This window comes from Bufo gargarizans, chromosome 2 (assembly GCF_014858855.1).
Source record: "Bufo gargarizans isolate SCDJY-AF-19 chromosome 2, ASM1485885v1, whole genome shotgun sequence".
Lineage (NCBI taxonomy): Eukaryota > Metazoa > Chordata > Amphibia > Anura > Bufonidae > Bufo > Bufo gargarizans.
In genome coordinates, this window is record NC_058081.1 from 650,697,560 (window position 1) to 650,841,738 (window position 144,179).

Sequence of the window (144,179 nt, forward strand, 5' to 3'; positions counted from 1 at the left end):
GAATCACCTCCACCAGGAAAGCTGCGAGACAAGGCATCTGCCTTGACGTTCTTGACCCCTGGGCGAAAGGTAACTACGAAATTGAACCTGGTAAAAAACAGTGACCATCTGGCCTGCCTAGGGTTCAGATGCTTGGCAGATTGCAGGTAAGCCAAATTCTTATGGTCAGTATACACCGTAACGGGGTGAGACGCCATTCCTCAAAGGCCAACTTGATAGCCAACAACTCTCTATCTCCAACATCATAATTCCTCTCGGCGACCGAGAGCTTCTTGGAGAAGAAGGCACACGGGACCCACTTGCCAGGAGATGAACCCTGTGACAGCACCGCCCCAACCCCCACCTCTGATGCATCAACCTCCACTACTAATGGCTGAGACACATCCGGCTGCACCAGAATGGGAGCAGACGCAAAACGCTCCTTAACAGCCAAAAAGGCCTGCAATGCCTCATCCGACCAGACAGAGACATCGGCGCCCTTCTTGGTCATATCAGTAAGAGGTTTTACTAGGGTAGAATAATTCGAAATACATTATCTATAATAATTCGTAAGCCCCAAGAACCGCATCAAAGCTTTCTGATTCTCTGGTCGGTCCCACTCCAGAACCGCCCGGACCTTTTCGGGGTCCATACAAAAACCGGAATCAGAAAGCATGTATCCCAAGAACAGAAGCTCTTGCACTGCAAGCAAACATTTCTCTAATTTGGCATATAACTTATTCTCCCGAAGGATCGTCAAAACCTGTCTCACATGATCCCGATGGGTCTTCAGATCAGGAGAATAAATTAAAATGTCATCCAGGTAAACTACTACGAACCTCCCCACCAAGTGATGAAAAATGTCATTGACGAATCGCTGAAATACTGCTGGCGCGTTCGTCAACCCAAAAGGCATCACCAGGTTCTCAAAATGACCCTCGTGCGTATTGAAGGCCGTTTTCCACTCATCCCCCTCCTTGATCCGGATCAGATTGTAGGCTCCTCTCAAATCCAACTTGGAGAACACCTTGGCTCCAACAATCTGATCAAAAAGATCAGAGATCAAAGGCAGGGGATATGGATCCCGGACTGTAATACGGTTCAACTCCCTGGAAATCCAAACACGGTCTCAGTGATCCATCTTTTTTCTTCACAAATAACAAACCTACTGCCACTGGAGACTTAGATGGTCTAATATGACCCTTTGCCAAACTCTCGGCGACATACTTTCGCATGACCTCTCTTTCGGGTTGAGAGGTTGTAAAGCCGAGACTTTGGCAACTTAGCCCCAGGAATGAGATTAACTGGACAATCATAGTCTCGATGAGGGGGCAATTCCTGAGCCCCACCCTCCGAAAAAACATCCGCAAAATCCGAGAGATACTGATGTAAAGCCGTAATGGACACACCAGAGATAGATGTGCCAAGACAAAACTCGCTCCAACCAATGATTTGCTTCGCTTGCCAGTCTATAATTGGGTTATGTCTAGTCAACCATGGCAACCCCAAAACTATAGGAGCTGGAAAATCCTTCATGACAAAAAAAGAAATAATTTCAACATGTGAATCACCCACCCTTAAGTGAATGCCATGAACAATGTGTGTGAGGCTCCTTTGAGAAAGAGGGGAAGAATCAATTGCAAAAACACGAATCTCGTTCTCTAACGTGCAAGTACTTAGTCCCAGGCCTTGAAGAAAAAGAAAGTCAATTAGGTTTACCCCAGCACCACAATCAAGGAATACATCAACAAACACATTTTTTGACTCTAGCGCCACCATAGCTGAAAGGAGAAAACGGGAACTGCAGGGAGCTTGCATACCTGTCTGCTTCACCACACCATTCATACTACCAAGTGTGAGGGAAGTTTTTTTATTTTATTTTTTTTTCTCTTCCACCTGTGATTTAACATAAGGACAAGAAAAAACTAAATGACCCATCTTTCCACAATAGTAACATAGATTGTGCACTTTTCTAAAGTCTCTACTATCAGAATGGCAAGCTATCTGACCTAACTGCATGGGTTCCTCCCCTACCCCAGAACTATAAGTAATATCACCCTGGGCAGTAGGAGAAACAAAACCACACGCAGGAGGGATCCCCTGCACGGAGGGACCCTTACACCTCTCTCTGATACGTCTATCCAACCGTATAGCCAAAGACATTGCATTCTCTAAAGTATCCGGGTACTCATGAAAAGCCAGGGCATCTTTCAACCTTTCAGATAACCCCTGACAAAACTGACTACGTAACGCGGGGTCGTTCCACCCCAACTCAGCAGCCCACCTCCTAAACTCTGTGCATTAAACCTCAGCAGTATGTTTACCCTGTAGTAAGTTACGCAATTTCGATTCTGCCATCCAGACTCGATCTGGGTCATCGTAAATCAATCCCAGGGCTTTGAAAAATTCCTCCACCGACCGGAGGGCCAGAGAACCGGGCGGCAGAGAAAAAGCCCAGGATTGCGCGTCCCCTTTAAGCAAAGACATGATGATACCAACCTTCTGATCTTCATTACCTGACGAAAATGGACGCAGACGAAGGTACAATTTGCATGACTCTTTAAAGCGGGAAAAATCATCCGTACCCCCTGTAAATTTCTCGGGAAGAGCGAGTTTAGGCTCCCCACCAATTTGACCTGTACCTGATGCCAGAACCCTCTGACACTGTGTGACCGAACTACGCAGATTTGCAACCTCTAGGGATAAACCCTGGATGCGGTCAACCAGTGCATCAATTGACGCCGTCACAAAAGCGCTGAGTGATGGCAGTCACAGTATGGCGGATTATAATGTCAAGGCGGGCGTGCACTCAGTCTAACAGATAATGCACCAACCAGGCTCTGGGCGAGAGACAGGGGAAAGGTCACCTCCTAACTAATCCCTGACCTCTTTCCCTGCACTGCTCAGCCTACCTACAGACCTTTAAGGTAGGTATGAGGTGTCCCCGTGCCTGGGCTGACATAACCCTGAATTCCCTGAGATGGTGAAGTGGGGAAATAGGAGCAGCCTGCTCGCACAGAACCTGGATGGAATAGATGACACAAAACAACCAAACTTGAAATACACTTATCTTCCTGAGCTGGAACAGACAGCCAACCTTCCTTCCTAGCTTCCAAGACCATAATGATTAGTATATCCGCCCAGAGCACTGGGCTGGTGTACTATTTAAACTAATGACCCCACCCAGTGCACTTGATGAGAGGCGGATCCAGCACGGCTCCAAAACAAACACTAAACTCTGTCTGGGTGACAAAAAAAAATTAAAAGAAAAAAGTGAAAAAAAGTGAAAAAAACAACAACAAATTAATCACAATTAAATAAATAAAATTCCCTTCACATGTTTGATATCACCGTGTCCATAACGACCTGATCTGTTACTTTCCCCGCACGGTGAACGCCCTTAAAAAATAAATAAATAAAAAAATTAAGAAATTAAAATTTTGCCCACCTTACTTCCCAAAAAAGGTAATAAAAGTTATAAAAAAAATCGTAAGTATGCCAAAATAGTACCAATCAAACTGTCACCTCATCCCGCAAAAAATGAGCCCCTACATGTGACAATGGCCCCAAAAATAGAAAAACTATGGCTCTCAGACTAAAACATGATTTTTTTGTTTCAAAAATGCTTTTTTATGTTAAACATAAAAAAGTAGACATATTAGGTATCGCTGCGTCCCTAAGAACCTGCTTTTAAAAAAAATAAGAATGGTGTAAAAAATGCCATTTTTTGTCACCTTACATCACAAAAAGTGTAACAAAGCAAGTTTGTAGCAAAGCAAGGGTTAACAGCCAAACAAAATATATTTATTGTCATGATTCTGTAGTTTACAGAAATGCACCATATGTGGTAGCAAACTGCTGTACGGCCACACAGCAGGGCGCAGAAGGAAAGGATCGCCATTTGGTTTTTGGAAGGCAGTTTTTGCTGGACTGGTTTTTTGACACCATGTCCCATTTGAAGCCCCCCTGATGCACCCCTAGAGTAAAAAATTACCCCATTTAAGAAGAAACTACACCCCTCAAGGTATTAAAAACTGATTTTACAAACTTTGTTAACGCTTTAGGTGTTCCACAAGAGTTAATGGCAAATCGAGATGAAATTTCCGAATTTCTATTTTTTGTTACTTTGCCTCACAAAAAGTGTAATATAGAGCAACCAAAAATTATATGTACCCTAAAATAGTACCAACAAAACTGCCACCTTATCCCGAAGTTTCCAAAATGGGGTTACTTTTTTGGAGTTTCTACTCTAGGGGTGCATCAGGGGGCTTCAAATGGGACATGGTGTCTAAAAACCAATCCAGCAAAATCTGCCTTCCAGAAACCATATGGTGCTCCTTTCCTTCTGCGCCATGCCGTGTGACCGTAGAGTAGTTTACGACCACATATGGGGTGTTTCTAAAAAATACAGAATCAGGGCAATAAATATTAAGTTTTGTTTGGCTGTTAACCCTTGCTTTGTTACTGGAAAAAATGTATTAAAAGGGAAAATTTGCACAAAAATTTAAATTCTGAAATTTTATCTCCATTTGCCATTAACTCTTGTGGAACACCTAAAGGGTTAATGACGTTTGTAAAATCATTTTTGAATACCTTGAGGGGTGTAGTTTCTAGAAATGGGTCATTTCTGGGTAGTTTCTATTATGTAAGCCTCACAAAGTGACTTCAGACCTGAACTGGTCCTTAAAAAGTGGGTTTTTGAACATTTCTGAAAAATTTCAAGATTTGCTTCTAAACTTCTAAGCCTTGTAACATCCTCAAAAAATAAAATTGCATTTAAAAAATGATCCAAACATGAAGTAGACATATGGGGAATGTAAAGTAATAAATATTTTTGGAGGTATTACTATGTATTATAGAAGTAGAGAAATTGAAACTTGGAAATTTGCAAATTTTTTTCCAAATTTTTGGTAAATTTGCATTTTTTTTTAGAAATAAAAGTAAAAATTTTTGACTCCATTTTACCAGTGTCATGAAGTACAATATGTGACAAAAAAAACAATCTCAGAATGGCCAGGATAAGTAAAAGTGTTTTAAAGTTATTCACACATAAAGTGACATAGTCAGATTTGCAAAAAATGGCCTGGTCCTTAAGATGAAAATGAGCCCGATCCTTAAGGGGTTAAAGAGCACATCAAATGCTTAAAATAACTTCTTTATTAACTTCAACTTTTCTTCCATATATAACACCACCACCACCGCAGCAGATAGTCCATGTACAAACACGTGTTGCATAAAGTATCACAAAATAGCGTTATGCACAAAATGGTGGATTAAATATTCAATCTTGTCATTCAACATAAATGGTGGATATATTTCTCTCTTCAGTATCTGTACAATCACTTTAAGTTATTTAAGTAGATTGTAATCGCACTGAGAGGCATATCTGAGGTTTAATCAGTAGTTCTATTAAACCGATAATGTTCTGATAAGCGGTTTGTACAGTTTGCGATATGATTTGCGCAGTTTGGTGGAACTGTAAATAAACATATACAACTGGTCTCAGTATACAGCTCTGATACCTATTTGAACTCTTGTTCCTATAAAACATAGCTCTGACTAGAAAGGTCTGTCCAACTCCTCTTCTCTGGTCTATACTGACTAGATTCTGCTAGGGGAATTCCCACACATACTAAGTGTGAGGTTAACTGGGATGGGTTAAGACTTCTGGGCAGTAACAACAGTTTAACTCTATGCTTTCCGTTGCTAATTCTGCTGTGTCATTGAGCTTACCTTACATTCATTTACAGAATTTTAAAAGGTATATTATCTTTTCTGCTTCTGTGAACACAATATATAACTGTTATATGACATCCAGAACATGAAGTCACTGCACATAACTCTCTTTCTGTCTCTAATATATAAACTTAGGAACTGTATTAAAATTATTGGCAAGTCTAGCCATATAAACATGTAAGTCATATTGGCAGTCTAGGACAGGTCTTAGCTGGCCAGCTACAGGAGGGAACCAAAATTACCTATAATTCTATGTTCTCGGTAGTAGGACCTAAACATGAATTCAGGGTACTTTTCCCTCAGGTTCTCAACTTACTAAGTGTCTTTTATCACTCTCGAGCAGAACAACTAACTTCCAACTTGAGTGGAGTAGTGAGACGTTTTCCATTCTTGTCAAGTTTTGAGTCTCCTATTTGTAATAACACACTTCTTATTAGTCTGTCTTCATCCTTTTGAACTTCCAGAACTTTGGCTAATTTCCATTGACTTCTAGGTAAATCTTCTTTCACTAACACTATGTCACCAACTTGGACATTTCTTCTGGGTGTTTGTCATTTACTTCTTAGCATAAGATTGGCTAAGTACTCTTTCCTCCATCTATTCCAAAACTGTTCTGATAAATATTGAACTCTTCGCCATCTCCTTTTAGCATATAGATCATCTTTGGTGAACTTGCCAGGCGGTGGCTGTATGCAATCAGACTTAAGGTGAAGTAGATGGTTGGGAGTTAAAGGGTCCAAACTTGTTGGGTCGTTAATGTTATTAACTGTAAGTGGACGACTGTTAACAATAGACATTACCTCATAGAATAGGGTCCTAAGCATCATCCATTCTTCCAGCATTCCTTTTCAACACTGAACTTAACATATTTCTTACAGTTCTGATTTGTCTTTCCCAAACTCCTCCTGTATGGCTTGCATTTGGAGCATTCATGTGAAAATCACACTGTTTCTCTAACAAATACTCAGTTACTCTTTCTTTATTGATCTCCTTTAGAGCTTTCTTCAATTCATTCTTCGCTCTGACAAAATTAGATCCTTAGTCAGATCTAAGCTCTCTGACAATACCTCTAATGGCTATGAAACATCTTAAGGCGTTGATGAATGCGTCAGTTGATATATCTTCTAACATTTCCAGGTGAATCGCTCTGGAACTTAGACATCTAAATATAACTCCATATCTCTTGTATTCCTTGCAGTTTTGCTTGGTGATGAATGGGCCAAAATAATCCATTCCTCTATAAAAAAAACAACAACAAAAAAAAAACGGTGGCGATGGGTTTACACGATCTGCCGGTAAATCTGCCGGTAAATCTGCCATTCTTTGCTCTTCGGTAGGTCTATGTGCCTTTCTACAGACTACACATTTTCTTATATGCTTTGCTATAACTTTGCTTCCTTTCACTATCCACACTATCCAGTAACCACCTTCTCTCAAACAGCTTTGGGTAAAGCTTCTTCCCTGATGCAATGATTTGTTGTGGTAGCGATCAATAATCAATCTTGTGAAGGTAGAATTTTTGGGTAGAATTGCTGGATGCTTCACTCTGCTAGGTAACAATGCATTTTCCAGTCTCCCTCCCACCTTCAGTATACCATCCTGCAGAACAAGATTAAGCTTGTACAATGGGTGGTTGTTTGGAAGACTTCTAGGTTCTTGACTAAGTCTCTTCAACTCTTCTCGTTCAACAGAGATTCTACAGTGTCTTATGACTGTTTCTTCAGCTTTCATTCTTTCTTCTACATTCATGATTCCTTCTATCCTTCTTTTTTTTTTTTACTGGGCATGATTTCCTTTTCCCAAAGAAACTCTGGGCCTGTGAACCAATTTGAATTCTTCAATTCTGTTACATTCAGACCTCTTGAAGCATGATCTGCTGGGTCATGCTTTGTGTCAATGTGATGCCAATGTTCTATTCTTAATTCCAATCCTTCTCTCAGAAACTTGCTCACTGATGCTGAAACTATGGCTGCTGTCAGTTCAAGTCTTGGTATTGTCTGAATACTGGTAGGAGCAACTCTGGCTTTCCCCATAATCAGGGCACAGTGTATTTTTCCTTCTCCTATCACTCTGATGTAGGAGCACTGATCATAACCATAACTACTGGCATCTGAAAAATTATGAAGTTCTATTTTCTTGTACTTTCCGAAATCATGAGGTACAAAACATCTGGGTATCCGAACTTCTCTCAAGTTTTGCAAGTCTCTTATCCAACTCTCTTACCTTGACCTCAAATTTTCAGGTATGGGATCATCCCATCGTAACTTCTGTCTGCATAATTCTTGCAGTATTTCTCTTGCTCTGAGGATTACTGGGGCCAAGAATTCTAATGGATCAAACATAGAAGCCACTGCAGAAAGATTGGTTCGTCTAGTTGCAACTTTCTCGTCTGTAGATACTTCAAAGAAGAACTTGTCATTCTCTACATTCCATCCCAATCCAAGTACATTCTGAACTGGAAGATGATCATAATTGAGATTTACATTCTTCATTGTCGATGCATGTTCAGAGTCACTGATAGATTCCAGTACTTCTCTGTTGTTTGAGATTAATTTGTGAAGGCGCAGGTTTCCTCTTGCGCATAACTCTTGGCTTTCTTTCACTAGTTTAATTGCAGATTCCGTGGACTTTAGACTTATAAGACCATCATCTACATAAAAGTTTTTCTTAAGAAAATTTGCTGCTGATGCGCAATCCTTTTCATTCTGATTGGCCAGGTACTTCATACCATAATTGGCGCAACCTGGAGACGATGCTGCTCCGAATAAGTGTACTTTCATTCTGTATTCTGATGGCTCTATACCTATATCTCCATCCTCCCGCCATAGGAACCTCAGGAAGTCTCTATCTTCCTTCTTCACATGAAACTGGTGGAACATCTTTTCAACGTCACACATGACTGCTACGGGATACTTTCAGAATCTACAGAGTACTCCAAGCAGAGTGTTCGTAAGATCTGGTCCTTTTAATAGATGATCATTCAAGGCAACACCATCGAATTTTGCTGAGCAATCAAATACTACTCTAATCTTTCCTGGTTATCTTGAGTGGTAAACTCCTTGATGTGGGATGTACCACACTTCTTCTTTAGGTTAATTATTAACTTTCTCTGCATGTCCTTCTTTCAGGATGCCTTCCATGAATTTCAAATAATCCCTTTTTAATTTGGGATCACTTCCTATCCTTTTCTTCAAGCATTTCAATCTTGCTAGGGCAAGATCTCTGTTATTTGGCAGACGAGGTCGTTTCCTAAAGGGTAAGGGCATTTCAGGATGACCTTATTGATTCTGCTGAATGCTTTCTTCTAGAGTGTGTATGAACTTTATGTCTTCTTGGGATACACTCTTTTCTTTAGTACTTATGAATCAGATTCAAGGATCTTGATTACTTTTGCTGGACTTACGGTTGGTAACTCTTGGACAGATATCTGATGACACAATCCTGTCACCTGTCTTGAGTTTGCAATCTGCTGTTTTCCTCCAACAACACTCCATCCTAGATCAGTTTGAACAGCATAATGTTCACCCTTTCCTCCTATAATTACCTTTTGTGGTACCAAGGCTTCGGGACAATCGTAACCTATCAACAGTTCAACACCAAACGCCTTCAGCGGGGGCATTTTGTGAGATATGACAGATAGGTGCTCCCATTCATTGGCTGTTTCACAGGTAGGTATGCGATCTCGATCTAGAGGTATATTGGCTTTGTATAAGCTGAACGTAGATCTAATGTAAAATTTGAATGAAGTCCTCTAACTCTCAGTCCTTTGACCCTTTAACTGTTCACTAATGGGTCTCTTCCCATCATTGTGGCGAGTTTGAGCTTCACTGGTTCTGTAGCCACTTGTAATTTCTTGCAGATTTCTTCATCAATGAAGGTGACGTCACTCTGGGCATCCAGTAGCGCATAGGCGTATACCTTCTTGTTTCTCCTTTTAGGATTTGAAATGCTCACTGGTACAACCATTGATGTGCCATTGCTTTCACCTTTCCTCACTCTGCAAGAGAATTTCAACACTTTCTTTTCTTCCTCAGTATCTTTAGGTATTGAGGATTTATCTTTCTTTGGACATTCTTCATGTATTGGTGCAGGATGGTGTCCTTTGCAAATGCTGCATGTGGCCTTTTTCTTACACTCCTTAGTAACATGGCCTTTTCTTAGGCATCCAAAACACAGTTGGTTACCAAGTACAATTTTTTTATTTTCTTGTGGGGACATCTCCTTCAATTGTTGGCACTTGTGTATGGAGTGGTTTTCTCCACAGAACATGCATTTGAAGGTAGTCTGAAGATTTATCGGTTCTGTCTCTCTACTGATCCCAGTAGTGACTTTGAACTTGTTCTCGTAGGTATTGTTGTGGAAATTTTATTAGGAGTGTTTCTAATATATTGTGTATTGTCATCATGTCTCTCAGTGTCAGGGTAAACCATTGGAGTGGATATCTTCCTGTGTATGTCCTGTCACAGCTGCTGGGCACAGAGGTCTCCGTCGGCGAATGGTCCATGTGCTATGCGCTGGGCTGTGGGCCGGGGGAGACTGATGTGTTCAGCAGAGCAGTGTTTTGTTGGCTGATGTATGGACACCGGCTAGGGCCCCCGCGCAAGACGCGGATTTATTGGCTTATCATAGATGCATTTGTTAAGAGAACAATATATGAAAGGAACGTGCGTTTCTTGTTTCTAGTGCGCCTGATCAGCCGCTGGAGATAATGACGTTGTCCTGTAAATAAACATGCATGAGGATCATAGTAATTTTATCTGGCATTGATCACTGAGCAAGGCTAGATTAAGTTCGCTCCAGTGGTTATAGGATACATGTGTTTGTTATCTGGCTTTGTTATTCTAAATGATGGTGTCTTGTCTTCCTATGTCATCACTTCCTGCATCCTTGTTACATGAAGTAAGTGGTGGGGTGATGGGCCAACCCCTTTTCTATTATTACTGTGACTAAATAAAAGGTGATCAGACTGTGGAGGAGGGGGAGTTGCTCAGAAGAACCCAAGATGGTAACACCTTTGTCTGACTGCAGTTGAGGGATTTGCCTGTCCTTACACAAAGTTTGATGAGAGTGGATTTCAAATATTAATATTTCTACAACAGTATCTAGACCTTTCGCTGCTGCATTGGTTGGAAAGCTAGTTGCTCTTGAGCATCTTATCTCTCTTGCAGGCCTTTCTTCGAAGGATTTTAAGACGCAAGATGCTTTTACTGAATTACATGCCATTCGTGCTTTCTTATTGACGAACTCAGAGAACTCTTTAAAACTTGGGAAGTTCTTGACTAGATCTAATTGTTCAGTCACATGGCGATTCAATCTAAAAGCCACTTCTTCAGCTAGCTTAGTTAGCATCCTGTGGTTTTCTAGATAGTCGTGGGATGGCATTGCTGCATTCTTGCAGGAAGTCTCCATACTTTTTAGCCTGAAGTGTTCTTTAGGACCTATTTTATGCCAGTTATTCTATTTCTCTCTAAAAGCTCTTTTTACTAAGAAAGGATGACCATTTCTTGCATTCAATTTTTACCAAGCTTGCTTGTAGGCTTCTTCGTCTTTTCTATAGAAGTTACCTTCAATAACTTCCTTTGCTTCCTCAACAACATATCTCTGAAGGTAGAATAACTTGTCGACTTAACTGAAGCAATGCACCTCAATGATCATTTCAAAACTTGCCTTCCACTCTATGAACTTCAGTACGTCTCCTGAAAATACAGTGGGTTCTGGAACTGGAAGTCTAGCTAGGACTGTTCTCGGTTGTCTTGCTGGGACAATAGTTGTAACATTTTCTTGACCTGTGCTGTGACATCTAGGGATAGGATCACCCGGTTCTATTTTCTCACTTAGTTCTGAATTAGATGAGTTTCCTTCTTCATTTTTTCCATTAGAGATAGAAGGCAAGTTCACATACCTTTTTCCTGACACTGGACTAAGCCTCTCTTTGTCTTTCTGAGCAGGGATGGAAGGATAATGACTTATTTCCTCACTAAGTGCTGGAGATTTCCTTCCATTCTCCTAGGCGTATGAAAGAAAATAGTAGTCTGTTTCTTCACTTAGTACACATTTGAACCTAAGACTACTCTGATTCATATCCTCTTCTTGTACTCCGAGTCTGGCTTCTATGATCTTAGCTTCTTTGCCTTTCCAGACTTTTCATCTGTTGGCGCTGTGCATACTTTTCAGCTTCCATTTGATGGCGCTGTGAATCCTTCTCAGCTATCAGTTGGCGCTGCGCCTCAATGGAATGGCAGCTTCCATCTCAATTTCTGTTCTCTTGACAGCAAGTTGTTCAGCTAATTCCTTTCTTTTGGCTGAAGTACTTGAGGACTTTGATATGGGCTGGCACTTCTGCTAGCGAAGGAAGTCCCACTTGAGATTGTGGTTCCACCTAAGGACCTAGCATAGTCTCTCAAAAAAAGCTCATTCATTCTCCTTCTTGCTGTAACTTCATCATAGTTTGCTGCAGATGATCGTTCTCTCATGAGCTTTACTAGATCTTTAGTGAACGCAGTACATGTGTCCATTTTCCTTACAATATCCTGAGAAGTTGTCATAAACGATCGCAGGTTGACATATGCTGCCATAAGCTCTGATTCAGATTCTTCTACCATTTCTACCATATCACTCAAGTTCCTTTTTATACTCTCTTGCTTTAGCTTTCTACGAATGTCTTTAATGTATGATTTCTACTTATCATGCATTCGGGCAAACCTTTTCTTTTTCAGTGCTGCTTCTTGCACCAAATTTTCCAGCATTTTTGGGGTCAGTTTTCTGGCATGTGATGAATGTCTTAGTTCTGTTTGGGGTATATTGGTTTGAGGCAAGACTAATGCTGCATCAGACTCTTCTGACTCAGACAGGTTCTCTTGCTCTTCACCTTCTATCCCATCTATCTTTGTATCCTATAACAGTGGCATGGTAATACTAGGCTCAGACATTTTACTTTAAATGCTATAACAATCAATACGAATATTAAAAGATTTTTCACTTTAAATGCAATATTGATAAATGCAGAAATAAATTACTTTAAATGTAATAGCTATAAATGTAGGCAATAAATGACTTTCACTTTAAATACTTTAGAGTTTGTGTACTACAAACTGTCCTTTGTTTTACTTTAAAGTCTTTTATTCCTGAACATGAAAATATCTCTTTATGACAAAGCCAATATGCAATGATAAGTAATAAAAGGAAAGCTCTGACCTTATTGAAGAGCAGGATACTACGATCTTAAGATGGCTGGAAAAAATGTCAGTCCTAAAGAAGACATGTCTGAACTTGCTTGAACTTGCTCAATCAGCTTCTCTTGATATATATGCGATTCTGAAGCTAGTGTACGATGAGCTAATTTGCGATTGACTTGCGATGCACTGGCTTGGTTATGCTGGTTTAGATACGCTGCTGCAGGCTTTGGACCTAGTGGTGGGAAACTAGCTGGCTGCAACACATGGCCTCTTTGTGGATAGCTGTGCAGGCACTCTAGCTCTGGACTGTGGCCTCCCACCATGCGTTTCATCTCTCTTTGAATCGTAGGAGGATTGACTCTCTCTCTGACTATCTTGCCTTTTCCGTTCTGCCACTTTAAGGGTCGGCTGCAGTTTGACTAATATACAGCCAGGTCCATAAATATTGGGACATGGACACAATTCTAACATTTTTGGCTCTATACACCACCACAATGGATTTGAAATGAAACTAACAAGATGTGCTTTACCTGCAGACTGTCAGCTTTTACTTGAGGGTATTTACATCCAAATCAAGTGACCAGTGAAGGAATTACAACAGTTTGCATATGTGCCTCCCACTTGTTAAGGGACCAAAAGTAATGGGACAATTGGCTTCTCGGCTGTCCCATGGCCGGTGTGTGTTATTCCCTCATTATCCCAATTGCAATGAGCAGATAAAAAGGCCCAGAGGTCATGTCCAGTCTGCTATTTGCTATTTGCATTTGGAATCTGTTGCTGTCAACTCTCAAGATGAGATACAAAGAGCGGTCACCATCAGTGAAGCCATCATTAGGCTGAAAAAACAAAGCAAACCCATCAGAGAGATAGCAAAAACATCAGGCGCGGCCAAAACAACTGTTTGGAACATTCTTAAAAAGAAGGAATGCACCGGTGAGCTCAGCAACACCAAAAGACCCGGAAGACCACGGAAAACAACTGTGGTGGATGACCGAAGAATTCTTTCCCTGGTGAAGAAAACACCATTTACAACAGTTGGCTAGATCAAGAACACTCTCCAGGAGGTAGGTGTCAACAATCAAGAGAAGACTTCACGAGAGTGAATACAGAGGGTTCACCACAAGATGTAAACCATTGGTGAGCCTCAAAAACAGGAAGGCCAGATTAGAGTTTGCCAAACGACATCTAAAAAAGCCTTCACAGTTCTGGAACAACATCCTATGGACAGATGAGCCCAAGATCAACTTGTACCAGAGTGATGGGAAGAGAAGAGTATGGAGAAGGAAAGGAACTGCTCATGAATGATCCTAAGCATACCACCTCATCAGTGAAGCATGATGGTGGTAGTTTTATTTATGATTATTATTCTGTCCCATTACTTTTGGTCCCTTAACAAGTGGGAGGCACAGATGCAACTGCTGTAATTCCTGCACCGTTCACCTGATCTGGATGTAAATACCCTCAAATTACAGCTGACAGTCTGCAGGTAAAGCCGACAGTCTGCAGGTAAAGCTGACAGTCTGCAGGTACAGCTGACAGTCTGCAGGTAAAGCACATCTTGTTTGTATCATTTCAAATCCATTGTGGTGGTGAATAGAGCCAAAGATTTTAGAATTGTGTCGATGTCCCAATATTTATGGACCTGACTGTAAATGTTCTATGGCCTCCATGGTAGCTCCGCTGAGATGTCTGTACTTGCTCGCTCAGGAAACAGTTGCTGCACGTCGGTATATGCTGGCGCTCCGCTACTAAAATGCGCTATTTACTGTGCAGGTTGAGGAGCGCTATCGCTTTGTCCTCTGAGGATAATAGTACCACTGGGGCAGGCGCAGCACTATGAAGTGCCTTTTGCACTGTGGCATTAGAAGAATTTGATGTCTAACTTTTTATTCCAACCAGACTGTTTGTTACTCTGCTTTAATTCCTCTAGTGCCGTTCTATGGAAACAGTAGGCTTAAAGAGCACACCAAATGCTTAAAATAACTTCTTTATTAACTTCAACTTTTCTTCATATATAACACTGCCGCCTCCGCAGAAGATAGTCTATGTACAAAACACGTGTTGCATAAAGTATCACAAAATAGCGGTATGGATAAGATGGTGGTTTAAATATTCAATCTTGTCATTCAACATAAATGGTGGATATATTTCTCTCTTCAGTATCTGTACTGTCACTTTAAGTTAAGTACTTTATAATCGCTCTGAGAGGCATATCTGAGGGTTAATCAGTAGTTCTATTAAACCGATAATGTTCTGATAAGCGGTTTGTACGGTTTGCGATATGATTTGTGCAGTTTGGTGGAACTGTAAATCTACATATATAAAAAAGGACGTATATATGTATGTGTGTATGTTCCATGAAAACTCAAAAACGCAACCATCCATTTCAACGAAACTTGGTATACACGTCCCTTGCTACCTGGAAATAAATCTTGTGATGTCTCAGCTCTCTAGGACTTACCATTCCTGAGATATTCCCCAAAAATTACCTGCTTTTGCCAATTCAAGCCTGCCAGCCTTTCACTTAAATCCTAACTGCCATTCACACGGTCACATGTCCCTTATCAGCCAATACAAGCTCGCAGGTCCTACTCCAGGTTGCCATAACAACTGATCACAGTTTTAGCAGTTCGCAGGTCCTGAAATATTCAGTCGTATGACGGCACAACTACACTGCTACATGCATGGGGGCAGGGGCCACTATTGAACGGACGGGTGCTGTGGAGTTCACTGTTAAATGGCCAGCCACCATGAAAGTCACTGTTAAAGGGGCGGCCATTGGGAAAGTCACTGTTTTTTTATATTAAATTGCAATAAATTAATATCTGAGCAACGCCGGGTCATCAGCTAGTAAACATATATAACTGGTCTCAGTATACAGTTCAATATTACAAATATGAACATCATATAACCATTCTAAATACCTATTTTGCCTCTTGCTCCCATAAAACACAGCTCTGACTGGAAAGGTCTGCCCAGCTCCTCTTCTCTGATCTATACTGACTCCAGAAGATTCTGCTAGGGGATTTCCCGCACATACCAAGTGTGAGTTAGCTGTGATTGGTTAAGACTCCTGGGCAGTAACAGTTTAACTCTATGCTTTCTGTTGATAATTCAGCTGTGTCATTGAGCTTACCTTACATTCATTTACTGAATCTTAAAGGGAACCTGTCATCCACTTTATGCTGCCCATACTAACGGCAGTATAAAGTAGAAACAAGTGAGTTCATTTCAGCGGTCTGTCATTTAAAAGTTAAAAGCAAGTCACTGCAGACCGGGCCTGGAAAAGAGTCATGGCCACCTGAGAAGAGTCCTGGTTATTCGTGAAGTCCTGATCTCTCCTGCCCACCTGCTGATGATTGACAGTCTTCTACCTACTTTTATCCCTTTTTCTGTAGGAGAGAACTGCCAATCATCAGCAGATGAGTGAGAGAGCAGGAGATTATGAATAACCATGACTCTTCTCATGTAGATTTGACTCTTTTCAAGGCCTGGGCTGCAATGATTATGATGCTGGTTCTCGGCAACCACTGACTTTTGGCTCGTGAGTCACACACCGCTGAAATCAGCATTTCTGTCACAAATTTATGCTGCCCTCAGTGAGGTCAGCATAAAACTGATGACTGGTTCCCTTTAAAGGCATTTTATCTTTCTGCTTCTGTGAACACAATATATAACTGTTATATGGAAAAAGGGGGGGGGGGGTCAGTCAGCACATCCCAAAGCGCAGGGGCACGTTGCTATGGCTGAGAACAAGACTGTAAAAGAAAACATGCAATGCAACAGCTCACTGCAAACCAAATAAAATACAAAATTGCATCATAATTGCAAGTGCTATAGTAATAAGTTACAGATGCTTGGCAAATCATTTTGTACAAAATTATTTGAGCCCGTCTGCCGCACGTCAAGGCGATCTCTAGTTAGACAGGTTCCTAACACTACGACGGCTACCATATAATTCAGCAAGTGTAGGTTCCACATGCATGCTGGGTCCGCCTTAATTTCTGTGATTTTTGGTCCCCCTCACTCACTGAAGCCATCTGGCACCAGGAGAGAGACAGTTTGTGGACTCTCATTGCAGTCTTTGGTGGCCATTTGGCACCAGGAGTGGTGTGGAGTGGGCCCGGCATGCATCTTGGTACCTGCTTTCCTTGGATATAATGGAGGCCATTTTGAAACCAAAAATGACAGAAATTAAAGCAGACCCAGCATGCATGTGGAACTTACACTTGCTGAATTATATAGTAGCTGTCATGGCACATAACAGGTAGAATTTAGTGTTAGGAACCCGTCTAACTAGAGATTGCCTAGACGTGCGGCAGACGGGCTCAAATAATTTTGTATAAAATGATTTGCCAAGCATCTCTAACTTATTAGTATAGCACTTGCAATTATGATGCAATTTTGTACTTTAATTTGGTTTGCAGTGAGCTGTTGCATAACTGTTATATGACATCCAGATCATTAAGTCACTGTAAATAACTGTTCTAAATACCTTTTTGGCATTTTGTTCCCATAAAACATAGCTCTGACTGGAAATGTCTGTCCAGCTCCTCTTCTATAGTCTATACTGACTCCAGAAGATTCTGCTAGGGGATTTCCCGCACATACTCAGTTAGGGCTGCAACGATTAATCGATGTAATCGATTATATTCGATAACTGGATTCGTTGTCGACGAATCCAGTTATCGAATAATCGCCGATTCGTTGCTATTCGGGCGGGCGGGCGGTCGCTGCATCTTTATTTTACCTTTTTACAATGACGCTCCCGCTCCTGTAACAGCCAGGCAGAGCGGACGGCGGCGTAACGTCACTCACTCACGTGACACGCCTGCTCCGCCTCCTTCATTCATGAAGTGGGCGGAGCGGGCGCGTCACGTGATTGAGTGACGTTACGCCGCCGTCCGCTCTGCCTGGCTGTTACAGGAGCGGGAGCGTCATTGTAAAAAGGTAAAATAAAGATGCAAGCATCGGGGCCGGGGCTGTTAGGGGGTAGGGGGTAGGGGGGATCTGTCTATGGCACTGCTATGGGAAGGGGGGTCTGTGTATAGCACTGCTATGGGGAGGGGGGAGGATCTGTCTATGGCACTGCTATGGGGAGGGGGGTCTGTGTATAGCACTGCTATGGGGAGGAGGGGGGGTCTGTGTATGGCACTGCTATGGGAAGGGGGATCTGTGCACTGTTATGCCCATAACAGTGCACATATCCCCCTCTCCATAACTACGCCGTCCACAGATCCCCCTCTCCATAACTGCGCCACCAACAGATCCCCCTCTCCATAACTGCGCCACCCACAGATCCCCCTCTCCATAACTGCGCCACCCACAGATCCCCCATAATAGTGTGGTCCACAGATCCCCCATAATAGTGTCGCCCACAGATCCCCCATAATAGTGTCGCCCACAGATCCCCCATAAGTGTCGCCCGCAGATCCCCCATAAGTGTCGCCCACAGATCCCCCATAAGTGTCGCCCACAGATCCCCCATAAGTGTCGCCCACAGATCCCCCATAAGTGTCGCCCACAGATCCCCCATAAGTGTCGCCCACAGATCCCCCATAAGTGTCGCCCACAGATCCCCCATAAGTGTCGCCCACAGATCCCCCATAAGTGTCGCCCACAGATCCCCCATAAGTGTCGCCCACAGATCCCCCATAAGTGTCGCCCACAGATCCCCCATAAGTGTCGCCCACAGATCCCCCATAATAGTGTCGCCCACAGATCCCCCATAATAGTGTCGCCCACAATTTGTTTTAATATGGCCTTTGAACATAATTTTTCAAGTAAGATCATATAAACCTCTGTTTTGTAATTTTGTCGTTTTTCCCGATTAATCGATTAATCGAAGAAATTAATCGGCAACTAATCGATTATTCAAATAATCGTTAGCTGCAGCCCTATACTCAGTGTGAGGTTAGCTGTAATGGGTTAAGACTCCTGGGCAGTAACAACAGTTTAACTCTATGCTTTCTGTTGCTAATTCTGCTGTGTCATTGAGCTTACCTTACATTCACTTACTGAATCTTAAAGGGATATTATCTTTTCTGCTTCTGTGAACACAACATATAACGGTTATATGACGTCCAGAACATGAAGTCACTGCACATAACTCTCTGTCTGTCTCTAATATATAAACATATGAACTGTATTAAAATTATTGACAAGTCTAGCCATATAAACATGTAAATCATATTAGCAACCTAGGAAAGGTCTTAGCTGGCAGCTACAGGAGGGACCCAAAATGTTTTGCTATGGGGCCCCATGATTTATATGTGCGCCCCTGGTGAATTGTATCTACGATCCTCTTGTATTCATAGCTCCAATTACCATTCATGGCAAGATGTTGCTGAGACGGTTAAACGCAGAGAACGTAGAATGGGACCACCGCAACCTACTGAAAACATCACAGGTGGGAGGCATGGAAGAAGTCTTTGAAAGTGTTGGAGCAACTTTAAGCACCGTGTTTCTATGTTCCCATTTCCCTTACAGCTACTTTCAGAAAGAAGTCCATGTCTTCTCGGATGCATCCATTGAGGTCGTAGCTGCAGTAGCCTACCTGAGGGTGTCTAAAGTTAACAGCAAGCCATATTGTGGATTTCGGATGGGAACGGCCAAACTCCAAGACCTGCACACCCTGTCCCTAGGCTTGAACTTTGTGGAGACGTCCTAGCAGTAGAAAATCGCTGAGGTGATAAAGGATGAAATGGACACTAAGAGTGATTAATTTATGTTGTAAGGTTGTACTCAGATATATATACAACCAGACAAGACAATTTTATGTATTCATTAGCAATAGAGTTGAACACATCAGAAGCTTCTCCACCCATGGACAATGGCAAAACATCTCCTCTGACCTCAATCCAGCTGACCGCGGAACAAGGTCTGCTCCTGTTTCAGACCTCACTGACCACATGCGACCGTCACCCACAAGCTTCTTCTTTTTTGAAGACTCTTGTTCATTACCTGCTGATGCCAGTTATGAATTGGTGGAACCCGAGTCTGATAACGAAATCAGACCTACAAACTCTACGCTGTATACTACAGGGATTCCCAAATTAAGGCTCAAGACACACCGCTTTAAGGGTTTCTCAGGATGGATGTCTCTTGTACGAACTGTTGCTCATCTAATCCACATTGCTCGATCCTTTGCAAAGGAAGCGTCTTCAGGCTACCACGGCTGGCACATCTGTAAGGTGCACTCTTAAGTTGCAGATCTTGAACTTGCAGGAGAAGCAATCATCCAACATGTAGAGCAAGAAACTTACTATAAGGAGAATGTCACCTGAAGGAGGAAGCCTACCATAAGGAACTTCCAGCCTCATTGTTCTTTAAACATTTACCACTGGATTACAATTTGGATTGGTGGAAGTGTTGGCATGGTGCAGCTCCCCAATCTGAAGATGGGTTTTCCTTCAAACCTGTTGCCCTACTGGATTCCTTGGAATCTGCTGTTCCAGAGGGTGACTACACTTGTTATTTCTCCTGTTTTAGGTACAGAGACTTATATAGAACATTTTATTAATATATATCATTGTGAAATGTTAAGATTTCTGATGGGGAGTGTCATGTCCCATGTCCCATGTCATGTCATTTATATATTGCATTGTATTGCTTCTTAAGTTTGTCCCCCTTGTCTCCTTGTACGTGAGCTCCATGTTTCCATGTCTCTCTCCTTACTGTTGGTAGCAGCCATTTTGGTTATGAACCTGCACTGATGTCTCATGTTCTGCTCAACTCTGCCAAATTATCATCTTTTCACCTACTGTTTTGTAGCTTGAATATAACTGAATAATGGGATAACCTTAAAAATATCTTTAATTCATCAAACATTAAAATAATAGGCCCAATAATTTAATCAAGCAAGACTACCTAATTAGATAGTCGTCGGCCACCAACCAGTGTGATGTGGTGGAGAGTAAAAGCAGCCACAGGGTATGCTCGCTAGCTTACTCAGAGGGTGAGTAAGGAAACACAGGGATACAATTAGAGGGAGACAGATGCCGGGTCTCTACCCCTAAACCATCCCTTGATCTTAGCTCATAAACAAAACCCTCTGTCTGTCCCTTGGTGTCCCTTATAGGCAATATGGTGATGCCCAGCTTCGTCGGAATGTAAAGACCAATCACACCATGGGACAAACATATAACATGTACACTGTCCCGACGCGTTTCACTGGCAATAGGCCAGGTCATCAGGGGACCAATAAGTACCATGAAATCAACAAATGCACATAGTGGGCGCTCATCCAGTACAAGACGCTACCAGATATGCCGGCGCCAGCAAGTAAAGAACAGTACTGCCATACGCAGGAGAGGAGTACTCTTTATTCACTAGCAGTACTGTTCTTTACTTGCTGGCGCCGGCATATCTGGTAGCGTCTTGTACTGGATGAGCGCCCACTATGTGCATTCGTTGATTTCATGGTACTTATTGGTCCCCTGATGACCTGGCCTATTGCCAGTGAAACGCGTCGGGACAGTGTACATGTTATATGTTTGCTTTATTTACATTTGACCCTATAATACGTGTTGAGACGTAATAATCTAATTATTTACAATTGGTCACTGGACCATTAAAGGGGTTGTCCCACTTTGCTTTTTTAATCTTATCAGCAGTAGATGTCCTGATAACTTCCTGGTTCTCAGGCAGTTGAGTGAAGGCCACGCCTCCTCATGACTCACCCTGCGTGCTCGTTCATGTGTATGAGGTCATCCACATGGAGCCGTATGTGAGGTCCCGCCCCCCCCCCCCAGTATAATAAACATTGAGTGCGGCCCCCCCCCAGTATAATATACATTTAGTGCGCCCCCCCAGTATAATATACATTCAGTGCGGCCGCCCCCCCCAGTATAATATACATTCAGTGCGGCCACCCCCCCCCCAGTATAATATACATTCAGTGCGGCCACCCCCCCCCCCAGTATAATATACATTCAGTGCGGCCACCCCCCCCAGTATAATATACATTCAGTGCGGCCACCCCCCCACCAGTATAATATACATTCAGTGCGGACCCCCCCAGTATAATATACATTGGTGGCGCAGTGGGAAGTGCCAATGAGGGTTAAAAAAATAAATAAAAAATTAACTCACCTCCTCCAATTGCTCGCGCAGCTGCCGGTCTCCTGTTCTATCTTTAGGACCTGTGAAAGGACCTTTGGTGACATCACTGTGGTCATCACATGGTACATCATATGATCCATCACCATGGTAATGGACCATGTGATTAGCTCAGTGACGTCACCAAAGGTCCTTTCACAGGTCCTAAAGATAGAACAGGAGACCGGCAGCTGCGCGAACAATTGGAGGAGGTGAGTTAATTTTTTATTTATTTTTTTAACCCTCATTGGCACTTCCCACTGCGCCACCAATGTATATTATACTGGGGGGGTCCGCACTGAATGTATATTATACTGGGGGGGGTGGCCGCACTGAATGTATATTATACTGGGGGGGGGGGGTGGCCGCACTGAATGTATATTATACTGGGGGGGGGTGGCCGCACTGAATGTATATTATACTGGGGGGGGGGGGGGCGCACTGCGCCACCAATGTTAATACAAATGCAGGAGGTGGGTGCCGGAGTGAAATAGCCGGCACCCGACCTCTATGATAGGGGGCTGCGATCAGCGGCAGTTAACCCCTAAGGTCCCGCTCCCTGTCATAGAGGTCGGGTGCCGGCTATTTGATTCCGGCACCCGCCTGCTGTATTTGGGCGTGCGCGTACTTGTAGGAATGGAGAGGCGGCCCGAGTACTTGTTCAGCCGTTGTGCGCAGGCGCGGCACAGCGATGCGGCCGGACGAAAGAGGCCGTATCCATGGGATACAGAAAACAACAAAGGAATCGCTTTACATGATTTTTTGAATGAAAGGTAGCTTTTGGATAATAACATGGATAGGAAGATATGTTGTGTGGGGGTAAATAGATTAGATAAAACCTATTTTATGAAGTGGGACAACCCCTTTAATGTCTCTGGGTTAACACGTATTGATTTCATACTAAAATTTAACATTTATTGCTTGTCCTTAAAATTAACTCGAACTGTATTAAAATGATCAGCTGTGCCTGCTCTGTCACTGGCTATCATCTATCTATAGTTAGGACAGTTTACTGAAAAGTACCACTAGAGGGCGACCTTCAATTATACCTATGTGTCTATTTACAGCAGGCATCCTCAAACTGCGGCCCTCCAGTTGTTGCAAAACTACAACTCCCAACAGCCTACAGGTATCTGCCTACAGCAGGGCATCGTGGGAGTTGTAGTTTTACAACAGCTGGAGGGCCGCTGTTTGAGGATGCCTAATTTACAGTGTTGCCACTTGCAATCTTCCATGCTGTATTTAGTGCTCACTGTTGTTTTCACAGTGCACTACCTCCTAGATATGGCAGCTCCTCTAGTGTTACTAAATTCATGTATTACACTTCATTGTTTGGCAGGCTCGCGCTGGCTAAAAAAACATATTGATTACTTTCTGCCCCCCGACATGTTTCGCCAAATACCTTGGCGTCTTCGGGGGGTATGGGCAGTGAATGTGTTGGGGGCGGGAACGGGCTTTTGAAACCTCCCTAATCGCGTCACTCTTACGCTAGCTACTGTGTATCTATTTTACTTTTAGGTCCGGCTTGCCAGGAGTCATGTGACTAGTGGGTCGTTCCACTCTTGTCTGACCAATAGTCATACGGCTGCGCTTTCCATACCTGCGCGTAGACTTAATGCTGGCCGCATACACAATCTCTCATTGCGCATGTCTGGGCACTTGTGCTCCGGCTTGACTACCCCTGCCGTCAATGCGCATGCGTCGGGCCGCGATCTTACTCATCATCTGCAGAGCACATTCCAATACCCTACATTTCCACATTCACTACATTTCGCACCTGTCTAAATGTTTGGGACTACCATCATTCAGATATTATGATGTCCTGCACTTGCTCAGTATCTTCGGTCAGTCATATATATCCTTTGTTGTGCATGTGCTGGGCTTCATTAGTGTCCCATGGTGTGATTGGTCTTTACATTCCGACGAAGCTGGGCATCACCATATTGCCTATAAGGGACACCAAGGGACAGACAGAGGGTTTTGTTTATGAGCTAAGATCAAGGGATGGTTTCGGGGTAGAGACCCGGCATCTGTCTCCCTCTAATTGTATCCAGGTGTTTCCTTACTCACCCTCTGAGTAAGCTAGCGAGCATACCCTGTGGCTGCTTTTACTCTCCTCCACATCACACTGGTTGGTGGCCAACGACTATCTAATTAGGTAGTCTTGCTAGATTACTTATTGGGCCTATTATTTTAATATTTGATGAATTAAAGATATTTTTAAGGTTATCCCATTATTCAGTTATATTCTCCTACATGTTTGGGTGCCATATCTATATTATTGTTGTGACCGGCAACTACTCCGGCCAAGTTATCTATTTCTTTTGTAGCTTGGAATAAATTCATTCGGATTCTTCACACGCCTGAGCAGCTGAGTGACCTCTGCCTGATGAGAGTCTGAAGTAAGTCCACAGGTCGTACAGAGCCATTGTTACATGGAGCCATTCAGCACAACACTTATTGTCAGGACACTGAGTCAGGACACACATTCATATTCTGTGACCTTTGGTGCACTGTCTTGGCGTCAGCTCGGTCCTCACCTACTCCTCCTGTCAGCTGCTTCCCAGGAAAACCCATTCTAGCCATGCTACCAGGATCCAGGGTTGGATTGGCCCACCCGAGGCCCCAACGCTGGGGCTCTGATACTGTAATGAGCCCCAAAGATCCAGGAGAAAAATAAACATTTGGCTACCTTAGGAGCCAATCACCTGCCACCAGGGTCTATTTCTCTTATTGTTATTTATTTAATGCACTTATATAGCGCTGACATATTCTGCAGCGCTTTACAGACATTAGCATCACGTTGTCCCCCATTGGGCTCACAATCTAAGGTCCCTATCAGGATGTCTTTGGAGTGTGGGAGGAAACTGGAGGAAACCCCCTCAAACACGGGGAGAACATACAAACTTCATGCAGATGTTGTCCTTGGTCAGGTTCAAACCCAGGACCCCAGCGCTGCAAGCACCAGTGCTACCCACTGAGCCACTGTGCTGCTTCATTGATGATATGGGGGTTGGGCCTCAAGAATAATTTCCTCTGGTGGCCCCAGGATCCGCAGTCCAACCCTGCCCGGATCTGACATTACTGCTGCTTGGAGCGCTCTGCCATCCCTTATACTGGTCGCCATGGATACAACACACACTTTATGTAACATTGCATACCCCAGTATAATAGACGCCTCTTAAAGGCACATACACGCCTTTTACTTGTAAGGAGGCGAGGGTTACTTTCATTCTCCCAACCCCTCTATTTCAATGGCCAGTGTAAGAATAGGAATATTTAGGAATTTTTTCGGAACATTCCCTATAAACGTTATAAACTGAACGATATAGAACACATGTAATGTATAACATCCTCATTTACTGCAGGAGGAGGATCTTCACCTCTTTACGTCTGATTTAATTTCCCATTTCTGCCCAATATGTTGTAATTTAGGATTATTGGTCGCTGTGGTTTCCTTTACCGCTCATGTTGCAGCTGCTTTGAAGGCTCCGGTCATACGGCCGGAGTGGACACGACCTGAGCCTTAAAGGGGTTGTCCAGGATTAGAATAAAAAGCCTGCTTACTTCTAAAAACAGCGCCACCCCTGTTCATGAGCTGTGACTGGTATTGCAGCCCCTTTATGTGAATGGGGTTGAGCTGCAATGCCATGAAAAATCTGAGGTCAGGGGTGATGCTGTTCTTGAGACAGACGGCCCTTAACACCCCGGTGGTCAGTCGCCTGTGGACAATGGCGGCTGTAGCCTGAGAGGCTCGTGGCATCTGCTTCATGTCTGAGATATTTATAGGAAATTCCAGTTTCCTGGAAACGCTGCCTCTCGTGACTACTTTCACTTTCATTGTGAGTCATCTGCACAGGAACCCAAGACCTGAAGTGAAGACGCTCAATGTTGTTTGTGAATCCGAAGTCCAGCGCTGATTAACCTCTTAATGACCCTGCCAGTAAAGAATGTTTTTGTTTTTCCACCTCACATTCTATAACTTTTATGTGAGGCCTTGTTTTTAGGGGTAAGCTGTATTTTAGACATCATTTTCGGGATACATAGGTCATATTTCATCTATTTTATTTAATGTTTGTGTGTGAAGTTAAAAGATATCAACAGTATCCACTACAACAGTGACATCTACAGTACCCCGCCCCTTTAACAGTAACATCCACAGCGCCCGCCCCTTTAACAGTGACCTCCAAAGTTGCCGCCCCTTTATTAGTGACCTCCACAGTACCCCGTCTCCTTAATAGTGATTTCCACAACACCCCGTCCCCTTAACAGTGGAGGGGGGGCAATCTGCCCCTTAACATGGACCTCCATAGCAGACCGTCCCCTTAACTGTGACCTCCACAGCAGCCTGCCCCTAGGGTGGCCAGAGGTCCAGTTTTAGGCCGGACATTCCAGTTTTCAGACTCCCTGTCCTCTGTCCTGGGCAGGACCTGGACGGACACAGGGATGTCCTTTTGAACAGCTCACTCTCAGACAGCAGCACTGTGCTGTCTGAGTGTGAGCTGCAGGGAGAAAGACACCCTGCCTCCCACCCCTGCAGCTGACAGAAGTTGATTTTTACCTTCATTTTTTCAATTCTCTTCGGCTGCGGAGTGGCTTAGCGGGGCCTAGGAATTGAATCTTAAAGCATTGCCTTCAGCGACCCCTAGGGGAGCACAGGAGTTTACTACACATATTAAACCACCACTAGAGGGAGCTCAGGAGATTACTACATACAAATATATACAGCCACCACTAGAGGGAGCTCAGGAGATTACTGCATACAGATATATACAGCCACCACTAGAAGGAGCTCAGGAGATTACTACATACAGATATATACAGCCACCACTAGAGGGAGCTCAGGAGATTACTACATACAGATATATACAGCCACCACTAGAAGGAGCTCAGGAGATTACTACATACAGATATATACAGCCACCACTAGAGGGAGCTCAGGAGATTACTACATACAGATATATACATTATTGTGGGGGGAGCATACCAAGTTTTGCTGAGTCGGTTTACATTGACGCTCACTGTTGAGGCCCATGATTGTTTGTAGTGTTTGTGGATGTACAGCCTAGTGTTACTTTAGACATTTTTTCAAATGTTGTGAGGACCACAGAAGTGTTGGCACTGCAGCAGTATAGAACAGAGCAGAGGGGAAATAGAGGAGCAGGGGATGGAGCTGTGGAGAATGGTGCAGCAGGGGATGGAGCTGTGGAGAATGGTGCAGCAGGGGATGGAGCTGTGGAGAACGGTACAGAAGGGGATGGAGCTGTGGAGAATTGGTGCAGCAGGGGATGGAGCTGTGGAGAATGGTGCAGCAGGGGATGGAGCTGTGGAGAATGGTGCAGCAGGGGATGGAGCTGTGGAGAATAGTACAGCAGGGGATGGAGCTGTGGAGAATTGGTGCAGCAGGGGATGGAGCTGTGGAGAATTGGTGCAGCAGAGGATGGAGCTGTGGAGAATTGGTGCAGCAGAGGATGGAGCTGTGGAGAATTGGTGCAGTAGGGGATGGAGCTGTGGAGAATTGGTGCAGCAGGGGATGGAGCTGTGGAGAATAGTACAGCAGGGGATGGAGCTGTGGAGAATGGTGCAGCAGGGGATGGAGCTGTGGAGAATGGTGCAGCAGGGGATGGAGCTGTGGAGAATTGGTGCAGCAGGGGATGGAGCTGTGGAGAATAGTACAGCAGGGGATGGAGCTGTGGAGAATGGTGCAGCAGGGGATGGAGCTGTGGAGAATGGTACAGCAGGGGATGGAGCTGTGGAGAATGGTACAGCAGGGGATGGAGCTGTGGAGAATGGTACAGCAGGGGATGGAGCTGTGGAGAATAGTGCAGCAGGGGATGGAGCTGTGGAGAATTGGTGCAGCAGGGGATGGAGCTTTGGAGAATGGTGCAGCAGGGGATGGAGCTGTGGAGAATGGTACAGCATGGGATGGAGCTGTGGAGAATGGTGCAGCAGGGGATGGAGCTGTGGAGAATGGTGCAGCAGGGGATGGAGCTGTGGAGAATGGTGCAGCAGGGGATGGAGCTGTGGAGAATGGTACAGCAGGGGATGGAGCTGTGGAGAATAGTGCAGCAGGGGATGGAGCTGTGGAGAATGGTACAGCAGGGGATGAAGCTTTGGAGAATGGTGCAGCAGGGGATGGAGCTGTGGAGAATGGTACAGCATGGGATGGAGCTGTGGAGAATGGTACAGCAGGGGATGGAGCTGTGGAGAATAGTACAGCAGGGGATGGAGCTGTGGAGAATGGTACAGCAGGGGATGGAGCTGTGGAGAATAGTACAGCAGGGGATGGAGCTGTGGAGAATGGTACAGCAGGGGATGGAGCTGTGGAGAATGGTGCAGCAGGGGATGGAGCTGTGGAGAATGGTGCAGCAGGGGATGATAAGTTTAGTTCTGCTGCTACTTTAGTAAATCCTGGACTTTCCCCTATTAATATCTTCTGATCTTATTACAGGATGAGCTCTGCTATAATCTTGGCACATGGAGGACCCGAATATTAATAATAAGCAGCTTCTAGACTCACAGATGTGTATAAGGAGGACGGTGCATCCTGAGTCTGAGGCGTGGAAAGGGTTACCAAAGCGATCACAGGAAACAACCATGGAAGGCAATGAATAAATCCCAAATTATCTCATTTTTGTTGGTCTTTTCTCACATGATATTAATTCGGTTATTATCGCTGCTGCCGGACATCACATTAACATCCGGTAGAGGCTACACACACAGCGCTTTGTTTTTGCCTTTTTTGGAGCAGTTTTGGGTCCAAATTTCTCTACAGAACGTTAAAAACACCAAATGAAAATGAAAAATGTAGTAAAATAAAGACCAAGATTAAATTTGTTCGAAGTTCACGGCAGAGGAACATACAGGTAAAACTTAGAATATTGTGCAAAAGTCCATTTATTTCAGTAATGAAGCTTAAAATTAGAATTTTGTGAAAAGGTTGAATATTCTAGGCTCAAAGTGTCACCCTCTAGTCAGCTAATTAATCCATACCCCCCGAGCAATGGGTACCTCAAAATTGTGACTTTGGGGTTTCATAAGCTTTAAGCCATAATCATCCAAATTACCGTATAACAAATAGAGGCTTGAAATATCTCGCTTTGCATGTAATGAGTCTATCTCATATGTTAGCTTCACTTTTTAAAGGGGTTGTCCGGGTTCAGAGCTGAACCCGGACATACCCTTATTTTTACCCAGGCAGCCCCCCCTGAGGCTAGCATCGGAGCATCTCATGCTAGATCGCGCAGGGCACGGGCTCTTTTGTTTATCATAACACACTGCCGGACTGAAAATTCCGCCCGGCAGTGTGTTCGGTGACGTCACCGGCTCTGATGGGCGGGCTTTAGCGCTGCCCTAGCCGTTTTACTGGCTAGGGCAGCGCTAAATCCCGCCCATCAGCGCCGGTGACATCACCGGGATTCCTGGCAGCCCCATGGAGAGCCCCGGTACGTCACCGGATCTCCAAAAAATACCTTTGCCCTGCACGATTTAGCGCAGGGCAAAGGAGAGCATTGGAGCATGAACTGCTCCGATGCTCATGCACAATATTCAAATTTTTTGAGTTTCATCTGTATGATAGCCCTGAAGCAAAATGTGAAGAAACTGTAAAACTGCAGCGGGTGCCTAGGGGCGGCCATCGGAGACTGTACAGCATCGTGTGACCGGGTGACAACACACAGGACCCAGGAAGACGCTAGGTTAACCCTCTGAGCACCAGAACTTTATACTCCCACGCTTCGTCAGCTCTGCTATGTCACTTGTAAAGCCTTGTTGCTCTGTGGGTTAAATACTGATGACCGATCCACAAGTTTCTCTTTGTTAATTTTCTATTCTATTTGTTGAGGAAGGGTTGAGACACATGCATATATATATATATACATACGTGCATGCATTAATCACTATAGGAGAATGTGCGCAGATGTTCCCAGCATCTGCGCACATCTGCCCTTGGTGGCCCACAGAGGCTCATGCAGGCCCCTGTGGGATATATGTGCCCCCTTATAGTATGTAGGGGCTTGTGCCCCCTTATGATATGAAGGGACTTGTGCCCCCTTATACGATCTGTGCCCCCTTATGTCCCTAATATTAATGTATATACATGTGTAAGGATGTGCCCCAAGCATCCATACTCATGTATATTATACAAATCCCCCCCCCCCCCTCCTACACCTGAAACCAGGTGCATTGGTGTGAATGGGCCCCAAGCATTCACGCCAATGCAATCTGGCTAATTACATCAGAATGGCCGGACGAGGGTCCGGTCATCCTGATGGATACAAAGAGCTCAGATTCAACAGAATCTGAGCCCTTTGTTGTAATTATCTTCAGCGCCGCTGGAGATAATTACGCATGATAGAAGAAGGGGAGAAGCCTCCCCTCCTCCTATTATGCGCATTCCGACAGTGCGATTACTATCGCACTGTCCGGAATGCTAAGTGCAGCAGACGGGAGATCAAAGGCATCTCCCGCCTGTCTGCAGCGCGTCCCCGATGTGCGGGCCGGCGCAGTGACGTCATATCACTGCGCCGGCCCACGTGGATGATGTGGGCGGCGCGGGAGTGCGGGCCGCCGGGGATAAATATCCGGTGGCCCGGCACTCAAAGAGGGAAGATCGGGACCCCCCCACACCTGGAGGAGCGCATCCTGCGCTCAGGAGAGGCCCCCCCCCCGACCGGACCCCCCCTCACCTGGAAGGAGGCATCCTGAGGAGAGCGCGATTCGGCGCTACAGCGTGGCCCCCGACCGGACCCAGGATACCCCTGGAGGGCTGAGTACCGCTACCCCACCAACGATCCCCCTGAACTTAACCCCTGACCCCCCACCACATAACCCATCCCCACAATCCCACCAACGCCATTATCCCACCAACGAACCCCCACAATTAACCCCCCTGGTTAACCCCCCTGCATCCCTGGTTAACCCCTGCCATACCCCCATTCCCCTGGTTCCCCTGATTTACCAACCCCTGGGTTACCCCAACCCCTGCCTCCCCTGGTTAACCCCTGATTCCCTGGTTAACCCTGTGCGGTTATTAACCCCTGCACACCCCCCCTCACTGTACACTTGCAGGGTACTTCACCCCTGCATTGCTGTACAGCTCCACCCCATTGTTAACCCTTTGTGTGTGTGGTCTGCTTACACCCCTGTAAGACCACTGTTAACCCCTTGTACCCCGTAGGGACAGTGATCAGTCAGACGGGTGGGTTGTTATACTTGTATGTGTGTATTGTATAGTTAGTTTGTGGGTGGAAATTGGGAACGTGTAGTGTAGTTATTGTATATGTGTAGTGCTGTGTGTTGTTAGTGTATTGCGTGCTTAGTGTGTTAAATAAATACTGTGTTACTTGTAACTATCTGTGTACCGTGTAGTTATTGGCGATAGTTAGTTCAGTAAGGCGCATGCAGCTAGCGTAGCGATTTAGTGTAAAGCATAGCGAAGGTATTATATTTGTTATTGTTATATAAAGGCATAAATAGGCGGAGTCATCACTAGACGGCTCCTCCTATTTAGGCATATTAATTATCGATATCTGCATAAATATTGATGATTAATATTCCCCCTTTACACTATTTTCTGCACATTAATACGGGGGCGGCCATATTGCCTGAGTTGTCAGCAGCGTTCAGAGATTTGCTTTACAGCAGCGGCAGGAACCTGCAGTGCGGAGATGGGTTGTGGGCATGCTCTGTGACCTGTGAAGAGGTCATTGTGCAGGGAGGGGGAGGAGGTGAGACGTGACATCATCTATTGTGGCTCTTGTGTTAGCTATAGATAGGATTACAATAACAGATACCACCTGTCTGTGCGAATAAAGAGATGATTGCTGAGGCAACATATCCTGGAAGATTTAATCCCTGCCCCCGATACAGTATAGCTCCACCCACAGGACTCTGGGGACAATTTTAACAAACCCTACCCCCATCCATCCTTCTTCATGATCAGTCTCCTCTTCCAGGACTGAGGATTCAAAAATGAGCCGTACAGGATTAGAAAAATGATGATTACACTTACCGGTAATCGGATTTTCCAGACCCCGTGACAGGACCCTTCATTATTCCCTCCCTGTTTCTGGTTTCTTGACTTGAGTTGCACAGGGTGTAAAAAAAAAAAAAAATCCAAAAATGATATATATACAGTACAGACCAAAAGTTTGAACACACCTTCTCATTCAAAGAGTTTTCTTTACTTTCATGACTATGATAATTGTAGATTCACACTGAAGGCATCAAAACTATGAATTAACACATGTGGAATTATATACATAGCAAACAAGTGTGAAACAACTGAAAATATATGTCATATTCTAGGTTCTTCAAAGTAGCCACCTTTTGCTTTGATTACTGCTTTGCACACTCTTGGCATTCTCTTGATGAGCTTCAAGAGGTAGTCACCTGAAATGGTCTTCACTTCACAGGTGTGCCCTGTCAGGTGTAATAAGTGGGATTTCTTGCCTTATAAATGGGGTTGGGACCATCAGTTGCGTTGTGGAGAAGTCAGGTGGATACACAGCTGATAGTCCTACTGAATAGACTGTTAGAATTTGTATTATGGCAAGAAAAAAGCAGCTAAGTAAAGAAAAACGAGTGGCCATCATTACTTTAAGAAATGAAGGTCAGTCAGCCGAAAAATTGGGAAAACTTTGAAAGTGTCCCCAAGTGCAATCACAAAAACCATCAAGCGCTACAAAGAAACTGTCTCACATGCGGACCGCCCCAGGAAAGGAAGACCAAGAGTCACCTCTGCTGCGGAGGAGAAGGTCATCCGGGTCACCAGCCTCAGAAATCGCAGGTTAACAGCAGCTCAGATTAGAGACCAGGTCAATGCCACCCAGAGTTCTAGCAGCAGACACATCTCTAGAACAACTGTTAGGAGGAGACTGTGTGAATCAGGCCTTCATGGTAGAACATCTGCTAGGAAACCACTGCTAAGGACAGGCAACAAGCAGAAGAGACTTGTTTGGGCTAAAGAACACAAGGAATGGACATTAGACCAGTGGAAATCTGAGCTTTGGTCTGATGAGTCCAAATTTGAGATCTTTGGTTCCAACCAACGTGTCTTTGTGCGACGCAGAAAAGGTGAACGGATGGACTCTACATGCCTGGTTCCCACCGTGAAGCATGGAGGAGGAGGTGTGATGGTGTGGACGTGCTTTGCTGGTGACACTGTTGGGGATTTATTCAAAATTGAAGGCATACTGAGCCAGCATGGCGACCACAGCATCTTGTAGCAGCATGCTATTCCATCCGGTTTGCGTTTAGTTGGACCATCATTTATTTTTCAACAGGACAATGACCCCAAACACACCTCCAGGCTGTGTAATGGCTATTTGACCATGAAGGGGAGTGATGGGGTGCTGCGCCAGATGACCTGGCCTCCACAGTCATTGGACCTGAACCCAATCGAGATGGTTTGGGGTGAGCTGGACCGCGGAGTGAAGGCAAAAGGGCCAACAAGTGCTAAGCATCTCTGGGAACTCCTTCAAGACTGTTGGAAGACCATTTCAGGTGTCTACCTCTTGGAGCTCATCAAGAGAATGCCAAGAGTGTGCAAAGCAGTAATCAAAGCAAAAGGTGGCTACTTTGAAGAACCTAGAATATGACATATTTTCAGTTGTTTCACACTTTTTTGTTATGTATATAATTCCACATGTGATAATTCATAGTTTTGATGCCTTCAGTGTGAATCTACAATTTTCATAGTCATGAAAATAAAGAAAACTCTTTGAATGAGAAGGTGTGTCCAAACTTTTGGTCTGTACTGTATATATTTTATCGTTATGTATTGAGCAATGACTCAACTTAATGTATTCAGGACTTTTTTACTCTGATGTACTCAGCATTTATTTTGATGTACTTAGCATTTTTTTTATTGTTTACTCAGCGTTTATTATTTTTCATATTTAATAGACCCACCTTAGGGCACCTTATTTAGGTGCCTTGCATATCTGTCTTCAGGGCCATCCGAGGACTTGTAGGAGGTTCCTGAATACAGGATCGCCCCCATTGGGGCGGCCATTCCGTTCTATAGGCAGGGATCAATAGCATACGGTGAGAATCAGGGAAAGGTCCCCCATCAGACCATCACCATCCTGCCTAGAAATCTGTCCTATCCCGTATTGTGGAATACGAATGACTGCTGAGATTACACAGCCTTTCTTTTGATTTAATATTTCTTTTTTGTTTTGCATATTTTGTGTTGGGTAATTTTAGCGCTTTCAATAAAAGCTACGTTTTAATCAGGGTGGTACTCTGTGAATACTCCATACTAGATTTTATACTGCCTTCCCATACTGACCCTCTGACGGACTACTGTCTTAGCTGCGATTCCAGAAGAGAATGACCTAAGCTATCCGGATAGTGAACTCTTCGAAGCCGCCTTACTCTTATTTATGCCAAAAAAGGAAACAAAAGCGCGGAGGACTTCTCCAATCATTAGTTTCCCCTGGGTAACGTGTAAGGCATCTCCAAAAAGTCTGGACAATGGCAACTTATTCCTTTAGATTCCTGGGTTTATCAGAAGTGCTTGAAAAGTAATGAAAGGTAAGGATACCCAGATGGAAGTATACGGAATCTAAACGCTAACTAGAGGTCCGAACCTAAAGAAAAAAGGGTCGGATCAATAACATTCTAGGAATTTTTAATACCGGACATTATACTTAAATCTAGCATAATCTTGTAAAATAAATCTCAAATGGGTTTCTCATCAAGTGTTTATCAAAATAATCGTAACAGATTTTAACAAAACATCTTAGAGAAGTACTAATCTTGACAAGGAATGACCAACTGAAGATGATTGCTGAACACCGATTCCTTTGGTGCAGAATATATTGCGAGACAGATGCTTTGATCCAATCTCCACTGGAGGCCTTGTGTTACATCTACCAGAAGAACTTTAAATGTCAAAACTCCTTCCTTGCAATCTGGTATCCATGATGGAAAACTACTGTGAGGGGAGCTCACGGGTCTGCCACCAGAGGTCCAAAGAGCACACTGGACCCTTCAGTTTTGGAATTCTAGATCCACGGCAAGTATTTATAGAGTTTGCTGGTGCGCCATACCTCCTGTAGGCCATCCAGACTAAATGTTCCAGTCGATCTTATTACTCCCCACCAGGAGCCATATAGGGCTCTGTTAATATGCCATACATACTGTAGGCAATTCAAGCAATATGGTCCAGCCCATCTTCTCACTCCTCATCAGGAGTATTATAGGGCTTTGTGGAGTGCTATGCCTATTCTAGACTATTAAACTACAAATTGACAACCAAACATATAGCACAGAACTAGTTCACCCTGCATGCATAGCCACCAAGATAGACCTGCCACAAAGACTTGGCGGCACCCCAGGCACCGCTGGACACAGATACTCACTCAGAGTCAAGTTCATTCATCCAGACACTGCTGACTGAGTGGTCCACTTATTAAGACATGGCAACAGAAGACACCAGCCATGCAGACACGGCCGCCAGTAGCCGTCCCTCATGCCGACACAGCTGTAGAAGCCGTCGGCCATGTGGAGCTGTCTGCTGAAGGAGACAGCAAGAGCCGTCATCCCAGCAAGAATAAAAACTGAAGCAAACAGCTCCCTAGGTAAATGAGGCCACCAGACAGTCAAAGACTCAAAAATAGGCAGTCAACCAGCCAGACAGGCACAGGCTCAAAGGCAGCCCGCCAGACAGGCACAGGCTCAAAGGCAGCCCGCCAGACAGGCACAGGCTCAAAGGCAGCCCGCCAGACAGGCACAGGCTCAAAGGCAGCCCGCCAGACAGGCACAGGCTCAAAGGCAGCCCGCCAGACAGGCACAGGCTCAAAGGCAGCCCGCCAGACAGGCACAGGCTCAAAGGCAGCCCGCCAGACAGGCACAGGCTCAAAGGCAGCCCGCCAGACAGGCACAGGCTCAAAGGCAGCCCGCCAGACAGGCACAGGCTCAAAGGCAGCCCGCCAGACAGGCACAGGCTCAAAGGCAGCCCGCCAGACAGGCACAGGCTCAAAGGCAGCCCGCCAGACAGGCACAGGCTCAAAAGGTAGCCCGCCAGAGAGGCACAGGCTCAAAGGTAGCCCGCCAGAGAGGCACAGGCTCAAAGGTAGTCAGCTAGATGGGCACAGGTTCACCTGCAACCAGACAGACAGGTAAAGGCTTAAAAACAACCAGCCGTACAGGCATAGGTCCAAAGGCAGCCCTCCAGACAGGCACAGAATCAAAAGCAGCCAGCTAGACAGGCACCGGCTCAAAGGTAGTCAGTTAGCCAGGCACAGTCTCACAAGCATTCAGTCGACCAGGCATAGACTCTACAGGCATTTAGGTGACCAGACATAAAAACTACAGGTATTCAGCCGACCAGTCAGATGCTGTAGGTGCAAGCCAAACAAATATAGACGCAACAGGCGTTCATCCCACTCAGCCTCAAAAGGCGCCAACCAAGACCTTCCACCAAGCAGGCATATATGGAAAGACCTTTAGCCATACAGGCATCAGTAATCAGAAAAACCAACATAACAGACGTTCAGGCAAGAAAGCCAAGCGGCATGCAGGCCCCAAAAGGCACGAGGCAGGCAGGCCCCAAAGCCACGAGGCAGGCAGACGGGCCCCAAAGCCACGAGGCAGGCAGACGGGCCCCAAAGCCACGAGGCAGGCAGGCGGGCCCCAAAGCCACGAGGCAGGCAGGCAGGCCCCAAAGCCACGAGGCAGGCAGGCCCCAAAGCCACGAGGCAGGCAGACGGGCCCCAAAGCCACGAGGCAGGCAGGCGGGCCCCAAAGCCACGAGGCAGGCAGGCGGGCCCCAAAGCCACGAGGCAGGCAGGCGGGCCCCAAAGCCACGAGGCAGGCAAGCCCAATAGCCATGAGGCAGGCAGACAGTCCTCAAAGCCATGAGGCAGGCAGACAGGCCCCAAAGCCATGAGGCAGGCAGACAGGCCCCAAAGCCATGAGGCAGGCAGACAGGCCCCAAAGCCATGAGGCAGGCAGACAGGCCCCAAAGCCATGAGGCAGGCAGGCAAGCCCAAAAGCCATGAGGCAGGCAGACAGGCCCCAAAGCCATGAGGCAGGCAGACAGGCCCCAAAGCCATGAGGCAGGCAGACAGGCCCCAAAGCCATGAGGCAGGCAGACAGGCCCCAAAGCCATGAGGCAGGCAGACAGGCCCCAAAGCCGTGAGGCAGGCAGACAGGCCCCAAAGCCATGAGGCAGCCAGGCAAGCCCCAAAGCCATGAGGCAGACAGACAGGCCCCAAAGCCATGAGGCAGGCAGACAGGCCCCAAAGCCATGAGGCAGGCAGACAGGCCCCAAAGCCATGAGGCAGGCAGACAGGCCCCAAAGCCATGAGGCAGGCAGACAGGCCCCAAAGCCATGAGGCAGACAACCAGGCCCCAAAGCCATGAGGCAGACAACCAGGCCCCAAAGCAATGAGGCAGACAACCCAAATATTTGCTGTGTAACTTAAGTAGAGTCATTATAGGGAGTACCTTCTTTCACAGCCATGGGAGCTGCATGATGTAGGCTCCTTCTTCCTCGTCTGAGCGCATGTCGGGGAATGCACCGGAATACATGTTCCCATGAGGCAGACCCTCCATGGATCCGTGCTGCATGCCGTGGAATGCAATACCCCTCTGGGCTGCTTCCTCTTACCCATGGATCTGGGCTTTAAACGTTGGCCTTACTCCATTGAGGTGCCCACGCACCTGCTGCAAGAACCGGACAGAGGGCGCGGGCCCGGACCCTTCCCCCCGGTTCCTAGGGTCCTGTCAGCCCAAAACCATGGAGCGATAGACCCCGGCAGGTATTACCACATAGCCCTCCAGAACATTTCTGGGATCTCCTAGGCTAGCGGTACCTGAAAGGAAACCTGCAGGTCGCCCGCTCCAGGGACAGGAAAGAGAGGCTCCCTGGGGACGTATCCTCTCTCACTCTGTGGTGCTGTCGTGGGGGAAGGGAAAAACATGGTTTCTGACTTTCAAAAACAGGGCCGCCCCAGTCCATGGCTTGTGTTTAGCCCTGCAGCCCCAGTCCAGTGAGGGGGGCTGAGCTGCATTACCGCACACAGCCTGTGGGCAGACGTGGCGCTGTTTATGGAGAAAGCAGCCATGTTTTTGTAATCCTGTGCAGCACCTATAAGGGGTTAATTGTCTAGTGCACGACCAGAGGTACGTGGAGGGGGAGAAGCAGAGGAAGGCGTCTTACTTTCACTTTCAGTTGAGAATATATAATAAGGGCGAGCCGGCGGGTGACGACCAGAGAGCTGAGCACGGAGCGGGCGACCTACCTGCACGGTGAGCACGGATTTTCTCTTCAGAATTTGCGTCGTGTAAAGTCACGTAAGTCACCGCATTCAGCCACGAGACATGACTCTGCAGCAGAGGCACCGCTTAACCCTTTGATTGCTGTAGCTTCTTACTTTACCCTTTAGGACTGAGGGAATTTCTACAAAGAGAAATAACTTTTTTATTCTTCCGTCGATGCAGCCGCGCAGGTTTTTCTGTGGCATCAATCACGTTTGTAATAGAGGCATTTTGCATTCATATAGTCGCATGAGGGGGGAAGATAGATTTTTATGGCACCATTTCATTTACTGGGTCTTGTACTGGAAAATGGAAAAAAAAATCTTTGTGGAGTGAAAATTTAAAAAAAACCACAATTCTGACAATGTTTTTGGGGTTTTGATTTTACAGTGTTCACTGTGCAGGAAGCCTGACATGGCGTCCTTATAATGTGGTCAGCACCCGGCATACCCGGGCAAGTGCCCACTGCGCTGCTATGAGTGCTGCCCTCAGTACAGACGGAAGCGCTCATTGCTGGAGCGCAGGGAGCTACTGTCACACTCGCGTTTCATGCGGATCCGTTCAGAATGATCCATTTGTATTATCCTTAACATAACCAAGACGGATCCGTTTTCGATTGTGTCATAGAAAACGGATCCGTCCCCATTGACTTACATTGTGCGCCAGGACGGATCCGTTTGGCTCAGTTTCATCAGACGGACACCAAAACGCTGCAGGCGGCCTCCAGAGCGGAGTGGAGACGGAACTGATGCAAACTGGTCCATTTTGGACCGCGTCTGAGAGCCCTGAACGGATCTCGCAAACGGAAAGCCAAAACGCCAGTGTGAAAGTAGACTAAGGGTCCTGTCACACTTGCGGCAGAGGATTCCGTCACAATCCAGATGCAAACGGATGGCATTTGTCAAACGGATCCGGATGTGGATCCATCTGACAAATGCATTGAAATACCGGATCCGTCTCTACGGTGTCATCCAGAAAAACGGATCCGTTTCCCCCCCCCCCCCAGATTTAAAGGTCTGTGCATGAGCGGACTGGAAGAACGGATCCGTCAATGTGGCAATTTTTAATTCCGGATCCGGCACTAATACATTTCAATGGAAATTAATGCCGGATCCGGCAAGTGTTCAGGATTTGTGGCCGGAGAGAAAACTGCAGCATGCTGCTCTCCATTCAGAATGCATTAGGATAAAACGGATCCGTTTTTTTCCGGTATTGACGGAACTCAGTGCCGGAATACAAAAATGTTAATGTGAAAGTACCCTAAGGCCCCTTTTACACGGGCGAGAATTCCGCGTGGGTGCAATACTTGAAGTGAACGCATTGTACCCGCACTGAATCCGGACCCATTCACTTCAATGGGGCTGTCAGATGAGCGGTGATTTTCACGCCTCACTTGTGCGTTGCGTGAAAATCGGATCATGTTCTATATTCTGCGTTTTTCACGCAACGCAGGCCCCATAGAAATAAATGGGTATGTGTGAAAATCGCAAGCAAGTGCGGATGCGGTGCGATTTTCATGCATGGTTGCTAGGAGACGATCGGGATAAGCGACCCCATTAAAGTCTAATCACTGTATTACTTTCCCTTATAACAGGGTTACAGGGAACATAATGGCATTCTCAATACAGAACGCTTAGTAAAATGGGGATGGAGGGGTTAAAATATAAATAAAATTAACTCACCTCCTCCCCTTGATGGCGCCGCCGGCATCGCCTTCTTTCCTTGATGACGTAATCGCGCTCACCACGTGGCGACGTCAGCGCAGGATCTTCTATCTTCATTCAGCAGGACCTGCGCTGACGCGTATTGTAAAATAATAAAATTTACAGAACACCGAACCCAAACCCGAACTTCAGCGAAGACGTTCGCGTCTGGGTGCAAAACGCATTGCACCTGCGCGATAAAAACTGAACAACGCAACAGAAAACTGACTGAAATTGTGTGCGCACTCACACGGGTTTCTCACAATGCACATGTGACGCATCCGGAGCAAATCCTGGACGTCACCGTGTGAAAGAGGCCGAAGCCACATAAAAGCCATTCTCAGCAGCATATAGACTCCGGCTGCCGCTGCCTCCCTTACAGGCTTCAGACACGCCCCCTCTTCACTCCAGCAGAGCAGACACGCCCCCTCTTCACTCCAGCAGAGCAGACACGCCCCCTCTTCACTCCAGCAGAGCAGACACGCCCCCTCTAAACTCCAGCAGAGCAGACACGCCCCCTTTTCACTCCAGCAGAGCAGACACGCCCCTCTTCTCTTCAGCAGAGCAGACACGCCCCTCTTCTCTCCAGCAGAGCAGACACGCCCCCTCTTCACTCCAGCAGAGCAGACACGCCCCCTCTTCACTCCAGCAGAGCAGACACGCCCCCTCTTCACTCCTGCAGAGCAGACACGCCCCCTCTTCACTCCAGCAGAGCAGACACGCCCCCTCTAAACTCCAGCAGAGCAGACACGCCCCCTTTTCACTCCAGCAGAGCAGACACGCCCCTCTTCTCTTCAGCAGAGCAGACACGCCCCTCTTCTCTCCAGCAGAGCAGACACGCCCCCTCTTCACTCCAGCAGAGCAGACACGCCCCCATCTTCACTCCAGCAGAGCAGACACGCCCCCTCTTCACTCCTGCAGAGCAGACACGCCCCCTCTTCACTCCAGCAGAGCAGACACGCCCCCTCTTCACTCCTGCAGAGCAGACACGCCCCCTTTTCTCTCCAGCAGAGCAGAAACGCCCCCTTTTCACTCCAGCAGAGCAGACACGCCCCTCTTCTCTCCAGCAGAGCAGACACGCCCCTCTTCTCTCCAGCAGAGCAGACACGCCCCCTCTAAACTCCAGCAGAGCAGACACGCCCCCTCTAAACTCCAGCAGAGCAGACACGCCCCCTCTAAACTCCAGCAGAGCAGACACGCCCCCTCTAAACTCCAGCAGAGCAGACACGCCCCCTCTTCACTCCAGCAGAGCAGACACGCCCCCTCTTCACTCCAGCAGAGCAGACACGCCCCCTCTTCACTCCAGCAGAGCAGACACGCCGCCTCTTCTCTCCAGCAGCGCAGACATGCCCCTTCTCTCTCCAGCAGAGCAGGCACGCCCCCTCTTCACTCTAGCAGAGCAGACACGCCCCCTCTCTACTCCAGCAGAGCAGACACGCCCCCTCTTCACTCCAGCAGAGCAGACATGCCCCTCTTCACTCCAGCAGAGCAGACACGCCCCTCTTCACTCTAGCAGAGCAGACACGCCTCTCTTCTCTCTCCAGCAGAGCAGACACGCCCCCTCTTCACTCCAGCAGAGCAGACCCGCCCCTCTTCACTCCAGCAGAGCAGACCCGCCCCTCTTCTCTCAAGCAGAGCAGACACGTCCCCTCTTCTCTACAGCAGAGCACACACGCCCCCTCTTCTCTACAGCAGAGCAGACACGCCCCCTCTTCACTCCAGCAGAGCACACACGCCCCCTCTTCTCTACAGCAGAGCAGACACGCCCCTCTTCTCTCCAGCAGAGCACACACGCCCCCTCTTCTCTACAGCAGAGCAGACACGCCCCCTCTTCACTCCAGCAGAGCAGACCCGCCCCTCTTCTCTCCAGCAGAGCAGACACGCTCCCTCTTCACTCCAGCAGAGCAGACACGCCCCTCTTCTCTCCAGCAGAGCACACACGCCCCTATTTTCTCCAGCAGAGCAGACACGCCCCCTCTTCACTCCAGCAGAGCAGACACGCCCCTCTTCACTCCAGCAGAGCAGACCCGCCCCTCTTCTCTCCAGCAGAGCAGACACGCCCCCTCTTCACTCCAGCAGAGCAGACACGCCCCCTCTTCACTCCAGCAGAGCAGACACGCCCCCTCTAAACTCCAGCAGAGCAGACATGCCCCCTCTAAACTCCAGCAGAGCAGACACGCCCCCTCTTCACTCCAGCAGAGCAGACACGCCCCCTCTAAACTCCAGCAGAGCAGACACGCCCCCTCTTCACTCCAGCAGAGCAGACACGCCCCCTCTTCTCTCAAGCAGAGCACACGTCCCCTCTTCTCTACAGCAGAGCAGACGCGCCCCCTCTTCTCTCCAGCAGAGCAGACACGCCCCCTCTTCTCTACAGCAGAGCACACACGCCCCCTCTCCACTCCAGCAGAGCAGACACGCCCCCTCTTCACTCCAGCAGAGCAGACCCGCCCCTCTTCTCTCCAGCAGAGCAGACACGCCCCCTCTTCTCTCAAGCAGAGCACACACGCTCCCTCTTCTCTACAGCAGAGCACACACGCCCCCTCTCCACTCCAGCAGAGCAGACACGCCCCCTCTTCACTCCAGCAGAGCAGACACGCCCCTCTTCACTCCAGCAGAGCAGACACGCCCCCTCTTCACTCCAGCAGAGCAGACACGCCCCCTCTTCACTCCAGGCAGAGCAGACACGCCCCCTCTTCACTCCAGCAGAGCAGACACGCCCCCTCTTCACTCCAGCAGAGCAGACACGCCCCCTCTTCACTCCAGCAGAGCAGACACGCCCCCTCTTCACTCCAGCAGAGCAGACACGCCCCCTCTTCACTCCAGCAGAGCAGACACGCCCCCTCTTCACTCCAGCAGAGCAGACACGCCCCCTTTTCTCTCAAGCAGAGCAGACACGCCCCCTATTCTCTAAAGCAGAGCACACACGCCCCCTCTTCTCTCAAGCAGAGCACACACGCCCCCTCTTCACTCCAGCAGAGCAGACACGCCCCTCTTCTCTCCAGCAGAGCAGACACGCCCCCTCTTCACTCCAGCAGAGCAGACACGCCCCCTCTTCACTCCAACAGAGCAGACACGCCCCCTCTAAACTCCAGCAGAGCAGAGACGCCCCCTCTTCTCTCCAGCAGAGCAGAGACGCCCCCTCTTCTCTCCAGCAGAGCAGACACGCCCCCTCTTCTTTCCGGAAGAGCAGATACGCCCCCTCTTCTCTCCAGCAGAGCAGACGCGCCCCCTCTTTACTCCAGCAGAGCAGACATGCCCCCTCTTCATTCCAGCAGAAGAGACACGCCCCCTCTTTACTCCAGCAGAGGAGACACGCCACCTCTTTACTCCAGCAGAGCAGACACGCCCCCTCTTCTCTACAGCAGAGCAGACACGCCCCCTCTTCACTCCAGCAGAGCAGACACATCCCCTCTTCACTCCAGGAGAGCAGACACGCCCCTCTTCTCTCCAGCAAAGCACACACGCCCCCTCTTCACTCCAGCAGAGCAGACACGCTCCCCTCTTCACTCCAGCAGAGCAGACACGCCCCCTCTCCACTCCAGCAGAGCAGACACGCCCCTCTTCACTCCAGCAGAGCAGACATGCCCCTCTTCACTCCAGCAGAGCAGACACGCCCCTCTTCACTCCAGCAGAACAGACACGCCCCTCTTCACTCCAGCAGAGAAGACACGCCCCTCTTCACTCCAGCAGAGCAGACACGCCCCTCTTCTCTCCAGCAGAGCAGACACGCCCTCTCTTCACTCCAGCAGAGGAGACACGCCCCCTCTTCATTCCAGCAGAGGAGACACGCCCCCTCTTCACTCCAGCAGAGCAGACACGCCCCCTCTTCACTCCAGCAGAGCAGACACGCCCCCTCTTTACTCCAGCAGAGGAGACACGCCCCCTCTTCTCTACAGCAAAGCCCCCTCTTCACTCCAGCAGAGCAGACACGCCCCTCTTCACTCCAGCAAAGCAGACACGCCCCCTCTTCACTCCAGCAGAGCAGACACGCCCCCTCTTCTCTACAGCAGAGCAGACACGCCCCCTCTTCTCTCCAGCAGAGCAGACACGCCCCCCTCTTCACTCCATCAGAGAAGACTCGCCCCCTCTTCACTCCAGCAGAGCAGACACGCCCCCTCTTCACTCCAGCAGAGCAGACACGCCCCCTCTTCTCTCCAGCAGAGCAGACGCGCCCCCTCTTCTCCCTATCAGAGCAGACGCGCCCCCTCTTCTCTCCAGCAGAGCAGACGCGCCCCCTCTTCTCTCCAGCAGAGCAGACGCGCCCCCTCTTCTCTCCAGCAGAGCAGACGCGCCCCCTCTTCTCTCCAGCAGAGCAGACGCGCCCCCATTTCTCTCCAGCAGAGCAGACGCGCCCCCTCTTCTCTCCAGCAGAGCAGACCGCGCCCCCTCTTCTCTCCAGCAGAGCAGACGCGCCCCCATTTCTCTCCAGCAGAGCAGACGCGCCCCCTCTTCTCTCCAGCAGAGCAGACGCGCCCCCTCTTCTCTCCAGCAGAGCAGACGCGCCCCCTCTTCTCTCCAGCAGAGCAGACGCGCCCCCTCTTCTCTCCAGCAGAGCAGACGCGTCCCCTCTTCTCTCCAGCAGAGCAGACGCGCCCCCTCTTTACTCCAGCAGAGCAGACGCGCCCCCTCTTCTCTCCAGCAGAGCACACACGCCCCCTCTTCTCTACAGCAGAGCAGACACGCCCCCTCTTCACTCCAGCAGAGCAGACCCGCCCCTCTTCTCTCCAGCAGAGCAGACACGCTCCCTCTTCACTCCAGCAGAGCAGACACGCTCCCTCTTCACTCCAGCAGAGCAGACACGCCCCTTTTCTCTCCAGCAGAGCACACACGCCCCTATTTTCTCCAGAAGAGCAGACACGCCCCCTCTTCACTCCAGCAGAGCAGACACGCCCCCTCTTCACTCCAGCAGAGCAGACACGCCCCCTCTTCACTCCAGCAGAGCAGACACGCCCCCTCTTCACTCCAGCAGAGCAGACACGCCCCCTCTTCACTCCAGCAGAGCAGACACGCCCCCTCTTCACTCCAGCAGAGCAGACACGCCGCCTCTTCTCTCCAGCAGCGCAGACACGCCCCTTCTCTCTCCAGCAGAGCAGACACGCCCCCTCTTCACTCCAGCAGAGCAGACATGCCCCTCTTCACTCCAGCAGAGCAGACACGCCCCTCTTCACTCTAGCAGAGCAGACACGCCCCCTCTTCACTCTAGCAGAGCAGACACGCCTCTCTTCTCTCCAGCAGAGCAGACACGCCCCCCTCTTCTCTACAGCAGAGCAGACACGCCCCCTCTTCACTCCACCAGAGCAGACACGCCCCCTCTTCACTCCACCAGAGCAGACACGCCCCCTCTTCACTCCAGCAGAGCAGACACGCCCCCTCTTCTCTCCAGCAGAGCAGACACGCCCCCTCTTCTCTCCAGCAGAGCAGACACGCCCCCTCTTCACTCCATCAGAGAAGACACCCCCCCTTCACTCCAGCAGAGCAGACACGCCCCCTCTTCTCTCCAGCAGAGCAGACACGCCCCCTCTTCTCTCCAGCAGAGCAGAGACGCCCCCTCTTCTCTCCGGCAGAGCAGACACGCCCCCTCTTCTCTCCGGCAGAGCAGACACGCCCCCTCTTCTCTCCGGCAGAGCATACGCGCCCCCTCTTCTCTCCGGCAGAGCAGACGCGCCCCCTCTTCTCTCCGGCAGAGCAGACGCGCCCCCTCTTCACTTCACCAGAGCAGACACGCCCCCTCTTCACTCCAGCAGAGCAGACACGCCCCCTCTTCTCTCCAGCAGAGCAGACACGCCCCCTCTTCTCTCCAGCAGAGCAGACATGCCCCCTCTTCACTCCATCAGAGAAGACACGCCCCCCCCTTCACTCCAGCAGAGCAGACACGCCCCCTCTTCTCTCCAGCAGAGCAGACACGCCCCCTCTTCTCTCCAGAAGAGCAGACACGCCCCTCTTCTCTCCAGCAGAGCAGACACGCCCCCTCTTCTCTCCAGCAGAGCAGACACGCTCCCTCTTCGCTCCAGCAGAGCAGACACGCCCCCTTTTCCCTCCATCAGAGCAGACACGCCCCCTTTTCCCTACAGCAGAGAAGACACGCCCCATCTTCTCTCCAGCAGAGTAGACACACATCCGTCTCTTCTCTGTGAATGAGTCTGCACTGTGACTGTCTCTTCTCTGTGGGATGGGGGTGGTCATGGAACTCTTGGAGCTGCTGCTGGATGCTGTAGTAGAGCAGCTGCTGGATGCTGTAGTAGAGCAGCTGCTGGATGCTATGTAGTTGTTTTACTGCCTCATTAAAGGGAACCTGTCACCTCAAAAACGCATATGACCCCGCCAGCATTACCTGATAGTAGCCCCCAGTCTGTTAATCATGTGTTTGATCCGGTAATCTGATATTCCATACATGACAAAAACAATGTCTTAATCGCTCTGCTATACACCTGAGGCACGGCTCTGCTATATACCGGAGGCACGGCTCTGCTATATACCGGAGGCACGGCTCTGCTGTATATCGGAGGCAGGGCTCTGCTGTATACCGTTGGCACGGCTCTGCTGTATACCGGAGGCACGGCTCTGCTGTATGCCGGAGTCACGGCTCTGCTGTATGCCGGAGTCACGGCTCTGCTGTATGCCGGAGTCACGGCTTTGCTGTATGCCGGAATCACGGCTCTGCTGTATGCCGGAGTCACGGCTCTGCTGTATACCGGAGTCACGGCTTTGCTGTATGCCGGAATCACGGCTCTGCTGTATGCCGGAGTCACGGCTCTGCTGTATGCCGGAGTCACGGCTCTGCTGTATGCAGGAGTCACGGCTCTGCTGTATGCAGGAGTCACGGCTCTGCTGTATGCCGGAGTCACGGCTCTGCTGTATGCCGGAGTCACGGCTCTGCTGTATGCCGGAGTCACGGCTCTGCTGTATGCCGGAGTCACGGCTCTGCTGTATGCCGGAGTCACGGCTCTGCTGTATACCGGAGGCACGGCTCTGCTGTATACCGGAGGCACGGCTCTGCTGTACTGGAGGTAACTCCTTTTTCTTTCATTCATAGATTTTCCGATAATGGAGCGTCCAGTGTGTCTGATAGAGAACCACGAGGATGGGACCATCCGGGTGAATCAGGAGGCCCTGGAAATCTTATCCCGCTTTACTCAGAAGGTGGTTGTTGTGGCCATAGTCGGGAAATACCGGACCGGGAAGTCCTATCTGATGAACAGACTGGCGGGAAGTAAAAATGGTGAGAGGCGGAATGTGTGCTGGAGACCCCTGGAAATGAGATTCCTATTCTGTCGAAAGACATGAAATAATAGGACCAGGTCCTGGGCCACGTATCTCCTCATGGAGTCAATGGAGCGTTGGAGGAAGCGTCTACCACTATTGGCCTCCACCCTCCTTTGCTGACCATGGTCATCTCCACGTTGATGATGGGCACTGCCCTTGGTCTCTTCTTGTATAACCCCTTCCTATTACCTCTGTGTGTTTGTCCATTCAGGCTTCTCCTTGGGCTCGACAGTCCAGTCCATGACTAAAGGTATCTGGATGTGGTGCGTTCCTCACCCTGTGAAACATGGGCACACCCTGGTGCTGCTGGACACAGAAGGCCTGGGTGACGTGGAGAAGGTCAGTGTGAACATTCCTGAAACCAGAGTCATCGCTGCCGTATATAAAGTATAGACCTAGTGGTGTGAGGTCCATCTAGGGTGGCCACTTTCATAGGCCTTCTGTTGCAATGATTGGGCTGAGTGCCGGATGCTCCTCACGTGCTCAGTCAGGTTCTCCAGCTCTGTGCCTGGCCGAGTGGGATGACGCAAGCTGGGCACTCACCTCTGGACTGGTTCAGCAGACAGGGAATAGCTCACGTCACTCCAGTCACAGAGCGGGATGTCCTGTTGGCCCTGGGCCTCTAATGACTAAGTGTGAGAGCCACAGAAAAGGAGGACTACAGATGGAGGGCAGGGAGCCAGGAAGCTGGACTGTTTGGCCTAAAACCAGACATCTGGCCAGCCTAGATCCATAATCTGTTATTATCTGTACAGGATCTCTGGGATCCCAGCCAGGTATAACTCCCAGCATCCTATCTGTCTGAGCGCAGTCATCCCTACAGCGGCCGCTATGAGCAGATGCTGCAGACGACTGGTACTTCTGAGTTCTGACCCTAAACCAGATATAACAATGCAGAGCTAGAGGAATCCATAGACTGACCACACTGCCACACTTCTAACACTGATACCGTGTGATCGGAGCACATGTGCATTAGAGGTCACACATTTATTAGAGGTCACACATTTATTAGAGGTCACACATTTATTAGAGGTCTCACGTTTGTTACAGATCAGACGTTTATTGTGGTCACACATTAGAGGTCATATTTATTAGCGGTCTCATGTTTATTGGAGGTCACACGTTTATTGGAGGTCACACATTAGGGGTCACACATTTATTGGGGTCACACATTTTGGGGTTCGGCTCTGTCGTCTAAACACTTCAACTTTTTGACCTGGTTTGATTGGATAAAGAAGCCTCTTGTTGTATTTCAGGGGAACAGTGAGAATGATTCCTGGATTTTCGCCCTCGCCGTTCTTCTCAGCAGCACCCTGGTATTTAACACCATAGGGACAATCGATCAGCAGGCCATGGATCAGCTCCAGTATCCTTTACATGAGCATGATGGGGGTTGTAGCATCTTACCAGTGGAAGCTGGAGAAATACTAGAAGACTAGCTCTTGGCATCGTGCACACTGCGGTGTCATTGTGGCGCCATACAACTTCATAGATCTCCATATAAGTGATTAACCCTATGAGGTGCTTTCACACCAGGAGTGTGAAAAGGGGCACAGGACGGAGTACTGGACTAATTCTCGAGACAGGTTTGAGTCCAACAGATGGGTGTCAAGGCGTGGAGTGGGGGAAACCCCCCACCGTGCGGTGTCAAAGGGTAAACGGAATCAGCCTAGCCAAAAAGGAGTAATAAGGGAGCAGGTCACCTCCTACAACATCCCTAATCCTCTCCCTGACTCCTCACTGTATGTGCGGACCCCGATAGTAGGACGGCTCATACCCTGGATACCTAATATCCTGAGTCGCCCTGGAAATCCCTCACTTAGAAGCAGGGGAGAGATGACCTCTTCATCCCAGTGACCCCAGTCATGGAGGAACAGGAGTCTCTATCTGAGGCCAGGCTGCAAGGAGAGGGGACACATACAGCTTAAGGAGATGGCAGGTAAGCGAGACCAGTAACACACTTACCTGCCACAGACACACTGACTGGAACCCGTGCACTAGCGCTGCTGTCCACACCAACATTAGAGGACACAGCACACACCACAAACCACATAGGGACCCAGGACACCCATAGCTGCAATAAACATAAGTCAGGGGAATGTCTAGCCAAACATACTGGACACCAAATACCACCAGACATGAAACACCAAGCTAAACATACCAACACCCTGAACATAACCCACTCCATACAAATAGGGACAGGAAGGGAAGGAGACACCGGGATAACATTGATGACCACAAGGGTGGCCCTCACTGGACAGATGGAACAACCAGACAAGGAGCTTAACTCCAGCACACACCAAGGCTGGAGTACAACTGACTCCTGACCTAAAGCCACAGGTATAAGAAGCACAAGTGACCACACCCAGCAAGGTAGTTAACCCTTACATCACCAGACAGGGGAAGGAAGCGACTTAAAGGGGAAGTGCACACACAAGCATACCAAACCACGTAACCACTGGCAACAGCATGCGTGGCAACCATGTCACGGCAATCACCCAGAAGGCCGGGACACTGCCACCGCATGCTCTCACAGCAACACGTTGCCGCAGGCAACTGCAAGTGTGGCAACAGTGTCACAGCATACACCATAGGCCGTGAGAGTGGGACCTGCAACTATAAGACATTTATAGCATATCTTGTAGCTATGCCATACAGATTAAAGATGGGAATACCCCTTTATAGGTGTTATCCGATTTCTGAAACATCCCCCCAATGTGTCGGGCCCCTCACAGATAATATACTTACCCCGCTCCCGGAACCTGCACTGCCACTGCTGCTTCTCCCTGCACACGGATGAAAACATCCGGTGTCGGGGGGAGCAGCCAGAGGGAGGCAGGGACGGAGACGAGCCTCCCTAGCATCGCGGAGCAGCCAATGGCAGGCAGGGACGGGGACGAGCCTCCCTAGCATCGCGGAGCAGCCAATGGCAGGCGGGGATGGGGATGAGCCTCCCTAGCATCGCGGAGCAGCCAATGGCAGGCGGGGATGGGGACGAACCTCTCTAGCATCGCGGAGCAGCCAATGGCAGGCAGGGACGGGGACGAGCCTCCCTAGCATCGCGGAGCAGCCAATGGCAGGCAGGGACTGAGACGAGCCTCCCTAGCATCGCGGAGCAGCCAATGGCAGGCAGGGACTGAGACGAGCCTCCCTAGCATCGCGGAGCAGCCAATGGCAGGTGGGGATGGGGACGAGCCTCCCTAGCATCGCGGCGCAGCCAATGGCAGGCAGGGACTGAGACGAGCCTCCCTAGCATCGCAGAGCAGCCAATGGCAGGCGGGGATGGGGGGAGCCTCCCTAGCATCGTGGAGCAGCCAATGGCAGGTGGGGATGGGGACGAGCCTCCCTAGCATCGCGGAGCAGCCAATGGCAGGAGGGGATGGGGACGAGCCTCCCTAGCATCGCGGAGCAGCCAATGGCAGGCAGGGACTGAGACGAGCCTCCCTAGCATCGCGGAGCAGCCAATGGCAGGCAGGGACGGGGACGAGCCTCCCTAGCATCGCGGAGCAGCCAATGGCAGGCGGGGACGGGGACGAGCCTCCCTAGCATCGCGGAGCAGCCAATGGCAGGTGGGGACGGAGACGAGCCTCCCTAGCATCGCGGAGCAGCCAATGGCAGGTGGGGACGGAGACGAGCCTCCCTAGCATCGCGGAGCAGCCAATGGCAGGTGGGGACAGGGACGAGCCTCCCTAGCATCGCGGAGCAGCCAATGGCAGGTGGGGACGGAGACGAGCCTCCCTAGCATCGCGGAGCAGCCAATGGCAGGTGGGGACAGGGACGAGCCTCCCTAGCATCCCTGCCTGCCATTGGCTGCTCCCTATCCCACCCAACACTGGATGTTTTAAACTGTTTGTAAGGAGAAGTGGCGCCGGGAGCGGGGTAAGTATATTACCTGTGAGGGGCCCGGCACATGGGAGGCATGTTTCAGAAATCAAATAACTCCTTTAACTTAAAGGCTATGTACACCTTCGGAGGCATTATTTTGTATGATTGCATGTTACTCATTTTGGCTAAAAATCTTTTTTCAATTGGCCTTTATTAAAAATATTGAGCTGTTCGGTCACAAAGGGTTAACTGTTTTTCTAGCTGTGTGACTGATACTTTCACTTTCACTTTGTGCCATCTAACAACCCTTATCTCTAAACACTTATTTAAGGGCACTTTCACACTAGCGTTTTTCTTTTCCGGCACTGAGTTCCGTCAAAAGGGCTCAATGCCAGAAAATAACTGATTCGTTTTATCCTAATGCAGTCTGAATGGAGAGTAATCCGTTCAGGATGCATCAGGATGTCTTCAGTCATTTTGATTGATCAGGGAAAAGATAAAACCGCAGCATGCTACGTTTTTTTTTCTGGCGACAAAAACTGAACACTTGCCTGAATGCCGGCATTTTTTTTTCCATAGGAATGTATTAGTGCAGAATCCGGCATTCAAAATACCGGAAGGCCGAATCCGTCCTTCCGGTCTGCGCATGTGGTGAAAAGAATTAGTGCCGGATCCGTTTTGCTGGATGGCACCGGAAAGACGGATCCGGCATTTCAATGTATTTTTATGACTGAGCAGGCATTTTTAAGACTGATCAGGATCCTGATCAGTCTTACAAACGCCATTAGTTGGCATACGTTTTGCTGGATCCGGCAAGCAGCTCCGGTGACGGAACTGCCTGCCGGATCACTCTGCCGCAAGTGTGAAAGTAGCCTAAGCCACATTCTTATCAGTAAGATAAGAACTGAGCTATAACGAGTGTTTATAATGTCAGAGAGCAGAGATAAGGAGCCCATCAGCCCCTTGTCTGACGGGAAAGAGAGAAAATCCAAAGGGTGTAAGTAGAGCATCTCAGCTCTGTACAGAAAAAAGGATTCCATATTTTTAATAAAGACCAATTTAAAAAACAATATTTTTAGCTAAAAAAAAAAAAGAGTACAATGCAGTAATAAAAAAAATTGCCCCCAAAGGTGTACATAGCCTTTACGAATAAAAGTTGGAGTGACTTTTGTCACTCCTGTTAGCATGTGTTTCTCCTGACCCCCTTTTTTCATTAACCCTCAATTCACTGCTCAAATGCATCTTCCGTGAAGATGGGCTGCCTGCTCACTGAAGGAACAGATTACATGGAAGTGTATTAGAGGTGAGGAGGAAGAGAAGGGACGGTCTTCTGGAGACAGAGAGGCTGACACACAGACTGCTGCTGGTTTGTAAGTGATTGACGTGTAAGCTGCTTAGCTTTGCTGCATAATGGCCTCTATTAATGCGGTTTTGGCCTCATGTGACAGCCGCCCTGTGTGAACGCAGACTGAGAAACAAAGGAAAGGGAGAATGGAGGGGAAAATTACTTAGCTTTGTGCCCATTCATTGGACATCCTCTTTGGGTCCGGGGAGTAGATCTCCTAGAGAAACCATAGATACTGCAGATATTACTCCTTACCTTCTCCTAGTTATGTCACTGAACTGACTGAGAAAATAAAAGTGAAATCCACCGAGCAAGCAGAGTTAGAAGATGATTCATCAGAGTTCAAGAGATTTTTCCCGTCCTTCGTATGGTGTGTTCGAGATTTCAACCTTCAGCTGCAAAAAGATGAGAAGGACATCACCGAGGACGAGTATCTGAAAAATGCCTTGAAGCTGAAGCCAGGTACAAACCTTACACTGAAAATGTTTATTCTGATGAAACTAAATCCTGCGGATTGCTATGGGAACCAGTCGACACTGCGCTGACAGACACTCCCCTAATAGTAATGCCTTCTGTTGTACTGCATTTTGGAATACTTTACTGTAGTGCCCTGGAGCATAGGTACTTTAGACTATGGATGCTTGGGGACATCGGCAACTCCCTACTTTATTATACTTAAAGGGGTTGTCCGCTTTTTTTAATTGATGACCTAGGATAGGTCATCAATATCAGATCGGCGGGAGTCTGACTCCCAGCACCCACACTGATCAGCTGTTTGAAGAGAAGGTAGCGCTTAACACTAACTCCGCTTTCTCTTTATTGTTTACCTGCTTGTTGTCACAACCTCCATGGTGAGAAGGTGACATTACAAGAAGCCGTCCCAATCACTTCTATGGGACGGCTTCCTCCTATTCTGTTCAAACAGCTGATCGGCGGTGTGGACGCCGATCCAGTACAAGGAGTCATCAATATAAAAAGGATAGGTCATCAAGATAAAAAAGCGTTAAAGTGTGATTTATGTTGTTTATAACTGAACTGTTTTATATTGTTGAACTGCATTTTTTATGTTTATTGGTTTATTGTTATATATCCTGTTCATTTGCACTGGTATTACACTGTACAGGGAGTGCAGAATTATTAGGCAAGTTGTATTTTTGAGGATTAATTTTATTATTGAACAACAACCATGTTCTCAATGAACCCAAAAAACTCATTAATATCAAAGCTGAATATTTTTGGAAGTAGTTTTTAGTTTGCTTTTAGTTTTAGCTATTTTAGGGGGATATCTGTGTGTGCAGGTGACTATTACTGTGCATAATTATTAGGCAACTTAACAAAAAACAAATATATACCCATTTCAATTATTTATTTTTACCAGTGAAACCAATATAACATCTCAACATTCACAAATATACATTTCTGACATTCAAAAACAAAACAAAAACAAATCAGTGACCAATATAGCCACCTTTCTTTGCAAGGACACTCAAAAGCCTGCCATCCATGGATTCTGTCAGTGTTTTGATCTGTTCACCATCAACATTGCGTGCAGCAGCAACCACAGCCTCCCAGACACTGTTCAGAGAGGTGGACTGTTTTCCCTCCTTGTAAATCTCACATTTGATGATGGACCACAGGTTCTCAATGGGGTTCAGATCAGGTGAACAAGGAGGCCATGTCATTAGATTTTCTTCTTTTATACCCTTTCTTGCCAGCCACGCTGTGGAGTACTTGGACGCGTGTGATGGAGCATTGTCCTGCATGAAAATCATGTTTTTCTTGCAGGATGCAGACTTCTTCCTGTACCACTGCTTGAAGAAGGTGTCTTCCAGAAACTGGCAGTAGGACTGGGAGTGGCAGCTTGACTCCATCCTCAACCCGAAAATGCCCCACAAGCTCATCTTTGATGATACCAGCCCAAACCAGTACTCCACCTCCACCTTGCTGGCGTCTGAGTTGGACTGGAGCTCTCTGCCCTTTACCAATCCAGCCACGGGCCCATCCATCTGGCCCATGAAGACTCTGTCACGGACGGTGTACAGGAAACAAGGCAAAGCAACATGTATAAATGACTCGCTGGATCCAAAAGCTAAGGAACCAAGGGAGACCCCTGCAGAAGACCTGGCACTTTCCCTGGCTGCTCAGCCTATGCAAAGATCCGAATGGTGGAGGTTTGCATATCCACGAACCTTGACTATAAAGCCCTGAGCACCCTACAATAGTGAGGGGACACGACCACCGGCTCCCTACACAAGATACGGAGGGAGTCAGGGTCACCTGGGATCCAGCAAACAGAAAATAACAGATAAAGGTACAACACTTAGCTTTGAAGCAAACAGGAGAACAAAGTCAGCATGCACACACACTCCAGGAAGTAGTATAAGCCGCCCAGAAAAGCATTCTGGGGAGGAATTTAAGAGGAAGCAATTAGTCCAACACATGACAGCTGAGAGAGGCTAACGAGAGGAGGAACTGAATACCACAACACAGAAACTCAAGGAGGAGGTTCTGAAAGGCCTCTGTCAGAGCTTCTCAGCTGTCTGGTTGTGACAGACTCACTTTCATTTCATCAGTCCATAAAACCTTAGAAAAATCAGTCTTGAGATATTTCTTGGCCCAGTCTTGACGTTTCAGCTTGTGTGTCTTGTTCAGTGGTGGTCGTCTTTCAGCCTTTCTTACCTTGGCCATGTCTCTGAGTATTGCACACCTTGTGCTTTTGGGCACTCCAGTGATGTTGCAGCTTTGAAATATGGCCAAACTGGTGGCAAGTGGCATCTTGGCAGCTGCACGCTTGACTTTTCTCAGTTCATGGGCAGTTATTTTGCGCCTTGGTTTTTCCCACACGCTTCTTGCGACCCTGTTGACTATTTTGAATGAAACGCTTGATTGTTCGATGATCACGCTTCAGAAGCTTTGCAATTTTAAGAGTGCTGCATCCCTCTGCAAGATATCTCACTATTTTTGACTTTTCTGAGCCTGTCAAGTCCTTCTTTTGACCCATTTTGCCAAAGGAAAGGAAGTTGCCTAATAATTATGCACACCTGATATAGGGTGTTGATGTCATTAGACCACACCCCTTCTCATTACAGAGATGCACATCACCTAATATGCTTAATTGGTAGTAGGCTTTCGAGCCTATACAGCTTGGAGTAAGACAACATGCATAAAGAGGATGATGTGGTCAAAATACTCATTTGCCTAATAATTCTGCACTCCCTGTATTTACACTGCAGTGTGGAAAGGGTTAATTTACAGCCAGCTAAGGCTAGTTTCACAATAACGTTAAAATCTTCTGGCAGGCTATTTCAGCAGAGAAACAGCCTATGGGAGTTCATTGTATGTAGCATAGCCAAAAAGGAGCAAAGCACAGCCAGGCCCCATTGACTATAATGAAATCTTTCCTGTTTCTGGCATTAGTGGCGGCATTCAGCCGGATGAAAAACGCGATGCTTGCGTATTTATTTTTCCGGCTGAATCCTGGCACTAATGCCACAAACAGGCCAGATCCCTGCTGTGTCCCATTATACTCAATGGGCTCTGGCGGGGAAAGGCAGCATCCGGCTATGCTGATACAATGAAGTCGGGCGGGCTACTACTCTGCTGGAACAGCCTGCCGGAAGATTATAACGCTAGTGTAAAAACTAGCCTAATACTTAGAGACTTTGGGAATTTCCAGTCTGTACACTGAGAAGCTAGTCATTTTCCACAGTTACTATACATATTTATGCAGAGATGACTTTTGGAGGGAAAAAACAGACACAGTGAACTTTTGACTGTATGTTTTAACTCTGTAAGGCTACTTTCACACTGGCGTTTTGGCTTTCCATTTGTGAGATCCGTTCATGGGCTCTCACAAGCGTCCAAAACAGATCAGTTTTGCCCTAATGCATTCTGAATGGAAAAGGATCAGTTCAGAATGAATCAGATTGGCTCTGATCCGTCTCCATTCCGCTTTGGAGACGGACACCTAAACGCTGCTTGCAGCGTTTGGTGTCTGTCTAACGAAACTGAGCCAAACGGTTCCATCCCCATTGACTTACATTATGTGTCATGACGGATCAGTTTTCACTGACACAATCTGGCACAATAGAAAACGGATCCGTCCCCCATTGACTTTCAATGGAGTTCATGACGGATCCGTCTTGGCAATGTTAAAGATAATACAAACGGATCCGTTCTGAACGAATGCAGACGGTTGTATTATCTGAACGGATCCGTCTGTGCAGATCAATGACAGATCCGCAATAAACGCGAGTGTGAAAGTAGCCTTAGAAGCATGTTTATGTCTGGAAACTACATTCCCATTGACTTGTATTGAGGCACCATACAAGTCCATGGCAGCCGTGAACTGCAACATTGTATCTGTTTAGGCTGTAATTCTCCAGCTTCATCCCTCCCACCAGGAGATTTCAGCTCAGTTACAAACAGTAGAAAAGTAGAGCATTCAGAACCCCTAGAGGGATCAGTGATAGGAAAGACTCTGACAGATTGTACACCTCGAGGTGGATACTGAGACAGGGATACTCTGACACAGATCTTGGGTCACCATGTTTTGGCCAGGGTATCAGTCTTCTAAGAGAGAGAGGGACAGATAGCTCAGGCATTTCTTCAGCACAGAACCTTCTGCTGTTCGGGAGGAGAGTGGAAAAGCCAGCCCAGTGCCTCGTCTGTATAATTTTGCAGTTAAGTTCCTCCAGTAAGAAGCATACTGATTCACTGCAGACCCTGACTCTCTGGACTTATTTCCCATTGGGGTGCACCATGCTTTACCATCCCCTCTGGAGAGTAGAATCATTTGGTGATTAGTGTTGATCAGGCACCAAAGTGCTCGGGTGCTCTGGCCGAACACATCGGGATGCTCGGGTGCTCTGAAGAGGGGAGGGTGTCTGGTTCATAGTTACATTGTCTTTTTTCAACCAAATTAACTAACGTCCATTAAGTTCAACCAAGGGATAGGTGGGGACGCGAATCCCAGAAAGAAGTGAGACTCAGATTTCTACACGTTTTCATAAGCATTTATATTTTTTACTTTTAAGAATTTGTCTAAACCCTTTTTGAAACTGTCCACTGCTCCTGCTGTGACCACGTCCTGAGGAAGTCTATTCCACAGATTCACCATTCTTACAGTAAAGAAGCTTTGACGCTTCTGGAGACTGAGCTTCTTCTTCTCCAGTTGGAGGCAGAGCCCCCTTGTCTTTTGAGCACATTTTACATGGAACAGCTTTTTGCTGTATTTTTTGTATGACCCATTTATATATTTGTACAGGTTAATCATGTCCCCCTTAGATGTCTCTTCTCAAGACTAGATAAATTCAATTCCTTTCATCTTTCTTCATAACTAAGACCTCCATGCCCCTTATCAGTTTAGTCGCTCTTCTCTGTACTCTCTTCAGCTCCAGGGCATCATTTCTATGGACTGGTGCCCAGAACTGAACTACATATTCCAGTTGAGGCCGCACCAACGCTTTGTAAAGTGGTAATATTACATCCATGCCCCGCGAGTCCTGCCTCGTTTAATGCATGACAATATCCTGGTGGCCTTAGAAGCAGCTGATTGACATTGTATACTATAATTTAATTTACCATCCACAAGGACACCCAAATGCTTCTCTATAAGTGACTCTCCCAGTGTTACATCACCTAGGACATATGAAGCACAGAGATTATTACTACCAAGATGCAGAACTTTACATTTATCCACATTAAACCTCATTTGCCAAGTGGATGCCCAATCACTCAGAGTGTCCACGTCAGCTTGTAGTTTATGGACATCTTCCATAGACTGTACAGTACTACACAGGTTAGTGTCATCTGCAAAAATAGAAATGGTGCTATTAATCCCGTCCTCGATATTATTATAAATATAGTAAATAATAAAGGGCCCAGCACTGAACCTTGGGGTCACCACTTATAACCCGGGACCATTCCGAATAGGAATCATTGACCACAACTCTCTGGACACAATCCTTCAGCCAGTTCTCAATCCAATTACAGACTACACTTTCCAAACCTATAGACCTTACTTTACCTATTAAGCATCTATGAGGGACAGTATCAAAAGCCTTTGACAAATCCAGAAACGCTACATCCACAGCTGCCCCTCTGTCCAGGTTTCTACTCACCTCACTATATCCACAGCCGCCCCTCTGTCCAGGCGTCTACTTACCTCACTATATCCACAGCCGCCCCTCTGTCCAGGCTGCTACTCACCTCCTCATAAATTCAAATCAGGTTAGTCTGACAACTTCTGTCCTTGGTTAACCCATGTTGGTTATCACTTATGATATTATTTACAGTCACATACTCCTGTATATAGTCCCTTAAGATTCCTTCAAACATTTTTCCCACAACAGAAGTTAAACTAACTGGTCTATAATTACTTGTGGAGGACCTAGATCCTTTTTTCAATATGGGCACCACATTTGCGTTGCACCAATCACTTAGCCCTGTACCAGTCCCTAGAGAATCTTTAAAAATTATAAACAGGGGCACAGCAATGACTGAACTGAGCTCTTTAAGCACTCTTGGGTGTAATCCATCTGGACCCGGACATCTGGACATTTACCCTATTTAACTTATCTTGGACCATATCTACAGTTAGCCAATTGAGTGTATAACTGGATGTACTAACAGCCTCAGCAACACAGATATCAGCTCCTTTCACTTTTGTACAAACCGGATTCCCAAAAAGTTGGGACACTAAACAAATTGTGAATAAAAACTGAATGCAATGATGCGGAGATGGCAAATGTCAATATTTTATCTGTAATAGAACGTAGATGACAGATCAAACGTTTAATCCGAGTAAATGTATAATTTTAAAGGAAAAATACGTTGATTCAAATTTTCACGGTGTCAACAAATCCCCAAAAAGTTGGGACAAGTAACAATAAGAGGCTGGAAAAAGTAAATTTGAACATAACGAAGAGCTGGAAGACCAATTAACACTAATTAGGTCAATTGGCAACATGATTGGGTATAAAAAGAGCTTCTCAGAGTGGCAGTGTCTCTCAGAAGCCAAGATGGGTAGAGGATCACCAATTCCCACAATGTTGCGCAGAAAGATAGTGGAGCAATATCAGAAAGGTGTTACCCAGCGAAACATTGCAAAGACTTTGCATCTATCATCATCAACTGTGCATAACATCATCCGAAGATTTAGAGAATCTGGAACAATCTCTGTGCGTAAGGGTCAAGGCCGTAAAACCATACTGGATGCCCGTGATCTCCGGGCCCTTAAACAACACTGCACCACAAACAGGAATGCTACTGTAAAGGAAATCACAGAATGGGCTCAGGAATACTTCCAGAAACCATTGTCAGTGACCACAATCCACCGCGCCATCCGCCGCTGCCAGCTGAAACTCTACAGTGCAAAGAAGAAGCCATTTCTAAGCAAGATCCACAAGCTCAGGCGTTTTCACTGGGCCAGGGATCATTTAAAATGGAGTGTGGCAAAATGGAAGACTGTTCTGTGGTCAGACGAGTCACGATTCGAAGTTCTTTTTGGAAATCTGGGACGCCATGTCATCCGGACCAAAGAGGACAAGGACAACCCAAGTTGTTATCAACGCTCAGTTCAGAAGCCTGCATCTCTGATGGTATGGGGTTGCATGAGTGCGTGTGGCATGGGCAGCTTGCATGTCTGGAAAGGCACCATCAATGCAGAAAAATATATTCAGGTTCTAGAACAACATCTGCTCCCATCCAGACGTCATCTCTTTCAGGGAAGACCCTGCATTTTTCAACAAGATAATGCCAGACCACAATCTGCATCAATCACAACATCATGGCTGCGTAGGAGAAGGATCCGGGGACTGAAATGGCCGGTCTGCAGTCCAGATCTTTCACCTATAGAGAACATTTGGCGCATCATAAAGAGGAAGGTGCAACAAAGAAGGCCCAAGACGATGGAACAGTTAGAGGCCTGTATTAGACAAGAATGGGAGAGCATTCCTACTTCTAAACTGGAGAAACTGGTCTCCTCAGTCCCCAGACGTCTGTTGAGTGTTGTAAGAAGAAGGGGAGATGCCACACAGCGGTGAAAATGGCCTTGTCCCAAATTTTGGGGGATTTGTTGACACCATTAAATTCTGATTCAACATATTTTTCCCTTAAAATGGTACATTTTCTCAGTTTAAACTTTTGTTCCGTGATTAATGTTCTATTCTGAATAAAATATTAGAAGTTGGCATCTCCACATCATTGCATTCAGTTTTTATTCACGATTTGTATAGTGTCCCAACTTTTTTGGAATCCGGTTTGTATATACAGAGCTAAAAAACCTATTTAGGAACCCTGCCTTTTCCTTATCTTCAGTGACTACCCCCCCTTTACCATTATTTAGGCCCCCCTCCCTGCTCAGACCTACGTTTTTTAGCATTTACAGTGGCGGAAATAATTATTTGACCCCTCACTGATTTTGTAAGTTTGTCCAATGACAAAGAAATGAAAAGTCTCAGAACAGTATCATTTCAATGGTAGGTTTATTGTAACAGTGGCAGATAGCACATCAAAAGGAAAATCGAAAAAATAACTTTAAATAAAAGATAGCAACTGATTTGCATTTCATTGAGTGAAATAAGTATTTGAACCCCTACCAACCATTAAGAGTTCTGGCTCCCACAGAGTGGTTAGACACTTCTACTCAATTAGTCACCCTCATTAAGGACACCTGTCTTAACTAGTCACCTGTATAAAAGACACCTGTCCACAGAATCAATCAATCAAGCAGACTCCAAACTCTCCAACATGGGAAAGACCAAAGAGCTGTCCAAGGATGTCAGAGACAAAATTGTAGACCTGCACAAGGCTGGAATGGGCTACAAAACCATTAGCAAGAAGCTGGGAGAGAAGGTGACAACTGTTGGTGCGATTGTTCGAAAATGGAAGGAGCACAAAATGACCATCAATCGACCTCGCTCTGGGGCTCCACGCAAGATCTCACCTCGTGGGGTGTCAATGGTTCTGAGAAAGGTGAAAAAGCATCCTAGAACTACACGGGAGGAGTTAGTTAATGACCTCAAATTAGCAGGGACCACAGTCACCAAGAAAACCATTGGAAACACATTACACCGCAATGGATTAAAATCCTGCAGGGCTCGCAAGGTCCCCTGCTCAGGAAGGCACATGTGCAGGCCCTGTCTGAAGTTTGCCAATGAACACCTGAATGATTCAGAGAGTGACTGGGAGAAGGTGCTGTGGTCTGATGAGACCAAAATAGAGCTCTTTGGCATTAACTCAACTCGCTGTGTTTGGAGGAAGAAAAATGCTGCCTATGACCCCCAAAACACCGTCCCCACCGTCAAGCATGGGGGTGGAAACATTTTGCTTTGGGGGTGTTTTTCTGCTAAGGGCACAGGACAACTTATTCGCATAAACGGGAAAATGGACGGAGCCATGTATCGTGAAATCCTGAGCGACAACCTCCTTCCCTCTGCCAGGAAACTGAAAATGGGTCGTGGATGGGTGTTCCAGCACGACAATGACCCAAAACATACAGCAAAGGCAACAAAGGAGTGGCTCAAGAAGAAGCACATTAAGGTCATGGAGTGGCCTAGTCAGTCTCCGGACCTTAATCCAATCGAAAACCTATGGAGGGAGCTCAAGCTCAGAGTTGCACAGAGACAGCCTCGAAACCTTAGGGATTTAGAGATGATCTGCAAAGAGGAGTGGACCAACATTCCTCCTAAAATGTGCGCAAACTTGGTCATCAATTACAAGAAACGTTTGACCTCTGTGCTTGCAAACAAGGGTTTTTCCACCAAGTATTAAGTCTTTTTTTGTTAGAGGGTTCAAATACTTATTTCACTCAATGAAATGCAAATCAGTTGCTATCTTTTATTTAAAGTTATTTTTTCGATTTTCCTTTTGATGTGCTATCTGCCACTGTTACAATAAACCTACCATTGAAATGATACTGTTCTGAGACTTTTCATTTCTTTGTCATTGGACAAACTTACAAAATCAGTGAGGGGTCAAATAATTATTTCCGCCACTGTATATATTTAAGAAACTTTTGGGATTTGTTTTGTTTTCTTTTGCTACCTGCTGTTTGTTTTGTATCTTTGCTAATTTTAGCTCCTTTTTGCAGAATGTATTAAGCCATTTGTAATCTTTAAACGCTCCAGCTGACCCCTCAGATTTGTATTTTTTAAATGCCCTCTTTTTGTCTTTTATTGACCCTTTTACGGTAGCTGTGAGCCATGGGGGGTTTCATTTTAACCGTTTATACTTGTTACCTAAAGGGATACTTTTTTGTGTGTAATTACTCAATGTGGATGTGAAGCTCTCCCATTTATCCTCAGTATTATTATGTGACAGTAGCTGCTCCCAGTCTATACCCTGAAATGCTGCCTTCAACCTGGGGAAATTAGCCTTTTTGAAATTCAGTGTCTTTGCTCTGCCCGACAGAGTTTGCTTCTTATAGTTTAGGGGGAATATAATTATATTGTGGTCACTATTACCAAGTGTTTCTCGAACAGTAACATTTCCAACAAGTCCTGCATCATTAGAAATTACCAGATCCAACAGAGCATCGCACCTAGTGGGAGCTTCTACAGACTGGCCCATAAAGTGGTCCTGCAGCAAGTTGAGGAATCTTCTCCCCTTTGCAGTTGAGGCGGAACCATGACCCCAGTCCAGGCTCGGACTGGCCCACAGGGGTACAGGGGAATCCCCCGGTGGGCCCCTGAGCAAGGTGGGCCCCTAGTCTCCCACCCCCTGCACAAGTGGCACATAACACAGTAGACTTACTGCACTACATACATATATTTAGTGTACAGCACCTCCACCAGACTATGTTCATATAAAAAACTTGTTAGAGTATTTATTATATTTGAATGTATCCATATGGTGGGCCCCCAAAATAAATGTTACTGGTGGGCCCTAGGAACCCCAGTCCGACACTGTCAGTCAATGTGTGGGAAGTTAAAATCTCCCATTATGACCACTGTACCCGCCTGTGCCGCCGTTCTATTTGGTTATACAGTTGCGTTTCTATCTCCTCTGTGATGTTAGGGGGTCTATAGATTACACCAAGTATTATTTTTTCAGTGTTTATATCCTTTTGAACTTCCACCCATAAGGTTTCCGAATCCTCACCCACAATTGCCTCTTTCACACGTGTCTTCAGATCACTCCTCACTCAGCCACACCAACTACATCTATGTGTTCTACTAGTGCCACAACCTCCAGCTCCCCCATTTTGCTAGCTAGACTTCTGGCATTTGTGAAAATACATTTTAAATTACTATTACCTGTAAAGTGATTATCCGGGATTTTTTGGTTACCTTGGTTAATTTTTGTATGTAACAGATTCTTGTTACCAGCAGTTCTATTTTTTTATTATAAATGTCACAACCAGACATCTGAGAAGCTCTGATAGATGCCTTTCAGAACCTCCTCCTTGAGCTTTCTTTGTGTTGGTTTTCAGTTCCTTATCTCGTTAGCCTCTCTTAGCTGTCTTGTAGTTGGACTGATTGCATCCCTTTAAATTCCTCCCCATAATGCATTAATGTGCGGCTTATACAACTTCCTGGAGTGTGTGTGCATGCTGATCCTATTTCCCAGTCTTCTACAAGATAAGTGTTACATTCATTTGTGATTTTATGTTTGCTGGATCCCAGGTGACCCTGACTCCCTCCGTGTCTAGTGTAGGGAGCCGGTGGTCGTGTCCCCTCACTATTATAGGGTGTTCAGGTGTTATACAGTCGAGGTACGAGGATATGCGATCATCTACCATTGGGATCTTCGCATAGGCTGAGCAGTCAGGGAGAGTGCCAGGTCTTATGCAGGGGTCTCCCTATTGTTCCTTAGTTTTGGATCCAGTGAGTCATATATTCATTTTGTATTGTCTTGTTTCCTGAACACCTTCCGTGACATTATAAGCCGCCAAAACCGTCTCAAGCATGGATCCGGTTTCACTTTTGACTGAACGCTTTCAGGGTCTTTCATTGGAGTTAGCTGATCTCCGTAAGACTCTTTCTCAGTTTCTAGTGACCGGTTCAGCTTGCATTCATGGAGTTTGTTCTGAGCCTAAGATCTTGCTCCCGAATACGTTCTCCGGGGGTAGTGAGAATTTAGTGCGTTTTAGAGAGGCTTGCAAACTCCATTTTCGCCTTCTTCCCCATTCCTCTGGTGATGAGGAACGGAGGGTGGGGATCATTATATCGCTGCTCAGGGGTAACGCTCAGTCGTGGGCCTTTTCGCTGCCGGTAGGGGCACGGCCCCTCCGTTCAGTGGATGAATTCTTTTTAGCCCTGGGTCAGATATATGATGATCCGGATCGTATTGCTTTGTCTGAGTCTAGACTACGTCTGTTATGCCAGGGTAAACAATCCGCAGAGATATACTGCTCAGAATTTCGGAGATGGGCAGCTGATACTGGTTGGAATGATGCTGCACTCCGAAGTCAATTTTGCCATGGTCTTTCAGAGGGATTGAAAGATGCATTTGCCTTTCATGAGAGGCCTATCTCCTTGGACTCTGCCATGTCTCAGGCCGTTCGTATTGACAGGCGTCTTAGAGAGAGAGGAGAGATCTCTCCTTCCTGTCATACTCAATCCCAGGACAGTTCAGCGGTCTCATTCTGTGCGCAGGGGTCTCAGTCGCTGTCAGTCCCTTCTGAGCAGGAGCCCATGCAGCTGGGGTTGATTGCCTCTGACAATAGAAGATTCAGCCCGCATGGGAAAGTTTGTTTTTGTTGTGGAGGTATAAATCATTTGGCAAATGTTTGTCCCTCTAGGAGATTCAGGCAGTTTTTTGGGAGTAATAAAGAAACAAAAAGGAAAAAATCTTTCAAAAATGTTCCATCTGTTACTATTGGCAGGGTTGAGGCGGAAATTGAAGGTTTTCCGTTTGCTTGTAGTTCCCGTTTTGTCCTGCCTGCCAGGGTGGCGCTAGAGAGCAAGAACATTTTTTGTGAGATTTTTGTAGATAGTGGAGCAGCTGTCAATATCATTGATAATCAATTTGCGATAACTCATGGTTTCCAGATATGCACTTTGGGAAAGGATATTCCTGTTTTTGCTATTGATTCCGCTACACTTTCTCAGAAATCCTTAAAGGGCATAGTTCACAATATCCGTTTAATTGTGAGTGATGCTCATGTTGAGGATGTGTCATGTTTCGTCCTTAGCGGATTACCTACTCCTCTTGTGTTGGGGCTACCCTGGCTCACTAAACATAACCCCACCATTGATTGGCAAGCGAGGCAAATAAATGGTTGGAGTGACTTTTGCAGAGAGAATTGCCTCACGACATCTGTTTCTGAGGTTTCTACTAAGACTGTACCACCTTTTCTCTCTGAATTTTCAGATGTCTTCTCTGAGAGTGGAGTTCAGGATTTGCCCCCGCACAGGGAGTACGATTGCCCTATTAATCTCATCCCAGGCGCCAAGCTGCCTAAATCTCGTTTATACAATCTTTCCCAACCTGAAAGGGTCACTATGCATGCTTATATCTCTGAGAGTCTGAGAAAAGGACACATACGACCCTCGAAGTCACCTGTTGCCGCTGTTTTTTTCTTTGTTAAGAAAAAAGATGGTTCTTTAAGACCTTATCTGGATTTCAGGGAGCTGAACAATATCACAATTCGTGACCCTTATCCGCTTCCTCTGATCCCGGACCTGTTTAACCAGATTGTTGGGGCTAAAGTCTTTTCCAAATTAGATTTAAGAGGGGCATACAACCTGGTCAGGGTCAGAGAAGGAGACGAATGGAAGACGGCCTTCAATACCCCTGAGGGCCATTTTGAGAATTTGGTTATGCCTTTTGGTTTGATGAATGCCCCAGCCGTTTTTCAGCATTTTGTGAACAGCATTTTTTATCATTTAATGGGAAAATTTGTATTAGTGTATTAGGATGACATTTTGATTTTTTCTCCTGATTTCAAAACTCATAAGGAACACTTACGTCAGGTCTTGCTCATCCTGCGGGAGAATAAATTATGCGCGAAACTGGAAAAATGTGTGTTTGCAGTTCCAGAAATTCAATTTCTGGGGTTTCTTCTCTCCGCTTCTGGTTTTCGCATGGACCCCGAGAAGGTCCGCGCTGTGCTTGAGTGGGAGCTTCCTGAGAATCAGAAGGCGCTGATGCGTTTTTTGGGCTTTGCCAATTATTACAGGAAGTTTATTTTGAATTATTCCTCTGTTGTTAAACCACTCACTGATATGACCAGAAAGGGGGTAGATTTTTCGTCCTGGTCGGTAGAGGCGCGTAAGGCCTTTTCTAATATCAAGGAGAGTTTTGCTCCCGCTCCCATCTTGGTACAACCTGATATTTCTCTACCCTTCATAGTTGAGGTTGATGCTTCTGAGGTGGGTGTTGGTGCGGTCTTGTCTCAGGGTTCCTCTCCTGCCAAATGGCGACCGTGTGCCTTTTTCTCGAAGAAACTCTCCTCCGCAGAGAGAAATTACGATGTGGGAGATAGGGAATTGTTGGCCATCAAGTTGGCTTTTGAGGAATGGCGCCATTGGCTAGAGGGAGCCAGACACCCTATTACCGTGTTTACTGACCATAAAAATCTGGCCTACTTGGAGTCAGCCAAGCGTCTGAACCAGAGACAGGCCAGATGGTCTTTGTTCTTTTCAAGGTTTAATTTTGTTGTCACGTTCCGCCCTGGAGTTAAGAATGTGAAGGCAGATGCCCTGTCACGTTGTTTCCCGGGAGGTGGGAATTTTGAAGACCCGGGTCCCATTTTGGCTGAAGGTGTGGTGGTCTCTGCTCTTTTTCCTGAATTGGAGGCAGAGGTGCAGGTAGCTGTCACGGACGGTGTACAGGAAACAAGGCAAAGCAACATGTATAAACGACTCGCTGGATCCAAAAACTAAGGAACCAAGGGAGACCCCTGCAGAAGACCTGGCACTTTCCCTGGCTGCTCAGCCTATGCAAAGATCCGAATGGTGGAGGTTTGCATATCCACGAACCTTGACTATAAAGCCCTGAGCACCCTAAAATAGTGAGGGGACACGACCACCGGCTCCCTACACAAGATACGGAGGGAGTCAGGGTCACCTGGGATCCAGCAAACAGATAATAACAGATAAAGGTACAACACTTGGCTTTGAAGCAAACAGGAGGACAGAGTCACACACTCCAGGAAGAAGTATAAGCCGCCCAGAAAAGCCTTCTGGGGAAGAATTTAAAGGGAAGCAATTAGTCCAACACATGACAGCTGAGAGAGGCTGACGAGAGGAGGAGCTGAATACCACAACACAGAAACTCAAGGAGGAGGTTCTGAAAGGCCTCTGTCAGAGCTTCTCAGCTGTCTGGTTGTGACAGTACCCCTCCCTCTACGAGTGGACTCCGGACACTCAGAACCCACCTTCTCAGGATGGGACCTATGAAAAGCCCTGATGAGACGAGAAGCCTTAATGTCCGTCACTGGGACCCACACCCTCTCCTCAGGACCATACCCCTCCCACTGAACAAGGTACTGAAGAGAACCGCGGACAAGACGAGAATCCACAATCCTAGAGACCTGAAATTCAAGATTCCCATCAACCATAATCGGAGGAGGAGGCAAAGGCGAGGGTACAATGGGTTGAACATAAGGTTTCAATAAGGACTTATGAAAAACATTATGGATCTTCCAAGTCTGAGGAAGATCAAGACGGTATGCAACAGGATTGATGACAGACAGGATTTTGTAAGGCCCAATAAACCTAGGACCCAACTTCCAGGAGGGAACCTTCAATTTGATATTCTTGGTAGACAACCACACCAGATCACCAACATTCAGGTCCGGACCAAGCACACGTCTCTTATCTGCCACACGCTTATATCTCTCACTCATGCTCTTTAGATTATCTTGAATCTTTTGCCAAATAGATGACAAAGACGAGGAGAATCTGTCCTCATCAGGTAAACCAGAAGACCCCTCTCCCGAGAAAGTCCCAAACTGTGGATGAAACCCATATGCACCAAAAAATGGTGACTTATCAGAGGACTCCTGACGACGGTTATTTAAAGCAAACTCAGCAAGGGACAAAAAAGAACACCAATCCTCTTGATTCTCCGCCACAAAACAACGCAGATATGTCTCCAGATTCTGATTGACGCGCTCTGTCTGGCCATTTGACTGCGGGTGGAAAGCAGAAGAGAATGACAACCGAACCCCCAAGCGAGAACAGGAAGCCTTCCAGAATCTGGAAACAAACTGCGTGCCCCTATCAGAGACTATGTCTGAAGGAATACCGTGCAATTTGACAATGTGATCAACAAATGGAAAAAAGGGATGAAATGCACCATTTTGCTAAAACGGTCCACCACCACCAGAATCACAGTCTTCCCCGAGGAACGAGGCAGGTCCGTTATGAAGTCCATGGACAGATGTGTCCAAGGACGGGAAGGAATGGGTAAGGGAAGGAGAGGACCTGATGGCCGTGAATGAGGGACTTTGGCACGAGCGCAAGTCTCGCAGGCTGCCACAAAACCCTCAACCGACTTACGAAGCGCAGGCCACCAGAATCTCTGAGCGATGAGATCCACTGTGGCTCTTGCCCCCGGGTACCCAGCAAGGACCGTATCATGGTGTTCTTAAAAAAGTCTTAAAGCGAGAGGCACAAACAACCTCCCAGGAGGACAAAGATCAGGAGCCTCTGACTGGGCTGCCTGCACCTCTGCCTCCAATTCAGGAAAAAGAGCAGAGACCACCACACCTTCAGCCAAAATGGGACCCGGGTCTTCAAAATTCCCGCCTCCCGGAAAACAACGTGACAGGGCATCTGCCTTCACATTCTTAACTCCAGGGCGGAACGTGACAACAAAATTAAACCTAGAAAAGAACAACGACCATCTGGCCTGTCTCGGGTTCAGACGCTTGGCTGACTCCAAGTAGGCCAGATTTTTATGGTCAGTAAATACGGTAATAGGGTGTCTGGCTCCCTCTAGCCAATGGCGCCATTCCTCAAAAGCCAACTTGATGGCCAACAATTCCCTATCTCCCACATCAGTAATTTCTCTCTGCGGAGGAGAGTTTTCTTGAGAAAAAGGCACACGGTCGCCATTTGGCAGGAGAGGAACCCTGAGACAAGACCGCCCCCACACCCACCTCAGAAGCATCAACCTCAACTATGAAGGGTAAAGAAACATCAGGTTGCACCAAGATGGGAGCGGAAGCAAAACTCTCCTTGATATCAGAAAAAGCCTTACGCGCCTCTACTGACCAAGAAGAAAAATCTACCCCCTTTCTGGTCATATCAGTGAGTGGTTTAACAATAGAAGAATAATTCAAAATGAACTTCCTGTAATTGGCAAAGCCCAAAAAACGCATCAGTGCCTTTTGATTCTCAGGAAGCTCCCACTCAAGCACAGCGCGGACCTTCTCGGGGTCCATGCGAAAACCAGAAGCGGAGAGAAGAAACCCCAGAAATTGAATTTCTGGAACCGCAAACACACATTTTTCCAGTTTCGCATATAATTTATTCTCCCGCAGGATGAGCAAGACCTGACGTAAATGTTCCTTATGAGTTTTTAAATCGGGAGAAAAAATCAAAATGTCATCCAAATACACCAATACAAATTTTCCCATCAAATGATAAAAAATTCTGTTCACGAAATGCTGAAAAACGGCTGGGGCATTCATCAAACCAAAAGGCATAACCAAATTCTCAAAATGGCCCTCAGGGGTATTGAAGGCCGTCTTCCATTCGTCCCCTTCTCTGACCCTGACCAGGTTGTATGCCCCTCTTAAATCTAATTTGGAAAAGACTTTAGCCCCAACAACCTGGTTAAACAGGTCCGGGATCAGAGGAAGCGGATAAGGGTCACGAATTGTGATATTGTTCAGCTCCCTGAAATCCAGACAAGGTCTTAAAGAACCATCTTTTTTCTTAACAAAGAAAAAACCAGCGGCAACAGGTGACTTAGAGGGTCGTATGTGTCCTTTTCTCAGACTCTCAGAGATATAAGCACGCATAGCGATCCTCTCAGGTTGGGAAAGATTGTATAAACGAGATTTAGGCAGCTTGGCGTCTGGGATGAGATTAATAGGGCAATCGTATTCCCTGTGCGGGGGCAAATCCTGAACTCCACTCTCAGAGAAGACATCCGAAAATTCAGAGAGAAAAGATGGTACAGTCTTAGTAGCAACCTCAGAAACAGATGTCGTGAGGCAATTCTCTCTGCAAAAGTCACTCCAACCATTTATTTGCCTCGCTTGCCAATCAATGGTGGGGTTATGCTTAGTGAGCCAGGGCAGCCCCAACACCAGAGAGGTGGGTAAACCGCTAAGGACGAAACATGACACATCCTCAACATGAGCATCACTCACAATTAAACGGATATTGTGAACTATGCCCTTTAATGATTTTTGAGAAAGTGGAGCAGAATCGATAGCAAAAACAGGAATATCCTTTCCCAAAGTGCGCACCTGGAAACCATGAGTTATCGCAAATTGATTATCAATGAGATTAACCGCTGCTCCACTATCCACAAAAATCTCACAAAAAATGTTCTTGCTCTCTAGCGCCACCCTAGCCGGCAGGACAAAACGGGAACTACAAGCAAATGGAAAACCTTCAATTTCCGCCTCAACCCTGCCAATAGTAACAGACGGAACATTTTTAAAAGATTTTTTCCTGTTTGTTTCTTTATTACTCCGAGAAAACTGCCTGAATCTCCTAGAGGGACAAACATTTGCCAAATGATTTATACCTCCACAACAAAAACAAACCCTCCCATGCGAGCTGAATCTTCTATTGTCAGAAGCAATCAACCCCAGCTGCATGGGCTCCTGCTCAGAAGGGGCTGACGGCGACTGACACCCCTGCGCACAGAGCGGGACCGCTGCACTGTCCTGGGACTGCGTATGACAGGAAGGAGACATCTCTCCTCTCTCTCTAAGACGCCTGTCAATACGAACGGCCTGAGACATAGCAGAGTCCAAAGAAATAGGCCTCTCATGAAAGGCAAATGCATTTTTCAATCCCTCTGAAAGACCATGGCAAAATTGACTTCGGAGCGCAGCATCATTCCAACCAGTATCAACTGCCCATCTCCGAAATTCTGAGCAGTATATTTCTGCGGATTGTTTACCCTGGCATAATAGATGTAGTTTAGACTCAGCCAGAGCAATACGATCCGGATCATCATATATCTGACCCAGGGCTAAAAAGAATTCATCCACTGAACGGAGAGGCCGTGCCCCCTCCGGCAGCGAAAAGGCCCAGGACTGAGCGTTACCTCTGAGCAGCGATATAATGATCCCCACCCTCCGTTCCTCATCACCAGAGGAGTGGGGAAGAAGGCGAAAATGGAGTTTGCAAGCCTCTCTAAAACGCACAAAATTCTCACTACCCCCGGAGAACGTATCCGGGAGCGAGATCTTAGGCTCAGAACAAACTCCATGAACGCAAGCTGAACCGGTCACTTGAAGCTGAGAAAAAATCTTACGGAGATCAGCTACCTCCAATGAAAGACCCTGGAAGCGTTCAGCCAAAAGTGAAACCGGATCCATGCTTGAGACGGTTATGGCGGCTTATAATGTCACGGACGGTGTACAGGAAACAAGGCAAAGCAACATGTATAAACGACTCGCTGGATCCAAAAACTAAGGAACCAAGGGAGACCCCTGCAGAAGACCTGGCACTTTCCCTGGCTGCTCAGCCTATGCAAAGATCCGAATGGTGGAGGTTTGCATATCCACGAACCTTGACTATAAAGCCCTGAGCACCCTACAATAGTGAGGGGACACGACCACCGGCTCCCTACACAAGATACGGAGGGAGTCAGGGTCACCTGGGATCCAGCAAACAGATAATAACAGATAAAGGTACAACACTTAGCTTTGAAGCAAACAGGAGGACAGAGTCAGCGTGCACACACACTCCAGGAAGAAGTATAAGCCGCCCAGAAAAGCCTTCTGGGGAAGAATTTAAAGGGAAGCAATTAGTCCAACACATGACAGCTGAGAGAGGCTGACGAGAGGAGGAGCTGAATACCACAACACAGAAACTCAAGGAGGAGGTTCTGAAAGGCCTCTGTCAGAGCTTCTCAGCTGTCTGGTTGTGACAGTAGCCCAGTCAGAGGCTCCTGATCTTTGTCCTCCTGAGAGGTTGTTTGTGCCTCTCGCTTTAAGACACAAGATTTTTAAGGAACACCACGATACTGTCCTTGCTGGGCACCCGGGGGCAAGAGCCACAGTGGATCTCATCGCTCTGAGATTCTGGTGGCCTGCGCTTCGTAAGTCGGTTGAGGGTTTTGTGGCTGCTTGCAAGACTTGAGCTCGTGCCAAAGTCCCTCATTCACGGCCATCAGGTCCTCTCCTTCCCTTACTCATTCCTTCTCGTCCTTGGACACATCTGTCCATGGACTTTATAACGGACCTGCCTCGTTCCTCGGGGAAGACTGTGATTCTGGTGGTGGTGGACCGTTTTAGAAAAAATTGTGCATTTCATCCCTTTTCCTGGTTTGCCCAATGCTAAGACGCTGGCGCAGGCATTTATTGATCACATTGTCAAATTGCATGGTATTCCTTCAGACATAGTCTCTGATAGGGGCACGCAGTTTGTTTCCAGATTCTGGAAGGCTTTCTGTTCTCGCTTGGGGGTTCGGTTGTCATTCTCTTCTGCTTTCCACCCTCAGTCGAATGGCCAGACAGAGCGCGTCAATCAGAATCTGGAGACATATCTGCGCTGTTTTGTGGCGAAGAATCAGGAGGATTAGTGTTCTTTTTTGTCCCTTGCTGAGTTTGCTTTAATTAACCGTCGTCAGGAGTCCTCTGATAAGTCACCATTTTTTGGTGCATATGGGTTTCATTTCTGGTTTACCTGATGAGGACAGATTCTCCTCATCTTTGTCATTGATTTGGCAAAAGATTCAGGATAATCTAAAGAGCATGAGTGAGAGATATAAGCGTGTGGCAGATAAGAGACGTGTGCCTGGTCCGGACCTGAATGTTGGTGATCTGGTGTGGTTGTCTACCAAGAATATCAAATTGAAGGTTCCCTCCTGGAAGTTGGGTCCTAAGTTTATTGGGCCTTACAAAATCCTGTCGGCCATCAATCCTGTTGCCTACCGTCTTGATCTTCCTCAGACTTGGAAGATCCATAATGTTTTTCATAAGTCCTTATTAAAACCTTATGTTCAACCCATTGTACCCTCGCCTTTGCCTCCTCCGATTATGGTTGATGGTAATCTTGAATTTCAGGTCTCTAGGATTGTGGATTCTCGTGTTGTCCGCGGTTCTCTCCATTACCTCGTTCATTGGGAGGGTTATGGTCCTGAGGAGGGTTGTGGGTCCCAGTGACGGACATTAAGGCCACTCGTCTCATCAGGGCTTTCCATAGGTCCCATCCTGAGAAGGTGGGCTCTGAGTGTCCGGAGTCCACTCGTAGAGGGAGGGGTACTGTCACAACCAGACATCTGAGAAGCTCTGACAGATGCCTTTCAGAACCTCCTCCTTGAGCTTTCTTTGTGTTGGTTTTCAGTTCCTCATATCGTTAGCCTCTCTCAGCTGTATTGTAGTTGGACTGATTGCATCCCTTTAAATTCCTCCCCATAATGCATTAGTGTGCGGCTTATACAACTTCCTGGAGTGTGTGTGCATGCTGATCCTATTTCCCAGTCTTCTACAAGATAAGTGTTACATTCATTTGTGATTTTATGTTTGCTGGATCCCAGGTGACCCTGACTCCCTCCGTGTCTAGTGTAGGGAGCCAGTGGTCGTGTCCCCTCACTATTATAGGGTGTTCAGGTGTTATACAGTTGAGGTACGAGGATATGCGATCATCTACCATTGGGATCTTCGCATAGGCTGAGCAGTCAGGGAGAGTGCCAGGTCTTATGCAGGGGTCTCCCTTTTGTTCCTTAGTTTTGGATCCAGTGAGTCATATTTTCATTTTGTATTGTCTTGTTTCCTGTACACCTTCCGTGACAATAAATGTATAGTTATTCCCAGTCTTCTCCCTATTTTCCTTGCTAACCCCGCCCCCCAACTAATTCCCCACTGTTCCCTTCTATAACTCACTCTCTATCTACACTATCTACCCCCTTATTAGTATGACCCCCCCCCCCCAAGATCCTAGTTTAAAAGCTCCTCCAGCCGTCTAACCATTTTTTCCGATCCGCAATATGCCGAAGCCGAGCACCCGGCAGACAACACACAGTAATCCGTGTTGTCTAAAATGCGTATAACGCATTAGTCATAGGAAAGGCAGCCTAACATGAAGTCAGCTATGTGTGCCAGGGTACCAACAGACAAGACTTCGCTGTCGTCATCAGAAGGTGAGCTGACCCTGTAAAAGATTTTAGGTGAGGGGCCTGCAGGTGACCTGACCCTGTAAAACATTATATGCGAGGGCCTGCAGTTGAGCTGACCCTGTAAAACATTATATGCGAGGGCCTGCAGTTGAGCTGACCCTGTAAAACATTATATGCGAGGGCCTACAGGTGTGCTGACCCTGCTAAACATTATATGCGAGGGCCTGCAGGTGAGCTGACCCTGTAAAACATTATTTGTGAGGGCCTGCAGTTGAGATGACCCTGTAAAACATTATATGTGAGGGCCTGCAGTTGAGCTGACCCTGTAAAACATTATATGCGAGGGCCTGCAGGTGAGCTGACTCTCTAAAACATTATATGCAAGGGCCTGCAGGTTAGCTGACCCTCTGAAAGATTGTAGGTGAGGGCCTGCTGGTGAGCTGACCTTGTAAAACATTATACGCGAGGGCCTGCAGTTGAGCTGACTCTGTAAAACATTATATGAGAGGGCCTGCAGTTGAGCGAACCCAGTAAAAAATATACATGCGAGGGCATAATATGTGACGAATAAGCATGTTGATATGATGGAAGAGGAGGAGAAGGATGAGAAAAGGAAGATTTAATCATATACCTTTTTTGTGGTAAAAGGGGTGTATGGGAATACAGTGTGTTCAACACATTTAAAGTGCCTTTATGTTCAGCCGCTTTCCTCTGGTGGAGTCGAGAAGTCAGGGGCAATCCAGGCCTTCTTCATTTTTATAAGAGTCAACCTGTCAGCATTTTCAGTTGACAGGCGGATACGCTTATCTGTTATAATGCCACCAGCAGCACTAAATACCCGCTCAGACAAAACGCTGGGGGCAGGGCAGGCCAGCACCTCCAAGGCGTAGAGCGCCAGTTCGTGCCACATGTCCAGCTTGGACACCCAGTAGTTGTAAGGCACTTAAGGATCACTGAGGACGCAGACACGGTCTGCTACGTACTCTATCACCATCTTCCAAAACTTTTCCCTCCTTGTGACACTAGGCCACGCATCAGGGTGAGGTTGCTGGCGAGGTGTCATAAAACTGTCCCAGGCCTTGGAGAGTGTTGCCCTGCCTCTGTAGGAACTGCTGTGTGTTCCCCTTGTCTCCCCTCCTCGGTTGGCCAAGGAAGTACAGACTCTGCTGCCAGCGTTGTCAGATGGAAATTTTTGGAGCAATTTTTCAACAGGGACCTTCTGGTATTGCACCATTTTGCTCGTCCTCTCCACCGCAAGGAATGAGAGATGAGAAGTTCTCTTTGTAGCGGGGGTCGAGAAGGGTGAACACCCAGTAATCCATGTAGTCTAAAATGCATATAACGCGCGGATCGCGGGAAAGGCAGCCTAACATGAAGTCAGCCATTTGTGCCAGAGTCCCAACAGACAAGACTTCGCTGTCCTCATCAGGAGGATCACTCTCAATCTCCTCATCCTCTTCCTCCTCTTCTGCACACCCACGCTGAACAGAATGAATTAATCTTCCATGGGTACTATCCTCTGTAACCGTCTCCTGCTCCTCCTCCTCATCGTCCAATTCACGCTGAGAAGACGAACTGAGCGTGGTCTGGCTATCACCCTGTGTAATGTCTTCCCCCATTTCCACATGCAAAGAGTCGTCCTTAATTGTGAGCAGTGAGCGTTTAATTAGATACAGAAGTGGGATGGTTACGCTGATAATAGTATTAACGCCGCTCACCATCTGTGTTGATTCCTCAAAGTTTCTTAAAACCTCACAGAGGTCAGACATCCATGCCCACTCCTTGCTTGTGAAGAGCGGAAGCTGATTGGAAAGGCAACGACCATGTTGCAACTGGTATTCCACTACTGCCCTCTACTGCTCACAAAGCCTGGCCAGCATGTGGAACGTGGAGTTCCAGCGTGTGCTCACATCGCACAACAGCTGGTGAGCTGGCAATTTCCAGCACGTCTGCAGCGTTCACAGACGAAGCTGTCGATGACTTATGACTCATTCTGGTCTCTTATCCTCTGCAATAGCTCTGCGGCGGTGTGCTGTTTCTCCCCTAATCAGATCAGCTTCAGCACGGCCTGTTGACGCTTCCCCACTGCAGTGCTACACTGATTCCAGCTACCAGCTGATAGCTGACTGGTGCTGCACGCGGATAATTCCGAGGTGGAAGTGGTGGAGGAGAAGTGGGGGTTGGAGCCACTAACATAGGTGCTGGCGGAAACACTGATGGAATTAGGGCCTGCAATCCTCTGCGTCGGTAGCACCTGTGCCATCCCAGGGTACGACTCGCTCCCTGCCTCCACAATGTTCACCCAGTGTGCAATCATAGAAATGTAGCATGCCTGGCCACAAGCACTTGTCCATGTGTCCATGGTTAAGTGGACCTTCCCAGTAACTGCGTTGGTCATGGCACGTGTGACGTTTCGGGACACATGTTGGTGTAAGTCAGGCACTGCACACCTCGAAAAATGGTGGACGGCTGGGGACAGAGTACCACGGGATGGCCGCCGACATCAGGCTGCGGAAGGCCTCAGTGTCCACAAGTCTAAATGGCAACATTTCCAGGGCCAGTTATTTTAAAGGGTGCGTATTTAGTGCTATGGCCTGTGGGTGGGTTCTGGGTATTTGTGCTTGCGTTTAAATGCCTGGGGTAAGGACATTTGGATGCTGCGCTGGGACACAGAAGTGGATGTGGTTGCTGATGGTGCTTGCGAAGGTCCAGGTGCAGGGCAGGAGGCATCCTCACCTGCGCCTTCGACAGGAGATTGGCCAGCATATACCATAGGGGAAGAGGAGGCAGTGGTGTGACTCGAAGACACAGATTGTGGACCCAGGCGTTCGTCCCACTTATCATGGTGCTTGGATGCCATGTGGCGGATCATGCTGGTGGTGGTGAGGTTGCTAGTGTTCACACCCTGGCTCATTTTGGTGTGGCACAGGTTGCAAACTACTATTCTTTTGTCGTCCTCACTTTCCTCAAAAAAGCTCCATACTGCGGAACACCTACCCCTTGGCAAGGGAGATTTACGCAAGGGGGTGCGCCGTGGAACAGTTGTGGACCTGTTTGGTGTGGCCCACCTTCTCCCTTTTGCCACCCGACTGCCTCTTTCAGCCTGTTGCGGTGCTGCGGATCCCTCCCCCTCTGTACTGCTGTCCTCGCTTGGCTTTCCACTTTCCCAGGTTGGGTCAGTGACCTCATCGTCCACCACCTCCTCTTTCACTTCCTCACTCTGATCATCCTCTTTATTTGTTAACCTAACCACAACCTCAGTGATTGACAACTGTGTCTCATGCTCTTCATCAACCTCTTGAGACAGTAATTGCGGTAGACTCGTTGGCAACTATGTCTCATCATCATCCACCTCATTAAACACTAATTGCCATTCCCCACCGTCATGTTCTTGTGACTGTGGATGCTCAAGAGGTTGGGAATCAGGGCAAAAGATCTCATGTCCCTCTTCAAGCGTTCTTGGCGAGAGGGCCAAATCAAGTAATGGCAATGAAAAGAGCTCCTCGGAATTTCCAAATATGGGATCACTTGATTGGCCGGAGGAAGGAGGATCAGGGAGAGGATTCTGTTGACCAGACTCTTGGCTATGGAGACTGGACTTGGTGGAAGACAGGGTGGTGCTTAACCAACTGGAAGCATTATCTGCTGCAATCCAACCAACCACCTGGTCACACTGGTCTGACTTCGAGAGCGTTGTCCTGCACCGCCCTGCAAACTGGGAGATGAAGCTAGGTATCGTGGATGATTGTTTTTCTTGAGCTCTGGCAGCAGGTACAGTTTCAACGCGCCCAGGGCCACTGCCTCTCCATGCATGACGGCCACTTCCCCGTCCCTTACTGCTCGCCTTGCGCATATTAAATGTCATATGCACGCTTGACACACAAGATGTGGCACGGATGTCACAGTTAACAGGAAGCACAGTATATTGAAAAAGTATGTAAAAGTATGGATAAAGGAACATAGATTTCACTTATATTTTTCCTATCTCTGGGCCCGGAAACACAGAAGGTATTGGACAGATGTCTGTAGTCACTGCAGATACCCTCTATATAAAAAGTATTGAAAATGATTGAAAAAATATATTAATTTTCAGTTATCTTTCTCCAATTTCTGTCCCTGACACACAGAAGGTATTGGACAGATGTCTGTAGTCACTGCATAGAGATAAAAGACAATGCAACAGCACTCTGCAAACCAGATAAAAGTACAATAATGCTATAGTCACAAAAAACATTCAAGTGTTAATGCTACGCTTATTTATAAAGTGAGATGCTTGGCAAATGAAGGCACACAGAAGGTATTGGATAGATGTCTCTAGTCACTGCAGACACCCTCTATATAAAAAGTATTGAAAATGCTGGAAAAAAAAAATTGTACTGTAGCTATAAAATACTGCCAGCCTGCCACCCCACACTTGAAACGTTTTTCTACTGAATTGATTGCGATCAGACTCCCTACACTCTCTGTCCCTTCCTATCCTCAGCTCTCCCTGACTACAAATGAGCCGAACATACGTAATCGGGTGCTATATAGCACACCATAACGTGTTCCGCCCAGCCAATCACTGGAATGCCAGTAGCCAACATGACTACTGGCATTACAGTGATGGCAGTACTTACCTGCACGTTTTATTGGCTGCATAGTAGCCATGAAATGTGCGGGGAGGAGACTCGATCATGGCGCTCGAGCGCATGCGGTACTTGGCCGAGCACAGCAGTTCGGCCGAGCATGCTCGCTTAACACTAGTGGTGATACCTCGACAATGTCTGGGGGACCCAGAGTAGAGTTGGGGCCACCTCAAGTCTGATCACTATCATCATATTGCTTACATAATTGCTGGTGTAAGGACTGTCTGAATACAAAGTACAGTCTGTGTCAGACACTGAATCAGCAGGGAGTTCCTATAAGATAGTTACATAGTCAACACGGTTGAAAAAAGACATAAGTCCATCAAGTTCAACCAAAGGGATAGGTGGGGATGCAAATCCCAGAAGGAAATGAAACTAAGATTTCTACACGTTTTCAAAGGCATTAATGTTGTTTACTTTCAAGAATTGTTTATAAAACTGTCCACTGTTCCTGCTGCGATTACGTCCTGAGGAGTCTATTCCACAGATTCACGGTTCTTACAGTAAAGAAGCTTTGACGCTTCTGGATATTGAACTTTTTCCTCTCCAATCGGAGGAAGTGCCCCCTTGTTTTTTTAGGGCATTTTACATGGAACAGTTTTTCACTATATTTTTTGTACGGCTCAATTATATATTTGTATAGGTTAATCATGTCCCCCCTTAGACGTCTCTTCTCAAGACTAAATAAATGCCCCTTATCAGTTTAGTCGCTCTTCTCTGTACTCTCACCAGCTCCAGGGCATCCTTTCTATGGACTAGTGCCCAGAACTGAACTACATATTCCAGATGAGGCCGCACCAGTGCTTTGTAAAGTGGTAATATTACATCCCTGCCCCGCGAGTCCATGCCTCGTTTAATGCATGACAATATCCTGGTGGCCTTAGAAGAAGCTGATTGACATCATATGCCTTTTTTCGAACTACCATCCACAAGGACACCCAAATGCTTCTCTATAAGTGACTCTCCCAGTGTTACATCACCTAGGACATATGATGCACAGAGATTATTACTACCAAGATGCAGAACTTTACATGTATCCACATTGAACCTCATTTGCCAAATTGATGCCCAATCACTCAGAGTGTCCAAGTCAGCTTGTAGTTTATGGATATCTTCCATAGACTGTACAGTACTACACAGCTTAGTGTCATCTGCAAAAATAGAAATGGTGTTATTTATCCCGTCCTCGATATCATTAATAAATAAATGAAATAGAGGACCCAGCACTGAACCTTGGGGTCACCACTTATAACCCGGGACCAGTCTGAATAGGAATCATTGACCACAACTCTCTGACACGGTCCTTCAGCCAGTTTTTAATCCAATTACAAACTACACTTTCCAAGCCTATAGACCTTACTTAACCTATTAAACGTCTATGAGGGACAGTATCAAAATCCTATGCAAAATCCGGAAACACTGCATCCACAGCCGCCCCTCTGTCCAGGCGTCTACTCACTTCACTACATCCACAGCCGCCCCTCTGTCCAGGCTACTACTCACCTCACTACATCCACAGCCGCCCCTCTGTCCAGGCGTCTACTCACTTCACTACATCCACAGCCGCCCCTCTGTCCAGGCTTCTACTCACCTCACTACATCCACAGCCGCCCCTCTGTCCAGGCGTCTACTCACCTCACTACATCCACAGCCGCCCCTCTGTCCAGGCTTCTACTCACCTCACTACATCCACAGCCGCCCCTCTGTCCAGGCTTCTACTGAACTCATTACATCCACAGCTGCCCCTCTGTCCAGGCTTCTATTTACCTCACTACATCCACAGCCGCCCCTCTGTCCAGGCTTCTACTCACCTCACTACATCCACAGCCACCCCTCTGTCCAGGCTTCTATTGAACTCATTACATCCACAGCTGCCCCTCTGTCCAGGCTTCTATTTACCTCACTACATCCACAGCCGCCCCTCTGTCCAGGCTACTACTCACCTCACTACATCCACAGCCGCCCCTCTGTCCAGGCTACTACTCACCTCATTACATCCACAGCCGCCCCTCTGTCCAGGCTTCTACTCGCTCCATTACATCCACAGCCGCCCCTCTGTCCAGGCTACTACTCACCTCATTACATCCACAGCCACCCCTCTGTCCAGGCTTCTACTCGCTCCATTACATCCACAGCCGCCCCTCTGTCCAGGCTTCTACTTACCTCACTACAACCACAGCCGCCACTCTGTCTATGCTTCTTCTCACCTCACTACATCCAAGCCGCCGCTCTGTCCAGGTTTCTGCTTACCTCACTATATCCACAGCCACCCCTCTGTCCAGGCTTCTACTTACCTCACTACATCCACAGCCGCCCCTCTGTCCAGACTTCTACTGAACTTATTACATCCACAGACGCCCCTCTGTACATGCTTCTACTTACCTCACTACAACCACAGCCGCCCCTCTGTCCATGCTTCTGCTTACCTCACTACATCCACAGCCGCCCCTCTGTCCAGGCTACTATTTAGAGGACCTAGATCCTTTTTCGAATATGTGCACCACATTTGCCTTGCGCCAATCACTTGGCTCTGTACCAGTACCTAGAGAATCTTTAAAAATTATAAACAGGGGCACAGCAATGACTGAACTGAGCTCTTTAAGCACTCTTGGGTGTAATCCATCTGGACCCAGAGCCTTGTTCACATTTATCTTATTTAACTTATCTTGGACCATACCGACAGTTAGCCAATTGAGTATATTACAGGATGTACTAACAGCTTCAGCACCTAAGTTATCAGCTCCTTTCTCTTTTGTATATACAGCGCTAAAAAAAAACATTTAGTAACTCTGCCTTTTCCTTATCTGCAGTGACTACCCCCCCAAACCTTTACAATTATTTAGGGGACCTACCTGCTCAGACCTTGGTTTTTTAGCATTTATATATTTAAATAATTTTTGGGGATTTGTTTTGCTCTCTTTTGCCACCTGCTGTTCATTTTGTATTTTTGCTAATTTTATCTCCCTTTTACAGATATTATTTAGCCTTTTGTAAACTTCAAACGCTCCAGGTGTCCCCTCAGATTTGTATTTTTTAAATGCCCTTTGTTTGTCTTTTATTGCCCTTTTTAAAAATTTTAAACATTTTAAAAATGTAGATAATACTCTTCTTCTGTGATGTAGCCTTGTTCCAAGAGGAGAGCAATGTCCTCTAAATATGATTTCTCAAGGACAAGCAGAATCTGTGAGGCCTACAGTAGGTAGGAGTCAATATAGTGATGAGGATCCCATGGCCATTGACTTGTTTCACCAAATTCTTCCAAGGAACCTGATGATGAAGTGTCTGCAACCCTGATAAATATCCATCTGTATAATCTATTTCCAGGAATAGGACACAAAGTGCATAATTACAACCTACCCCGGGAGTGTATCCTCCATTACTTCCATTCACACAAATGTTTTGTGTTTGATCGTCCGGCATCTAAGCTGGATCTCCAGAACATGGATAAAGTGCAGGACTCTCAGCTGGACCCTGCCTTTATACAACAGACAAAGATGTTCCGTGAGTACATTTATGAGAAGAGTCCAGTTAAAGCCCTATCAGGCGGGTACACGATAACCGGGAGAGGTAGGTCCTTGCTTTATGGTGTGAATTTCTGTCCATCATCTTCTGCAGATGGTCTTATTCTCACACTTCTATATCATTAGGTCTTGGGGACGTCGCAGTCTCCTATGTAGAGGCGATCCGCAGCGGTTCCATTCCTTCTATGGAGAATGCAGTTATTGCTTTGGCGAAGATTGAGAATTCTCGAGCCGTAGAAGACGCTTTATCTAAGTATGACGAGATGATGGCTCCCCATGTCAGCAGATTTCCAACTGAGACACAAGAGGAGTTTCTGAACCTGGGCAAGGAATGTCACTCAGAAGCGGTGAAAGTCTTTATGAAACTCTCCTTCAATGATACAGATCAGGAATACCAGGCCAGGCTTATGGTAAGTGAGGTGGAAGAAAAATATCCTTATTGCAAGAAGTTTTTGGAAAGAAAAAGGCTGTCTTCTGCACATGACAAGAGTACTGTCTGTAAGAGCTCATGTGCAGTGGAGAACAGTCTGCATATGGACAGCTCCTGTAACGGACACTGTACACGGACCCAGCCTGTCCCTAATGATAAAACCTGACTTTCAATCGTGTCATTCAATCAACCTAACTAAATCTATCTTCTTCACAATCCCTATGCTGTCCATAAACTTCCCTATATCTGCATCTCCCCCGACCAGTTTCCCACACTTGTGTTCTTAACTTGAAATGTCAAATGGGGGGCAGCATTTTGCCCAAGTCGAATCGTCAAAATTTCAGATTAGTTTGGAATTAGAATTTTTGTGAAATTTGTAACAAGTTTGATACATTTAGAATTAATTATTGGGGGGGGGGGGGGGGGGGGGGGGTCGGTCTTTAACTATGCCATAGCATAAAAATGTCCCCATAGATCTAATGGCTGTGAAGGTAAATGACAGAAAAGACTTAGAATGTTCCAAGGAATGACCTGAATTTGCTATGGGAACCATTTCTGAATGTTATTCTCTTGTAGAAAGCGTTGGGTAATAGAAAGGCAGAGTATCTGCAGAGAAATGAAGAGGCGTCTGAGAGGAGGTGCAGAGCTATACTGCAGGAGCTGAGCGCGGGGCTGGAGAAAGGAATCAAGGAAGGAAGCTTCTCTGTGCCCGGGGGATATAAGATGTTCACTGAGGAGAAGAGATCTCTGGAGATGGAGTATCTAAAGGTCAAAGGCAAGGGGGTAAAGGTAAGCTGCTCCTAACTACCTTTGTAGTCTTTAATATGTCCTATAGGGGGCGCATTTACATGACAATCTCCCACTTCTGTCACTCTGGGCATGACTTATTAGGAGGGAAGATTCCATCCGGCTGATGCCCTACACCCCCCAGCCATACAGAACACACAGAGACTCTTTCTTTGGTGTAAGGCCGTAGAAGCCAAGTTTATTAACAAAGTAAACCATTATGAACTATATTAAATGGCAACAACTTGTGTATATATATATACTAGCAGAAGGACCCGGCTTTGCACGGGTGTATTTCATTTAATGTTTGTGTGTCGTTAAAATATATCATCAGTATCCCCCATAACAGTGACCTCTACAGCACCCGCCCCCTTAACAATGAACTCCACAGTCCCCCACCCCTTAACATTGCCCTTCCCTTTAATAGTGGCCCCTGCCCCCTTAACAGTGACCTCCACAGCGCCCTTCTCCTTTAAGGGTAGGGCTACATGATGACATGTGTCACATGACATTTTGTCGTACCAATGTCGTACACTAGTTTTTAGAATGATCGGCTATGGTGTTGCACTGCGACAAGCAACATGCTGCGACACGACAGTCGCAAAAAATCCATCCAGGATGGATGCATGTAGCAGTGTAGTTGTGCCGTATGTGTCATGCGACTTATTGTCGTCGTGTAACCCTAGCCCAGTGATAAGAAAACTGCGGCTCTCCAGCTGTTGCAGAACTACAACTCCCAGCATGCAAAGACTGCCTACAGCTTTCAGCCTACAGCAGGGCATGGTGGGAGTTGTAGTTTGAGAACAGCTGGAGAGCCGCAGTTTGCCTATCACTGCCCTAGCCTAAAACTGACTTACAGCAGTGTAGAAAAATTACTGGGTTGTTATGGAAACCTAGAATAAAACTGTGTGTATGTGGAGACTAAGGGCCTGCGAGCTTTTATTGGCTGATAAGGGACATGTGACCGTGTGTATGGCAGTTGGGATATGAGTGAAAGACTTGCTGGCTTCTATTGGCTAATGCAGGTCATTTTTTGAGAATATCTCAGGAACGGTACGTCCGAGAGAGCTGAGACCCGGTCTAAAACCTTCTCGGACACCTCATTTACCTGTGAGCCGTAACATTCCAATCGAACATCGCCAAACCTTCTAAATGTTATAACCCACAATAGTGGGGAAGGATCCTAGAAGGCATTCCAACCAAATATTGCAGTCTCCACTCGCAACCTCCACTTGTATTCCAAACCTTACCCTTGGCCGCACTTACTGACCCAAGGGCACCAAATCATCAAATACATACCGGTGCAGTCCAAACAGGAGCCCCAGCCTTCAACTTATCAAACCTCATGTCCCTAACCCTCACCTATTCTAAATTGTTTTGCCTTCCGGGATCCCCCATTTCAACAAACGAACATCGGTGACACCTCACTTATGTTCGTCCTGCCATACCCCCAGGGCTATCTCTAAACCTCCCTGAAGCTCCAAGGACCACAAATCCATACCCACATCATTAAGGTGCACCCACAAGAATTGAGCTGGAGCCACTTCCAGCTCCCTGTGATGTACCACAAACCCCCCATGGTGCCACACAAAACACCCTATCCCCTTGTTCAACTTTGCCTGAACCTTATTAAGACAATCAACAGAACTGGAGAACCGACATGACCCCCGAGCCACCACATCGGACCAGATAAGTAACAAAGCCGGAAAGTCCACCCATAAGTGCAAAAAGTCCAACTTAACATCCCTTATGACCTCCCCTGATTGAGGGACCTCTATATCATTCCCACCTATGTGGATCAACAAGATATCAGGGGGCCTATCCAGGGGCGGATTGGCCATAGACCTTACAGGGAGATTTCCCGGTGGGCCGATGCCCAGAGGGTCACCCAAGCCCTCCTATCTGCTGCTGGCCGGGTACATAATGAACTCTCAGCGGCAATTAAAGCTGTGAGAATCAGGTACTCATGTACCAGGCCAGCAACCGCAGGTGCCCTCCTGAATTCAACTGCTTTGGCCTGCATCTAACTTCTTAAAGGGCTTCTGTCACCCCACTAAAGTCATTTTTTTTTTGGGGGTACTTATAATCCTTATACTGTGATATATCAATACATAATGTTAATAATAATTTTGGTTCAGTAGATAATGCAAAAAACGGACTTTATCATATGCAAATTACCTGTCTACCAGCAAGTAGGGCGGCTACTTGCTGGTAGCAGCCGCATCCTCCTCTCATAAAGACGCCCCCTCCTCATGTTGATTGACAGGGCCAGAGAACGCGCTCGTTCTCTGCTGGCCCTGTCTGCATTCAAAATCTGGCGTCGGAGGAGGGGGCGTCTTTATGAGAGGAGGATGCGGCTGCTACCAGCAAGTAGCCGCCCTACTTGCTGGTAGACACTCAATTTGCATATTATAAAAGTCTGTTTTTTGCATTATCTACTGAATCAAAATGATTAATAACATTATGTATTGATATATCGCAGTATAAGGATTATAAGTACCCCAAAAAAAAAAAAAGACTTTAGTGGGGTGACAGAAGCCCTTTAAGCCTCCTGCTCTTTATTTTAATTAGAACTGGAGGAGGAAGACAGAAAATGGCATCTATTGATGGCCACCACAGAAGTTTTTAGGGGAATATATGGGGCTGCACTGTGGTATATGTTTCTGATGGGACAGTATTTTGCACTAAGGTACTGCTGGTCCCCGTCTGCTTCTGTTGCCCTACCTTCCATCAATTTGGCTCTGCCAGCAACAGGGGGCCACTTTTAGTTTGTTTTTTTTCCAGGGCCACTCTATGTTCCAAGTCCGCCCCTGGGCCTATCCCAAGAGGCATAGAACCGAAACTCAGGCAGCAACCCACCCCATAAGGTACCACGCAGGCCAATCCAACGAACCTGTTAAACACTGTTGTCAAAAACCAATTGTCGTCCATTCCCACCAAACATTAGCTAACATGGACCTCCAGTACATGAGGAGGACCCTGAAAACAGAAAAAAAACTAAAATATTGGCATCAAAATTATGCAAAAAAGGATCCCACCTACTACTCCTAAAAACACCCCAGTGCAACAACCCCGAACAAACATTACAGCAAATTAAGATGAATATAAGAATGAAAACATGTGGACTCCCATCATTCAATGCGCATGATTGCCACATCACCCAAACCCCACCGAGCTGCCTCCACTAGAAGGAATTCGAAGCAAACTCCCCAGCCAGCAAACCTGCTGCCGCCAAAGACTTAGGAAACACTGCCGCAAACTGAAAGCAAGACTGAGCAGTGCCCTCCCGATGTACGAACAAAGGCACAGCCTCCACTGGGCGATGCTGCACAAAAACTCTTCCACACACCGAATCGGACATACCACGGTGCCAGCCAAAGGATGTCTAACCCCTTTACCCTCCAGATCAGTCTTCGACCTCCGCGCTAAACACTGCAAACCTTCCGGACCAACGACCACACTTTCCTGAAGCAAACTCCGAACCTGTGACTGACTACTAACCACCAACTCCGAAACCCTAAATGCTCTGTACAATGCTAGAGAAAAAGCTGCCGGACAAGCCTCATACCACCTCATAACATCGAAACGGAAACGGGGTGTCCCTCCACCGTTATGCCTTCAATGTCTGGACCAGTAAAAAACATTTAGACACATAAGCCAACCCCCGTAAATTCAACCAAATGCCAACCGCAGCAACCCTCTTGGAGACAGCCAACAAAGACACACCGGTGTTAAATGACGACCACACAAAAATAACTAAAAACATCTGAATATCATTCAGAGAACCCAACCCCCAACTAACTTACTAATCGCTTGCACTGAGACCACACTGAAGCATAAGCCGACCATGTGCTGCTACTCACAGATGGTGTAATCAAATCCCATGATATCCATGGGGCCACGCTACAGAGCCACTAAGGACAACGTCGTCCCTGTTCATCCGCTCCTGGCACCAGTCAGGCAAAAATGGCCCCACTGAACACAAGAAAGCCACTGAATTGTCCATACCTGGCACATGAACAGCTACAAAACAAGCATTCAACACCAAACCCCGAAGGACCAAATGGTGGAGCAAGCACAGCAGCGGAGGAGAGACGATTGTCCATTAATGTCCTGCACTACCCCTAAATTGTTGCAACAGAAACTTATACATTTGTTTCTCAACCAGTCTCGCCAGAACAATTGGAAACCGTTCCAACAGGGCCAAGTTAGGAAACCCGCTGTTCGCCACTCCTCAGGCCAAGGGCCAGCCATCCACTGCCCCTGACAAAAAGCACCGTAAGCACAAGCCCCTAACGCATCTGTATAAAGCTCAAAATCCGCGCTAGAAATCGCCGCCTCTATCCAGACCGTTCGACCATTATACAAAAAGAGTTCCCAGATATCCAAATCAGCCCCCACATCCACCAACAGCCTTAAAAAATGGAATTAAGACGCCACCTCTGACGTTACCATGGCCAGCTAGCTGCAGAAGACACGTTCCATTGGCAGAATGTGAAAGGCAAAGTTAAGCTTTCCTAACACTTCCCTCGCCAAAGCTGAACTTTCTTAGCTCTCCGTTGCAAAGCAACCTCCGAAAGCAGATTGGTAACCTTATACTCAGGCAACTGACTCTCCATGTTAACAGTGTCAGTAACAATCCCCAAAAACATAACCAATGTGGCAGCCCCTCCGTCTTTTAAGGAACAAGTGGCACCCATAAAACCACAGCCACTTGCTCCATGGTGTGTAACAATGCCGAGCACACCCGAGACCCGGCTAGAATTTGCACAGCCCATAGACAAACAACAACATAAAGCCAACTGTCCCAATGAAAGCCAAGCAAATGGAAACTATCCAGATGAATCGGCAACAAACAAAATGCCATCTCAATATCCATCTTAGCCAAAAGAGCGCCCTGCGCAAACGCCATGCTCGCTGAACCACCACGTCAACATGTAAGAAACCAAACATAAGTCCTAATCAATACCATGATTCAATGAACTCCCCACGGAATACGAGAGGTGATGAATGAGCCGAAACTTGTTCGGTTCCTTTTTCCGCACTAAACCCAGTAGAGAAACCCGCAAACCTGGCAAAGAAGGCTCTGGAAAAGGGCCTGTTCTAAGGCCCACCCACAACTCCTTGTCTATCTTCAGGACAACAGGACAGGCTGTGACTGCCACAACATCCAGAGCACTTGTGATTGTACCGGCAATCGGAAAGGAACTTACAGTAGTCTTTGTTGTATTGCCAGCAGCACACTTTTTGCCCACCAGCTGACGACCCTGCTGCTGAGAAGCCCCTGGCTGCCCCGCAAAAGTACTGAGGCCCTCCTTTCGGCACCATCATCAAATGCATCCATAGACTGTCTTTGTGATCCAAATGGCATCCATATGGCAAGAGGGCGGGGCAGTGCTCTGGAGAATTCTCCCCCACCACAAACGCCTGGAGCCAATTCAAGAAAGTGCACGGAATCAAACAATACCATTGATGCTCCTCCTCTTCCTTCCCACTGTCTTCCGGCTACACCCTATTCAAATTAAACTTTTCCAGGGGAAGCAACGAAAATATCTCCATAGTCATTCTTCCAAATCTTTTCCCTAACCTCAGGCTTCAAAGTAGCAGCTTTCTCTCCACTACTAGCCTCCTGACACTGGAACCTTCACCACAGCCACCAGGCCCCCCACGAGCAACCCTGTCTGCCCAACAACCCCTGACAGAAGAGCAGGGATCAAACTGCTGCAGGAGAACCCCCAGCACCAGACCATAACGAGATAGGAGACCAACATCCCTGAAAACAACTCCTGTATCAAACCCTCAGACCCACAAACCCACAATGGTGCTCGCAATCCCTGCCCTCAAACCTCCTGCCTGGACCAACCTAGTCTCACCTGGGATATATATTCTGCTCCTGATGAAGGGGACTACTACTTCTCCCCGAAACGCGTTGAGCCAATTTATTGAAATAAAAGATTGACGAAGAATCGCTGTTCCGTGTGCCGTATATATCCAACTTGGTACAACTGGAGCGCTGACGTCAGATCTTCTACATACTACAGGCGACCTTGGCTGGGGGGTTTCTGCTCCAGGTGTCTTGAGCTTTATCCTGGTGGCACACCCCCCTGTGAAGTGAGTGCATCAGGATTGTACACAATCTTGATTTTTTTAATTTCTAATTTTTAATTTCTATTTTTTGATCTATGTTTCAATAAATCCAGTTGTGATTTTCAATTAGCAACTAAGCCCATATTACTAACAATAATTGTGAGTATGCGTGCTTTGGTATCTTCCTAAACATTGTCGGTGCATTGTGTGTTCAATACGCCAATATATGCACGTGACATTTATTATTTACCTGTGGGCCTTTAACATTATTAATATCATCGTTTACTAAGAGTGGCGCCGAATTTTGTTTATTGTTTTCTTTTTTGGGGTGGGGATAAGGCAGTCTTGAGACTCCCTTTGTGGACGTTTCAGGCACACACGGCCCATCCTTGACCCATCTCTCCATTTGTCCATTAAGTGTATAGCATTGCTAACACTATCTCAGGCTGCCTTCTTTACTAGCATCATTCACTATCCACTATCTCTATACTTCTGTCCATTATCTTTGGCGCCTCTGGTTCCTTTCCACCTGCTGTACATCTTGTGTACTTTGGTAGTGTTTGGTAACCACATCCCCTGTTTTTCCTCCTTTTTTTATACATATCCACTGTCACCTGGGAATCCCTAGGGAAGACTCCCAGCAGCCGCAGACCGCAACAAAGATCCCCTCACGGACGCCAGCGGAAGTTTTTGGAGATATATTTTGTGCTGGTGGCAGTATTTTGTGATGGTCTGTGGTATTTGGCTCTGTTAGGGTGGTATAATGTACCACAATATGGTATTGCTGGCCCCGCCTTCCATCAATTTGGACCCGACAATAAAACGGGGCCACTTTTAGTATTTTTTTCAGGGCCACGTTAAGTTCCCATTCCGCCCCTGTGTACCAGTAGCAGGACAGACTCAGGCAGAAGTCACATCCTCCAACCTGTCCGTGGCACCCCACGAGTTCTGGCTCCATTCTCCTTCTTAAACCGACCAGACCACAGAGATCTGCACCGTGGTACTGGAGGAGCGGGGCAAGCAGCAGCTACAAGCTCTGCCCCACCTAAAGATGGCCGCCAACCATCTTCTCTTTGGCCGCAGTAGGCCACAGAATCTGCAGAGGTGGAAGGCCCCACATCCTCCCTCGACTTCCTGGGGCTGGGACAGCAGCAGCCCGCACCCGACTAGTCCCGGACGTGTACACCACTAAGGGGGTGGGGCTACGAACACTCCATCCCCAGATGTCTGCCAGCCCTCCTCAGCAGGCACCGGCTGCATTTGTCCAGACACAGGACAGCTGACCAGGACCCCTCCAGTAGAAGGAGAAGCCGCTCCTGCTGCTTCCAGATGACCCGTCCGCTGTGCAGGTGGCCTGCAGCTCACTCCCCACTCAGAGACTCACACGGGGATAATCCCTCCAACTGCTAGGACCCACTCTGCCGAACACGAGAACCAGTACGGGGGCTCCCCCTCATCTCTCCCATGGTTTCCCATCGCGGTACAGGTTTCCTTCCGCTGCGGCTGTGTCCCGCTGAGGTACCACTTACCCCAACGAAAGGTTCCCGACTGGGGCTTCTTAAACAATGCCGAACCCTGGGCGTCAATTCAAGACTCAGGTGCTCAGAAGGTCTAGATCTCCTGGCCCCAGTCCACACAAGGGGGGCCACTGAAGACTCCTCTGGTCCCCTCAAGGCAGCCTGCAAGGTCTGTTATAGCCACTCTCGGGCATGCTGCACCGCCGCGGCCCTAACCGCTGCGAACAACTCATCCAGGGAGGACACTGTACCAACGTCTGACATTGGTCCCTTGGCAAGTGAGGGGCCACTCCCTTTACACCAGTTAAATATTGCCCGCCAAACCCATAACCTGCTCCACCCCCTCTACGACACTAAACCATATCCACCTCCCAGTTTAAACCACTTAACCCTTTCTTGCCTACCAACTTTCCCCTAAGCCAAGCTGCATTTTGTTGTGTCCGCACCCGCTCCAATGCTCTTCTTACTGAAGGTCAGAGAGAAGTTTCCAGGCCGTAGCTTCTGGTGGGTTCTGCAGATCAGTCATTCTGTCTGTAACGTATCTGTATCATTGTCTGATTTCTCCGCAGTATCTGGAAATATTACAAGAGTTCCTTAAAGAGAAGGAGACTTTGGGATCCACCATCTTGATGGCTGATAAAACTCTAAAAGAAAAAGAAAAGAAGTTGGCTGGTAAGACAGGAGATACAGCACGGCTGCGGGGACAGGAGATACAGACTCCACAATCCTGCGCATGAACCTGTAATGATACAATGTAACAGGGAATCTCTCCGTCTATGAGAACCAATCAACCGCCTGTCTGGTAGAAATGTCCATATTTAAGAAGATGCCATCTTTGATTGAAAATAGCTTTTATTAGTGTCACGGCTGAGGATGGGGGAAACCCTCAGCCGTGATGCCAGGTGGTGAAGTGGCTACTCGGCCATGAGAACAGGATAGGGAGCAGGTCACCTCCTACAGCGTCCCTATCCTGACCCTAACTCCTACCTTGCATGGGCCGACCTTTAAGGTAGGAGGACCCATGCGCAGGAACCTCGGAGCCCTATCTTACCCTCCGCAGATCCCTGCGCTAGGAGCTGGGTAAGACAACCTGTTCCTTCTGGACATGGAGGAACAGGAGTCTCACTGGCCAAGCTGCATGAAATGGGGAACAAATGCCAGTCTATGTATATGGCAGGTGCTGCACTAGTTCCAGCCACCTGCCACAGCCTTGCTGACTGGATCCGGGTGCAGGCAAGCTGAAGTCAACAAATACTCAGAACAAACACATCCACACACCGGAACCCAGATACATGGCAGCACAGAAAAGGAAAACATCACACAAACAAGCAGCACCTAAGTCTATGACCACAGTGGTGGCTCTCATTGGCAGGTGGAAAAACACAGGAGGCTGCTCCAGCTAGCAGGGCTGAAGCAACCTACTGAACCATGCCACAGAGAGAGGTTATATAGGCCCAAGTGGCCACACCCAGGGGTTGGACACACCCAGTGCTACACACACAGACTGGGAAGGGAGTTAACCCTTCCATAAAGCAGAAGGGAAAACACAACATAAAGGGGAAGTGTCCAAACTACAAACACACTGTGGTTGTTACCGCTGGCAACGACATGGGTGGCAACCGTGTCCTGGGAGTCAGCCCAAAGGCCGGGACACTGCCACCACATGTACACATCATCCGAACATTGCCACGGGCAACCACAGTGCAGGAAAGGTGTCAGTGCACACAAAAACATAAACAGAGTGCACACAGACATACCAATCAGTGCAAACATAAATGCACACAACTCCAAGGGAACCGCACACATAGTTGTTGTCCGCAGCAACCGCACTGAGGCTAACTACATTATGCCTCAGCTGCGGTTGACACAACAACCCAAACCGCGAGCAACTGTATGCGGCTCCCAAGGAGTCACGGCCATAACCGTGGCCGTGACAATTAGCAATCAGTCGTCAATACAAAACATACATTATACTGCGACGCAGCGCAGGCTGTCTTATTAAAAGACAGACACACTGGAGAGAGAGGAGAGAAAAAGGGGGGGTTTAATCCTCTTCTTCGTCGACGTCCAGACCGTCCATGATGTAGTAGGCCCTAAGCAGGCTGAGAACCAGCCTGCCGCAGTCCTGGACGGACTGTAAGCCGTGTACCGGGGTGGGCTCCCCAGGATACAGCGAAGTCACAGACGAGAAAAGCGACACCGACACCAGCTTTTTATGCAAGAACAGAAACTTTACTTTAACAGTAGTAATAACACAACAATATAAGGACACCCAGAATATCTCGTATTCCAGACTCCCTCCCCCAGTCAGTGTCCCTCTCAGCTGGACAGGCCTAGACCAGTGGCGCACACAACAGAGCCTACAAGTCGTGCTGTGCCGCAAAAGGGGACAAACCTAGCCAGTGGCGGACACAGCAGAGCCTGCAAGTCGTTACCGCGCCGCAGAACAATTCGGTGCAGTCTAGCAAAAAATAGAATCCTATCTATCTAACTACTTGCAGGCCTAAACTTGGTTTCTGGTACTGGAGTCACTGATGCAACATAAAGCATAAACGGGTTCACTGACCTGAGTCCCTTAGATATCAGAGGGTGGCTTTGACCGGCATGGCCACAAGTCCCTTTACACAAATGCGGCCTGCCGAGGTAGATGATGATTCACTACACAGCTCACAGCAGCCTTCCTGGAAGCAATCCTTTCTCCAACAAGCAGGATCAAATAGTAAGCAGCGATCAGTCTCTCCTCGAGTGACTACGATCACTTTCAGACTCCCTGCAGCCAGGATGTAACTGGATGGCCTCCTTGGCCTCCTTCACACACAATCCTCTCAAGATGTCAGCACCTTCACTTCCTGGTTCTCCTCACAAAAACAGCCTGCATGAGTCATCATCTATTTTACATATTCAAATCCCAGAGTGTACTGGTTGTAACTGTGAAACAGTGGCATCTAGTGGCAGAAATGCCAAATAACAATTATATACAAACTACAAACTTTGAACAAAGAGAGCTGGCTCACAATCTCACAGGACATCCTCTCCCACTAGGCGTTTCCTGGCAGGCCGTTCATAAGGCACCAGGCCTCCTGGATAGCCTCAACCGAATGGGTCCCATGGAATAGTCCGTAAAGCACGGCGGTGTGCATCAGGCTGCTCCTGGGAATAATGTCTATGAGTTCATTTTCCAGGGCGTCCAACAGGGCCTGCGCAAACGGGCACTGCCAAAAGAGGTGCAAAGGTGTTTCTTCCTGGAAAGGGCACCTGGGGCAGTACCTGGTGTTGCATAGTCCACAGGCATGCATAAAAGTTCTCAGGGACAGTCCTCCCTGAATGGACATCCATGCCAGGTCTTTGTGCCCGTTGGCTAAACTGCTAGAAGCCACATTCTTCCAAACAGTCTCAGCGGTGGCGGCAGGGAGCCCTGGAATAGACTCCATTAAGTCTTTTGCTCGGATCAGCTTGTGGATAGACTTTGGTTTCCACAAGTCGGGCTCCAGTCCCTCCAGCTGGTGTTCCCTTACAAACTTGAGAAGTTCCTGGTAATACCAGGGGATATCCCAGTTGTAGTGGTAGGAGCTGTCCCATTTGTCCCAACCCAGCCTCCTCCGGAGAGGCAGGAGAAAGAACCGGGACACAGACCGGCCCGCCGAGCCATCGTCTTTCGCTGTCAGAGTCCTGAGAATGCTGTCGCACACAAAGGCCGCCCGCAGCAGAGTGGGGATGTCTGGAACACCTTTCCCACCCTTGCTGAAGATGCCATCTAGATAATGACTCTTCTAACCTCTGAAATTAAACTAAGCCAAAGACCTTGTGTCACCCATGGTCTCACAGCTTAGGCAGGGTCCTGGCTCTCCTTAAAGAGACCAGCTGTGTATGGAGACTTGTAGGCAATGCTCCATGGGAAAATAATATGCAAAGAGGTATCTCCCAGGGAAGGAGAACCATCTCACTAGCGCCATCTTGTGGAAGTGGCTCCCTGTGAGTCAAAGTCTGACTGTTTAACAAGCCTGGATAACATTGCACTGATGGGGCGAACGCCCCGAAACAGCTGTCTACGGATGAATATTCGGCTTGACTATTCCCTTGTCCTGATGGGTTATCAAAAAGTCAGACTCTAACTCAAAGGAAAACACTTCCAAAAGGTTCGCTAGTGAGATATATTATATACAGAGGTTTAGAGTTATCCTTTATTATATACAGAGATCTAGAGTTATCCTTTATCATATACAGAGGTCTAGAGTTATCCTTTATTCTATACAGAGATCTAGAGTTATCCTTTATTATATACAGAGATCTAGAGTTATCCTTTATTATATGCAGAGGTCTAGAGTTATCCTTTATTATATGCAGAGGTCTAGAGTTATCCTTTATTATATACAGAGATCTAGAGTTATCCTTTATTATATACAGAGGTCTAGAGTTATCCTTTATTATATGCAGAGGTCTAGAGTTATCCTTTATTATATACAGAGATCTAGAGTTATCCTTTATTATATGCAGAGGTCTAGAGTTATCCTTTATTATATACAGAGATCTAGAGTTATCCTTTATTATATACAGAGGTCTAGAGTTATCCTTTATTATATACAGAGGTCTAGAGTTATCCTTTATTATATACAGAGATCTAGAGTTATCCTTTATTCTATACAGAGGTCTAGAGTTATCCTTTATTATATACAGAGATCTAGAGTTATCCTTTATTCTATACAGAGATCTAGAGTTATCCTTTATTATATGCAGAGGTCTAGAGTTATCCTTTATTATATACTGAGTTCTAGAGTTATCCTTTATCTAAATATTCTAACATCAGCCCGTCTCCATTTATTTCTCCAGAGCAGCGATCACAGACTGAAGCCGCAGCAAGAGGGAAGGAGATCCTGGAAAAAGCTAACATGGAGCTGAAGAGGAACCAAGAGAAGGAGCAGGAGAATTACAAGCTTCACATGGAAATGCTGGAGAAGAAAATGCTGGATGAAAGAGAGAAGATGAAGGAACAGAATGAGTGGCTGATAAAAGAGAAACTGAAGGTAACAGATCTCATGTCCTCCTCCTGGGACGGCCCGACCTCCACATATTCCATGAGGAGCAGTTCACTCTTCTGCTCTCTGCCGCCCCCTCCAGGCCGTGTAATCTACACTCTATGATGTTCCTAAGTCAGTGGGGGGTGGGGGGTGACAACTGCTCCGAGCACAGAAAAGTAGTTGTCACTGATTATACCCATGATAAACATAGGTAATAGGACAGCATGAGGTGAACCAACCATAATGTGGAGAGAGGGGCCGGGCAGGGGCGTAACTACCGTAGCGGCAGACCATGCGACTGCTATGGGGCCCAGGGCAAGAGGGGGCCCAGTCTTAGCTGTGATTATCTCCTCTTCTACTGGAGGTGAAAACTTGGTCTGGACTCTACCCTCTAAAGTAGGGATGCTCAACCTTTGGTCCTCCAGCTGTTGTAAAACTCCCATCAGGCCCTGCTGTAGGCTGATAGCTGTAGGCTGTCCGGGCATGCTGGGAGTTGTAGGAGGGCCGCAGGTTGAGCATCCCTGCTCTAAAGGAACAACTTTTAGCAACTGAAGCAGTGAAAAAATGGCCCAAGGATTATTGAAAATGGTTTAGGCGGAAACCCCTCAGTCCTGTGTGGGGGGCCTGGTTTGAGCCTTGCTATGGGGCCCTTACTTCTCTATGTACACCACAGGGGCCGGGCCCTGGTGGTCCTTCTTTTACTGGCACAGGAAGGGCACTGTCAGCAAACCAGGAGGTGAGGGGTTAACCCAAGGGTCATGGACACGGGGTGGAGCTCTTCTGTCCTCTGTGTCTAAAATTGATATGATATGAAGGGGCCCATTAAGGTGTGGGGCCCGCTCTGCTCTGTGTACACCACTGACTAGCACAAAACAGTGCAATACGGCACCTACTCAGGGGCGGGCTAGGCATTTCTGGGGCCCCATGCAAAGTTATGTGTTGGGTCCCTAATGAGGACAGCCAGCCAGGAATCGATATTTCTGTCCTCCACTGTATCTGTGTGTTTAGGACGCAGTTGAAAGTTGTGGGCCGGGCCGATTCTACCTCTTCTACTGCCTGAGGTGAAAACTGAAGTGGCGCCCCCACCTGGTGCCAAATTCTCTGTCTCACCCATACCCCCAGCCCTACTGCTGAAGGTCTATTCGTATTGGGCATTACGTATGCATTACATCCCTCTTCCATCCAGTGATGTCTCTTCTGATGTAGACGTTCTCTTCCCTCATCGTCTCCATTCGGACCAGACCACCATGACAAAGTATTCCAGCCGCAGCTCGTCTCTGTAGTGTTTACCGCACAGACCTGTTACATTCCTCACTTTTCTATAATTCTTCTCCTCCTGGTGCACCAACTGTGCTACTTACTGCTGCTACCTCTAATACTGCGCCCGCTGTGCCCCCACTATACTGCAGAAATAACAGTGCCATACAGATAGTCTCTAAAGTGCTCCTAGAAGTCCCACCAATAGTAATAATGCTATCCCAGCAGTGCCCCTTTATTCATAATGCTCTCCCCTCTGTAGTGCCCCCAGTAGAGCCCCCTGTTTTTTGCCCCCCCCCCACAGTGCACTATTTATTTATAATGCCCTCCCCTCTGTACTACCCCCAGTAGCGTCCCCTGTTTTATTCCCCCCCGTAGTGCACTCTTTATTTACAATGCGCTCCCCTCTGTAGTGCCCCCCAGTGGTGTCCCCTGTTTTATGTCCCCCCGCAGTGCACTCTTTATTTATAATGCTCTGCCCTCTGTAGTGCCCCCCAGTGGTGCCCCCTGATTTATGTCCCCCCGCAGTGCACTCTTTATTTATAATGCTCTCCCCTCTGTAGTGCCCCCCAGTGGTGCCCCCCATTATTCCCTATACCTACATCCGTCATGCAGTCATCATTTCCGTTCTGTCTCTGCAGGAACAAGAAGAGATGCTGGCCCGGGGCTTCAAAAGGCAATATGAATCGCTGGAGGATCAGATCAAGCAACTACGAGAGGAGAACAGCGAGTCCGGGTCAATAATGGGAGAAATCATCACCGACATATTACCCGGGGTATTTGGGAAAATGTTAAAAAGAAATAGGAGGAATATATAGTATATGCCGTAGGCCTGGTGCAGGGCCTGAGAGGGCGAGGAATGACCTGAGGATCCGAAGATCTTCAAGTCGTGGCACCTACCTCAGACCCTGCCCTATGCTGAGTGCTCCTTTACACATATCTTGTAGCCAAGTATAATAAATGACAAGAAATACACGTTTACTCATCTACTTTTAAGAGCACCTGTCAGCAGGATCAACATCAATAACCCCCACATGCTGTCTGGTAGGGTTGATCCTTCTGATTAGAAAGCTACCAGTCTTGTGAAAATCCGCTGCGGCGTTCCTGAGAAAAAAACTTTAGCTCTTTATAAAACTGAGGGCTTCAGTGCACGGAGGGGCCTAGGCCCCCTTCAACCCCTTAGCCTTCTTGTGCTAACCCTAATTTGCATAGAAAATACAAGTTTTTTTTTTCCACTGGAACACCACAGCTGATTTTCACAAGACAGACATAATTTTAGTCAGCAGGATCACGCTCACCAGACAGTATGCTGGGTTCAATAAGGTTGATCCTGCTGACAAGTATTCTTTAATATAAAGAAATATAATCTACTATTTGTGTTTACACCATAAGTATAATCTTCCCTTAATGTCTGGCTATTAATGCCTTAGTGTGTTTTACACCCACATCACAACTTTTTGTGTGTATTGCACCATCCGTATTCACCCTGCTTTATTTTTGCTGTATTACTATATACTTTATATGTTGTGTTAACGCTGCAGCGCTCACTGCTGACACTGGGTGTCACTTTTACATAAGCTATATATATGACAGAGTCTGTGGCTGAAGCCACGTGGTGTGACAGAAGAGCCTGCTGTCCTCTTCACTCTATGCAGTCTCGCAGGTAGTACACACTCCTAGTGCTTTCTGCAGGTGGTCATCCTTCTGTATATCCAGCGGAAGGAACTTTTTGGTGGTCTCTAGAAGCACTGCTCCACTTCTTCCTCTTTTGCTCTTCCAAACTCCCTGGGTTCAACACAATCTCAGGTCTTTGGTTCTGACCAAATTTGCCCTGGGGGATGAAGGACAAAGACACCTTGTGCTGCACGTTTTGATAAAATACAATAGATTTTCACAAGCATAAAATGGACCATCCCTCTCCCCCGACCGGCTACGTTATAAACTCATCATTTATGTGCCGACAAGGTGTCCTTGATCCTCAGTAGGATTCGAGCAGAGGAGGATGAAGGGGTGCAGCGAGACCGCGGGACAATTCACATTGTTCCATTGGAGGGATACGTTAGATGGATGACCCCCTGTAGAAGGCACCAGGAGTGTCGACTACCTGCGGTTCTGCACACAGTGGACGGATGTCTTTTTTATGTTACATGTAAATGGAGCGGTGAGAACTTTATCACCCTGTAACGTCGTTTACAAAGAGCTCCGGGACATCGACTGTAGGCACCAGTTCTCCTGTGGTAGATTCCCACACTGCCTCTATACCTACATTGTGACCAGTGGCTGCTACCAGGGGAACACAGGAGGCGTCCACTGATTAGTCCATGATTTGGACAGATTAATGTACCAGAAATTATAGGGTTAACTGCCTGAATAGGATATGCCAAAATTAAACTTTATTAATGATACCAATAAAATAAGTAGCTAACCACGATATAACTCTACTACAGAAAAAACAAACGCTCCTCTAATCCCTTTCCCAAATAAACGTTGCCTCTGAATTATCACCAGCCGATGGTTGGTAGGATCACTATTGGGCAGGTGCTGCTCTCCGCCAAACCACCATAAAGAAGGATCGGGCAGGTTATTAAAACATGGACAACCTGGAACATCTATTCTTATGGCTCTATGTTCTGCCGTTCCTTTATTACTTCTACTAGAAGTTATGAATGAATTGATAGCAGTCTGCAGTGAGGGTACAGAGGGGTGTTACCAGTTGGGGGGAGTGTCCTTGCACAGTCTGAAATTTGCAGCTCTGATTGGATAGAGTGAGTCTGTGCAGCGACACACCCCCAACTGGTTACCTCCCCTCTGTACCCTCATTGCATAACTTCTAGTAGAAGTAATAAAGGAACGGCACAACATAGAGCCATAAGGATAGATGCTCCAGAATGGTAATTACATGGGAATGCATGAAGATAATAAAACAGGCGTCACAGGGGTGGTGAGAGGCCCTCTTTAATGAGCGGCATAAGGCGGCCATGCTACGGCCATCGCAGTGCCGGAGGCTTTAGCTGCACGCACGCCATCAGAGGCGCGCAGCGTTCTGCTACTTTGTTATTTTGTGATCCTTAAAAGTGCTTTATGGGGAGGCGGAGCTAGCGCCGGACTGAGATGGACGCTTAGTTCCCTGCTCTGCTAAAACAACCGTCCCTAGCACCATCTATAATTAGCCCCAGCGAGTGAGGATGGTCAAAATCAGGAACTCCAAGCTCGGAGAACATCCAACGATACCCAAGGGCCAGATTCCGAGTGGCGATATGGAGAAATTCCTTAAAAAAGCGGCCGCTACAATCGCGCCACGAGAGCCAAAGATGGTGCCGGCCCAGCAGCCCAAGGCCTTGAAGCGCGTCCCTGCGCATTCCAAGGGTGACAGCGATTCTGAAGAACGCCAACCTAGCTCTGACCTGCCGCTCACCAGACGATACCTGGACCGGGCACTCAGCAGAGTTATGGAGCCCAATCTCACTGAACTTTCGGTTGTTAGACAAGAGGTGAGACACATTGGGGAACGGGTGGAAACACTTGAAACCCACCAGGCCGCATCCCTGAACCACCAGTCAGCGGTCTCAGCCTCACTCCGTCGCTGCACAGCGCACCTCAATGATTTGCATAATGCCCTAGAAGACCAGGAGAACAGAGGGCGTCGCAACAACTTACGATTTAGAGGGATCCCCGAATCAGTGTTGCCAGGAGAGATTACCACCACCATCATCTCCATATGCGGCTCCCTGCTAGGTCCCGATTACCCTCAAGAAATCGCCATTGAACGCGCACATAGGGCGCTACGCCCTAAACCTAAGCCAACTGAGCCACCTCGCGATATCATCTGCAAGTTCCTAAACTTCCCAGTCAAAGCGGCCATCCTGGATGCTGCACGTAATCATGCTGATCTCTCCTATAAAGACAACAGGTTGGAGATATACCAGGATCTAGCCCCCTCCACTCTCAAGAAAAGGAGAGCCCTAAAACCTCTGACAGATTGGCTTCGGTCCAACAAAGTCCTATACCGCTGGTCCTACCCATTTGGACTTTCCTTTTCTGTCGCAGGCAAGCGGATCAACATATCGTCCCATGCTGACATCGGGCCTATCCTTGAAGACCTGGACATTCCTCCTATGCAGATAGAAAATTGGGAACTGTACCACGACCTAGGAGACCTGCCAGATCTCCCCACAGTGTCACCATTTGAGGTCCAGCGAACCCCAAAATCATCGCGATCCAAGAAAAGGGGCCATCAGCTTACACCCAGGAACCTTAAAAGGACTTAAGCTTCAGTCTACTAGTTCCGACCACCACTTCCTGGTAGTGCTACACCACAGCTATCCGCTGTCACCACCGGTCTTGAAATGTTATGAGTATTAACCTGTTTTCTCTTTCCCTACTCTATAGAATGCATATTGCTAGGCCCATCCTTGCACACTACTTTATGACCCCCATTAGGGTGCTATACGGTCTAATACCTGGTCATCTGACCACCTATCCCCCACATTCCCAAAGTGTACTCTTGTATGCTCGCTTATCTCTGTTTTGTGTAATGACCGGCAACACACACAGGGAGGAAAACAGGGAAAGCCCTGCCCAAGGGAGAGGGAAAGGTGGTGACCCCTAACTCACCTTGCAGCTGGCACCTGCCTGCCCTGACGTCCCTAGACGGGTTCCTCACCCGTGCGGCGATCACGTGCCTAAACCCTGGCTTTCCCTGAAATTAGCCCTAGATAATGAATGGGCCGGTGGGATCGCTAGTCCTCACCACTGCACTAAGAGGGAAACACCAGGGAGAGGACAGACAAACACAGACAAACACAAACACCCAGGTGGACGGCAACAATGTCCACAAAGGTCCAACAGGGATCCGGAGGGTAGCGTTCTAAGGCAACACTCAGAGAACGCAGCAACACAGCTCCAGTGGGTCAGAATAGATGTCCAGGCAGGAAGCTCTATATCTGGCAACCAGAGAAGTGTGAGAGGGGAATATAAGGAGGATTGGGAGTGCTGGACAAGGAACAGCTGAGAGAAGGAGCTACGGATCCCTGAGTGAGCCAAAAGGGTTTGTAAAGCAAACCCAGAAAGCTACAATAAGGAAACTTCCCTATCTGACATAGAGCGTGCAGCCAACCGCTGCGACCTCCTGACCCCGGGTACAACAGAGTCAGGCGTGGCTCTCGACACCCTCGTGACATTATGTTGTTTTAACCTGTTATGTATGTGTTACCCTTCAAACTCTTTCCCCAAGATACTTGTCAACCTCACCAACACATCGTGAGATCCCCATCACCCCGACCTGCATCCGGAATCAGATGGCGATACTCCTTCCCGTCTCCGTACTCTCCTGGAGGACACACCATTGGCCACAAGGTACCCTACCAAACATAACTCACAATGGCTGATCTACATATAGCCACCTACAATGTAAAAGGCTTCCATTCCCCCTCAAAGCGAAGTCAAATTTTTTCTATTCTTAGGAAAGCCGGAGCTGATGTTGTGTTCCTCCAGGAGAACCACTTTAGATTTAACCATTACCCTAATATGCAATTTTCCCACTACTCTCATTGGTACCATTGTGGGGGAGGTTCCTCTGCCTTAGGTGGGTTAGCATAGGATTTCAGAGGAATATTCCCTTTACATATGTAAGCCACACACAGGACCCTGATGGGAGATATATCTTGGTAAAGGGCACCATAGGCCCACAAACGTACACCTTCATAAATCTATATGCCCCCAACTCTAACCAATCCCGCTGGCTCTTAAACATCTATTCACTTATTGACTCTTTCAAAGAAGGGATAGTAGTCCTGGGAGGAGATTTAAATATGGCCTTACACCCACTAATAGACACGTCTTCACAAAAATCATTTCACTCATAGATCCCTTAAAAACATTCAAGATAATCTCTGGAATCTACAGTTGATTGATGTGTGGCGATCCCACCATCCCAACACATCTGATTACACATTCTACTCCCCAATGCATGGTACCTATCATCGCCTAGACTACTTACTGATTTCTAAAGAACACCTGCATCTCTGTAAGGAGGCCTCAATAGGTTCCATGCATCTCTCCAACCATTCTCCAATCTTCCTCTCTGTGATGGCTCCAAATAGTATCCCCACATGTTTTAACTGGTGACAAAATGAATCTTTACTGGGACACCAATCCAATTTGATCTCCAGACACATTAAAGAATACTTCTCCTCAAATGAGTGCCCTGACCTCTCTGCCACCACCTTATGGGATGCACACAAACCCTTCATCAGGGGCCAATTTATCAATATTGGATCTTATCAGAAGAAGCTAAGGGAAAAAGCAATAGATGAGGCCCCCAAGAACATTCAAAGGCTCGAATCCCACCATAAAAAGTGTCCCACGGATGTCCACCTTCAGGAATTATCAAATTATAGAGCAGAACTCAAAATCCTCCTACAAGCTAAAGCGGCTAAATACGACATGAACTCCCAGCATAAATATTTCGCTCATGGCGACAAAGCCGCCAAATTCCTTATGAGTAGGATAAAAGGAAGGAGAGCCGCAAACTATATCCATCAACTTACCTCACCTGATGGTAAACCGTTTTTTTCTTCCACCCAGATTGCTGCTCCCTACCAACATTACCCCAGAAAGCCAGGCTTCCATTATCTCAACTTTCCTAGACTCATCCAATATTCCTTCCATATCTCCAGACCAAAAGCTAAAATTAGAAACTCCGTTCACATTAACAGAACTCAATAAAGCTCTAAGTCAAATGCCGAAAGGGAAGAGCCCAGGGCCAGATGGCCTTCCGGTCTCCTATTATAAAACCTTCCATGAAATCCTCCTCCCCATCTTCTTGAGGTTTGTAACCTAGCGCTTAAAGGTGTCCCACTCTCCAGAGACATGACAGCGGCCCATATTACACTCATCCCTAAAGAAGGGAAAGACTCCAAGCAGTGCTCCAATTATAGGCACATATCCCTCCTGAATATAGACCTCAAACTCCTGGCCAAAATGTTAGCCAACAGGTTGGCCAATCTTCTCCCCCATCTTGTTCACAGGGATCAGGTCGGCTTCATGCGCAATAGAGAGGGCAGAGACAACACATCTAGAGTGATTAATGCACTCTGTCATGCCAACCACATCTCTTCCCCTTTGCTCCTTCTCAGCACTGATGCTGAGAAAGCATTAGATAGAGTCAACTGAACGTACCTGAAACATGTCTTGCTTAAGTTTGAACTCCCTGATCCCTTTGTACAAGCTACCTTTGCCATGTATGACCAAGCAACTGCTCTGGTCATGGTCAATGGGAATCTTTCCTCTCCATTTGCTATAAATAATGGGACGCGCCAGGGCTGTCCCCTGTCCCCACTTTTATTCATTCTAGCACTGGAACCGCTCTTATCTATTTTAAGGTCGGATAGGAGAATTAGGGGTCTATATTTGGGAGGTAAGGAACAGAAAATTGCAGCATTTGCGGATGATGTTCTAATGATGACAGTAAATCCGTTAGTTACCCTTCCCTGCATTCAGTCCCATCTCGACCCATAGCACGGTTTCAGACTACAAGATAAATGCTAATAAATCTCTAGTCCTATGCTCAGGTATCTCCCCCACCACCAAACGACGCCTAATGGAGAACTCACCCTTATATTGGTCCTCTCCCACCATCACCTACCTGGGTGTTAAAATTAGCCCCAAAATAAAAGACTTATTCTCCCTTAACTATGTCCCACTAAAGTCTTCAATCTTTAATACTATAGATAACCTCACCCAATCCAACCCTACATTGTCCTGGTTTGGCCGCAAAAATCTGCTCTCTTCCCTAATCCTCCCCCGTCTCACTTACCTATAACAGGTTCTTCCGATTCCTATACCCAAGCATTACTATGCTTCAATGCAAAAAAAATTTAGATCATTTATATGGAATGGGAAGAAAGCTAGACTTGCATTCTCCCTCCTCACCAAACCTAGACAAACTGGGGGTATAGGCTTTCCAAACCCAGAACTATACGGCAAGGCTATACTCCTCTCCCGAGCAGTAGCCTGGCTATGCCCCTCTTTACAATCTTCCACAGTAGAAATGGAACTTGACATATTAAACACACCAGTTAGAGCACTTCTACTAGGGCGCCAAAACGTTCTGTCTGAATCGTTATCCCATTACCCAATTGTCAAAGCAACCCTTGAGGCTTGGAAGTGGCTGTCTACATCTCACTGTTCCATCCCGTTTCCCTCCCCACTTCTAACGATAAAAGACGTAATAGACACGGCCCCTTTGGCTCTGAGAACGGCTACCTCGAAAGGGCTAAATTCCTCAACAATAGCCCTATTATCGCTGACAAACCATACTGGTAACATACTAGATCTGCAAGCCATGAAAGCTTTACTTGATCCTTGCCCAGTTGATCTTTTTTCAGTCCTATACCTCAGAGCTTACATAAGCCAGCACGTCCATTTGGGTGACCTCCAGCGTCCTCTGGTATGGTTCGAGTCAGTAATCTCCCTTCCTAAAGCCCCTAGAAGACATATCTCACAAATCTATAGCAGACTACACTCCCCACCTATGCTGACTAGGTCAGCTTTCATAAGCAATGGGAATTAGACCTGAACATTACCATTCCCTTCACAAGCTCCTTGAATCTCCTCACAGGGCCTCCCACTGTGTCCGAATCCAAGAGAATGGATATAAAATTCTTACTAGATGGTATAATACGCCAGATAAGATCGCATTCTTCTCTCAAACTGCTTTGGACACATGCTGGAGGTGCCTTCAGGGGAAAGGGACTTTCCTCCACATATGGTGGACTTGACCCCTTATCACCAAATGGTGGTCCGAGATATTTTCTCTAGCAAACAAAATCTGTCACACCTCTTTCCACCCATCTCCTCAGATGGCTCTATTGTCCTTCAGTCAGGAAAAGGGCCACCTACAACCACCCTTCATCTTCTCACAGATGTTGATAGCCGCTCGCCTTCTGCTTCCTAGATACTGGATGCAAATCCAAACCCCTCCTATGGAACAATGGCTACAAAAGGTTGACCAGCTCCATAGGTTCGAAGAACTGTCCTCTTGGGAAACCCGCACACACGTTGCTTTCCTCAAAAAATGGCTACCCTGGTCATCTTATAGAGCCCCCAAAAATAAAAACACCCTTAGCACTAATGCTTTATGAGCTAGACCCAGGAAGACATCAGACCAGTCCTGTTCCGCTGTTAATTCCTTACACATCGGTCCCTTACTAACCAACACCTTTTTATGGATCAAAGGTCCACACCTCACTTACCAATCTGATAGTATCTTGCATGTTAACACAAAGCTGGTCCAACTGTAATGTGATTACTTGCCGATTTTTACCCCATTCTCTCAGCACCATCATCTCTGGATGCTTCGCTCACTTATCTACCCACCCGTCTACTCTCTTTCACTATGTTTGTCTGATATTGCCATGCATCTGATTTGTACTCGCAATGAATCTATTTGTATAATGACATGGCCTGCATGCCAGTACCTTGGTACCCTGTTACCCCCTGTTCTTTATTGAGAAAATCAATAAAAATATAATAAAAAAAAGTGATTTATGTTCTGACTGCTCCTGAGGAAATACAGGCCTGGTCCCGATGTAGGAACGCATCGAGCAATGAATAAGAATTAGTAAAGTAGTGAACTGGGCATTTATTCAGTTACTATATCAGGGACCATATTTACTATATCTATCTATGCCTATTACTAACCTATTGAGGGGCGTTCCAGGCTCCCCAGTAACACAGTGGGGCACCTACACTCCAAGTACTGGCACATGGATGGTGCACTATCCTATGTAGAAAGCCTGCACTAGTGAACGATGTTCCAGGATTACTGACACAATGCTGGTGCACCTACACTCATAGTACTGGCACATATAGGGGTCCATGTTTTGATAACCTGCCCTATCCTTCTTTATGGTGGCTTTTTGGTGCCCAAAAGTGATCCTACCAACTATCAGCTGGTGCTAATTCAGCGGCAAAGTTTCTTTGGGACAGGAATTAGAGGAGCATATAAGTTTTTCTCAAAAATGCCCCTCATTCCCCATGCCCGGCCTGTAGTAGAGTTATATCGTGGTTAGCCACTTATTTTATCTGTAGCAGTTTAATTTTAGCATATCCTTGTCAGGCAGTTACCCCCCCCTCCCCCCAACCTGTGCAGAAATTCTTTGGTTATGCAAACCGATTGTCTGGCTACAGCTGTCCGGGTGGCTGGTCTCAGACGATTATGGAGGTGGACATGCTGGATGTGGAGGTCCTGGGCTGGTGCGGTTACACGTGGTCTGCAGTTGTGAGGCCGGTTGGATGTACTGCCAAATTCTCTGAAACGCCTTTGGAGACTGCTTATGGTAGAGAAATGAACATTCATTGCACGGCAACAGCTCTGATTGTTTCAGATCTTTGAGTTCAGCTCATGCAAAATGGGAGCAAAACCGAAAGTGTTGCATTTATATTATTGTTCAGTGTAGATCTGTACTTGAACTGTAACCATCACAGGTCTGTACCTCAGCTGTAACCATCACACGTCTGTACCTCAGCTGTAACCATCACACGTCTGTACCTCACAGCTGTAACCATCACACATCTGTACCTCACAGCTGTAACCATCACACATCTGTACCTCAGCAGTAACCATCACACATCTGTACCTCAGCTGTAACCATCACAGGTCTGTACCTCAGCTGTAACCATCACACATCTGTACCTCAGCTGTAACCATCACACGTCTGTACCTCAGCTGTAACCATCACACGTCTGTACCTCACAGCTGTAACCATCACACATCTGTACCTCACAGCTGTAACCATCACACATCTGTACCTCAGCAGTAACCATCACACATCTGTACCTCAGCTGTAACCATCACAGGTCTGTACCTCAGCTGTAACCATCACACATCTGTACCTCAGCTGTAACCATCACACGTCTGTACCTCAGCTGTAACCATCACACGTCTGTACCTCAGCTGTAACCATCACACGTCTGTACCTCAGCTGTAACCATCACACGTTTGTACCTCAGCTGTAACCATCACATGTTTGTACCTCAGCTGTAACCATCACATGTTTGTACCTCAGCTGTAACCATCACATGTTTGTACCTCAGCTGTAACCATCACATGTTTGTACCTCAGCTGTAACCAATAAAGTTCCTCATCATTGAATAGAACTCTGTTTAGTTTGTGTGTCGTGCTCAGCCATTTCCCTGGTAGGGTACAGGGGACAGGTTACATGATGATTGCTCTGCCTCGCTTATCTTCTCCCATTGAGTTTCCAGGTCAATTTCTTGAATTCTTGGAGCTGGAATTAGGAGTGATAAAAAAAAAAAATGAATTACAAACCGGGCTCCAGTACTTGGGACTGATGAGGACCTAACCGTATTAGAGGCAAGGCAGCTCTATCAACAGGCTCCACTCGCCCTCCTGCTTTTTACGAGTGACACCATCTTAAAGAGTTTGTCCCATCTGGGACTAGTGTTGATCACGAATATTCGAATTTCGAATTTTTATCGCGAATATAGGTACTTCGAAAATTCGCGAATATTTCGAATATAGTTATATATATATTCGTAATTTCGAATATTTGATTTTTTTTATTTTTTTTTTATCAGTAGACATGATCCCTTCCTGCTTCTAGCTTGTGGGCCAATAAGAAGGCTGCAATATACTTGACTTTAGGAGTAGTGATGAGCGGCAGGGGTCATATTCGAAAATGCACGATTTTTGTTTCTTGAAAAAATCGGCAAGGTAATGATTGTGTAATATGCGAATTTTCGTAATTTGAATTTTCGGATTCGAATTTTTATTGCGAATTTTTCAACTTTTAGACAAAGAAGATTATAGCACTATATTAGCTAAATTGCTCTATATTAGTTTTTTCGAATATTCCCTATATTGCTATATATTCTTGTTTTAGAATATTACAAATATTCGAAAAAACTAAGTTATAGCAATATAGCGAATATTCGAAAAAAAAAAACGAATATAGAGCAATTTAGCTAATATAGTGCTATAATCTTCTTTGTCTAATAGTTGTAATTTTTTTCTCATCTGAAGTTCAGATTGGAAAAAAATTACAACTATAAAAAAATGATTATAGCACTATATTAGCTAAATTGCTCTATATTCGTTTTTTCGAATATTCGCTATATTGCTATATATTACGAATATTCGAAAAAACGAAGTTATAGCAATATAGCGAATATTAAAAAAATCGAATATAGGGCAATTTAGCGAATATAGTGCTATAATCTTCTTTGTCTAATAGTTGTAAGTTGAAAAATTCGCAATAAAAATTCGAATCCGAAAATTCGAATTTTGAAAATTCGCATATTACACAATCATTACCTTGCCGATTTTTTTCAAGAAAAAAATCGCGAATTTTCGAATATTCGACGAATATTCTAAAAAATAGTCGCGAAATATCGCGAATTCGAATATGACCCCTGCCGCTCATCACTATCTGGGACCACTGTTATGTGCAGTCCTCCCTTTGAGACCACAAATGGGGACTCTGTAGTGATGGATACACGACTTGCTCTCTATTTACTGCTATGGGGGTTTTGAAAATAACTGAATGTGCAGAGAAAATGTCTGAAGAGCGGCCACCTCTCTATTCATCGCTATAAGACTGCTGGAAATAGCCGAGCCACCACTTCAGAACTCCCATAGCAGTGAATGGAAGGTGGCCAAACATGCACGGACGCTCTCCTTCACTTTAGGGGTCCCGTTCTGGAAACAGTTGCAGGTCCCTCCTCAGGAATCCATCCCTATCTGACAATGGTGGTATATCCTAGAGATATGCCATCAATGCCCCAGAGGGAAATACCCCTTTAATTCTATTAGACCATGAAGTGGTGTCACCTGCTGGTGGTGGAGCCTGGTGTTGAGCAGCAGCCTCTACTTTTCAAGGTGTTTTTGTAAGGTATGTCAAAATCAGGTACCCCATAAAAATAAACTAATACATATTACATTCCCAGCTTCAGCAATCCAGGAGTATAGCTGTGATAATAGAAGAGTCAAACTCATGGTATTGCTATTAAATCATCAGTAGATGGCAGCGTGTTTAAAGCCTGAATGACGAGCACAGTTTTATGTAACACTGCTAAATGCAGGGGGAGCTAAAAGACTGACCTTTTGTTCCTGGGGGGACAGAATACGCTGTTGCTCTTCTGCCTACCTGACTGAAGGTCATGCTTGTCATTGCAGGTAAGAGAACACATATTTAAGGCAATAAACAGAGAAAAATTGATTTAATCCACATCCCTGTAATCAGCAAAGGCTACTGGTAATGCTGTGTGAGTAAATAACACACTGCACAAATGTTAGTGGAGTACACTGACGTGTCACATGGCGCCAGTGTATGGTGAATGTGATTGTTATAGGATCTTATGTTAATATATGATATTATACTGCACTATTTGCCTACTGTGATGCAGATTGAGAAATAATAGAGTGTTATTAAATAGATAGATGTGTATTAATCTGTATGGACAGAATACACAGTTGCTCTTCTGCCTACCTGACTGAAGGTCATGCTTGTGCAGTGGCCATGTACGGGTGGATAATATTCTGTATTTGTTGTGACGCCAATTGCAGCGTGCGCAGGGTACTATCCCAGGGCCCTTTCAAGGTGTTATAATGCACGTCCCAGGTTAGGAATGCCAGAGTGGTGTAATAGCCTATAATGTCTCTGTAGTGTTGTGTTAGTTGTGTCACAGTGTTTCCTACCTGGGTACGGCCGGACTCCTGGCTCACTTGCAATAAATTTGAGTGTAGTGGTACTGGGAGTAATAGAGGAACGTTGCTTTACTTGAGGTAACTTGCATCCAAACAGCATACAGCTTTAGTCTCTTGGTCCCAGCAGGTTTTGGCAAGGATTGGCAGGAATGAGTATTTCTGCTTTAAATGTAACTTCTGCTGTGTGGGGACAGACTAGCTGAGGAGGAATAGGCTTCTCCTAGGCACTGAACTTATCTCACAGATGAATTCTCTGGGGATGCTTTCTTCCTGGAACTCTGGAGTTTGACTGTAGTTTCTACTTTCTTCATTCAGCAGAGCTGAAGGTGCTCTAGCTGGGATAAAGATGGACATGTCTCAGCCGTGACTATGTCCTTGCTATCCTCCGTAAGCAAAAGTTTTCCTGGACACTACAACAAAGCCTTCCCCTAGCAGGGGGGGGGGGGGCTCCACCCATGCTGCAGGATGTGGGACCAGCCCACCTCTCCACAGAGGGGGAGCTAAACTGGAATATTCCATTCCAGCTCATATACACTAAACTGTGACTTGTACCTGCCAATGAGTTGCTGCCACCTACCGGTAAGCAGGCAAATTACATGAACAATTGCATTTAACATGGTTTTGTATGCAAATTTTTGGAGGACATAATGTAAATTACATCAGATGACAGTATAAAAGCTTAGGAGATAGAAGCGGGGTAGAGGAGTGTAGTAACACAACTCTGGGGTGTTACCTTTGTCATTGCAGAACATGTTTCAATAAAAGCACTTCCGGTTTCACCCAGCCTGCTCCCTTCGCACATTGGAATTATTGACCAAACTTTCAGCATATATGCAACACATTTGATGGCCCATACGGGGAACTGGGTGAAAAAGACGCAAAGTAATAAAGAAGTGAAAAAGAGCGATTACGCGAAGTTGAGAGGAGATTGGGATATTAAAGGGGTTCTACATTTTGTTTAAACTGATGATCTATCCGCTGCATAGATCATCAGCATCTGATCGGCGGGGGTCCGACACCCGAGACCCCGCCAATCAGCTGTTTGAAAAGGCAGCGGCGCTATAACGGCTCCGCGGCCTTCTCACTGTTTACCGCTGGCCCAGTGACATCACGACTAGTATCAACTTGCCTGGGCGCGGCTAAGCTCCATTCAAGTAATCAGAGCTTAGCCGCACCCAGGCAAGTTGATACTAGTCATGACGTCACTGGGCCAGCGGTAAACAGTGAGAAGGCCACGGCGCTGCTATAGCGCCGCTGCCTTCTCAAACAGCTGATCAGCGGGGGTCCCGGGAATTGGACCCCCGGCGATCAGATGCTGATGATCTATCCAGAGGATAGATCATCAGTTTAAACAAAGTGCAGAACTCCTTTAGCCCTTTCAGCATGGCAAGTGAACACAGATGGATCTAGAGAGGCTGCAGGATGAAATCAGTGGACACCTGATCCACTTGTCAGTGGGTGATCTCATCAAGGTTTGCCAATTCATCAAAGCTTCCGACTCCAGCATGGCGAAGGGAAAAACCTGGCGCTATTATATGCAGATCGTTAATGGACAAAGTTGAAAGTGAGGAGACGGTGACACAATTTCTGCAAGGAACAAAGAGATTCATTAGCAAGCTTGAAAAGAAGAGGGACAATGCGGAAGTCCCCAGCTTCAGTGAGAAAGACTCCCAACCAAAACAGCAATTAGCCGACTTGAAACAACAGTATCACACTATGCAGGAGAAGTTCCGGGAAATGTCCAGAATAATTCAGGAACACATTAAGGAGCTGAGTACCAAAAGTAAAGACTCGAGTGACAGTCAGCCAAAACCAGAGCCAGCTCCACTTACTCAGAGACTACCCCAGGGATGGCCAACCTGTGGCTCTCCAGCTGTTGCAAAACTAGAACTCCCAGCATGCCTAGACAGCCAACAGCTATCAGCCTATAGCAGGGCATGGTGAAAATTGTAGTTTTACAACAGCTGGAGAGCCGCAGGTTGGCCAGCCCTGGACTACACCATGGTAGCTTGCCAGAGGTGACAATCAGAAAAGATTGGAGATTGCCCAGATTGGAGAAAAAAAGCAGAAGAATAAGCTGTTCTACACCAATCTGATACACCAAATTGACCTGGGACTACAGAAAAAGTTTCCTGAGACTGAGATTGTTGAAGCAGTGGTCAAAGCTATTTGCCCTGGTCTAAGCCTCAGAGGTATGCTGGAGATGAAAAATGGACTGACTCTAGTGCAACTTAGACGAATATTGAAAAGTCACTACAAGGAGGAGAAATTTCCAAGATCACTGGGTACTGGACTGAGAAATGATCACATCAAATTCAAATTAAAGCAGTATTTAGACGACCCTTTGTCACAACCAGACAGCTGAGAAGCTCTGACAGAGGCCTTTCAGAACCTCCTCTTTGAGTTTCTGTGTTGTGGTATTCAGCTCCTCCTCTCCTTAGCCTCTCTCAGCTGTCATGTGTTGGACTAATTGCTTCCCTTTAAATTCTTCCCCAGAAGGCTTTTCTGGGCGGCTTATATTTCTTCCTGGAGTATGTGTGCATGCCCATCTGGTTCTCCTCTCCTCTACAAAGTTAAGTGTTAAACTGTTATCTGTTATTTTCTGTTTGCTGGATCCCAGGTGACCCTGACTCCCTCCGTGTCTGGCGTAGGGAGCCGGTGGTCGTGTCCCCTCACTATTGTAGGGTGCTCAGGGGTTATATAGTCAAGGTACGTGGATATGCATACCTCCACCATTCGGATCTATGCATAGGCTGAGCAGCCAGGGAAAGTGCCAGGTCTTCTACAGGGGTCTCCCTTTTGTTCCTTAGCCTTTGGATCCAGCGAGTCATTTATGCATGTTGTTTTGCCTTGTTACCTGTACACATTCCGTGACATTATAAGCCGCCAAAACCGTCTTAAGCATGGATCCGGTTTCACTTTTGGCTGAACGCTTCCAGGGTCTTTTAGTCCGGTTCAGCTTGCGTTCATGGAGCTTGTTCTGAGCCTAAGATCTCGCTCCCGGATACGTTCTCCGGGGGTAGTGAGAATTTTGTGCGTTTTAGAGAGGCTTGCAAACTCCATTTTCGCCTTCTTCCCCTTTCCTCTGGAGATGAGGAACGGAGGGTGGGGATCATTATATCGCTGCTCAGAGGTAACGCTCAGTCCTGGGCCTTTTCACTGCCGGAGGGGGCACGGCCTCTCCGTTCAGTGGATGAATTCTTTTTAGCCCTGGGTCAGATATATGATGATCCGGATCGTATTGCTCTGGCGGAGTCTAGACTACGTCTCTTATGCCAGGGTAAACAATCCGCAGAAATATACTGCTCAGAATTTCGGAGATGGGCAGCTGATACTGGTTGGAATGATGCTGCACTCCGAAATCAATTTTGCCATGGTCTTTCAGAGGGATTGAAAGATGCATTTGCCTTTCATGAAAGGCCTATTTCTTTGGACTCTGCTATGTCTCAGGCCGTTCGTATTGACAGGCGTCTTAGAGAGAGAGGAGAGATCTCTCCTTCCTGTCATACTCGGTCCCAGGACTGTGCAGCGGTCCCATTCTGTGCGCAGGGGTCTCAGTCGCTGTCAGCCCCTTCTGAGCAGGAGCCCATGCAGCTGGGGTTGATTGCTTCTGACAATAGAAGATTCAGCCCGCATGGGACGGTTTGTTTTTGTTGTGGAGGTATAAATCATTTGGCAAATATTTGTCCCTCTAGGAGATTCAGGCAGTTCTCTGGGTATAATAAAGAAACAAAGAGGAAAAAATCTTTGAAAAATGTTCCGTCTGTTACTATTGGCAGGGTTGAGGTGGAAATTGAAGGTTTTCTGTTTGCTTGTAGTTCCCGTTTTGTCCTGCCGGCTAGGGTGGCGCTAGAGAGCAAGAAAAATTTTTGTGAGATTTTTGTGGATAGTGGAGCAGCGGTCAATCTCATTGATAATCAATTTGCGATAACTCATGGTTTCCAGGTGTGCGCTTTGAGAAAGGATATTCCTGTTTTTGCTATCGATTCCGCTCCACTTTCTCAGAAATCATTAAAGGGCATAGTTCACAATATCCGTTTAATTGTGAGTGATGCTCATGTTGAGAATGTGTCATGTTTCGTCCTTAGCGGTTTGCCCACCCCTCTGGTGTTGGGGCTGCCCTGGCTCACTAAGCATAACCCCACCATTGATTGGCAAGCGAAGCAAATAAATGGTTGGAGTAACTTTTGCAGAGAGAATTGCCTCATGACATCTGTTTCTGAGGTTGCTACTAAGACTATACCATCTTTTCTCTCTGAATTTTCGGATGTCTTCTCTGAGAGTGGAGTTCAGGATTTGCCCCCGCACAGGGAGTACGATTGCCCTATTAATCTCATCCCAGACGCCAAGCTGCCTAAATCTCGTTTATACAATCTTTCCCAACCTGAGAGGATCGCTATGCGTGCTTATATCTCTGAGAGTCTGAGAAAGGGACACATACGACCCTCGAAGTCACCTGTTGCCGCTGGTTTTTTCTTTGTTAAGAAAAAAGATGGTTCTTTAAGACCTTGTCTGGATTTCAGGGAGCTGAACAATATCACAATTTGTGACCCTTATCCGCTTCCTCTGATCCCGGACCTATTTAACCAGGTTGTTGGGGCTAAAGTCTTTTCCAAATTAGATTTAAGAGGGGCATACAACCTGGTCAGGGTCAGAGAAGGGGACGAATGGAAGACGGCCTTCAATACCCCTGAGGGCCATTTTGAAAATTTGGTTATGCCTTTTGGTTTGATGAATGCCCCAGCCGTTTTTCAGCATTTCGTGAACAGCATTTTTTATCATTTGATGGGAAAATTTGTATTGGTGTATTTGGATGACATTTTGATTTTTTCTCCCGATTTCAAAACTCATAAGGAACATTTACGTCAGGTCTTGCTCATTCTGCGGGAGAATAAATTATATGCGAAACTGGAAAAATGTGTGTTTGCAGTTCCAGAAATTCAATTTCTGGGGTTTCTTCTCTCCGCTTCTGGTTTTCGCATGGACCCCGAGAAGGTCCGCGCTGTGCTTGAGTGGGAGCTTCCTGAGAATCAAAAGGCGCTGATGCGTTTTTTGGGCTTTGCCAATTATTACAGGAAGTTCATTTTGAATTATTCTTCTATTGTTAAACCACTCACTGATATGACCAGAAAGGGGGTAGATTTTTCTTCTTGGTCAGTGGAGGCGCGTAAGGCTTTTTCTGATATCAAGGAGAGTTTTGCTTCCGCTCCCATCTTGGTGCAACCTGATGTTTCGTTACCCTTCATAGTTGAGGTTGATGCTTCTGAGGTGGGTGTGGGGGCGGTCTTGTCTCAGGGTTCCTCTCCTGCCAATTGGCGACCGTGTGCCTTTTTCTCAAGAAAACTCTCCTCCGCAGAGAGAAATTACGATGTGGGAGATAGGGAATTGTTGGCCATCAAGTTGGCTTTTGAGGAATGGCGCCATTGGCTAGAGGGAGCCAGACACCCTATTACCGTATTTACTGACCATAAAAATCTGGCCTACTTGGAGTCAGCCAAGGGTCTGAACCCGAGACAGGCCAGATGGTCGTTGTTCTTTTCTAGGTTTAATTTTGTTGTCACGTTCCGCCCTGGAGTTAAGAATGTGAAGGCGGATGCCCTGTCACGTTGTTTTCCGGGAGGCGGGAATTTTGAAGACCCGGGTCCCATTTTGGCTGAAGGTGTGGTGGTCTCTGCTCTTTTTCCTGAATTGGAGGCAGAGGTGCAGGCAGCCCAGTCAGAGGCTCCTGATCTTTGTCCTCCTGGGAGGTTGTTTGTGCCTCTTGCTTTAAGACACAAGATTTTTAAAGAACACCACGATACGGTCCTTGCTGGGCACCCGGGGGTAAGAGCCACACTGGATCTCATCGCTCGGAGATTCTGGTGGCCTGCGCTTCGTAAGTCGGTTGAGGGTTTTGTGGCAGCCTGCGAGACTTGCGCTCGTGCCAAAGTCCCTCATTCACGGCCATCAGGTCCTCTCCTTCCCTTACCCATTCCTTCCCGTCCTTGGACACATCTGTCCATGGACTTCATAACGGACCTGCCTCGTTCCTCAGGGAAGACTGTGATTCTGGTGGTGGTGGACTGTTTTAGCAAAATGGTGCATTTCATCCCTTTTCCTGGTTTGCCCAATGCTAAGACGCTGGCGCAGGCATTTGTTGATCACATTGTCAAATTGCACGGTATTCCTTCAGACATAGTCTCTGATAGGGGCACGCAGTTTGTTTCCAGATTCTGGAATGCTTTCTGTTCTCGCTTGGGGGTTCGGTTGTCATTCTCTTCTGCTTTCCACCCGCAGTCGAATGGCCAGACAGAGCGCGTCAATCAGAATCTGGAGACATATCTGCGTTGTTTTGTGGCGGAGAATCAAGAGGATTGGTGTTCTTTTTTGTCCCTTGCTGAGTTTGCTTTAAATAACCGTCGTCAGGAGTCCTCTGATAAGTCACCATTTTTTGGTGCATATGGGTTTCATCCACAGTTTGGGACTTTCTCGGGAGAGGGGTCTTCTGGTTTACCTGATGAGGACAGATTCTCCTCGTCTTTGTCATCTATTTGGCAAAAGATTCAAGATAATCTAAAGAGCATGAGTGAGAGATATAAGCGTGTGGCTGATAAGAGACGTGTGCTTGGTCCGGACCTGAATGTTGGTGATCTGGTGTGGTTGTCTACCAAGAATATCAAATTGAAGGTTCCCTCCTGGAAGTTGGGTCCTAGGTTTATTGGGCCTTACAAAATCCTGTCTGTCATCAATCCTGTTGCATACCGTCTTGATCTTCCTCAGACTTGGAAGATCCATAATGTTTTTCATAAGTCCTTATTGAAACCTTATGTTCAACCCATTGTACCCTCGCCTTTGCCTCCTCCTCCGATTATGGTTGATGGGAATCTTGAATTTCAGGTCTCTGGGATTGTGGATTCTCGTCTTGTCCGCGGTTCTCTTCAGTACCTTGTTCACTGGGAGGGGTATGGTCCTGAGGAGAGGATGTGGTTCCAGTGACGGACATTAAAGCCTCTCGTCTCATCAGGGCTTTCCATAGGTCCCATCCTGAGAAGGTGGGTTCTGAGTGTCCGGAGTCCACTCGTAGAGGGAGGGGTACTGTCACAACCAGACAGCTGAGAAGCTCTGACAGAGGCCTTTCAGAACCTCCTCCTTGAGTTTTTGTGTTGTGGTATTCAGCTCCTCCTCTCGTTAGTCTCTCTCAGCTGTCATGTGTTGGACTAATTGCTTCCCTTTAAATTCTTCCCCAGAAGGCTTTTCTGGGCGGCTTATATTTCTTCCTGGAGTATGTGTGCATGCCCATCTGGTTCTCCTCTCCTCTACAAAGTTAAGTGTTAAACTGTTATCTGTTATTTTCTGTTTGCTGGATCCCAGGTGACCCTGACTCCCTCCGTGTCTGGTGTAGGGAGCCGGTGGTCGTGTCCCCTCACTATTGTAGGGTGCTCATGGGTTATATAGTCAAGGTACGTGGATATGCATACCTCCACCATTCGGATCTATGCATAGGCTGAGCAGCCAGGGAAAGTGCCAGGTCTTCTACAGGGGTCTCCCTTTTGTTCCTTAGCCTTTGGATCCAGCAAGTCATTTATGCATGTTGTTTTGCCTTGTTACCTGTACACATTCCGTGACACCCTTCCATTCCAGATGAGGTGCTCATAGAGAAAATAAATGAAGCCGCTAATATGGAGATGGAAAGGGAACAGAAGCAAAAGAAACCTCAGCACAGCAGTTCAACTAAAGGGAAAGAATGTCAGACTTACGCCTTACAGTGTCCTCAAGAACCAAGTGTCCTGACAACGACTGCCGACACAACACCTTGGTCCCCACCACAGGCAAGTAGCCCAATGATTCAACAGCTGTCTAAGAGCAACTTTGAACTGGAAAAGCTGATGCAAAAAGAGATGATAGAGATGAAGACATTTCTCCGAGATTCGAGAACCCGACGAGATCGTGAATTCCGAGGGCCTCAGGTAACAGTGGGTACGAGCAATGGATGTTGTCAATTCTGTAAGAGGACCGGCGGTCAGAGAAGTGCCTGCGATCATTGCTTCAACTGTGGACGATCTGGACATAGAGCAAGATATTGCCAAACGTCCAGGCCAAACCAGTTAAATGGGAGAGGTTTGCTGTCAAGGGACCGACTCCTGTCGGCAGCAAACCAGCAAGCTCCAAAACCACCATCAGTGCCATGGCTGTTAGGGAAAATCCAAACTCTCTCCAGATGGCTGAGCAAGTACCAACTCACGTGGACGGTGTTACCATTAAACAAAACAGCAAGTTACTGAGTCTCGTTGGAAAAAAATGCCTGGTGAACTGTGAAATAAACAATACTCCTGTCCAAGCACTATGGGACACCGACTCTCAGGTGAGCATCATCAATGAGAGCTGGAGACATCGGGTTCTGCCACATGCAGTGATCATATTCGAATTTGTAATATTTCGCGAATATTTTGTTGAATATATTCGTTATATTCTACAATTTGTTTTACTTGAAAAATCGACAAGGTAATGATTGCGTAATATGCCAATTTTCGGAATGAGAATTTTTATCGCGAATGTTTCAATTGCCGAGCAAAAACATGATTCCTCCCTGCTTCTTGCTTGTGGGCCAATGAGTCATAGCACTATATCGAAGATTTGTTTTTTCAAATATTCGTAATATTCTAAAACAAGACTATATAGCAATACAGCGAATATTCGAAAAAAAAAAACGACTGTAGAGCAATTTAGCTAATATAGTGCTATAATCTTTTTTTCCAATAGTTGAAATTTTTTTCCAATCTTAACTTCAGATGAGAAAAAAATTACAACTATTAGGGCTCATGCACACGACCGTATGCCCTCTGAGACATACGGTCTGTGAGCGGGCCATATGTCCCGGAGAGGCATACATCGTGCTCACGGGAGCGCACAGCATCAGGTTAGGTTACTATGATGCTGTGCGTATCGGGCCGCCCGCAGGGCTATTGTCCCGCCCTCACAATATCATATGAGTGCGGGACAATAGCCTGTGGGCTGCCAGATGCTTACAGCATACTATGATGCTGTGCGCTCCCATGCGCACGATGTATGCCGCTCCGGGACATATGGCCCGCCCACAGACCGTATGTCTCGGAGGGCATACAGTCGTGTGCATGAGCCCTTAGACGAAGAAGATTATAGCACTATATTAGATAAATTGCTATATATTCGTTTTTTTTCGAATATTCCCTATATTGGTATATATTCTTGTTTTAGAATATTACAAATATTCGGGAATATATTCAATATAGGGCTATATATTAGTTTTTTAGAATATTCATCACTTTACCCATTTAAAGTCATGATTCCTCCCTGCTTCTTGCTTGTGGGCCAATGAGTCATTGGCCCACAAGCAAGAAGCAGGGAGGAATCACGTTTTTACTCGGCAATTGAAAAATTTGCAATAAAAAAAATCTCGAAATTACGAATATATATCACTATATTCTAAATATTCTCAAATTTTCGATGTACCTATATTCACGATAAAAATTTGCAATTCTAATATTTGTGATCAACACTACTGGTGAGTCAACTAGAAGCCAGCCATAGAGAAACTGCACTAAAGACTGGTACCAAGAGCCAAAGAATTCCGGAAAACACTGTGTCGTATCTCAGATGTAGGCCTCATGCCAAACTAGCCTTGCAAGATCAGACGGTCTTGTTTACACCTGATGAGACTCATGATGTGCCAGAAGGACTGTATATCGGGGGGACGTTAGTGTCCCTCCAAAATGGACAGTTTTCCAAACTGTCCATCCCAGTTTGGAACACCACCAAGCGAGACATTACCCTACCAAGTCAGACTATGTCAACAGTCATTCAGATCAGGACCAGAAGGTCAAGTGGATAATTTAAATACGAGTCAGTCACCGGTAAGCTATGCTCATCGAGAACACTGAGATCCATCAGTACCTATAGAACACATACCGGAGGAAGATCAACAGATAGTCAAGACAATTGTAAGGGAGGAATGCCACGCTTTCGCTAAAGATGATTCTGACGTCGGATGCATCCCTTCCCTACAATTGCAACTGCGCCTTAAAGACAATACACCAGTTAGAAGAACTTACATGTCTGTGCCGAAGCCACTACACCAGGAGGTGAAAGAACAGGATCTGCTGAACAGCAGATAAATTGCAGAGTCAAAATCATCATACTCCACCCATTGTGTGCGTGAGAAAGAAGGACCGTAGTTTAAGACTGTGTTGCAACTACAACGAGTTGAACCAGAAGTCCATCCCTGACCGCCATCCAATCCCTTGGATCCAAGACATGCTGGACAGCCTAGGAGGAAGTTCATGGTTTTCGGTGCTAGACCAAGGGAAAGCCTACCATCAAGGATTTGTGGAAGAATCTAGTCGACCACTGACTGCCTTCATCACACCTTGGGGTCTGCATGAGTGGATCAGAATACCCTTTGGCCTTAGCTCTGCGCAAGCTAAATTTCAACGCAGCATGGAAACTTGTCTAATAGGACTGAGGCATGAGGTCTGTCTGCCATACCTAGACGACAACCTGGTTCATAGCAGATCTTTCCAAGAGCATGTGGAACATGTCCGGTTAGTACTGCAACGGTATCATAAACATGGAGTCAAGTTAACAGTGATGAAATGTGAACTATATCGAAACAAAGTCAGATTCTTGGGCAAGATCGTGTCCAAAGATGGCCATTCCATGGATCCAGCAGACATTGCGCCTGTGCTGGCCTTGAAGAACAACCAGCCAAGGACTGTTGGAGAACTTAGGAAGGTATTAGGATTAATTTCCTACTATCGTCCTTACGTCCAAAAAAGGATTGTAAAACCCCTGTATGAATTACTATCAGCAGATACAACACCTACCATAACGTCAGTACCGGCTAGCCAACCCAAGAAGAAGAAGAAGCCATCACCAAAACTAAAAGGTCAGCTACCTTCTCATCAGTCTATAGTCTGGACTGACCACCACCAGGTAGCTCTGAAACGGCTTATTGAGGCCTTAACTCATCCTCCAGTTATGGGTTACCCGGACTACAGCAAATCCTTTTGTTCTGCACTGTGATGCCTCGCAAGAAGGACTACTGTAGGAGCTGTGTTATACCAAGAGCAGGAGGAAAAGTTAAAAGTAATTGCATTCAGGAAAACTAGAATTTCTAGCGATGAAGTGGGCGATATGTGAAAGGTTCCGATACTATCTATAATACTGTCCATTCTTCGTAGTCTATACTGACAACAATCCAATAACTTATGTTCTAATTACAGCTAAACTAAACGCAACAGGCCACCGATGGGCTGCAGAACTAGTTGACTTAAATTTCACTATCAAGTATTATCCAGGAAAGAGAAATGCAGATGTACAGTACTCTCTCGTATGCCACTAAGTCCTGAATAATACATGCAACACAAGAAGTCGACCCCAAAGTCATCAGTTGCATAACCCAAGCACTTTAAGTACGACAGAAAGAAGAAATGCCTTGACTGTGTCCAATAACTATCGCGAATACAACATCAACATTAGTTGGTACCCAAAAGAAGGTAGCTCAAATACCTAAAAAGACCATATGGACAGCACAAAAAGAAGACTCAATGATCGGTCCAGTGTGGAAGTACAAAAATCAAAACAGGTTCCCATCAAAGCAGGAACAACAAGGTGGACCGCTTGATCTCTTCATACTAATAAAGCAATGGACCAAATTATACCTTGACGAAGATGGAATCTTGAGATGGAAAGCACGCTCAGGTTCTCAACTAGTATTACCCAAGCTGTATCATTCATTGGTGTTCAGAGAATTGCATGAAGAAATGGGTCACCTAGGAGTTGAAAGGACTGTAAACTTGATCAGAGAAAGATTCTTTTGGCCACACATGCAGAGAGATGCTGAGTAGAGTTGAGCGAACACCTGGATGTTCGGGTTCGAGAAGTTCGGCCGAACTTTCCGGAAATGTTCGGGATCCGAACTCGACCCGAACTTCGCCCCAAATCCGAACCCCATTGAAGTCAATGGGGACCCGAACTTTTTGGCACTAAAAAGGCTGTAAAACAGCCCAGGAAAGGGCTAGAGGGCTGCAAAAGGCAGCAACATGTAGGTAAATCCCCTGCAAACAAATGTGGATAAATGAATAAAAATAAAATAAATAAAAATTAACCAATATCAATTGTAGAGAGGTCTCATAGCAGAGAATCAGGCTTCATGTCCCCCACCACTGGAACAGGCCACTGTCAGATATTTAGGCCCCGGCCCCCAGACAGAGGAGAGAGGTCCCATTGCAGAGAATCAGGCTTCATGTCATAGCAGAGAATCAGGCTTCACGTCACCCACCACTAGAACAGGCCATTGTCAGATATTTAGGCCCCGGCACCCAGACAGAGGAGAGAGGTCCCATAGCAGAGCATCAGGCTTCATGTCATAGCAGAGAATCAGGCTTCATGTCATAGCAGAGAATCAGGCTTCACGTCACCCACCACTGGAACAGGCCATTGTCAGATATTTAGGCCCCGGCACCCAGACAGAGGAGAGAGGTCCCATAGCAGAGAATCAGTCTTCATGTCATAGCAGAGCATCAGGCTTCATGTCATAGCAGAGCATCAGGCTTCATGTCATAGCAGAGCATCAGGCTTCATGTCATAGCAGAGCATCAGGCTTCATGTCATAGCAGAGAATCAGGCTTCATGTCATAGCAGAGAATCAGGCTTCATGTCACCCACCACGGGAACAGGCCATTGTCAGATATTTAGGCCCCGGCACCCAGACAGAGGAGAGAGGTCCCATTGCAGAGAATCAGGCTTTATGTCACCCACCACTAGAACAGGCCACTGTCAGATATTTAGGCCCCGGCACCCAGACAGAGGAGAGAGGTCCCATAGCAGAGAATCAGGCTTCATGTCATAACAGAGAATCAGGCTTCACGTCACCCACCACTGGAACAGGCCACTGTCAGATATTTTTAGGCCCGGGCACCCAGACAGAGGAGAGAGGTCCCATAGCAGAGAATCAGGCTTCATGTCACCCACCACTGGAAAAGGCCATTGTCAGATATTTAGGCACCGGCACCCAGACAGAGGAGAGAGGTTCCATAGCAGAGAATCAGGCTTCATGTCACCCACCACTGGAACAGGCCATTGTCAGATATTTTTAGGCCCGGAACCCAGACAGAGGAGAGAAGTCCCATAGCAGAAATTCAGGCTTCATGTCATAGCAGAGAATCAGGCTTCATGTCACCCAACACTGGAACAGGCCACTGTCAGATATTTTTTGGCCCCGGCACCCAGACAGAGGAGAGAGGTCCCATAGCAGAGAATCAGGCTTCATGTCATAGCAGAGAATCAGGCTTCATGTCATAGCAGAGAATCAGGCTTCACGTCACCCACCACTGGAACAGGCCATTGTCAGATATTTAGGCCCCGCCACCCAGACAGAGGAGAGAGGTCCCATAGCAGAGAATCAGGCTTCATGTCATAGCAGAGAATCAGGCTTCATGTCATAGCAGAGAATCAGACTTCACGTCACCCACCACTGGAACAGGCCATTGTCAGATATTTAGGCCCCGGCACCCAGACAGAGGAGAGAGGTCCCATAGCAGAGAATCAGGCTTCACATCACCCACCACTGGAACAGGCCACTGTCAGATATTTAGGCCCCGAGACCCAGACAGAGGAGAGAGGTCCCATAGCAGAGAATCAGGCTTCATGTGATAGCAGAGAATCAGGCTTCATGTCATTGCAGAGAATCAGACTTCACGTCACCCACCACTGGAACAGGCCATTGTCAGATATTTAGGCCCCGGCACCCAGACAGAGGAGAGAGGTCCCATAGCAGAGAATCAGGCTTCACGTCACCCACCACTGGAACAGGCCACTGTCAGATATTTAGGCCCCGAGATCCAGACAGAGGAGAGAGGTCCCATTGCAGAGAATCAGGTGTGGGCGTGTCTGGTGTCTGCAGCTGAGGTGGAAGGGTGTGTGTGCAGCAGCTCCTGAATACTTCCACCTCGTTAAGGCCCCAGGGAGATTTTTCAACAGCTTAATCCCCTGGGAGGAATCAGGCTTGTGGGGAGGTTTCCACCTTTCTCCCCAGCCCAGGCCCTGCCTCTCCCTAGGGAGCTGGTAGAGGCCTGGGCCATGCGCTCAGGCAAGGCCCAGGATCCTGCTTCCCGGGGTAGGCCGGCGGGGAGTAGGGGAGGTGAGTTACCGGACTCTGCTACATCTCCCGCCCCGGGGGTCAGAAGATCCAGCAGGGGTCATGTGGATGTGTCCCCTGTGGCCCCCAGGGGCGAAGCCGTGAAGATCGCCGGAAAGTCCAGGAGAATGGAGTCTCCAAAAGGTACGCGGGGTGCTCCTGGAGGTGGGTTGGGAGCGGTGGAGGCCGACTGGGGCTGCATGGGGCCCAGGGAGCCTGTCGCCATATATAGCTCCCGTATAGCAACCTACCTCCAGGAGTACGAGGAGGTTGGAAAAGTCTTAAAGAGGCTCAGAGGCGAGCTAAAGTGTGAAAGGCGGAAAGCGGACAGAGCCTCTAAGGTGAAGAGGCCAGAAATATTGGCTAAGATTAGAGCCCTAAAAGATGAGATATGTATATTGGAGGACAAGAGGGCCTCTATCCTCAAGAATAGTGGTCCTTTTGAGGAAAAACTGAGAAACGAGAAAAGGTTTAAAGGAGAACTGGAGGAGGAGAAAGTATTGGACCCCACAGATGATGAGGAAAGGTCTGTGGTGAGCCTGGGGGGCCAATCTGCAGGGCCTGAGGACTCAGGGATCCGGCCTAAACAGGTCTGTTTCCCCCCCATGAGCTCAGAGGAGGAGGAGGATAGTGAGAGCAGTGGGGTAGGGGGGCAATTAATGGAGCAGATACGCCACCTGGAATCCCCCCGGGCTCACCTTGAAGACTTTGTTTTTGGGAATGAGCTCCTGGAGGACGAGCCTGCAAGAAAAAAGAAGAGGAAAAAGGCAAAGAAACAAGAACAGAACAAAGAAATGAAATTGGTTTATGTTTCTCACCCACTGCCCTCTGGACTGGCTGCAAATTCAGTCCATGGGGCTAACCCCACTACCCCCCCCAGCCTGGTTTCTGAAGTGAGACCAGAGCGTGGGAGTGGGGAGAATATAGCTATTAAAAAGATGGCGCAGGACGCCGTCCTTGTTTGCAGTAACAAGGGCGGTTTGATGTTTATGGGTGGAGCGGCTGAAAAGCCGAACAGTGAGGAGTCAATGACGGGGGAGGCGTGGCTACATCCGGTGTGGCTCCGCCCACCGTCGCATCAGCTATAGCACTGGAAAGTGCTTGGTTGAATTGCGGCGGTGTGGTGGGGTTACCTCCTCCTCCCCTGTGTCTGCCCGCAAATTGGAGGGTGGTGTCACCACCAGACATCTGAGAAGCTCTGACAGACATTCTTCAGAACCTCCTCCTTGAGGTTCCTTTTGTTTTGCTTTCGTTTTCTCATCTCGTTAGCCTCTCTCAGCTGTCATGTAGTTGCACTGATTGCATCCCTTTAAATCCCTTCCCATACTGCATCACTTTGCGGTTTATACAACTTCCTGGAGTGTGTGCATGCTGGATGCTACTACAGAGTCTTCTACAGATAAGTTTTGTTCATTCATTTGTGTTTTCCTGTTTGCTGGATCCCAGGTGACCCTGACTCCCTCCGTATCAAGTGTAGGGAGCCGGTGGTCGTGTCCCCTCACTATTATAGGGTGTTCAGGTGTTATACAGTTGAGGAACGAGGATATGCAATCTTCTACTATTGAGATTTTTGCATAGGCTGAGCAGTTAGGGAGAGAGCCAGGTCTGTTGCAGGGCTTACCCTTTGGTTCCTTAGTTTTGGATTCAGTCAGTCGAATCTTCATTTTGTGTCTTCTAGTTTTCTGTACACCTTCCGTGACATTATAAACCGCCAAAACCGTCTCAAGCATGGATCCTGTTTCACTTTTGACTGAACACATGCAGGGTCTTTCATTGGAGGTAGCAGATCTCCGTAAGACTGTTTCTCAGCTTCAGGTGACCGGTTCAGCTTGCGTTCATGGAGTTTGTTCTGAGCTTAAGATCTCGCTCCCGGATACGTTCTCCGGGGGTAGTGAGAATTTTGTTTGTTTTAGAGATGCTTGCAAACTCCATTTTCGTCTACTTCCCCATTCCTCTGGTGATGAGGAGCAGAGGGTGGGGATCATCATCTCGCTGCTCAGGAATAACGCTCAGTCCTGGACCTTTTCGCTGCCGTGGGGGCACGGCCCCTCTGTTCAGTGGATGAATTTTTTTTAGCCCTGGGTCAGATATATGATGATCCGGATTGTATTGCTCTGGCTGAGTCTAGACTAAGTCTTTTATGCCAGGGTAAACAGTCCGCAGAGATATACTGTTCAGAATTTCAGAGATGGGCAGCTTATACTGGTTGGAATGATGCTGCACTCCGAAGTCAATTTTGCCATGGTCTTTCAGAGGGATTGAAAGATGCATTTGCCTTTCATGAGAGACCTACCTCCTTGGACTCTGCCATGTCTCGGGCCGTTCGTATTAACAGGCGTCTTAGAGAGAGAGGAGAGATCACTCCTTCCTGTCATACTCAGTCCAAGGACAGTGCGGCGGTCTCATTCTGTGCACAGGGGTCTCAGTCGCTCTCAATCCCTTCTGAGCAGGAGCCCATGCATCTGGGTTTGCTTGCCTCTGACAATAGAAGATTCAGCTCTCATAGGAAGGTTTGTTTCTGTTGTGGAGGTATAAATCATTTGGCAAATGTTTGTCCCTCTAGGAGATTCAGGCAGTTTTTTGAGAGTAATAAAGAAACAAAAAGAAAAAGTTCCTCTAAAAACGTTCCATTTGTTACTATTGGCTTGGCTGATGCGGAAATTGACGGTTTTCCGTTTGCTTGTAGTTCCCGTTTTGTCCTACCTGCCAGGGTGGCGCTAGAGAGCAAGAACATTTTTTGTGAGATTTTTGTAGATAGTGGAGCAGCTGTCAATCTCATTGATAATCAATTTGCTATAACTCATGGTTTCCAGGTATGCACTTTGGGAAAGGATATACCTGTTTTTGCTATTGATTCCGTTCCACTTTCTCAGAAATCATTAAAGGGCATAGTTCACAATATCCGTTTGATTGTGAGTGATACTCATGTTGAGGATGTGTCATGTTTCATCCTAAGCGGGTTGCCTACTCCTCTAGTGTTGGGGCTACCCTGGCTCACTAAACATAACCCTACCATGGATTGGCAACCGAGGCAAATAAATGGTTGGAGTGACTTTTGCAGAGAGAATTGCCTCATGACATCTGTTTCAGAGGTTTCTACTAAGACTGTACCATCTTTTCTCTCTGAATTTTCAGATGTGTTTTCGGAGAGTGGTGTTCAGGACTTGCCCCCTCACAGGGAGTATGATTGCCCTATTAATCTCACCCCAGGCACCAAGCTGCCTAAATCTCGTTTATACAATCTCTCCCAACCTGAAAGGGTCGCTATGCTGGCTTATATCTCTGAGAGTCTGAGAAAGGGACACATACGACCCTCAAAGTCACTTGTTGCCGCTGTTTTTTTCTTTGTTAAGAAAAAAGATGGTTCTTTAAGACCATGTCTGGATTTCAGGGAGCTGAACAGTATCACAATTCGTGACCCTTATCCGCTTCCTCTGATCCTGGACCTGTTTAACCAGATTGTTGGGGCTAAAGTTTTTTCCAAGTTGGATCTAAGAGGGGCATACAACCTGGTCAGGGTCAGAGAAGGAGACGAATGGAAGACGGCCTTCAATACCCCTGAGGGCCATTTTGAGAATTTGGTTATGCCTTTTGGTTTGATGAATGCTCCAGCCGTCTTTCAGCATTTTGTGAACAACATTTTTTATCATTTAATGGGGAAATTTGTATTAGTGTATCTAGATGACATTTAGATTTTTTCTCCTGATTTCAAAACTCATAAGGAACACTTATGTCAGGTCTTGCTCATCCTGCGGGAGAATAAATTGTACGCTAAACTGGAAAAATGTGTGTTTGCGGTTCCAGAAATTCAATTTCTGGGGTTCCTTCTCTCCGCTTCTGGTTTTCGCATGGACCCCGAGAAGGTCCGCGCTGTGCTTGAGTGGGAGCTTCCTGAGAATCAGAAGGCGCTGATGCGTTTTTGGGGTTTTGCCAATTATTACAGGAAGTTTATTTTGAATTATTCCTCTGTTGTTAAACCACTCACTGATATGACTAGAAAGGGGGTAGATTTTTCCTCCTGGTCGGTAGAGGCGCGTAAGGCCTTTTCTAATATCAAGGAGAGTTTTGCTTCCGCTCCCATCTTTGTACAACCTGATATTTCTCTACCCTTCATAGTTGAGGTTGATCCTTCTGAGGTGGGTGTGGGTGCGGTCTTGTCTCAGGGTTCCTCTCCTGCCAAATGGCGACCGTGTGCCTTTTTCTCGAAGAAACTCTCCGCCGCAGAGAGAAATTACGATGTGGGAGATAGGGAGTTGTTGGCCATCAAGTTAGCTTTTGAAGAATGGCGCCATTGGCTAGAGGGAGCCAGACACCCTATTACCGTGTTTACTGACCATAAGAATCTGGCCTACTTGGAGTCAGCCAAGCGTCTGAACCCGAGACAGGCCAGATGGTCTTTGTTCTTTTCAAGGTTTAATTTTGTTGTCACGTTCCGCCCTGGGGTTAAGAATGTGAAGGCGGATGCCCTGTCACGTTGTTTTCCGGGAGGTGGGAATTTTGAAGACCCGGGTCCCATTTTGGCTGAAGGTGTGGTGGTCTCTGCTCTTTATCCTGAATTGGAGGCAGAGGTTCAGGTAGCCCAGTCAGAGGCTCCTGATCTTTGTCCTCCTGGGAGGTTGTTTGTGCCTCTCGCTTTAAGACACAAGATTTTTAAGGAGCACCACGATACTGTCCTTGCTGGGCACCCGGGGGCAAGAGCCACAGTGGATCTGATCGCTCGGAGATTCTGGTGGCCGGCGCTTCGTAAGTCGGTTGAGGGTTTTGTGGCAGCCTGCGAGACCTGCGCTCGTGCCAAAGTCCCTCATTCAAGGCCATCAGGTCCTCTCTTTCCGTTACCCATTCCTTCCCATCCTTGGACACATCTGTCCATGGACTTCATAACGGACCTGCCTCGTTCCTCGGGGAAGACTGTGATTCTGGTGGTGGTGGACCGTTTTAGCAAAATGGTGCATTTCATTCCTTTTCCTGGCTTGCCCAATGCTAAGACGCTGGCGCAGGCATTTATTGATCACATTGTCAAATTGCATGGTATTCCTTACAGACATAGTCTCTGATAGGGGCACGCAGTTTGTTTCCAGATTCTGGAAGGCTTTCTGTTCTCGCTTGGGGGTTTGGTTGTCATTCTCTTCTGCTTTCCACCCGCAGACGAATGGCCAGACAGAGCGCGTGAATCAGAATCTGGAGACATATCTGCGCTGTTTTGTGGCGGAGAATCAAGAGGATTGGTGTTCTTTTTTGTCCCTTGCTGAGTTTGCTTTAAATAACCGTCGTCAGGAGTCCTCTGATAAGTCACCATTTTTTGGTGCATATGGGTTTCATCTGCAGTTTGGGACATTCTCTGGAGAGGGGTCTTCTGGTTTACCTGATGAGGACAGATTCTCCTCGTCTTTGTCATCTATTTGGCAAAAGATTCAGGATAATCTAAAGAGCATGAGTGAGAGATATAAGCGTGTGGCGGATAAGAGACGTGTGCCTGGTCCGGACCTGAATGTTGGTGATCTGGTGTGGTTGTCTACCAAGAATATCAAATTGAAGGTTCCCTCCTATTAAGTTTATTGGGCCTTACAAAATATTCTCTGTCATCAATCCTGTTGCCTACCGTCTTGATCTTCCTCAGACTTGGAAGATCCATAATGTTTTTCATAAGTCCTTATTAAAACCTTATGTCCAACCCATTGTACCCTCGTCTTTGCCGCCTCCTCCGATTGTGGTTGATGGTAATCTTGAATTTCAGGTCTCTAGGATTGTGGATTCTCGTGTTGTCCGCGGTTCTCTCCAGTACCTCGTTCATTGGGAGGGTTATGGTCCTGAGGAGAGGATGTGGGTCCTAGTGACGGACATTAAGGCCACTCGTCTCATCAGGGCTTTCCATAGGTCCCATCCTGAGAAGGTGGGCTCTGAGTGTCCGTAGTCCACTCGTAGAAGGAGGGGTACTGTCACCACCAGACATCTGAGAAGCTCTGACAGACGTTCTTTAGAACCTCCTCCTTGAGCTTCCTTTTGTTTTGCTTTCATTTTCTCATCTCGTTAGCCTCTCTCCGCTGTCATGTAGTTGCACTGATTGCATCCCTTTAAATCCCTTCCCATACTGCATCACTTTGCGGTTTATATTACTTCCTGGAGTGTGTGCATGCTACTGCTACTACTGAGTCTTCTACAGATAAGTTTTTGTTCATTCATTTGTGTTTTCCTGTTTGCTGGATCCCAGGTGACCCTGACTCCCTCCGTATCAAGTGTAGGGAGTCGGTGGTCGTGTTCCCTCACTATTATAGGGTGTTCAGGTGTTATACAGTTGAGGTACGAGGATATGCGATCATCTACCATTGGGATTTTTGCATAGGCTGAGCAGTTAGATAGAGAGGCAGGTCTGATGCAGGGATCTCCCTTTTGTTCCTTAGTTTTGGATCCAGTCAGTCGGATCTTCATTTTGTGTCTTCTAGTTTTCTGTACACCATCCGTGACACTTACCTGTTTTATCCGATTCACAGAAGCGATTTTGACCTTGGAAGAGAAGCTTATGTTGAGCTTTACTGTACAAAAGTATCTTAAGCAGTGAGTTGGCCTCTTTTATCTGGGTTATATATTCCTCATTATGGTGAGTAACTAATACACCTTGTAATCTCCTAATTGTCTCTGTCAGCTGTTGTTCCCTTTGACGGAGTTCAAATCTATACAGGTTAATCTTAGTAAAATATAAGCCCCTTATATGGGCCTTCAATGCATCCCACACATAATGAATATGTGTCGAGCCTATATTAAAGCCCCAGAATTCCTGTATATCCTGGTCAATTCGGCCTTGCTCCCCTATCACATCAAACCAGTGCAGATTCAATTTAAAGGTTCTACCTGGGGCTGGAGGGTCTACCTCTCTGAACGAGATCAGGACTGGGGAATGATCTGAAATTCCATGAGGTTCATACTTCATTTTCACAATTTGATGGCTCAAATCACGGCTTGCAAAAGCCAGATCAATACGGAACATTGACCTGTAGGACTGGCTAAAGCAAGAGAATTTTCTTTTATTGCCATAGAGGTGGCGCCAGATATCAACCAGTGCCAGCTCCCGGCAAATACTACTCAAAGGAGTTCCAGTCCGACCCCGCCCAGAAGAGGCAGAAAAGCGATCCAACTCAGGATCAGGAACAGCATTAAAATCTCCGGCTACTAATAATGGATATTGATTTTTTGTAGCTAGGTATTTAGATAATAGGGAGAAGACAGTTGATTTATATGGTGGAGGAATATAGATAAATGCCAATATAATCTCCTGCCTTTTCCAAAACTAATGCAGGAAGACAAATCTCCCTTCTTTATCAATTATGTTATCTACCGGTAAAAATTCCATCCCACGTGAATATACAGGGAGTGCAGAATTATTAGGCAAGTTGTATTTTTGAGGATTAATTTTATTATTGAACAACAACCATGTTCTCAATGAACCCAAGAAACTCATTAATATCAAAGCTGAATATTTTTGGAAGTAGTTTTTAGTTTGTTTTTAGTTTTAGCTATTTTAGGGGGATATCTGTGTGTGCAGGTGACTATTACTGTGCATATTTATTAGGCAACTTAACAAAAAACTAATATATACCCATTTCAATTATTTATTTTTACCAGTGAAACCAATATAACATCTCAAAATTCACAAATATACATTTCTGACATTCAAAAACAAAATAAAAACAAATCAGCGACCAATATAGCCACCTTTCTTTGCAAGGACACTCAAAGCCTGCCATCCATGGATTCTGTCAGTGTTTTGATCTGTTCACCATCAACATTGCGTGCAGCAGCAACCACAGCCTCCCAGACACTGTTCAGAGAGGTGGACTGTTTTCGCCCCTTGTAAATCTCACATTTGATGATGGACCACAAGTTCTCAATGGGGTTCGGATCAGGTGAACAAGGAGGCCATGTCATTAGATTTTCTTCTTTTATACCCTTTCTTGCCAGCCACGCTGTGGAGTACTTGGACGCGTGTGATGGAGCATTGTCCTGCATGAAAATCATGTTTTTCTTGAAGGATGCAGACTTCTTCCTGTACCACTGCTTGAAGAAGGTGTCTTCCAGAAACTGGCAGTAGGACTGGGAGTTGAGCTTGACTCCATCCTCAACCCGAAAAGGCCTCACAAGCTCATCTTTGATGATACCAGCCCAAACCAGTACTCCACCTCCACCTTGCTGGCGTCTGAGTCGGACTGGAGCTCTCTGCCGTTTACTAATCCAGCCACGAGCCCATCCATTTGCATAAGAGGAGAAATAAGCATGATATTCCAAAGAAGCCCATTTTATTTTCAATGTATAGAGCCTGTCTACTGTTACGTGGGTTTCTAATAATACCACAATTGCCGGCAAATGACGAGCCAGAAGATCAAACACCACCGTCCTCGTCAATCTGTCTCCCAACCCTCTCACATGCCAGAATAGAATATTACGTAGCATAAGCAGTGTCTAAATGACATTCCCGGTCCCCCATCTAGGAGAGAGAGACGTAGACCTAGAAAGCAAGTGACGACAGCCACCCCCAAAAAAACCCCCTCCATGGTTAATAAGGAATATCACATTACCCATCAACCTCTTCCAATCCACCAAACCTCCCCCCCGGCCACTTCCCTCTTAACCTCCCCACATTTAGATCTTCTTTATAGCCCCATCGAGTCCAGCCATTGAACAACATCCGCCTGTGTAGAAAAGAAGCGGACAGAATCATTGTGTCCCACCCTCAGTTTGGCTGGATATAACATTGAGTACTTAATGTTAGCTGCAGCCAATCTTTTTTTAACATCAAAAAAAGGATCTTCTTTTAATTTGGGTCTCTCGCAAAAAATCTGGGTATATTGATATTAGATTACCATCAAAATATGTATCCAATACTTCTCTTTTACTTCTAAGTACCCAGTCCCGATCTTTTGAGCAAACTAGTTTCGCCAAAATTGCCCTAGGGGGGCCCCTGGAGGAAGTTTTTTAGAGGGGATTCTGTGAGCCCTTTCCACGCAAAAGGTAGCTGCATCGTGATCTGGCCCTAGATTTTCAACCAGCCATTTTTGGATAAAGTTAGCAGGATTATCCTGTTCTGCCCCTTCTGGGAAACCTACCAGTCGCAAGTTGTATCTACGCGACCTATCCTCCAGATCTATCACTTTCCTTCTGAGCCAAGAACGATCTTCATCTACCTCTTCTAGTCTCTTTTTTAATAGACTGTTCTCTAACGTAGCAGAATTAACTGCAGATTCCAGTTCCTTCACCTTCAGTCTCAATTTGGTCATCTCATCTCTGATTATCGTGACATGTCCTTGTATTACTGAGAGGGAAAAGGCCAACTCTGCAACGGAGGTGCTAGTAGAATTTACTACTCCCAGTATATCCGAAAGTTTTTTTATTAATACTCTCAAAACCTTCACTCTGGGGCATGGTAGCTTTTAAAGTACCCAACTCTGAACGGTCCGTATTGACCACTCCCTGCTCAGCCTGTGGGGCAGATCTTTGCACACCTCCCCGGGTTTTAGGTGGTGGTGTCTTCAAAATGTATCTAATCGAGCCTGGGGGCTTCCCCCCTGGCCACCTTTTGGCGAGGACATCCCTCCTGATTTACGATACTTAGGCGGCATTTTTAGGGAGCCTAATAGGAGACCACTGTACATACAATTCACACGAAAAGGAACTTAATATTAGAACCAGACAATATGCAACACGGCAGGATTTCCAATACCAGATCCACTAACAGTCCGGATCTACATGAGAAATACCCCGCGTTAACTATAAGACCCAGACAGCCTGTTTCGTGCTCATAGAGACGTAAATAGAGCATATGTAGCATATGTAGCATATATAATATAATGCCTGGTAACTAATAAAGCTGAGTACATATACAGGAAGAACATAGCAGCTGGATACATATAGAACGCAGAAAAAAAAACATGTTCAGCTGTGCACATAAACACTCCAACAGCTATACCAATTTGAAGTCACAATATATAGGCGGAGGTCTCCTTTAACCCCAAATGTCAGTCTGGGTCGGATAGCAAAAGGGCATACAAGCAAAAGCCACTATATATCTAGAGATCTTGCTGGATGAGAATTTGTCATATAGTTCACCAGCGGTATATCAGGCAAGAGCCTCCTCGGACCTCACGGTCTTGCCCCCAAATGAAATTTGGGGGAAATTTGCAATTTCCAACCAGCAAACACATTTTTCAAATCGCCCGGCTAAATGCCTCCCATGCCTCCCAGCGCCTGATATTGATCCAGAGGGAAAATCCATCCAGACACACGGACAGAGGCAAACAGAGGCACCTTACAATCACAGGTGGCACTGGAGACCTCAACTGGCTTTCGTCTGTGACCTCACCCCCTCTCAGGCACACAGAAGGACTCGGCTCCCCAGACTCCACGGCATCCAAGTCCAGCCTCCACAGACGACTCCACCGGCATCCACAACCAGACACCGCAGTCCACAGGGATCCACTGAAGGGTCCACCGCCCTCCCAGGAGAGAAAAGGCGCAACAGCGCCCACACGCCCGGACCGCGAGGCCTCCAAACATTTCCCCCGGAATGCACAAAAGTGATGGATGTGGTCATTCAGATTGTTAATAAGATAATGGCAAAGGGTTTAAACCACCGCCAGTTCCGTTTGCTATTGGATGAGGTGGAAAGCATATATTCTGACCTCCTGCTCCACAACAAGGTCCGGTGACTGTCCAGAGGCGAGGTGCTAAAACGCTTTGTCACATGTTTGGAAGGAGTAAAAACCTTCCTGGGCACCTTTGCTGAGCTGGAGCAGCCAAAGTGGCTGGAAAAATTACATTTATGGTAGACATGACAGCACATCGAAACGCGCTAAATACAACCCGTCAGGGGAAAGGAGGCGCAGCTGCTATTTGGATTAAATATAGTGCGTGAGGCCTATATTTAATCCAAATAGCAGTTAGTCAGTTTCTGTATTGACTGCTGCTCAGTCCTGATTGACTATAATGGGGGCGGAGCTACAGCGCAACACGGCAGTGCACAGGAAGAGATCGCCGGACTAAAAAGTCAGACATGCAGTATTTTTAGTCCGGTGATCTCTCGCCGTGCACGGCCATGCTGCGCCGTAGCTCCAACCCCCGCTGCCATTATAGTCATTGGGGACGGAGCAGCAGTCCGGCGGCACGGTAACATAGCAGAAGGACGGATCTGACAGGGTGAACAGTCTGTCGGATCCATCCTGCCGCAAGTGTAAAAGTACAACACAACACAGACAGCAGCTTTTATAGCGTTTAGGGCTCGTTCACACAAACGTTTTTTGCGATCCGTATACGGGGCGTTTTTTGTGTTTCTTATACGGTCCGTATACGGAACCGTTCATTTCAATGTTTCCGAAAAAAAACGGAATGTGTTCTGTATGCATTCCGTTTCTGTATTTCCATTTTTCCGTTCCGTTGAAAGATAGAACATGTCCTATTATTACCCGCAAATCACGTTCCGTGGCTCCATTCAAGTCAATGGGTCCGCAAAAAAAACGGAACACATACGGAAACGCTTCCGTATGTCTTCCGTATCTGTTCCATTTTTGCAGAACCATCTATTGAAAATCTTATGCCCAGCCCAATTTTTTCTATGTAATTACTGTATACTGTATATGCCATACGGAAAAACGGAACGGAAAAACGCAAACGAAACGGAAACACTACTGAAACAAAAAAAACGGCCTGCAAAACACTGAAAAAGACATACGGTCGTGTGAACGAGCCCGTATTGTAGTGTGGATCAGTACACCCTGTGCCGGTAGATGATATAAGGGATAATGTAATGTATTGTTGAGTGCAAATATTCAAATAGTAAATCTACTTTTAACTGTCACACAAACAGTGCTGTTCATATTGGGAAAAAATTAAAATTCGTATAGATATAGCTAATAATCGCACACACGACTTCAAACAAAAACCGTTGTACTCTCTTGAATTTACATAATCATGTGATCGGGTACTCCCGATTTTCAAATGAAAAAATGCGAATTCAATCTTAACATTGGATTTGGACTAGTATGAAAGACGATGATGACTATTCTAAAAAACAAATACATAGTACGATATCGAATATATTCGTATTTTAGAATATTCGTCTTAGTTATTTGCCGTCGACACACTACGCCTCGACAAGCGTCCTGGCCGTCACCATGGGAATGCCGGGTGGTTAGAATATACCATCAGATATGAGTTTTCAGTATTTTACTCAGATCCGATGGTGCGAAAAAGACGAATATTATACAATACGAATATATTCGCTATAGTACTGTAAATTCTTTTTTTTTCGAATATTCGTGAATATTCTAACTTAGAACACTAATATTCTAACTCAACACTACTGCAGATCCGCCCCACTTGGATTTACACTGGTGCTCTCTTTGGATTCGAGATTCAAATACTACTGATTCATTTCGGACTTTAGCTCAACACTGCTATCTACTGGCCTTGTTGAGTATTGCTATAGTGAAGGACTAGAAATCGCGTTTCGTTAGTAACGATATGCGATTTTTGGGAGTGCAAGCGATGTTACATCTGTATATCCCCATCTAGTGGTGGGATGTACAAACCGGATTCCAAAAAAGTTGGGACACTATACAAATCGTGAATAAATACTGAATGCAATGATGTGGAGGCGCCAACTTCTAATATTTTATTCAGAATAGAACATAAATCACGGAACAAAAGTTTAAACTGAGAAAATGTACCATTTTAAGTGAAAAATATGTTGAATCAGAATTTCATGGTGTCAACAAATCCCCAAAAAGTTGGGACAAGGCCATTTTCACCACTGTGTGGCATCTCCCCTTCTTCTTACAACACTCAACAGACGTCTGGGGACCGAGGAGACCAGTTTCTCAAGTTTAGAAATAGGAATGCTCTCCCATTCTTGTCTAATACAGGCCTCTAACTGTTCAATCGTCTTGGGCCTTCTTTGTTGCACCTTCCTCTTTATGATGCGCCAAATGTTCTCTATAGGTGAAAGATCTGGACTGCAGACTGGCCATTTCAGTACCCGGATCCTTCTCCTACGCAGCCATGATGTTGTGATTGATGCAGAATGTGGTCTGGCATTATCTTGTTGAAAAATGCAGGGTCTTCCCTGAAAGAGATGACGTCTGGATGGGAGCATATGTTGTTCTAGAACCTGAATATATTTTTCTGCATTGATGGTGCCTTTCCAGACATGCAAGCTGCCCATGCCACACGCACTCATGCAACCCCATACCATCAGAGATGCAGGCTTCTGAACTGAGCGTTGATAACAACTTGGGTTGTCCTTGTCCTCTTTGGTCCGGATGACATGGCGTCCCAGATTTCCAAAAAGAACTTTGAATCGTGACTCGTCTGACCACAGAACAGTCTTCCATTTTGCCACACTCCATTGTAAATGATCCCTGGCCCAGTGAAAACGCCTGAGCTTGTGGATCTTGCTTAGAAATGGCTTCTTCCTTGCACTGTAGAGTTTCAGCTGGCAACGGCGGATGGCACGGTGGATTGTGTTCACTGACAATGGTTTCTGGAAGTATTCCTGAGCCCATTCTGGGATCTCCTTTACAGTAGCATTCCTGTTTGTGGTGCAGTGTCGTTTAAGGGCCCAGAGATCACGGCATCCAGTATGGTTTTACGGCCTTGACCCTTACGCACAGAGATTGTTCCAGATTCTCTGAATCTTCGGATGATGTTATGCACAGTTGATGATGATAGATGCAAAGTCTTTGCAATTTTTCGCTGGGTAACACCTTTCTGATATTGCTCCACTATCTTTCTGCGCAACATTGTGGGAATTGGTGATCCTCTACCCATCTTGGCTTCTGAGAGACACTGCCACTCTGAGAAGCTCTTTTTATACCCAATCATGTTGCCAATTGACCTAATTAGTGTTAATTGGTCTTCCAGCTCTTCGTTATGCTCAAATTTACTTTTTCCAGCCTCTTATTGCTACTTGTCCCAACTTTTTGGGGATTTGTTGACACCGTGAAAATTTGAATCAACGTATTTTTCCTTTAAAATGATACATTTACTCGGATTAAACTGTTTGATCTGTCATCTACGTTCTATTACAAATAAAATATTGACATTTGCCATCTCCACATCATTGCATTCAGTTTTTATTCACAATTTGTTTAGTGTCCCAACTTTTTTGGAATCCGGTTTGTATAACATTACACCTAATCTGCTGGTAACAGGGATTTTGCAGATACAATAGTACAAAATCATACAATACCGCACAATACATTGTTAAGACCAAAAAGTGCTTTAAGCAGTGCTCACACACGTAGTGGGACGCTGCATACCGCCATGATAAAATGTAAGTCGACCTCGACACATTCTTGACTCAATGTTGGATAGGTCCCTGTAAGATATAAAAAGGGAAAATCATGCATGCATAGAAAAAATAATGCCATAACTTCCATTCTTGTACTTCTTGTACCTATAAATAAAATGGGTAGGCAAGCATATCTCAGGCAACAACAAAATGTGTCAAATGGAGTAACACAATTTTTATTTTTCTGTGAATTACTGCTGATTTTTCCTCAAACCAAAATTGTCCATAAAGATGAAGAGAAACCAAAATAAAACATATCAGGAGGCTCACAGGGTAATGAGTCAGTTTCCTGGGCTTAAGTAAATGTCAAAATGGAATATCACGGAGGCTCAGGTACGTTAAAGTTATCTCTGGGTGCAGACTTGAACGTTGCAAACAGCAAATAGTCCCTTAAAAAGTCCTTTAAGGAAAATGGAACAAGATAACTGTAGATTAGTCCTTTTTCTGGATCGCTGGAATTACAAACATAATTAAGGGTGTCCTTAACGTTGAATTAACATAGCCGTAAATTAACTTCTCGGCTGCTGGAGCAGGAAATCTCCGTAAAAGACTGGTGGTTGTCCTCTTGTACTCCTTCAGATCTACGAAGTGGCTGAGACTCTTCAGACCTTGCTTTCCGGGGAACTAGAGGTTTCCTGAGTTGCAGTAACTTCAGCTTCTGGTTGAAGTGTTGGGGTGTTGGTTTTAGCAGGCACTAAAATGTTGAGCCATGGAGTTAAGAACCATTGCAAAGGATCAGAGGCTAATAATGTTTTTCCCAAGGACTGTATTGATCCCTCTGGCTCAGTTGGTTTTTCCAGTTCTGGCTCAATGGGTTGAATTTCTTCTGGAACAGCTTCTTCTGTGAAGTTTCTACTGGAGTGTCTTCTTTAAGGCACAATTTTAGGCGATTTCTATGTACTACCCGGGATTTGTCCTCTTGGGTAATCTCATACGTATCAGTTTCTGAATTTAGAATAGCAGTAATGGTGTAAAGTTCTCTTTCCCATTTGCTATCTAGTTTGCTGGTTCGATGGTTATTTTTTAACCACACACGATCACCAATTTTGAGAGGTTCTGCCTTGGCAGATTGGTTATAGTCCTTCTGTTGTTTTTCATGGGCATGTCCCATGCGTTGTTGAAAAATCTCTTGTGCATCAATCAAGCGCCTTTGGTGTTCAGTCACCCAATCAGTCTTTGGTAGAGGGTTGATTGCATCAGGCACTTGTGCGCCCAAAGTGTGGTCAGCAGGTAATGCTACCTTGTCGGCCAAACATATGGTAGTAGGGTGTATACCCAGTAGAACAATGAATAGTGTTGTTGTAGGTATACATCAGCTGAGGCAATAGAGTAGGCCAATAATTTCTTGTAGTAGGTGGGACTGCTCTTAACATTTCAATTAGTATTTGGTTCATCTTTTCACAAAGTCCATTCCCTTGGGGATGGTATGCTGTGGTCCTGATTTTCTGACAGTTGTGAAAGGTACACAGTTCTTTAAAGAGTTGTGATTCAAATGCAGATCCCTGATCTGTGAGGATGGCAACAAGAAATGTTTCCAGAAAGCATCTGCAGTTGTTTTTGCAGTTAAGTCTTTGACAGGATACGGCTACAACAAATTTTGTGCAATGGTCAATGATGGTCATAGCATATGTGTAACCTGAGCGACTTGGTTACCAGCTTCACATGGTCAATTGCTACTATTTCTAATGGTGTTCTACTTACAATGGAATGTAAGGGTGCTTTTTGTCATAGTTTCTCATTTCTTCCAACAGCACAGGTGGAACATTCTCAACACCATTTTTCAATGTCTCCTCTTATCCCCATCCAATAGAATCTTCTACAGTTGGTGGCTTCTGTTTTCTGCACGCCAAAGTGTCCTGATTGGTCATGGTACATCTCCAGAATTATTCTTGCATCTCGCCGTGGTATTAGGATTTGATATAGACGATCCCATGTAATTGGGTTTAAAGTTCTTCCTAATAGTAAGCCCTTTTGTAGAAAGAGGTTTTTCTGTGTCTCCATAGTTTTGACAACTCTAGATCAGCATTCTTCCTGCGGATTCTTCTGGGGTTCTTCCACTAGTGAAGAAATCTTGCAGTTCTCCTAACACTCTGCTTTCATTTTGTAACTTGATCCATCTTTCTTTGTCCACTTGGGATTTTGGATCCACTTGTTGAAAGTTGAAAACCTTTTCCCTTTGACAGTGATGATGTCTTGGTGGGCAAAGTTTTTGTAGAAGGATGGCATTTCTACCTCTTCCCAAACATCTCTTGTGAAGTAGGGTCTTCTTTGGTCGGCAGACGGGATAATGCATCCGCATTTTTGTTTGCTTTTCCTGTTCTGTTCTTTACGATAAAATTGTAGTTAGCAAGGCGTGAGGCCCATCTTTGTTCCAACGCTCCTAACTTGGTGGTGTTAAGATGTGCTAGGGGGTTGTTATCTGTGAAGGCCACGAAGGGTGTTGCGGCAAGGTACATCTTAAAATTTTCCTGTGACAGCCCACACGAGTGCGAGGAATTCCAATTTGAAGGAACTGTAGTTTTGGTCGTTCTTTCAGCACCTCTAAGAGATCTACTAGCGTAGGAAATTACTCTTTCTTTATCTTCTTGTACTTGTGACAAACCGCTCCCAGACCTTTCTTACTTACATCTGTGTAAAGATTAAATGGCTGTTGATAATCCGGATAACCTAAGATTGGTGGTTCTGTTAACTTATTTTTCAGGAGCTGGAAGGCAATTTCTCTTTCAGTGTTCCATTCCACTGGTTCTGGAGTTTCTGGTATCTTTTAGGATGCCCTCTCAAAAGTTCCAATATTGGCTCTGCAATTTGGCAAAGTGAGGAATGAAAGCATCTGTAATATCCTGCGAAACTGAGGAAACTTCTCACTTCCTTCACCGTAGTAGGAGTAGGCCAATTTCGGACTGCGGCTATCTTCTCTGGATCCGGTTTAACACCTTCAGAGCTGACGATATGCCCTAAGTATTTAACCTCTGGCTTCAGTAGATGACACTTGGATGGTTTGACTTTCAGTCCATGCTTAATAAGAACTTGAAAAACTTCGGCCAGATGTTTCAAATGATCTTCATAAGATTTGGAGTAGATGATGACATTGTCTAAGTACAACAGGACAGTTTAAAAAATTTGGGGCCCAGACAACGCTCCATTAATCTCTGAAAAGTTCCAGGCGCATTACAAAGTCCAAACAGCATGCAGTTGAACTCAAATAGGCCCATAGGGGTGGTAAATGCAGTCTTCTCACGATCTTCAGGTGCCATTGGTACTTGCCAGTATCCACTGGTTAAATCAAGAGTAGAGAAGTAGGCTGAAGATCCTAAAGCTGTCAAGGATTCCTCTATACGTGGTAAAGGGTAAGCATCTTTGTGAGTAATTTGGTTGATTTTTCTGTAGTCCACACAGAATCTGATGTTGCTGTCTTTTTCCGGACTAGGACTAGTGGTGCAGCCCATGGACTATGGCTGTCCTTGATAATGTTGAGTCTTTCATCTCTTGAATCATTTTCTTGACGGATTGGTACATAGTAGGTGGTATAGGCCGATACCTCTCTTTTATTGGTGGGTGTGAACCTGTAGGGATGGAGGGCTTATGATGTCCACTTCCCCATAGTCCCTGTAAAATGTTTACTGAAGGCACGGTGATGCTCCTTCACGACTTGCAATACCCCTTTCCAGTTGGTGTTCTGGTGTTGAAGCATCCTCCCCCATGAAGTCTTTCCACCAGGGGGTGTTTAAGTTTGCCCCTGTGGATGTTGTTTCTTAAGATCTGTAGTCACGCTGATGACATCTTGAAAGGTAACCTGGATCAGCTGTGCAATGGGACGGTACTTTGTTAACGTTACACTGTGATCACTCAAGTTGAGGAGACAATAGGCACTTTACCTTCGGAGACGGTACCAGCTTCTTGCAGCTCTAGCTAGGGGTAGTCTTCCAAGATGACGGGCTCTACAAGGCTTGGTAGTCTTGACCTTGAATTCCAACTACAGCTCGGCTCCACAGGAGGGTTTCGGTGTTGGGTTTGAAATCACAGGTTGATCTCGGATGCGGACACATCAATTTCTCCTTTTTCATTGTGAATCTCTGTTGTGCACTCAGTACACGGATGGTTTGTTGGATTACCTTCTTAGAAGCA

General features: G+C 46.7%; 1 protein-coding gene across 2 annotated transcripts; it reads left to right on the plus strand.

The window, feature by feature from the left end:
* The first annotated feature begins 38,097 nt into the window (after positions 1–38,097).
* LOC122928898 (guanylate-binding protein 1-like) lies at positions 38,098–99,725 on the plus strand. Of its 2 annotated transcripts, none has more exons than XM_044282205.1 (11): positions 38,098–38,252; positions 46,998–47,183; positions 47,439–47,566; positions 48,484–48,593; positions 52,663–52,859; positions 82,553–82,795; positions 82,876–83,159; positions 83,756–83,968; positions 92,139–92,241; positions 96,397–96,590; positions 98,483–99,725. In XM_044282205.1, exons 2-11 carry the CDS (start codon positions 47,009–47,011, stop codon positions 98,657–98,659), a joined length of 1,824 nt encoding a protein of 607 aa, XP_044138140.1. In that variant the 5' UTR covers positions 38,098–38,252; positions 46,998–47,008; the 3' UTR covers positions 98,660–99,725. The 2 variants fall into 2 exon arrangements, with proteins under 2 accessions (XP_044138140.1, XP_044138141.1); XM_044282206.1 differs by having other exon boundaries at positions 38,181–38,297.
* Positions 99,726–144,179: the final 44,454 nt, after the last annotated feature.

What these genes read in the sequence shown, in the direction of transcription:
- LOC122928898 (XM_044282205.1), top strand. Translation starts at nt 47,009, where the DNA reads ATGGAGCGTCCAGTGTGTCTGATAGAGAACCACGAGGATGGGACCATC. An exon ending in TGCCTTGAAGCTGAAGCCAG is followed by an intron (nt 52,860 to 82,552) that starts GTACAAACCTTA and finishes ATCTATTTCCAG; the next exon opens with GAATAGGACACAAAGTGCAT. An exon ending in AATACCAGGCCAGGCTTATG is followed by an intron (nt 83,160 to 83,755) that starts GTAAGTGAGGTG and finishes ATTCTCTTGTAG; the next exon opens with AAAGCGTTGGGTAATAGAAA.